At 44.7% G+C, this 118,988-nt stretch overlaps 33 protein-coding genes across 33 annotated transcripts; 21 read left to right on the top strand and 12 right to left on the bottom strand.

The window, feature by feature from the left end:
* The first annotated feature begins 2,436 nt into the window (after positions 1–2,436).
* On the top strand, positions 2,437–4,016 carry GGS22DRAFT_171708 (mitochondrial ribosomal protein subunit L20-domain-containing protein). The gene has a single exon (XM_047962650.1). It carries the CDS (start codon positions 2,940–2,942, stop codon positions 3,591–3,593), a length of 654 nt encoding a protein of 217 aa, XP_047815565.1. The 5' UTR covers positions 2,437–2,939; the 3' UTR covers positions 3,594–4,016.
* A 232-nt stretch (positions 4,017–4,248) lies between these two features.
* On the bottom strand, positions 4,249–6,494 carry GGS22DRAFT_196283 (uncharacterized protein). Its single transcript, XM_047965805.1, has 4 exons — positions 5,975–6,494; positions 5,561–5,858; positions 5,249–5,481; positions 4,249–5,166 (listed from the first exon to the last, which is right to left on the bottom strand). Exons 1-4 carry the CDS (start codon positions 6,211–6,213, stop codon positions 4,581–4,583), a joined length of 1,356 nt encoding a protein of 451 aa, XP_047815566.1. The 5' UTR covers positions 6,214–6,494; the 3' UTR covers positions 4,249–4,580.
* A 1,153-nt stretch (positions 6,495–7,647) lies between these two features.
* On the bottom strand, positions 7,648–11,425 carry GGS22DRAFT_171719 (glycosyl transferase family group 2-domain-containing protein). Its single transcript, XM_047962651.1, has 4 exons — positions 10,454–11,425; positions 9,115–10,400; positions 8,410–9,056; positions 7,648–8,327 (listed from the first exon to the last, which is right to left on the bottom strand). Exons 1-4 carry the CDS (start codon positions 10,895–10,897, stop codon positions 7,969–7,971), a joined length of 2,736 nt encoding a protein of 911 aa, XP_047815567.1. The 5' UTR covers positions 10,898–11,425; the 3' UTR covers positions 7,648–7,968.
* Positions 11,426–15,792: 4,367 nt separating this feature from the next.
* GGS22DRAFT_171726 (trehalase) lies at positions 15,793–18,258 on the top strand. Its single transcript, XM_047962652.1, has 2 exons — positions 15,793–17,620; positions 17,688–18,258. Exons 1-2 carry the CDS (start codon positions 15,883–15,885, stop codon positions 17,834–17,836), a joined length of 1,887 nt encoding a protein of 628 aa, XP_047815568.1. The 5' UTR covers positions 15,793–15,882; the 3' UTR covers positions 17,837–18,258.
* A 1,375-nt stretch (positions 18,259–19,633) lies between these two features.
* Positions 19,634–21,926, top strand: GGS22DRAFT_55660 (isocitrate lyase). Its single transcript, XM_047967412.1, has 3 exons — positions 19,634–20,316; positions 20,386–21,284; positions 21,364–21,926. The coding sequence occupies exons 1-3, from the start codon at positions 19,930–19,932 to the stop codon at positions 21,719–21,721; spliced, it is 1,644 nt and encodes a 547-aa protein (XP_047815569.1). The 5' UTR covers positions 19,634–19,929; the 3' UTR covers positions 21,722–21,926.
* A 41-nt stretch (positions 21,927–21,967) lies between these two features.
* GGS22DRAFT_171729 (P-loop containing nucleoside triphosphate hydrolase protein) lies at positions 21,968–23,797 on the bottom strand. The gene is made up of 2 exons (XM_047962653.1): positions 22,823–23,797; positions 21,968–22,773 (listed from the first exon to the last, which is right to left on the bottom strand). Exons 1-2 carry the CDS (start codon positions 23,060–23,062, stop codon positions 22,135–22,137), a joined length of 879 nt encoding a protein of 292 aa, XP_047815570.1. The 5' UTR covers positions 23,063–23,797; the 3' UTR covers positions 21,968–22,134.
* Positions 23,798–23,972: 175 nt separating this feature from the next.
* GGS22DRAFT_55685 (uncharacterized protein) lies at positions 23,973–27,597 on the top strand. The gene is made up of 3 exons (XM_047967413.1): positions 23,973–23,992; positions 24,374–25,668; positions 25,835–27,597. Exons 2-3 carry the CDS (start codon positions 24,681–24,683, stop codon positions 27,463–27,465), a joined length of 2,619 nt encoding a protein of 872 aa, XP_047815571.1. The 5' UTR covers positions 23,973–23,992; positions 24,374–24,680; the 3' UTR covers positions 27,466–27,597.
* A 1,060-nt stretch (positions 27,598–28,657) lies between these two features.
* On the top strand, positions 28,658–30,792 carry GGS22DRAFT_171735 (vacuolar protein sorting-associated protein). Its single transcript, XM_047962654.1, has one exon. The coding sequence runs from the start codon at positions 29,014–29,016 to the stop codon at positions 30,574–30,576; it is 1,563 nt and encodes a 520-aa protein (XP_047815572.1). The 5' UTR covers positions 28,658–29,013; the 3' UTR covers positions 30,577–30,792.
* A 581-nt stretch (positions 30,793–31,373) lies between these two features.
* GGS22DRAFT_55701 (general substrate transporter) lies at positions 31,374–33,391 on the top strand. Its single transcript, XM_047967414.1, has 5 exons — positions 31,374–31,499; positions 31,567–31,688; positions 31,782–32,726; positions 32,785–32,835; positions 32,892–33,391. Exons 1-5 carry the CDS (start codon positions 31,479–31,481, stop codon positions 33,250–33,252), a joined length of 1,500 nt encoding a protein of 499 aa, XP_047815573.1. The 5' UTR covers positions 31,374–31,478; the 3' UTR covers positions 33,253–33,391.
* A 127-nt stretch (positions 33,392–33,518) lies between these two features.
* On the bottom strand, positions 33,519–36,167 carry GGS22DRAFT_191927 (sulfate permease; the record flags this gene model as incomplete). The annotated part of the gene is made up of 5 exons (XM_047965186.1): positions 33,519–34,067; positions 34,121–35,004; positions 35,058–35,610; positions 35,679–35,824; positions 35,882–36,167. The coding sequence occupies 5 exons, from the start codon at positions 36,165–36,167 to the stop codon at positions 33,519–33,521; spliced, it is 2,418 nt and encodes an 805-aa protein (XP_047815574.1).
* A 2,277-nt stretch (positions 36,168–38,444) lies between these two features.
* On the bottom strand, positions 38,445–39,584 carry GGS22DRAFT_191928 (uncharacterized protein; the record flags this gene model as incomplete). Its single annotated transcript, XM_047965187.1, has 2 exons — positions 38,445–39,019; positions 39,077–39,584. The coding sequence occupies 2 exons, from the start codon at positions 39,582–39,584 to the stop codon at positions 38,445–38,447; spliced, it is 1,083 nt and encodes a 360-aa protein (XP_047815575.1).
* Positions 39,585–40,881: 1,297 nt separating this feature from the next.
* GGS22DRAFT_196289 (putative quinone oxidoreductase) lies at positions 40,882–42,354 on the bottom strand. The gene has a single exon (XM_047965806.1). It carries the CDS (start codon positions 42,123–42,125, stop codon positions 41,010–41,012), a length of 1,116 nt encoding a protein of 371 aa, XP_047815576.1. The 5' UTR covers positions 42,126–42,354; the 3' UTR covers positions 40,882–41,009.
* Positions 42,355–44,479: 2,125 nt separating this feature from the next.
* GGS22DRAFT_171745 (Endosulfine-domain-containing protein) lies at positions 44,480–46,459 on the top strand. Its single transcript, XM_047962655.1, has 3 exons — positions 44,480–44,557; positions 44,625–45,026; positions 45,352–46,459. The coding sequence occupies exons 2-3, from the start codon at positions 44,991–44,993 to the stop codon at positions 45,799–45,801; spliced, it is 486 nt and encodes a 161-aa protein (XP_047815577.1). The 5' UTR covers positions 44,480–44,557; positions 44,625–44,990; the 3' UTR covers positions 45,802–46,459.
* A 67-nt stretch (positions 46,460–46,526) lies between these two features.
* Positions 46,527–47,588, bottom strand: GGS22DRAFT_181522 (metal-dependent protein hydrolase; the record flags this gene model as incomplete). Its single annotated transcript, XM_047963871.1, has 1 exon — positions 46,527–47,588. The coding sequence occupies one exon, from the start codon at positions 47,586–47,588 to the stop codon at positions 46,527–46,529; it is 1,062 nt and encodes a 353-aa protein (XP_047815578.1).
* Positions 47,589–47,915: 327 nt separating this feature from the next.
* Positions 47,916–49,402, top strand: GGS22DRAFT_55740 (IEC3 subunit of the Ino80 complex, chromatin re-modelling-domain-containing protein). The gene is made up of 2 exons (XM_047967415.1): positions 47,916–48,415; positions 48,488–49,402. Exons 1-2 carry the CDS (start codon positions 48,210–48,212, stop codon positions 49,260–49,262), a joined length of 981 nt encoding a protein of 326 aa, XP_047815579.1. The 5' UTR covers positions 47,916–48,209; the 3' UTR covers positions 49,263–49,402.
* A 283-nt stretch (positions 49,403–49,685) lies between these two features.
* Positions 49,686–51,460, top strand: GGS22DRAFT_171749 (DUF431-domain-containing protein). Its single transcript, XM_047962656.1, has 5 exons — positions 49,686–50,300; positions 50,361–50,378; positions 50,462–50,572; positions 50,681–50,799; positions 50,900–51,460. Exons 1-5 carry the CDS (start codon positions 49,979–49,981, stop codon positions 50,954–50,956), a joined length of 627 nt encoding a protein of 208 aa, XP_047815580.1. The 5' UTR covers positions 49,686–49,978; the 3' UTR covers positions 50,957–51,460.
* GGS22DRAFT_55773 (uncharacterized protein) lies at positions 50,821–52,633 on the bottom strand. Its single transcript, XM_047967416.1, has one exon. It carries the CDS (start codon positions 52,490–52,492, stop codon positions 51,227–51,229), a length of 1,266 nt encoding a protein of 421 aa, XP_047815581.1. The 5' UTR covers positions 52,493–52,633; the 3' UTR covers positions 50,821–51,226.
* Positions 52,634–52,795: 162 nt separating this feature from the next.
* On the top strand, positions 52,796–54,804 carry GGS22DRAFT_171752 (imidazole glycerol phosphate synthase HisHF). The gene has a single exon (XM_047962657.1). The coding sequence runs from the start codon at positions 53,025–53,027 to the stop codon at positions 54,654–54,656; it is 1,632 nt and encodes a 543-aa protein (XP_047815582.1). The 5' UTR covers positions 52,796–53,024; the 3' UTR covers positions 54,657–54,804.
* Positions 54,735–56,373, bottom strand: GGS22DRAFT_196297 (ornithine decarboxylase antizyme-domain-containing protein). The gene is made up of 3 exons (XM_047965807.1): positions 55,903–56,373; positions 55,366–55,851; positions 54,735–55,313 (listed from the first exon to the last, which is right to left on the bottom strand). The coding sequence occupies exons 1-3, from the start codon at positions 56,073–56,075 to the stop codon at positions 55,106–55,108; spliced, it is 867 nt and encodes a 288-aa protein (XP_047815583.1). The 5' UTR covers positions 56,076–56,373; the 3' UTR covers positions 54,735–55,105.
* A 1,592-nt stretch (positions 56,374–57,965) lies between these two features.
* GGS22DRAFT_55806 (yippee-domain-containing protein) lies at positions 57,966–59,124 on the top strand. Its single transcript, XM_047967417.1, has one exon. The coding sequence runs from the start codon at positions 58,051–58,053 to the stop codon at positions 58,930–58,932; it is 882 nt and encodes a 293-aa protein (XP_047815584.1). The 5' UTR covers positions 57,966–58,050; the 3' UTR covers positions 58,933–59,124.
* Positions 59,125–59,316: 192 nt separating this feature from the next.
* On the bottom strand, positions 59,317–60,128 carry GGS22DRAFT_191938 (D-Tyr tRNAtyr deacylase-like domain-containing protein; the record flags this gene model as incomplete). The annotated part of the gene is made up of 5 exons (XM_047965188.1): positions 59,317–59,406; positions 59,472–59,665; positions 59,730–59,772; positions 59,872–60,061; positions 60,118–60,128. The coding sequence occupies 5 exons, from the start codon at positions 60,126–60,128 to the stop codon at positions 59,317–59,319; spliced, it is 528 nt and encodes a 175-aa protein (XP_047815585.1).
* Positions 60,129–60,939: 811 nt separating this feature from the next.
* Positions 60,940–63,910, top strand: GGS22DRAFT_171768 (Not1 N-terminal domain, CCR4-Not complex component-domain-containing protein). Its single transcript, XM_047962658.1, has 4 exons — positions 60,940–61,692; positions 61,756–62,848; positions 62,902–63,415; positions 63,540–63,910. Exons 1-4 carry the CDS (start codon positions 61,438–61,440, stop codon positions 63,598–63,600), a joined length of 1,923 nt encoding a protein of 640 aa, XP_047815586.1. The 5' UTR covers positions 60,940–61,437; the 3' UTR covers positions 63,601–63,910.
* Positions 63,911–65,321: 1,411 nt separating this feature from the next.
* On the top strand, positions 65,322–67,917 carry GGS22DRAFT_181529 (glycoside hydrolase family 127 protein; the record flags this gene model as incomplete). Its single annotated transcript, XM_047963872.1, has 5 exons — positions 65,322–65,722; positions 65,920–66,049; positions 66,106–66,397; positions 66,674–67,368; positions 67,429–67,917. 5 exons carry the CDS (start codon positions 65,322–65,324, stop codon positions 67,915–67,917), a joined length of 2,007 nt encoding a protein of 668 aa, XP_047815587.1.
* A 1,093-nt stretch (positions 67,918–69,010) lies between these two features.
* GGS22DRAFT_191941 (uncharacterized protein) lies at positions 69,011–70,232 on the top strand (the record flags this gene model as incomplete). The annotated part of the gene is made up of 2 exons (XM_047965189.1): positions 69,011–69,207; positions 69,269–70,232. The coding sequence occupies 2 exons, from the start codon at positions 69,011–69,013 to the stop codon at positions 70,230–70,232; spliced, it is 1,161 nt and encodes a 386-aa protein (XP_047815588.1).
* Positions 70,233–73,548: 3,316 nt separating this feature from the next.
* On the top strand, positions 73,549–74,884 carry GGS22DRAFT_55924 (uncharacterized protein). The gene is made up of 2 exons (XM_047967420.1): positions 73,549–74,127; positions 74,189–74,884. The coding sequence occupies exons 1-2, from the start codon at positions 73,730–73,732 to the stop codon at positions 74,601–74,603; spliced, it is 813 nt and encodes a 270-aa protein (XP_047815589.1). The 5' UTR covers positions 73,549–73,729; the 3' UTR covers positions 74,604–74,884.
* Positions 74,885–79,792: 4,908 nt separating this feature from the next.
* GGS22DRAFT_171782 (isocitrate dehydrogenase NADP-dependent) lies at positions 79,793–82,027 on the top strand. The gene is made up of 3 exons (XM_047962659.1): positions 79,793–80,498; positions 80,645–81,181; positions 81,253–82,027. Exons 1-3 carry the CDS (start codon positions 80,081–80,083, stop codon positions 81,675–81,677), a joined length of 1,380 nt encoding a protein of 459 aa, XP_047815590.1. The 5' UTR covers positions 79,793–80,080; the 3' UTR covers positions 81,678–82,027.
* Positions 82,028–82,043: 16 nt separating this feature from the next.
* On the bottom strand, positions 82,044–84,481 carry GGS22DRAFT_171785 (uncharacterized protein). The gene has a single exon (XM_047962660.1). The coding sequence runs from the start codon at positions 84,068–84,070 to the stop codon at positions 82,451–82,453; it is 1,620 nt and encodes a 539-aa protein (XP_047815591.1). The 5' UTR covers positions 84,071–84,481; the 3' UTR covers positions 82,044–82,450.
* Positions 84,482–85,424: 943 nt separating this feature from the next.
* On the top strand, positions 85,425–86,943 carry GGS22DRAFT_171786 (arad-like aldolase/epimerase). The gene is made up of 3 exons (XM_047962661.1): positions 85,425–85,778; positions 85,830–86,387; positions 86,491–86,943. The coding sequence occupies exons 1-3, from the start codon at positions 85,478–85,480 to the stop codon at positions 86,535–86,537; spliced, it is 906 nt and encodes a 301-aa protein (XP_047815592.1). The 5' UTR covers positions 85,425–85,477; the 3' UTR covers positions 86,538–86,943.
* A 509-nt stretch (positions 86,944–87,452) lies between these two features.
* On the top strand, positions 87,453–88,679 carry GGS22DRAFT_181534 (uncharacterized protein; the record flags this gene model as incomplete). The annotated part of the gene is made up of 3 exons (XM_047963873.1): positions 87,453–87,724; positions 87,788–88,498; positions 88,559–88,679. 3 exons carry the CDS (start codon positions 87,453–87,455, stop codon positions 88,677–88,679), a joined length of 1,104 nt encoding a protein of 367 aa, XP_047815593.1.
* Positions 88,680–94,268: 5,589 nt separating this feature from the next.
* On the top strand, positions 94,269–95,932 carry GGS22DRAFT_55987 (uncharacterized protein). The gene is made up of 4 exons (XM_047967422.1): positions 94,269–94,509; positions 94,562–95,066; positions 95,120–95,166; positions 95,308–95,932. The coding sequence occupies exons 1-4, from the start codon at positions 94,353–94,355 to the stop codon at positions 95,757–95,759; spliced, it is 1,161 nt and encodes a 386-aa protein (XP_047815594.1). The 5' UTR covers positions 94,269–94,352; the 3' UTR covers positions 95,760–95,932.
* Positions 95,933–96,655: 723 nt separating this feature from the next.
* On the top strand, positions 96,656–98,684 carry GGS22DRAFT_171798 (Formyltransferase). The gene is made up of 3 exons (XM_047962662.1): positions 96,656–97,335; positions 97,503–97,573; positions 97,646–98,684. The coding sequence occupies exons 1-3, from the start codon at positions 96,924–96,926 to the stop codon at positions 98,552–98,554; spliced, it is 1,392 nt and encodes a 463-aa protein (XP_047815595.1). The 5' UTR covers positions 96,656–96,923; the 3' UTR covers positions 98,555–98,684.
* Positions 98,685–99,088: 404 nt separating this feature from the next.
* Positions 99,089–99,742, bottom strand: GGS22DRAFT_191951 (uncharacterized protein; the record flags this gene model as incomplete). The annotated part of the gene is made up of 3 exons (XM_047965191.1): positions 99,089–99,332; positions 99,455–99,611; positions 99,694–99,742. The coding sequence occupies 3 exons, from the start codon at positions 99,740–99,742 to the stop codon at positions 99,089–99,091; spliced, it is 450 nt and encodes a 149-aa protein (XP_047815596.1).
* Positions 99,743–104,191: 4,449 nt separating this feature from the next.
* GGS22DRAFT_171804 (Fe-S cluster assembly protein dre2) lies at positions 104,192–106,061 on the top strand. The gene is made up of 2 exons (XM_047962664.1): positions 104,192–105,378; positions 105,435–106,061. Exons 1-2 carry the CDS (start codon positions 104,646–104,648, stop codon positions 105,740–105,742), a joined length of 1,041 nt encoding a protein of 346 aa, XP_047815597.1. The 5' UTR covers positions 104,192–104,645; the 3' UTR covers positions 105,743–106,061.
* Positions 106,062–118,988: the final 12,927 nt, after the last annotated feature.

Below are 118,988 nucleotides of genomic sequence, written 5' to 3' on the forward strand. Positions count from 1 at the left end.
AAATTTTTTATAATTTTAATATTATTACGTAATATTTTAAAAATAACGAATTAATTAACGAATTTTATTAAATAAAAATTAACGTAAATTTTATATAATAAAATTAAAATAAAACGTAATTAAATAATTTTATAACGATTTATTAATTAAATATTTACGTTAAACGAAAATAATTAAATGTAAATTAAAAAAAAAAATATTTATATAAAAAAAATATTTAATAAATTTATTTTTATAATAAAATTTTAATTATATATAATATAACGTAATATATTAAAAATTAAAAAATAAATTTTTAATTTTTTATTAATTTATAAAATTTTTATTATTATTTTAAATATAATTTTTTAATAATAATTAATTAAATTTTATTATTAAATTTAATTAAATTTAATATTTTTTTTTTTTTTATTTAACGCGTATAATATTTTTAATTTAAATAAAATATTTATTTAAATTATTTTTAATTTTTTTACGTTTAATACGTTTCGATTAAAATTTTTCGATTAAATATTTACATTAATTTTCGAACTTAATTAATTAATTTATAAATATATTAATAATTTTTTTTATTTTTTTAAAAAAAAATTATTTTATTAAATCGTTTAAAAACTTAAAATAAACATGTTTAATAATTTTAATAATATTACGTAATTTTTTTAAAATATTAAATTAATTAATAATATTAATTAAATAAAAAAATAATAAAAATTTTAACGTTAAAATAAAATAAATATAAAAAATTTTATTACGATTTATTAATTAAAAATTTACGTTAAATTACGTTAAAATAATATAATTAAAAATAAAAATTAATAATTATATTTTACGATAAAAGTTTAAAAACTTAAATTTTTTAATTAATATAATAAAATTAAAATTAATTAATTATTTTTTTATTTAAAAATAATAATAACGTTTTAATAAATTAAAAATTTTTACATTAAAAAATTAAAAAATATAAATAATATAAAATAATAAAAATAATAATTAAATTTTAATTTAAAAATTTTTTTATATAAAATTATTTAATTCGTAAAAATTATAATTATTAAAAATTAATAATTTTTTTTAAAAAAAATCGATAAAAATTAATTTAAAAATAAAAACTTTTTTTAATTAAAAAAAAATAATTTATTCGTTCGTTTAATTATTTATTAACGATTTAAATCGTTAATTTTTAAAAAAAATTAAATTTAAATAATTATTAAATTATTAAATTTATACGTTAATTTTTTTAAAAATAATAATTAAATTAAAAACTTTATTATTTATTAAAATAATTTTTAAAATAAAAATTTAAATATATAATTTATTTTATTAACGTAAAGTTTTTTTTTTTTTCGATTAATTAATAATAAACCCGTTATTTTTACATTTTTTAAAAATTTTTATTTTATTAAAATTTTAACGATTTAATTAATTAATCGTTTAAATATTAAATGTTTTATATTAATTAAAAAAAATATTAATAATTTTAAATATAATTAATTTAATTCGATTTAAATTAATTAAAATTAAAAAAAACGTTTTAATTTATTTATATTAATTTAAAAATATATAAACTTAATTTTTTTTAAAAAATTAATCGTTTTCGTTTATATAAAATAAACGTATAATTAAAAATTTAATTTAATAATATTTTAATTTAAAACTTAATTCGTTTTAATTATATAATTATATAATTAATTTATTTTTTTAATTTATAATTAAACGTTATTAAAAAAAATAAACTTTAAAAATTAATTAACGGCCGTTAATTTAATTTTAAAAAATAAAATAAAAAACGTTTTAATTAAAAATAATTTTAATAATAAAAATATTATTAATAATAATAATTTTAATTATTTATTCGAACGTTAATTAAATATAATTTTTTTTATAAAATATAATATATAAAATTAAACGTTTTAATTAATTAAATAATATTAAAAAAACTAAAAAAAAAAAAATAAAATTAAAAAAAAAATAAAAAAAAAATACATTAAATATATATTAAAAAAAATAACCCGTATAATATATTTATTTTTTATTAATTAAAGTTTTATTATAAAAATAAATTTATTAAATATTTTTTTTATACGAATATTTTTTTTTTTAATTTAAAAATTAATTATAATAAAAGTTTAAAAATTTATAATTTTTAATTAAAATAATATAATTAAAATTAATTAATTATTATTTTTTTTAACTTTATAAAATATAACGTATAATATTAAGTTTTTTAATTAATTCAAGTTTTTTAAAAAAAAAAAAAAAAAAGGTACGTCGAATAAAGTGGACCGTTTTACTGCATTCACTTCTCATTGGTTGAGGTCTCACCACAAAAGTGGGGGTGTCGAATACCCCCCCTACTCGAATACCCCCCTCTTTAACTTAAATTGAATTGAAGGACTTGGACTCTTCCCTTCCTGTCTTCCAAAGCTTGTCAGGGGTAGGGCCGATACCTTGGTACTTGCAGCTTTAGGGCAGCACGGGACCAACTGCATTTTGAGCTGAAGACTCGGCCATCGGCTCCTTTCGACTTTTTGGGTTTGTGCATTGAACACGGTGAACAGCTTACGTTATGTAAGCCCACAATTTTCTGTGTCGAGCTGTTGGGACCTGGTCCCTGCTAGATGATACCCCACCTTAAGAATATTACATAATCAATGACATGACTAGTTTTTATCACGTGACTACGCATCCACCCCGGGCCGTGAAAGATTCCGATAAAAATTATAGCACGGCATCACCTAATCCGAGTTCGACCCGAGAAAATAATTTGACGGCACATCGAGCTCCCAGGTCGGAATCGGAGGCAAGAGGAAGACAGCCATTCAATACGACCCTCAATTAGGTCAACCTCTCTCCGAACCAACATTGATCACTTTCCATACTTCGTCCAACATCTAAACATCCAAATCTTCACAACCGCCACCATCAAACCAACCGCCAAAATGGAACCGCGATCCCTCCACCCACTCCTCCGCACCATCGCCAAACCCCGCGCCTCGCCAACCCTCACGACCCTCTCAAGATCCTCAATCCAGCGGCAGCAACGCCACCAATCCACCACAGCACGCACAAAGCGCGCCCTAAAAATCGCCCCTCACCCCTCCTTCCTGAACACCCCGCAAACCGGCTCGCACGTAATCTTCAACCCGCCCTCGTCGAAGCCCTCCGTCTACCACACGCCCTTCAAGTTCCTCCCGCGCAGCGACCCGCGGCGTCGCGCGAACCTAACCCAGCTCTTCCGCTCCTCCGCCGACGTGCCCAATGCCTCGCCCACAACCGCTTCTGGCACCAACACCGCGGACCTCCCCCCGCAGCTGCCCGAGCCGGAACGCAAGTACAACGTCACCAAGGAGCAAGTCGCCGAGATGCGCGCCTTACGCTCGCGAGACCCCGAGCGCTGGAGCGTGCTGAAGCTTGCGGAGAGGTATGATTGCCGGCCGCTCTTCGTCATGATGTGCTGTCGTGCGAGCGCGGAACATAAGGATAGGGAACGCGAGAGGCTGGAGGCTGTGAAGGCTAGGTGGGGACCGATGAAGACTCTTGCGCGCGAGGATCGGAAGAAGAGGAAGGTGCTTTTGCTTAAGGATGCTTTATGAGGTGGTTGAGATGGGTTGGTTGGGGGCTGGGTGCGTCTACGACTAGGCCTGTGGGTATGATCATGGTCACGGTGAAGGTTAGGGGTGGTCTTGTCTGTCTGTCCGTCTACTCACTTAGGTTATTGGGTACCTCATCTATCGATTTATGGTATTCGGCCGGTAGAGTCTGGGAGGGAGGAAATATGGGACATGGTACCTGGGACGAGGACCGAGATTTAAGGAATCGACAATCTCCTCTATGGTGTTAAGGGAGGGGATACGGTTTATATCTATGAAAAACAAGGGGCTTTTGACTTGAAGATAGAAGGTTAGCCTAGGGGTCAAATGAGACAAGATGGAACGACTGCAACTCATGGCCGTAAGAGAGAATATGTTGATATATATGTATACAAGAACTAAATAAACAAAACATGAAGATATAAAGTGTATATCACTGATGAAATATGGCATCGTCAGCATCAAACGAAAATCAACGCATCTCAGAATGCTTAGTCAACGCACCTTTAAATCCACGAGCACGTTATCCCGAGATTCCGGGAGTCATCTTTGCCTTCCATTTTAGCACATTATATCGCCACCATACAAAAGTGAACTTGCCTACTAGATCAGTATACTAATATCCGCAAGTATCTATCACATCCAACAACACCAAATCCAGCCCATGAATTTTTATTTACGTGGTCATATATCATTTCTATTAGTTACCCACGCACCCCAAGTTCCTCATGTACCTATTCATACTGATACGTAAGTACCCAGGTCAGTCGAAGCCCAAGCTCTCACCCCAAACCACCCATGATCCACCCATCCGCGCCCTCATATCCGGGACGCGATGCAGTTCGGTTCAGTTCAGTTCAGTTCGGCTCGGTTCATTAAACTCTATATGCATCAAGACTTTTCCCACTCCCTTTTCTCTCGCCTCCCAAAATGCCCAAATAGTCTCATATCCTCATAACTCAACACCGTATTCCTAAACCTCACTCTCACTCATTCCCTATCCTCCTCCCCAACCATCTTCATCTTCCCCTTCCCCTTCCCCATATCCCCCCTCTCCCCCTCCCCAGCCTTAACAACAACCCCCTCCCAGTCCTTCTTCCCAGGAATAACCCTCCAGCACCATCCACACCAACTCCGACTCTCCCCCCTAACCTCCCGCCCCAAAATCTCCCCCTTCTTCTTCTCGTCCTCCCACTCCGGCACACACGCCCCCACGCGCACCATGCGCATGAGCTTAGTCTTCACAACCCCACCAATCCCCTCGATCTCGTGGCGCGCGTACCCGGGCCGTAGCTGCGGGCTAGGCGTCCGTCGTTCACCCGGAGGAGACCCGGTGACGGAGGAGGCGGGGGAGGGCGTTGTCCAGGGGGATAAACTGCCGTTGCCGTTGCCGAAGTTACTATTAATCTCGTCTTGCTCGCGCGCGTCCGCGGCATCGCAGTCCGTTTCCTGCTCGCGTTCTTTGGAGCCGCAGCACGCGGCTTCGCGGCCGCAGATGACGCCGCGGTCGCCTTCGCCGATGCCCGTGCCGAGGCCGCCGAGGACTTCGCCGTATAGGTTGCGCCACTTCCAGATGCTGTGTTGGGTTAGCTTCGACGCTTAGGAGGTAGGGGGAGTGGTCATGTGATGGGGAGTGGCAAATGATGAGAGGAACGTACGACTTGTAGTCGTGGTCGGCTCCGCGGATGCTCTTCCCGCAGGGTTGGCAGAGCCAGACCCCTTCCGAGTCGCAGGTGCATATCGCTAGGCGCATCTCGTCCGCGTCCGCTGTGGTGTCGGCCCGTAGTTGTGGTTTCACAAGGCTTCCGAGCGGAGCTTTGCTGCACGGGACACAGAGTCGGCGATGTCTGTCCCGGAGCATGCTTCGGGAGGGTTGTTTGATCGTGCAGTTCTGCCGGACGTGGTTATCAGTGATGTGTTCCGACGGTACTAGGTATGTTAGGCATTGACCATGTGACCAGAATGCTTACCCGGCAGACGACCGTCCCGCACCTCCTACACTCGGCCACCATATCCCTCGCGCAGCTCCCGCTCTTGCCACTGGGGTCCCCGATTCGACCGTCTTCCGTACCAAACAAGTTCCATGCGAGGGCACGATAGCGGAAGGTAGCTTCGGGGTCGATAGGGACGTCTTCGTAGGCGCAATGGAGTGTGTGCGCGAGGACTACGCTGCGGTATTGCAGGAGGGCCTGGCGTACCTGACGACAGGTTTTGGATAGGTTATCGAGAGTGTTTAGATCGATGGACGACGCAATCGCCATAACGATACTGGTGGATGTCGAGTCAGCCTTGTCTCCCCCACGGCCTCAGACTCGAAGTACTGATAGCCGAAAGGGGAGGATCTGCAAGTAGAAAATGCCATAAGTGAGGTTGCGTCTGCCTACGGATAACATCCGAGAGCCTCCGCCATCCCATTATGCTCGTTGAGGTTCTCGGGTTCGCGGTCTATTATGTTTGGCTGGCTCTGTCCCTCCTCATTCTTAGCCGGAGCTGTCCCTTCAGCTCCCGACGACAGCTGTTGTAGCTGCTGCTGTATTCTCTCGCCATTCCACTGAGGTTTCAGGCCGTAATGATGCGTCTGAGGTGGCTCAGCCTCCTCGTCGAGGTCTACGAACAAGGCCATGTTTGATAAGGATGAGGAAAAAGATCGACGTCACGGATTGGTGAGATAGGTGAGATAGGGAGATAAGAGTAAGAAAAAGAAGAAGACTACTTTAGACGCCGGATTAGAAGAAGAGAAATTAAAGGGGAAAGAGAGAGTAATATGAATATATCGGCAAAAAGGGCATTGAATAGGTAATTTGTAAAATTTGGAGACTCAGAGACTCAAAATACCCTTGAATTGTCTTAAACGAACAACTCCCGAGCCGGCAAACCCCAACCGTTGCGGTTTATGGATTTATGTTTGGACGATGGGACATGGGATTGACACCGCATCATCCAAAATTTCTACGACACGCCAAGGAATAACCCAATTGCTGATGTATCTATTAGATGTACTGTACGGTCGCGGTACTTTCACTTTACTAGTCCATCATTACATGGACGAACCTGAATGAACGTACCTGCTTCGTATCGTCATTATCAGATCCATACCTGCATGTACCTACACGCTTTTAATAGAGTTACCGGCTCGCCCGTAGCGGGTAAGTGGGGTGAGCTAGTTCGTTACGGCGGAGGCGTGAGAAAGCTCCAGGGCTGCCTGAGGATCAGCGCTACCAGGCGCTAGTATCGCTATGATTTCTCCGTTACCTAACAGAATGGATCCGTCGAATGTATCTATATGTAAATGAACAGGTACGATTCTTATTTCTTTTCACTCAATTGCACATGTATAAATAACCTTACTTCACGGGATAATTTCAATTCGAATTGGAATAAGAAGAAACGGTCAATTGACGAGAAAACGGCACGACGAAACACGATCCTTCAACCCCAAATCCAAGAAATCTCACGATGTTAACAAACACTACATGTGTAAACCAACAATTGGACTCCCCCCAAAACAGCCCTAGACCGTCAAAGTACACGATACCATCCTATACTTCGTAAAATATGCATTCATCTTGACGCCATTCTAGTCATCAGGGGCAACGCTGCAGTCCGCTCCCCATCTAGGTTAGGTTCCCCCCTCTCGCTAGAAATCCGAAAGGGCACGCCTTAGTCCTATGGATGTACCCCTAGCTGCTAGGGAGGTAGCTAAGCTTAAGGGTCCCCAACATACATTGCTCACTTGACCTGCAGCTCGAGCTGTCGTGAGACCACGACGGCATGGCAGGTCTCAGTTCGCAGCTTCACACCGTCGAATCGCATTTAATACAGGTACCTAAGTTGCAGACCGCCGGCCGGCGCAAAAAAGAAGTACCCGGACGAATAGCTTTCTATTATCATAAACGTGCTAGATCGTCTCAGACATATGTATGTATGTATATCCATATGATCGATCGTCTTTTATGGATCCCTTAACAAGCTTTCCCCAGCCAACTTTTCCTCTCTTCTCTTCCCCGTCTCGATTCGTGTCACGTATTTTGGATACATAGACAGATGTGACGAGGCATGTGATCTCGGGAAGGCATTATAAATAGTAAATATCATAGCGTGTTTAACGTATATAATTCATATGCATATCTTCAATGCCAACGCAGGAAACCCCGGATCAGTTACCGATTTCAGCTCGCGAGGAGATAAAATTAGTCATAGTCGTCGACCCCCAGTTCCACATCTCCCGCGTGACAGACTGTTTCTAGAAATCCAAATTAAGTACCTAGGTATTAATCTCAACCCATCATTTCTATAACGTAGCTCCCTCCCCCCCCCTAAAACGCTATGAGGCAGACTATCTACTTTATATACCGCAGCCTAAAAACCCCCACGTAAATCACCAAGCGAACACCATGAGCGCAGGGTTCAACGCAACCGGTAGTAAGAAGTGGCACCCCACGATCCAGGCGAGCGGCCATATGGACGCTAAGTGCTTGATTCTCCACTCGATGGGGAACGCGAAAGCGCCGCATACGAGTAAAGCCGTCATCGCAGCGCACCAAAGAAAGGTACCCTTGAATCGGCGGAGCAGGCGCGGTATCTCCTCGAGGAAGTTGACCTCTTCGTACTCCTTAGACGTCGCACCCCAGGTCATGTCGATGCTGAAGAAGTGACTAAGGAGCGCTTGCGACACATGCAGAGACAAGCCGCCTAAGAATATAGTCATCAACGGGACCCATTTGAGATTGCTCCAGACTAGCGGTGAGTGAACGAATAGTTAGTCTCTTTCCCTACCGTGATGCTTTTAGGTATAGTAAGGGGATGGAACGGAACTTACAAGCTGCAATGAGCCCTTGCTGGTTCAGCCGATACCGCAGGACGGCCAACGCGAAATTGCCAAACCCTGTAAAGACAACAATGACAGAAATGTATATGGCAAACGAGTCTATGTAGAACTTGTCATATAATCCAAAAAACCAGCCGGATAAAAAGTAGTTCATGAGGGTCAGGATCCAGCAAGCGCCGATAGCATAGTACGTGCCGATATAGGTGCAGATGGTGAGCTTCTTGGGTAGGTGAATGTTCGATGATAGGAACGTTCTAAAGAGAGGCGTGATAGGACCGCGGGTGAGCCAGTATCTAAGAGGATGAAACATCAACTCATTGCAGCCATATGCATACTTCTCCCATCGAGCCAACTCATCGTACACTGTTAGAGAGACACCCTCCTGGAAGCCTTCTCCGGTATAAGATGCGAATCTGAGATCATAGCCGGCACACTGGAGTCGAAGAGCCATATCGAAATCTTCCGACACATGAGATTCAGACCAAAATTTCTCATAGTCGTCCTCGTCCTGGTATGAAGCGGCATCTTGGATAGCAGTCCATCGCAGTATGGCGTTGTGACCAACAAAGGGACAGGCATCGCCATTAGCCACCACAAAGGTGATCGCCGAATAAATGAGGTTGGTAAACCATGTAACACTACGAGAATGTTAGTAAGTTTGCATATCTTTCGTTTCTGAGGATTATCTTAGCTTACCCTCCCTCGAAGAAAGAAGTAGTTACCCGCATGACGCCGGATGTAAATTGTAATATAGCCACTTGTGGAGACTGTTCCATCTCACTGACAGCATCTAGCAGGCAATCATGTGGCACACGAGTATCCGAGTCGATGATGAGGATATAGTCGCCGATACGGATATTTCCCTCGGCCCAAGTGCGACCATCATCCTCTTGTAGGACTTCGGCAAGGCATTGCTCATATGCGACTAGTTCATCCGTTTGAGACCAATGCGGCGTTCTAGGAACTTGGACAAGCTTGTCCTCAACACGGTTGCTGACCATCATGGCATAATTCATGTTCGATGCCTTCTTGAACTTTCCACGCCGAAGAAAAGGTCGGCTACCATCGTCTGGTTTCGGATTGTGCTTCGGCCGAGAAACCCAACCTATATTATGCTCGTCGTAGAAGTCGCGTCGGGTTTGGGCTTCCTCCTCCGGGATCAGTTGCATTCCGTCATCATTCACGAAGATGTTAGCCGAACCGCCTTGCAACTCATAGGTCGATATACATTGCTTGAGTGATTGGATGGTCGGCATGATGACACCCTTCAAGCCTTCCTTGTAAACAGGCATCTGGATGGTGACATGGGGTAGATTTTGGGTCTCTCGGTTGATTCTCCTTGGCGACTTTCCAGAATAAAACCTCGAATTTTTGTCGACGGCAGATATTGGACCAAATGTTTGGAAAAGATTGGTAATCAGGGATTGGAAGAAAAACATGGCCACCCACATCTCGACTGGGATGACAGCAATGAGTGCCAGTCGAACATACGAACCGTCCGTTTCGACCTCGTAAGCTAGAGATCTCAGACCAAGACCCATACAACATATACAGAGAGCCAGAGTTGCGCCCACGATGCATGAACTGCTCAGTTTGATCCTCCTTTGTTCTGGTTCGGGTGCTGCCGCCTCCAAATCCATCCCTGTAACCTCGACATCGACACCTGGATTCTTTTCAGCTCGCTCGGCCTTCTCCTCCTCTTGCTCCTCCTCTTCTCCCCCATGACCCCAGATCATCTTCATCAGTTGTGCTTCCAGGGCATCGGCCCTTGCCAGAACTTTCTTCGGCTCATCGTCCCAAACAACTAAGATCTGAAGATCCTGGATGAATGCAGCAAAGTGATGCTTCTGGCATCCAGGTAGCTCGCGCATACTGGGTAATACCTGCAAGCGAAGGCCATCAGAAAGTGGAATATAATCGTAGGTCTTCCTTTTCGAGGCAAGGATAACATTAATAACTCTGGTGTTAATGGTCATCGCGCACTATGGGAATGTCAGCATCGAATTCATTGGATATGGAAAAGGTATATATGTACCCGGACATTCAGTTCCATCGACATGTCATACAGGCCGTATGGTATATCTCGAAGCTGTGGCGGGCAACATGTATAGTTATTTTTTCCCTTTTTAAGCACGACACCCTCACCGGGGAGCATGCCGGTTGCATATTGCCTTTCTAGCTGTTGTTGGTATAACCAACTACAAACAACATCGGCTTTGACATGGAGGATGCTCTCTTTATCATTCCTAAAATCTCCTGTAGGAAATATGGAATTCGTAGATACAGATTCCGATCGCGACAAATACGGCCGTCTCGATGCTGTTACGTCTGAGGCAAGAACAGCGTCTGGGATCGGAGGGGGGACGATAGATCCTGGGCTATTCAGGCCAGTTTCCTTGGGTTCTGTTGCTGGTTGATTTTCATGATTTTCATCCTCCTTGGCACGACCCGGCGCAAAGTACGATTTAATGAAACCCATTTCAGAAGATCATGGGAGGGAAGAGAAATGACTACCACGCCGACTTTGGACGGACCCATGCAAGAACGAGCGACAGAAACGAACGAAATCTTCCTTTTGAAAAATAATATATGATAGGATCTTGGCGACCTGGAAGGGATGATAAATGCGAGGAGAAAAGTGGCCCGAGAAAGGTCTATAGCTTTTGATTTTGCGACGCCATGATCTTTTTCCTGAGGATACTTTGCCTACAGCTGTAAAACCAATAAGTCCTTAGGGCGTAATAAAAGGGTAAGCTGAGAAGGGTCTCTAAAGGGCTAGAAGATAACGTTCAAGAATAATATCCGTGAGCAGCTCGAAGAATCGAGGAGCATGCCCGAAGCCACGAAATGGATACACGATAAGACGGAGAAGGGTTTTGACTACGGAACTAAAGCCATATTCTATGCTGCGACAGTTTAGCAACCCCCCACTTGGCCAGCTGGAAAAGATAATGTGTACGAAGTAACTCCGTATTGATGTTGATACGGGTTTTTGTGCGTTAAAGAGCCAGCTGGTAAGCATCGGTGGGTAGCAATAGGAATGGAGTTGCTGCAGAGACTTGATAGTCGCAAGGGGTGGCAGAGGCTAGCCTCTGGCGGCTCGTAGTTCTCGACCAATCTGCCAACCGATCGATTCCATTAAAGGGAGAGCGTGCAATAAACTGCGAATACACCTTGCATGATATCGAACAGGGGTAGTAACTGCATCATTAATTCAGCAGTACTACTATGTTGAATTTGGAAGGCCACCTATGGCCGTTCAGCCACAAGCGCAACCCTAGGAGCGAACAGCATCGAGGTTTGCTCTTGGCTCGTCTACTAAGTGGTCAGCTTGAAAACTATTGATACAGGGCTGGAGATCCTAGCATCGAAATGTTGGATCTATTTCACGCCGCGAACGTCGAAAGATAAACGAGCATGGCCTAGAAGGCCTAGATGCCATGTACAGAGAAGCTGGATGACCAACCCTCGCTTCCTGCACCGTTTAGAATTTGGTGAAGCGGCGTGGAAATTTATTGTCTCCATTGAAGCGCCGGGTCTTGACTAATTTCAGAGTGGCCGGTAATGCGACGCTGACCATTCAACAAGACTCATTAAATGATCTATCATTTTTTAGAAAGGCTGCGAGATAATATCTGTTGGATGACCGTAGTTCGCTAAGATAGCCGCTTCCATGTAGGTCGCCTTAAATGGTAAGATGAAAATGGAAGTAAAAGTGAAAGTGAGAGTGAAGAGGGTTGCAATCCGCAAACTCGGGTAATATCTAATAAACTGTGATAAGCTCCCGCGTGACCCACAATTAGAACCCCTAATACCTGCCTGTAGCTACAAATTTCTAGGCGATAGGTAACATTGAGCGCGGCCACTAGCGGCTCACTTGTGATAGCTGGGTAGGCGCTCTTTAGCACTACCGGCTCTAGCGCCCGGAGATCGGCTCCTGGATGAAGCCGGATCTACGATCCTACTGCTATTAATATATACTTTATAGTTGATTGTAATAGAGTTGAATTAGACGAATTTCATTTTCACCATATTTTCCTTTGACTTTGAAGATGAGCATTACTTACCTAATCTACCTGATATATACCTAGAGTATGTTGAGTCTTAGTCTAACCCTAATTTTTCACTGTTCTCATAGGCTAGGTACCTACCTGTGGACTCGTACGGACTCATACATATACTTGCACCCCATTCTTTCCATTTGGATCTTTCTATAAAGAGCAACACCAAACGCAATATGAAATAGTACTTGATGAATTATCACGAAGTCATCAAGGAAGTACCTAAGTATGAGGTTTCATAGACCCCGAGCGCTACCCTATTCTTATGAGATTATCATTTATTTGCATGGCGAGGAGATGGGAGTACACACGCTTTTATATTCATGGTTCACAAGTATAGCGATTCCGTTAAATCCCTCGTTCCAGATCACTTAGCTTCGCCGGTTGCGTCTCGATACCCACGGAAGTTCGTCGATGCCGATCCCGCTTTGCGGCTTGAAGCCACATGCGTGTTGGCCGCGGCGTCAAGCAGGGAATTCGCACAGACGGATATCGTCTTCCATTTGAAGATCGACATCTAAGATTCGGACCGGCGATGACATGCTCGACTTTTCTAGGGACCCGCAATCCGAACGGGTCCAGATACGTAAAGTGATCTAACCACAGCGCACGACGCAGACGCAAAAGTTCCAGGCCCGGCGGATGGTCGAGGAGGCGCTTGAGAAAGGATAGCTGAGCAGATCGCATCCGCATTTTGCTATAAGACCATGTTCAACTTTTGCTTTAGGTCAGTAGAATAGCGCCACAAAGATATCGGATGCTACAGTTGATGATCCAATATAAGAGCCTTAAATCATTATCACAGTGGATATACCATCCACTTTACGGAGCGCAGAATCCAGGCATCGAATCCAGCAATAGTAAGGGTATGAGACAACCAGGGCTCGTTCGCTTGTTCAAGTCCCCTAGTGGAAGACTACCTACCAGGTCCTACCTACCTATGCTTGGGCGTGTATACTACCCTTTTCTTGACCGTGACACAACTAAAAGCCGAGGTCTGAGCAGGAAGATCCTACAGGTATAAAAAAGCCTCAAACGCTATATCCACCTGTAGCAATAATAACGGGAGGGAAGGGAATCCTAGGAAAATTTGGGAGAGTATCAAGAGCCTTCTTGACTAGATTTCAAATAGGTATCTATAGCGCTATTCTAATATCAAGGCATTGGGAATCCATGGTTGAATACTCTAAAATAAAGATAATATAAAAATTGTTTCTGATCGAGCATTTGTGGATGTATACTGGGTGTTTACCCGCGTGGTTATATAACTATAACGTTGCTATTAGCACCAGCCAATCCTCTGTGTATGCCAATTAGTATCCAGCTCTCTGGGCCAGTATAGTCCAAATAAGATAACCCTCAACTCAACTAGCTCAACCATAGGAACTTTTGCCACATGTCAACTTAGAAACGGTCCGTTTAATAACAGTGGAAATATGAATTCATAGTCACCCGAAGAGGTGGAGTTACACATCATATTTTGACGTTACGCGCCCCGTTGTTTCGTCAAAGATCGGAGATCTTCCCTGAGACAGACTTATCACAACTAAAAAGGTGGTATAGCTTTGAATAAGATCGCGTTCTATACTAGACAACCAGGACAGCTAGATTGTGATATAGACACGCATCGCATAGTACCCGTAATTATATTTTTCTTATCGCATAGGCTCTCGGAATGTTACCGAGATGGAGGATAATCAACGATTCGATTGGACACTAGAAGAATTAATATATTTCGCTTTGGTAGGGTGGGAGCTTGAGCGGGGCTACGCCGTCATCCTGCAGTTCTTGTTGAGCTTAGTCAAAAGACCCTGATATTTGTGATACATGATAGTCGAATAAAAAATGATAGAATATATTGATTTTTAAGAGTGTAAAGCTGTTTATATGTTGATATCTTGACTTAATATTTGGATGGATTGATATAATCTATAGCCAGGTATGGATTGAGTGTCATAATCAAATCGGAGTTTCTGTATCTAACGTCGTAACAAAGCTTGTAAGAGAAAGGGATTCATTGTTGAGGCTAACTTGAGGCAAGAGAGTGAGAAGCAACCCTTGTTTAATTGGAAGAAGACCCCCATGCTACAGTGGACACGTGCTAGGCTTTACGTACAAGTCTAACTCGGATTGGTCAATTAGGTCTATCAAGTGAAGGTTTGGGCGGTTGCTTGCCGTTTCCGCACCTACTCTAGCAGTCTACTAACCTAGAGGTGCTAGGTATCAGAAGGCATCTGACATCATACCCCTGCTCAACTAAATCTGAAGCAGATACTTCCCTGGAGACCTTGCTAATGTCTTCTATTTCTTAACTTCAACTTACTTCCTATCATCTGATCCTTTACCCTACGACCCCTAACTCAACACAAATACAAAAAGTCGCCCGTGTGTAATATTGATTTTTTGATTGGGTTCCAAATTGACGATAGAGTCTCGCCCTCAATCCTAGTTGGCTGTCAGACGCTTGTGATTACGCAGGGTCCTTGGTTTGATCTGTTCGTCTGGCGGTCACCAACCAGTGCCCTAGCTTAAAATCATCCCAACTGTCCCACGGTCACGATCCCCTCGCCCCCCGCGCGTCTTACTACTTAATCCCTCGGATTCGACTTAATTGACTCGCGCTTTCTTACTTTCCTGTTGAAACTGCTGGTCACGGAGTAAGTTGGTTAGAAAAAAAACATCGCATTTAGGGATCTTCCGATATCTCGATCACAAAAAACGCAATAGAATCTCCGGAATACCCCACTAGCCGCATATTCGATCGAACTATTCCATACCGCTTTTACTGTATTGCTTTCTCTTTGACCCTTCTTATCCTCACAACGCCTGCGAATTGCCATCGTCAACTCGCCATGGCCGATTTACTAACGTCAGGTGTCACGAAAGGCCACCGACGCGATGTAAAAGACGGAGTCCGCGAAGGAAGTGTCGATTTCGGTGTATTCGACGATGCTAAGACATACTATACCTCCGATGCTCGGCATGGCGATCGATTGAACAAGCGGAACCGCACACTATCACAGGTATGCTGTGCTATGTATTACCTCGTACGATAATTCGTATAACATAGGCTAAGGTGATCTAGAATGGTATAATTCAAGAGATGGAGCGGATGGGACTCCACGAACCGCATAGACGGGGTAGTCATGGTACGGGAACCCCCCTCACTTGATGTAACGAAAGAATGGAACTAAACCTTCTTGCTCCAGATGAGGGTAGCAGGCAGCACTCGCGCCAATTCCTTGTCGATGTCGATAGTACCCTAGAGAGTTTACAGGCTCAAGAGGACACCGATGGAAATATGCAAATTACGATTGAAGATGCTGGTCCGAAGGTTAGTCCCTCGAAATCCCATAATAACCTATAAACCGTAGATCAGCTCCTAAATTGGCTTAATTAGGTGATGGCCCTTCGAACTGCCGCATCTGGCGGTTATCACCGATTTGACATTCGAGGCACATATATGCTTTCAAATCTCTTGCAAGAATTATATATGGCGAAAGAATTCGGCCGGAAACGAATCATCCTCGATATAGGCCGCCTCAACGAGAACCCAGTTAGCAGATTATCTAGGCTTATCAAGAATCAATTCTGGGAAGGCCTAACTCGCCGTATTGATGCTTCGAGCATTGAAATAGCTGCGAGAGATCCTAAAGACTGGACGAGTGACCCGCGGCCTCGCATCTATGTTCCAAGAGGAGCTCCTGAGCAATACGAGTTTTACCAAAAAGTTGCCCTCGAGCGACCAGAGATTCGGCTAGATGTTCTTTACCTGCCTGAGAAGATCACCCCTGAAGTGGTACGAGATATGAATGACAAGCCTGGGCTGCTTGCTGTTGATATGGAGGAAATTGTCGACCCGAAGACTGGGGAGAAGACCCTACGCGGGCTTCCGTTTGTGGTTCCGGGAGGGAGATTCAATGAGTTGTACGGGTGGGATAGCTATATGGAGTCTCTTGGGCTGCTAGTTAATGACAAGGCGTACCTCGCTAAGTCGATGGTCCAAAACTTTTGCTTCTGCATTAAACACTATGGCAAAATCCTCAACGCAACTAGATCGTACTATTTATCACGATCACAGCCGCCCTTCTTAACCGATATGGCTCTTCGTGTGTACGAGAAAATCCAGCACGAGCCTGGCGCAATTGACTTCCTTCGCACAGCGTTCCTTGCTGCGATCAAGGAATATTACTGTGTATGGACCGCAGAGCCACGATTAGACCCAAAGAGTGGTCTATCGAGATACCGTCCAGAAGGGTTGGGTGTACCACCGGAGACTGAGGCATCCCATTTCGTTCATATTCTCGAACCTTATGCTAAGAAACACAACATGACATTCGAGGAGTTCGTCAGGGCCTATAACTACAGGCAAGTCGACGAACCGGAATTGGACGAATACTTTCTCCACGACCGAGCGGTGCGGGAGTCGGGCCACGACACCTCGTACAGACTCGAGAAGATCTGCGCCAACCTTGCGACCATCGACTTGAACTCGTTGATCTACAAGTACGAGATGGACATCGCGCGCACGATTCGTAACGTTTTCGGGGATAAGCTAGAAATCCCGGCCGAATGGTGTGGAGGCGACATGGTCCCCGGCCAAGTGGAGACATCGGCAATTTGGGACCGGAGATGGAAGAGGAGGCGGGCGGCGATCCACAAGTACTGCTGGAGCGACGAAAAAGGTATGTACTTCGATTACGACACTGTCAAGCAAGAGCAGTGCACGTACGAGAGTTGCACGACTTTCTGGCCGCTGTGGGCGGGCGTGCCGGACCCGGAGCGTGCGGCACAGGTGGTCAAGTTCGCGCTACCCAAATTTGAGGCGTACGGGGGTCTACTATCGGGCACAGAGGAGAGCCGCGGCGCGGTCAGTCTGGAGCGACCTAACCGACAATGGGATTACCCGTACGGATGGGCGCCGCAACAGATGCTGGCATGGACTGGGCTGTACAGGTACGGATACGCGGATCTAGCACAGAAGCTAGCGTACAAGTGGCTGTTCATGGTGACCAAGGCGTTCTTCGACTTCAACGGCGTGGTGGTGGAGAAATACGATGTTACAAGGCCGGTAGACCCGCACCGCGTGGATGCGGAGTACGGTAACCAAGGGCTGGACTTCAAGGGGGTTGCTAAGGAAGGGTAAGTCGAAGAAAACGATTGAATGGTAAAAGAGAAAGTAAACTGGCGCTGACTAACATCTGTATAGATTCGGCTGGGTCAACGCAAGTTACGTCTACGGCCTTCAGTTCATCAACACAGAGATGAAGAGGGCGTTAGGCACGCTGACACCTTACGAGACGTACGAAAGGGCTCAGCAATTGAAGGAAGAGAAACTGTTGCAGGAACTGGCCTAAACTCTGAAATAAGGCCTGGCTAATGTTATGCGAACGGGGATGACAGATACCGCTCGCTTAAACTACCTACTGATTGCTTGGGATAAGCATTGCTTCTTTGTGCGCTTCTAGCTACCTACCGAACTTGCATTCTTATTCTATGCATGGTTACTACATACATCAATTATCCAAGGCTAATGGCTGGTTTGCGGGTGGAAGAGGGCAGAGGGAAGTCTCGGGGAGAAATAGGTTGCATCCGATCTGATGTAGGTAGTATCGTAGTGTAGGGCGATGAATAAGTATTGTTTAGTCTTTAGTTTGGGGGTGTGGGTTTGGTTTATTGGTGTTTTGAGTGATGAGATTGATGATTTATGATTTGGTGGCGATACTCAGCTCTACCTACCTACGCTAAAACTATGATTTATATTATATTCATTTTTGTTCTTGGGATTATGGGTGCTTGAATGATATACACTTGAAGGATGCCATCGAGGAACAACTGAGCGGCAGTATGGGTAACACAGGATACGAGATTATCTAAGCGAGTAACAGTTCCAAATTTAACAATGGACTTCAGCAGCGGCTCGAGTTATCAATTACTTATCTGCTCACATGGGAGATGGAGTTTCATTAGAGCGGTTCGATATCTAGCTTGTCGAATATCCATCGTCGAATGTATGTATATCTCGTCTAAGCTCCCACGAGCCGAGGCCCGGGGACCAAGGTTCGAGAGTCGGGTGCGAACGGGGAAAGTTCCGTTCCTTTTGCACAGTAGTCCTTTGCTGCGATGGCTTTTAATAGTTATGCAATTTACCTCTTTTCTATTGGATAGCTTGGGCTGGGTGGACTGATTCGTACGTTTGATCTTCACATGTCAGGCTCTAGACTGTCTGGTTGATAAGTCGCCCTACATACCCCAGAATACATACGAAGTACGAAAATGCCCGGCTTGAGACTAGCTTTCTTTGTACCAATTACTTTTATCTAGTATCGATTCTTAGGTTACATGTATTCTATGAAATGGAATTGATTCTCTAGAGTAAGAATTTGTCAATTGATTTAAATAGAAATTTCGTAAAATTAATTATGTCTTGAAGATAGAAGATAGTTAAATCTATATAACGTCATTATCAAATGCTAAAAGGAAGCCCTCCCCAAAATCCCCTTAATGCCGACCCCGGTTCTTAGTACTTAGTGGAATGTACCCGACGTGGTACAACCCCAACGCCTCCAATTGCGGGGGACCAGGGGGAGTGGACCAGCGCCCGGGTGGGTTCTTTTAGCGACCTCCATAGCTTTCCTTTCATTCTTTCTCCTTCTGGGCTCTAACTCGGCAACTCGGCCAATTACGGCAAACCAGACTCATCACCCTTACCCCCATCCAGACCCTCCCAGCTCCCCTTGAGCCGAGAAGCCGCATCGTTTCGACGTCAGAAGCTCTGGGAAGAGTAGCTCTGCGGCTTGCTAACCCCATGTGCTACTCCTTAGTTCCGAGGCGCACCGCTGAAGGACGCAGTGAGAGACGGAGAGTCTGGCCCCTGCGGCCAATGGATACGCGCACCGGTACCGTGGCCGACGGGGAGTCAGAGAGCCAGTCATACTACCGATGGCAAGATATGATGGAAGGTTCAATACATAGCCGCTTGACCGATCGCTGCCGAGCCTCTGGGCCTGTGGTAAGTTGCGAGGGTAGGTATTCTAAGCCGACTGAGATGCGTCTTGTAGATCAGATGGGATGATTGGTTTTTCTTTGGCGTGTCAGCTTATGTATATACATATACATAGGCCGTCATCTCTCATCCGTCTATCTGCATCCGTAGCTCGGAATCTTCTTTGTTGATAAAGATCCACATGTAACTTGACTCTTGACTCATTCTTAATTCCTATTCTTCATATTAGATCTTCCTTCCCCGCGTAAACTAAGGTAACTGGGAACAAGTATATACATACATACCTACGTATACTCATCGTCTCGTCGACTTCGGATCTAAGGATTGGACAAAGACTTCCGTTCTAAAACATCTATACTTACGGTCTATATCTCATATCTCGAGAAGACCTGACATCATATATCATCATTGGCCCCTCATCTTCCTTAACCTACATTGCCCATTATGGCGTCCAACAACATGATCAATCCGGCCATTGACCCGAACGCCGAAGACGAGCTGTTCTTGAAGGAGGTCGAAGCCGTGAAGCAATGGTGGAGCGATCCTAGATGGAGATACACGAGACGGCCATTCACCGCCGAGCAGATCGTCTCTAAGAGAGGCTACCTAAAGATCGATTACCCGAGTAACGCCCAATCCAAGAAGCTATGGAAGATCCTCGAGGGCCGCTTTCAGAGCCGCGATGCCAGTTACACATACGGCTGCTTGGAGCCCACCATGGTCACGCAGATGGCCAAGTACCTAGACACTGTCTATGTCTCTGGTTGGCAATCATCGTCGACCGCCTCGTCATCTGACGAACCCGGTCCGGATCTAGCAGATTACCCATATGTAAGTCCCCTATGCATGCTTTGGTTATACATACCTAGAGAGACAAAACATGTGTACTAATGACAACAGACCACCGTCCCCAACAAAGTCAAGCACCTCTTCATGGCACAGCTCTTCCACGACCGCAAGCAGCGACAAGAGCGTATCAGCACGCCTAAGGCCGAGCGCGCCAAGCTCGCCAACATCGACTACCTACGGCCCATCATCGCAGACGCAGACACAGGCCACGGCGGTCTCACAGCCGTGATGAAGCTAACGAAGCTATTCATCGAGCACGGCGCCGCGGGGATCCACATCGAGGACCAAGCCCCGGGAACCAAGAAGTGCGGACACATGGCTGGTAAGGTGCTCGTGCCCATCTCCGAGCACATCAACCGACTCGTAGCCATCCGCGCGCAGGCCGATATCATGGGCACGGATCTCCTCGCCGTCGCGCGCACCGACGCCGAGGCCGCTACTCTAATCACCACCACCATCGACCCCCGCGACCACGCCTTCATCCTCGGTAGCACAAACCCTCAGCTGCAACCTCTAAACGACCTAATGATCGCCGCGGAGCGGTCCGGCAAAACCGGTGACCAACTCCAAGCCATTGAAGACGCATGGCTCAAGCAAGCGAACCTGCGGCGCTTCGACGAAGCCGTCGTCGACGTGATCACCAGCTCGCCCTCGCTGCAGAACAAGAAGGAACTCACAGCGCAGTACCTCTCCCAAGCTAAAGGCAAGAGTCTACCCGAGGCACGCACAATCGCGCATGGCGTCACAGGCGTAGATGTGTACTTCGACTGGGACGCGCCGCGGACGCGGGAGGGGTACTATAGATTGAAGGGCGGCTGCGATTGTGCGATTAACCGCGCGATTGCGTATGCGCCGTACTGCGATGCCATTTGGATGGAGAGCAAACTGCCGGATTTCAAGCAGGCGGAGGAGTTCGCGAGAGGGGTTCATGCGGTTTGGCCTGAGCAGAAGTACGATCTCCGCTATATCTTTTTCTTCCCTTTTTCGTTTAAACGGTGACAGAGTAACTAACATAACGGAAAAAAACAGACTAGCATACAACCTCTCCCCGTCCTTCAACTGGAAGACCGCGATGCCGCGCGACGAGCAGGAGACGTATATCCGACGGCTGGCGACGCTGGGGTACTGCTGGCAGTTCATCACGCTAGCGGGCCTGCACACGACGGCGCTGATCAGCGACCGGTTCGCGCGCGCGTACGCCAAGGACGGCATGCGCGCTTACGGCGAGCTCGTCCAAGAGCCCGAGATCGAGGGTGGTGTCGACGTCGTCAAGCACCAGAAATGGAGTGGTGCTACGTATGTCGATGAGTTGCAGAAGATGGTTACCGGTGGAGTGAGTAGTACCGCGGCTATGGGGAAGGGAGTTACGGAGGATCAGTTCCATTAAGTGTGGATGGATGGAGTTGTAGATGAAAACCCTTTTGTATAACGGGTTTGGACGAAATTACTTACACACATATATATTTGCCTGCATATAAGGCTTGGTGTATAACGGCGGTAAATCTCATGTCTGGCTATATATTAGCTCTGGACATTAAGATGATTAGGATATGACGATAGTTACAATGTTATGGAATTATGATCTCTAGCGACTCTGGTGAAATATAAGATCCTTGTGAGTGAAAAAACTTGGCATAAGATAGATAATGTCAGATCTTGTTGCTACTTTGGCTAGACATATAATTGGATTATAAATGATAGGTATATCCGTATTATATCATCCTGCCCCCGTGAGAAGGGTGTCAGAACCTTGGTTTAACGGTGGACATCCCCATGGGGAAATGAATGAATATCTGACAATCAATACGGCGCAGACGTTTTCCTTTCTCCCGCCTTCCGTTGGAACCACGGTCGAGCCCACGACCTCCATCTAGCTACACGTTTCAACGGAGAAAGCTCGATAGAGCATTGGTGCGTGTCAATCGATATTCGACCGACCTGCTCCCTTCGTTGACGGTTAAGCCATCTAAGTTTCAGTACCTCCCTTCCCAGTTGTGTGAACATCCTATCGATATTTTCGCCCATCTTCGCAGACGTTTCGACAAAGGTGCATTGGAGCTCGAAACTCTGTGCCAGCTTGTTACCTTCTGCCCAGGACACCTCCCTTTCTTTGTCTTCGTGGTCGGATATGTTTCCTAGGAGGACAAGGCCATACATGCGCTCTTCGTCGACCATGGCGTTGATGCGGTTGTGGATTTCCGAAGCGAGACCGAACGATGCCCTTGATCGGACGTCGTAGACTATAACCGCGGCTTCTGTGATCTGCACGGCTTCCTTGAGCCGCTCTTCGTTAGAGAGGTCTTGAGAGGGGAGCTCTAGGACGTTGAATATGTATGTCTGGTCCTCGAGTTTCATGCTGTGACGATACCCTCGTTCCTGATCGTTGGAGTCGAAAGACTTATTCTCTTCATCTTCTTGAGCGAATGTGTCGTGGCAGAACTGTTATGAGTTAGATATATGAAACATGTTTCTTCTATACAGTGTCTACCTTCTCTAGTATTGATGTTTTCCCACACCCTTTGGCTCCCAGAACTAGGAACATGAAATGTCCTGCAGGCTGCTTCGGAATATGGGGTATCTCTTGAATATCTTCATCGTCATCGTCATCTTTGTCTTCGTCGTCCTCATCACTTGGTTCCCATGAAAGTAAGGCGAGGAAATATCGAACTTCCTCCTCAGTCAAAACCATCAAGTCGTCCATCGTGGCTGCGTGGGTTAAGGATAGCATAGAAAGAAAATATGGCACTGACAAGAACTTACTGGACTACATCGTAGTCGGGGAAAAAGCAGGAATCTTTCATGTTATATGACAAGGAGGCATCGAGGAGTTACAGCATGGCGGAAGAGCATAGCACAATTACGAAAATGGAGATCCTGTAACGTCCCAATATGCCCGTTAAATCCTGTTGAATGTTACAGAATTGTCCTCTGTACAACAGGAGAGTCGCAAGTGATCGGGTGAATATGCTCATAGGAAAGGACATGATCATGTGTCGGTATGGTCGATATGGTTGACGAGGCTCGTCGCGAACATCATTTCTTATTATCGGGCGATAGCAGGCCAATCTGATCGAGGCTGGTTTCCGAAGCGCATTTCATGATACATTACCCGCCTATCGATCGGTACACGTATCTCATGTAATATATTGAGATCAAAGTCCGAAGTGACACGGCTTTTTGAGGGGAGATCTAGACGATGAAGATATCGACGATAACCAGGTTGGTGGATGATGGATGGCTTAAGTTTCGGTATGTTCGATCCGAAGATATTGAGGGAACTGAAAAGTCGTGGTGGTGGTGATCGTCGTGCCTTCCTTCAGCTAGGTGGATGAGGATGGAAGCCACCACCCTTCCAGGTACCCCGGGCGTTCAAACCCCTGTCATGCCCAGTAGGTGCTTCCTTAACTGACCAATCTCTGGCGCTGAGATTCGGCTGTTACGCTACTAATGCGGCTACGAGTGCTGCAGGATGGGGTGGTAACCCCTCCATATGTTCAGGTCCCCATTAAAAATTGCGCCCCGAATCGCTTCCTCTAACTCTTGGTTGATCGTTTATGCTGCGTTGCCTAATCCACAGCTGAAGACGGCGTCGGCACCATCGTCAACCCTGCTTCCCTATTAGTTCAATTATTGGCGAGCTGAAATACTTCAGCCTTTAGTGAGTCAGTAAAATGTGCTTTTTCGAAGATTCCCGCGCGTGGTGGACATGCCTGCTTTATTTCCTTCTACTGTTTGCTAGAACCTACCCACCTGTTGTGTCTGTCCCTCGTGCAATACTCAAAGCTAGCAAGATTTCACGACTCTCCGAACTCATACGGAAACGGTTTGGTGACTTGCCTTCGTGATACCTACCTACAATCATAGTACCTACCTACCTAATCTACCTAACCTGCCTAACCTACTAGTCTTTTTCCAATTTCTACACACCTAGTTCACCGAGATAGAGGCTAAGTTTTCTCTATTCCTATTCTGTCTCGGTCTAACTACACCTTACCTACGCGTTCAATCTGAGAATGACCTCAAGCTGATTGTCTTTAAGACGACTGATAGTATCTAGAGAAAAGTTAAGGTCATAAGCAAATCACCTCATTCGGTCTATTACACTCGCAGTGTTCCAAGGTTCTTCTTCGGACATCAGCGAGTGCGAGCAACCGTCTTACCGCAGCATGAACCCTTCCACGACCTGTGGTTGCTAGGAGGGCTAATTACAGATCTGGAAAAGTGAGGGAGTTAGCGGGGTACACAAACTCACCCAAACCTCGTCCCTCGTTTCATTAATCGAACGTGGTGTAAACCAAATACCTGATACTTAAGTATTTCGCCCGTGGCAGAATGCGCGTCTGACGATGGCTTATAACATTACCCACTATGATCCTGCGCCGCCGTTGCCTCCCCGGTCCGGACGGCAGCCTGCACAACGACACCATTATCTGAATCACAAAGTCTCCGATCTGTCAGACGGACCGTACGACGATGCTGCGTCGCCCACCGGCGTCAGGGGACGTGAGTCCCTCGTGTCACTCCAGTCGTCCTACGAATCTTCCCGCCTGAACGTCACGGACGACAATGCCTCTAACGGCAGCAACGCATACGATCCAAGGTCATCGTGGTCCGTCCCCTTCGTCGGCTCCGGCGGCGGACGGTACCAGCCCGTTTCGTCTTCCGGTCGCTCCAACTCGACATATGCGCATCGTTTCAAGAGTTTCCGTACCAGGGCTAACGGCCGGGACACGATCCATGAGGACGAGAGTATCGATATGGCGCTACTGAATTCTGCGGCGCAGCCCGGTCTCTCTAATAATAACCATAGCCATAATAGGCGTAGCCCATATGCGCCAGTTTCTAACCATCAGCCGGCACCCGCCGCCGTCGATATAACCTCTTTCGAAGGTCCAATGTGCGCGGAGAACCAGGAATTCTTCACGTCGATACAGGCCGCGCAAGAGGCTAGCGGCAAGCTCACCGGCGGGTTAGGCTCTGGCTTGGAACCCCCGAAGGCTAGGATCAACGGGGTCCAGCTCATGGCGAGCTCGCCGCTGAAGCGCAGCTTCACCAGAAATTTCTCGATGCGCAGATCTCCTGCGCGCGCGGACCTGCATGTCAGCTTGAAGGAGCTGGGACAGATCGAGGCGAATCGCAGGGGCGAGGTTATTGAGGTTGTGATGGAAGAGGGGCAGACGCCGGCGGATGTGGATATAAGTACGATGGTTGGCCCGAACCCGGATCGTGATCGCGATCGCATCCGCGATTCGGTGCAGCCACGACATGAGAGGAAGACGGAGGTTTTTTACCCACAGTCGAATTGGAAGCCGTTCTTTATGCGATGGCCTTATAGTGAGTTTTTATTGCCCGAGCTTTGTGACCCTTTTTTGTTGTCGATCAGCGGGATGACTCTCACAAACATGATTGAGCGGCACGGGCTTATGAGACAGATCTTGCCTTATGAGGCAGTTGCACTAAGACTTTATTGAACGACCGGAACTGACAATCGGGATTTTAGTATCGTGGTTAATTCTCCTATCTGTTGGACTCGCCATCGCCCAGGAAGTTCTTTATCAGAGATCGGCCCAGGTACCTCTTGTCGAGTTCCAACGAGCCACTGATTTAGGAGCCGGCTATTACTTCATCTTCAAGTTCGTGCCCACAATCATCACCGTCACTTATGGTGTTTTGTGGCAGAATACCGATTTCGAAGTTAAGCGGCTCGAGGCTTTTTATCAACTCTCGAAGGATGGAGGAGCGTTAGCGGCGGAGTCGATTAACGTCGACTATATCACCCTGTTCAACTTCACAAGACCGTTCTTGGCGCTGCAACGCAAACATTATGCAGTGGCCGTATCGTCGATTGCTACTATCCTCGCCGTTTCCCTGGTCCCTACGCTTGGCTCCGCTGCCTTGGTTGTGTCAGACGTTGTGCTCGAAGACGGCAGCACCGAGAAAGCGATTGGCATCAATCCTGTGTTATCGCGCATTCTAACCATGGTATTCTTTATTATTGCCGTCCTAGGATGTGTCCTCTTCTATCAGCTTAATACGCGGCGTTCAGGGCTTCTTTCGGATGTGAAGGGTATTGCTGGCCTGGCATCGATGGCCGTTGTCAGCCATATTATGATGGATTTCAAGGATATGGATGTAGCCACACCAAAAGACATCCACAACCGCCTGAAAAACAGGCGATACGCACTACGTAACTCGTCGCTCGTCCCCGAGGACTCCCAGTCATCAGCAATGTCCACTAATGCCGAAGCCGACAAGTACAAGGACACACACCTGCCGGAGAATCCGCACCCGCTGATGCTGCGCGCGGAAGGCTGCATACCATTCATTGTATTCATCCTGCTGTTTCTAGGCTTCATCCCGGTGTTCCTCTTCACGCCGGCGAGCGTAGTTACTAACAAAGCGCCCTGGTTCGTAACTATGCTAGCCGTGTGCATCAAGCTTAGCTGGAGCAGTCTCGAAACGGCTATCCGCATGATGGAGCCGTACTACATCCTATCCAAGAGGCACGCTCCCGCCAAGACCCTGACACTGGATTACACGGCGATGCCGTTCGCAGTCGTAGCTGCGCGTGCATTGTTCAACCGGCACTGGACCGTATTCGCGGTCGGCTTCGGCACGATCCTCGTCGAAGCGCTGACTATCTTCGCGACCAGTCTCGCCTCCGTCGAGGGCAAGGACTTCCTCTCGATCCTGAGCCACGCTGGCCCTGGCAACGATAAGTTCTTGCAGAAGGGCCTCGGCTCCGGGTCCGAGACCGTGCTATCCTTCTCAGTAATCCTCGTCCTAACTGTAGTTATCCTCGTTTACCTCGCCATCGTCGCGACCACGGTTTTCATCCGCAGGAGACATCCCTTCCTCCCCAGACAGCCGAACACGATTTCCAGCGTTCTCGCGTTCATGCACCAGAGCAAGATGCTGTATGATTTCGTCGGCACGGCGAAGTTCGATAACGCGCAGATGAGGGAAAGGCTGGAGGGGCTCGGGAAGACGTATGGCTTGGGCTGGTTCGATGGCAGAGATGATATGACGCACCTGGGCATCGAGCAGGAGGAGCTTACGGGCGTTTATAAACATGGCGTTAATTATGCCCAGGGCAATAAGCCGTGGCTTACGGAGTGGCAACTCTTTTGAGGGAGTTCCGGAGGGGGATTTGGGGCATTTTGCTTTTGCTAGTTGTGATGGGGAGGGGTGGGGGTGATGTACATGATAGCTGTTGATGCGTCGTGTAATATTAGAAAACTACCTAGGACCCAGATAGGTAGGTAGGTAGAGAGTTGCTAGCATTTGCATTTTGAAGGCATTATGAAATATACTTAAATATTGCTGATTATTTGGTTTGATTGATTATGTGCTTATTTGCTTGATTTCTTGGAGTTGTCTTTTTCTTTTCGCTTACTGATTGCCTCACGTCATCTCTTCACATACATACCCCTGAATACTAGCGCGAATCTCCTAGTTTAACGAAGTTCGACCAAGTTGCATGGGTTCATTAACGATACAATCGGTATTGTCCGATTTTCTTTAATAAGTCTTCAGTGGAATCTGTTGATGATCGAACTGATGATTGACAAAGAAGTCTCAAGAGGACTCTATTAGGTTACACACAAAGAGCTGTGGCTGGTCATCGGCTAAGAGACCTCGTGGGCTTTTATTGTCCTGTGATATGATGCTGTATGTCTCAGACTAAAATGTGGCGTTGTATTCCGCTTGAGTGGTTAAGGAAATGTCTGAGATCGAAGTCTTCGGCTGATATTTCTATAGTCATACCTAAGCAAGTTATAGTATGGAGAGTATACACGTGGGCTATTTGCCGGCTTATGTTTGAAATACTGGAACGGTATCGGACGCATCTGTGTGTTGTGGTCAAGTAGTAGGGTCACCATCAGGTCGAACAAAGGCCTGGATTCGATTTATATGAGTGGCTAAAATGTTGAAGTTACTCCCGCGTGATGTGTTGAAAGATCGAAACAGAATCGAGACTGACCAATTGTTTAAAAATGTGGGATTTTCCGTGAGCTGAGTGGCGCAATGTGGCCAAAGTGGCTAATCACTTCCATATCGGTATCAGGTCGATGTGGTCAATGCAGGGGTTTAAGGGGTACAAGGCAACCACGAAGGAGCACAGTACCGAAGGGAGGGACCAAAAATAGAAAGGGATGATCGGCTGTACATCCTTCCTCATACAAACTTCAATGGTAAACCAGGTTCCTGTTAACAGCGGTCGACAACCGATATCCCGTAAGCCTTTAACGTTTTAAGCTAGACCCAACATTTCAAGGATTCCCACTGACAGCAAGGATCAAAAGCGCAACTCAGCCCCCACCTACATACATAAACCGTCTTTACATAGAAACTGCTAACCCTCTTACGCATCTCTTCTCCCAAACATCCTCACAACTAGGCGCAGCAGCTGGACTCATACGTTGTCTTAGTATGTGGAGGATCAATTGATGGCATTTCCTTCTTCTTATTAGCATCATAAGCCTCTCCTTCTATTTCTAACAGCCCACCTTCATTCAAATTCCACGGTCTTTTCGGAATCCCTGTGCGCCATATCCGGCCGAATCGCTCTCTTTCAATAAACCATCTCTATGATCTCACTGTAAACCTAGAAATATATATCGAACGTCTCCCTTTTCGCCGACGTGCTATGCGCATCGGTAACATACTATACTTTCGATGTACCATCTCCGTCGCTTGACCATCGTCGCCGCCGTCGTCGGTGTCGTCATCTTCCTAGTCACCTTCTTACCTCAAGCCCTCAACCCCGTTCCGCCGAGCAAGGAGAAGCGGGAAGCCGACCAGGCATGGATTAATACCTCACCGCATTGGTTAGATCGTCAAGCTTGCCGCTGGTTTAGTCTTTGTGGTCTATTGCACGTTAGGAGGGATCCTCCGGAGAAGCCGAACCACGATGACGATGGCCATGAATTGAGGCTTGAGCTGAGACAAGTCTTAGATGAGGAGTTATCGGTTATATCAAGAGGGGGGCATAAAGATAACAAGTTAAGGAGCATTCCTGATTACGTTTTGAACTATGCTCCGCTGGTTCACCTCTACTCTAAGGAATTCTTCTGGCCCTCCGATATTGCCGATCATATGCAACATGTAGTACCGGACCTCAACGAAGATAAATGGCAGCAGTCCAACGAGTCGCGATCTATTGAATTATCGAATTTGCACGAACTAAGTTCTAAGTTAGGCTTTGTGCATCTCAACAGCAAGGACGACGTCGAATCTCGTCCAGAATGGCTCCACAGCAAGAACAATATTCCCGTCGCTTTTAGTGACGACGATGACAAAATCGAAGGACCGGATAGAGATTCTGAGCCTAACAGACGATTCGGTGAAGATACGACATGGTACGAGGTGGACCGGGATCATCCTCTACACCGCATCTCGGACCCCCGCAAACTACCGGCTGGCCTGTTCAAACCGTTAGGCTTTTTAAAACGGTCACGAGACCTTAAATCTCGCCAGCAAGAACAGCAGAGGTTGTTATCTCAAGAAGCGCAGGACAAATTAAACAATATAAATAAACCCGATGAGTCCGGATACTCTCGCGCACCAGCCACCCTTGTTATGGTTGACAAGGGATCCGGTATTATCGACGCCTTCTGGTTTTTCTTTTACGCATATAACCTGGGACAGACAGTCCTAGGAACCCGTTACGGAAATCATGTTGGCGATTGGGAACATTGCATGATCCGATTCGAGTCGGGTGTTCCTCGCGCCGTCTTTTTCAGTGAGCACGAGGGTGGACAAGCATATGCTTGGCATGCCGTAGAAAAGCGCGGAAACGAGACCGAAATACAGAGACCGGTGATCTACAGCGCTGTAGGGTCGCATGCGATGTATGCGACACCTGGAAACCACCCATACGTGTTGCCGTTCGGGATGCTTAAAGACGTCACCGATCGAGGTCCTCTTTGGGATCCTTCTAGGAATCTGAGGGGCTACTGGTACGATTACGCGGCTCCCGAAGATGACGAAAGCCTGGAGCCGGCAAAAGAGAACCCGGACGAACCGACGAGCTGGTTCCACTACAAGGGGACTTGGGGAGATAAGCTGTACGGCCTAGACGACGTACGGCAGTGGCGATTATTCGGCCAATACCACTATGTGACGGGACCGCAAGGGCCTAAGTTTAAGAATCTCGGTAGGGAAAAGGTCTGCCAGACCTGGAGGTGTCGGATCATACACAGCATAGCAGAGGGCAAGAAAGGGAGCTGGCATTCATAAGAGAAAGAAAGAAAGACATGGGGCACGGCATACCGATATACCAATACCAATACCATAGAAAGGCGGCGTTAGGTTTTTCCAACGGATTTAGATACCCCAGCGGTAGTTGGGCCTGTTTTTTTTTCGATGTTGTCTGTTTTGAATACTTAGGTATCTATGTATGAATCTATGCTATGTATGACGAAAAAATTGAATATTGAATTGTTTATCTAGGTATATCTTACGAGGTACTCCGGCACTCCGGTTCGTGGAGATGGTGCAATGGTGTTTTGGTCTTGTGATCGTGAGTGCGACTGGGCTAGGTAAGGCTAAGATGGACTACTCGGTTTGGTCGCTTCAGCTGTGTTTATACGACCAATGGAACTCCATCCATACTCATCTTAGTCTCAGCTGCTAGTACCTACATAACAGCATCTCGGGTATCCTAACGATACGATACGAGCGCATCAGCAGTTTCTGCCGAGAGAAGGGGAAAATAAAAGTTGGGAAATCGAGGTTATCTCCGCATCTTACAGATACCCCGGATTCGTACCCCGAATCTACCCCATAGCGGACACGCTCTAGCGAGATGCGCCGGGCGCTGATTGGTGCGGGTGTAGAAGCCACAGGGCTTAACCACGCTGGCGTCGCTGCATCGGCGTCGCAGCACAGATTTATTCCCTCCACTCAACCCGCCCAGACTGCGTGGCATGTGCAGGAACGGATTCCGCAACCCTGGGATCGGGGTCGTATCGAGTAAGTGAGCTCCGCGAAGACGAGGATTCTCCAATGCATACTGCACGTATGCTCGGGCGCGTGGAGTGGGGAACGAGGTATAAGATGGCGTGGTGCGACGTCGAGTGAGCTCACCGAGTTCACCTCGCCTTTTATCGTGCGAGGGATTCAGTAATATCTAAGCAAAGATGAAGCCTCATACTTACCAGGTACGTGTCTAATACCCCCTTTGTATTTATAAAAATATCGACCACGAACTAACGAACATTACAACAGTTCCTCGTCGGCGTTTTCGCCTCGATGGGCTCGGTGCTCTTCGGCTACGACTTAGGCGTCATCGCCGGCGTCGTCGGGAGCACCTCGTACGCAGAGCTATTCCACGCGAACGCGGCTCAGAAGTGAGTCTCATCTCCTCTCCCCTATCCACCAACCACAAACACACATCCAAATAACCCAAACCAAACCGAATTAACACTCCAACCCCAAAACAGCGGAGCCGTAGTATCCCTCTTCACAGGCGGCGCCTTCTTCGGCGCCATGTTCGCCGGGCCTGCAGGTGACTATCTCGGGCGTCGTCTCACCATCATGCTCGGGGCCCTCGTCTTCCTTCTCGGCGGGGGCATCCAAACCGGGGCCCAGCACCTGAACTACCTATACGCGGGACGCGCGATCGCCGGTCTTGGCGTCGGTTTCCTCACCATGATCATCCCCGTGTACCAATCGGAGATCGCGCACCCGTCCATCCGGGGACGCGTAACAGGGCTCCAGCAATTCATGTTGGGGATAGGCGCCTTCCTCGCGGGCTGGATCACCTGGGGCTGTTTCCGCAACTTCACCGACTCCGCGCAGTGGCGGCTTCCTCTCGGGATCCAGAATCTCCCCGCGGTCGTTCTCGCCGCGCTGATCCTCCTGTTCCCTGAATCCCCGCGCTGGCTCGTCGACCACGACCGCGCGGATGAGGGGTTACGGACTTTGGCGAAGCTGCATTCGAACGGGGATATCGACGACGACTGGGTGCGCGCCGAGTTCGCATCGATCCAGGAAACGGTGTCGTTCGAGCACGCGCACGAGGCGAAGTCGTACCTCGAACTCTTCACGAACCCGAGCGCCTTCCGGCGGTTATTCCTCGCGTGCTCGATCCAGGCTGCGACGCAGATGACCGGTGTTTCCGCGATCCAGTATTTCTCCGTCAGCATCTTCGCGCAGATCGGTATCTCGGCCGACGACGCGCTCAAGTACCAGGCTATCAACAGTATCCTGGCCTTGATAGCGCAGGCGTTTTGTATGTTGCTGATTGACAAGTTCGGCCGACGACCGACGATCATAGTGGGGAATTTGGTGAATTGTGTTACGTTTGTGATCGTAACTATTTTGCTGGCTAAGTTCCCTCCTGTGACGAACTCTGGGAGCACGGCTGGCTGGGGGTTTATAATTGTGTAAGTGAATGAGGATACCGTATCAAGAGTTATGGTTGACTAACGGATGTTTTGATAGTACTTGGCTTTTCAATATTTCATTTTCATTTGCATGCGGTCCGCTTTCATGGTAAGCTTCCTACTCCTCCTTCTCATCTACTTTCCCATACCAACTGATATCCGCAGGATCATCCCCGCCGAAATCTTCGACACGCACACGCGATCTAAGGGTGTATCTTTGGCAACCATGATGTCCTTCGCTTTCAACACGCTCATCGGACAGGTAACCAGCATCGCTGTCGAGTCCGTCGGGTGGCGCTATTTCGTCGTATTCGCTGTGTGCAACGCCACCAACGCATTGTTCTTCTACTTCGTCCTACCAGAAACTAAGCTTGTACCCCTCGAGCAAATGAGTACCGTCATATTTGCCAAGGACGCTCCGTGGATCGTTGTCGGGAAACGTTCTGCGCATTACCGCGCCGCTGCCGCTGCAGCCTCTATTGGGAAAGGTGATTTGGAAGCTAAGAAGGAAGAGATTGAGATGTAATGCAATCAACCCACGGATCAACGCTACTTTACGGTAAATCTTTAAAATAGCCCTATCTTAAAACGAAAATACAAATTTAATGATATTCAGTAAGTGCTCTAAGATTGTCCTAGGCTAATATAGTTCATGATGAATCTCGTCAGTCATTTGCTTTCATATTTCTCTAATTGATGTGGTATGACAAGTATATCATAACTAAATAGTAACAGAAACAATGTCTGTGGGGTATATGGTTTTATAGATTACACAATATTCGTGGAAGATGCCTAAGCCTTGAAAAGAGAAGGTCGATGCTCAACGTTCTCCAGTACAGCATCAAGAGCTTCTTGCACATCTGCGTGGAAAAATGGCCGATTGAGGCCATACAAGGGTAATTGACGAACGGTACCCTCGGTTTCGTTGGTAGAGGTCGGCTTTGATCCAATTTCCTCATCACCGCTCACACGCTTTCCCACCGATGCCTTTTCACTCGATAGCGGTGAAGCAGCATCTGCTAAATCGGCAACACTGAAGATTGATTTCCAACGGTATCCGGTCTCAGCATCACCCTTGGGTTGTAGGAATCCGAATCCAGCGGCTGTTAGGGCGCGGCGAGTCCAGCGATTCCTAACGTTGGCAAAGTGCCACTCAACTATGTCAGGTTGAGCGTATCTATCCAACTGGTTGCGAACATCTATCAAGGCTTGCACGGAAGTTACATCGACGTTATTCACAGCAGAACAATCTAAAATGATTGCTCTGAGAGTAGGTCGCTCTTCTGTGTCATCGACGACAACCTTGCCCTTTCGCGGACCAGGGTTGTTCCAAGGACGGTCCTAAATTAAAATAAATAAATGAAGCCAGAAACAGTATTATATAGAAAACTTACGCCTAATTTTCCGAGAGACCCGGGGTCGGTTCTCCGTGTTTGTTTAAAAATCCCAGCCGTGAGACCGTCCAAGAAACGAGTCGCATTTGGGTAATTAAACAGTTCCGAGAATTGGTAGATAAACACTCCAGGATATGGATGCTCGACGGATACCCGAGGGTTAGAATTATCATCATGGTCGATTGGGATGAACAAGTTGCGCTCGCTGGAGATTTCGCCTTGGCGAACAATAGAGGTGGTCTTCTGACCGTGAGAACTTTGGCTGGTACGCCTGCTGGACCTCAAATCCCCAACTGTACGGACCTTTGCGATTCCAAGGAAGCGACCCTTCGCCTGGAACATGCGGAAAATGAAAACAGCGAACGATATGCATACAGTCGTATAGATACCATCCTCAATAGTATCGAAGAGAGTCACCAGGACACCGGCGAAGAAAATAATAACTTCTAGTGGGGATACTCTCCAAAACTGGTACACCACGTTCGGTGGGGAAACGACATCCAAAACAGCATGAATAATGACAGCAGCGAGAGAGGCCTGAGGAATGTACCAGAAGACAGCTGTTAGCGCGTATATGGCGAGGAGCACAACGATTGCCGTAATTACACCAGCAAATGGTGTACGAACGCCGGATTTCGCTTTGATGGCGGTACGAGAGAAAGACCCGGTAGCCGGATACGCTCCAAGGAATGGTCCTAAAAGATTGCTAACACCTATTGCGACTAGTTCCTGAGATGGGTCGATAACATAGTTATTGACACGGCCAAATGATTTCGAAATAGATATATGTTCAATCAGGACAACGATGACGGCCGCGGGAAGCTCGGAGGTAAAGAAGGAAAGGATTTTTGGGTCGAGGTTAGGAACACCGGCGTGTTGGAACCCTAGATTTGGTTAATTGTATGTTGACAATATTTGGCCTTGGGGGTATTCTTACCTCGCGGAACCTCACCGAGGACACTGAAAAGAGGGTGGGTCCGGCGATATACGTTGACGCCAGCACTGATACCAGTGTACAGCAATATAACAAAAGCTGTTCGAAGGGTATTGATGAAGAAGAGGGTCTTCTCTCGGTGAGGGTACTTCTTGGCCAAGAACGTGCAAGTCCCCCTTATGATGTATAGCATGAGCAAAGCGGTGAGTCCCATGGCCGCATCAATCGTGGTATACTTGAGATTCTTTAGGGTATTAATGATGACCAAGTATGTAGCATCTCGCGTCGAGAATCTCTTCTTTTTGGAGTTCATGCCCATCATGGTAGGAATTTGTCCGACTGCGATACTGATTCCGGACCCGGTCATGAATGCCGCGATCGAAGGCAGAGGGATGAGATCAACAATCCAACCAAGTCTAGCCAGACCTAAGAAACACACAATGGCGCCAACAATTACAGCGAGGGAAGACGCTACGACGTGTCCCGGAATATCGGGGATAGCTGCTTCTGCTCTATTGACAATCCCACCAGTAACAGTCGACATAACCGCAACGGGCTTTACAAGAGTCAGTTTAGAGACGATTTAAAATAATTACTGGGAATAAAATGAGGCGAATGACATACTCCTATCGTGATGTCCTTCGAGGTAGCGAAAAACCAATAGAGAAGTACACCCATAAAGGACGAATAGAGACCATACTGAGGTTCAAGCTCGGCCAATAGGGCGTAAGCCATGCCCTGAGGCACGACTACAGCTCCGACAGTGACGCCTGCAGACGGGAAGTGTTAACTTTGGTTGTGCAGCGGGGGCTTGGGTTTGTGCTTACCGGCAATCAGATCGCCGATAAACCATGTTAGATTATATCTAGTAATCCAATGCAGAAATGGGAATAGACGGTAGAAGTATTGGAAGATTCCTCGGGGTGTCGGCGTAATACTCACGATCCAGCTGATCGCAGTCGGATCCTTTTCATCGTAGGGCTCGACATCAGGATGAGATTGAGACGCGTTCCTAGAGTCGTTAAGCTCAGCTTCGCGTTGGCCATAAGGATCGAGGTTCAGATTGAAGAACCAGGCAAGGCCATGGCCAATCTTTGTTCGAGTAGACGACATGTTTCAGTTCCGTGAACTACCCAATCCTGTGTGACCAAAGAGATAGGGAACCAAAAAAAGTTATCTAGGTATATTGGGGCGAGCCCCTGGAGCTTATCGCTAAGCGTCCGCAGAAGTCTTCCTTTCCAGGTAAAACCACACAGTTGGGCCTGTGATATAGCTAAATTGACTTCATGAGATGGAATGTCGGGATGATCGAACTAAGACAAGAGCTGGTCAACGTGCCCACCAGGAATGTATCATCGGCTCAGATGGGTCGGATCTGTTCAAATAAGACTGCATGATGCGGTCGTATTTAATAAGAACTCAGACGGGGAGCTGGATGGGCAATCCATAGTTGAAGATGGGGGTGGATTGAAGTGGGTGGTGGTGGATGGCGCTACGACGCGAAAGCATTGTGCAATAAAGGATTTGTTTCCCGTTGTAGAGTTCAAATTACCATCAGCTAGCATCGATACCTGGACTCTACCTGGGACTTTCCTGGGTCTGTTTGCTCTTTCCAGACTCTTTCCTGCTCTTGCTTGCTCTTGCCCTTTCGTGATGGACGAACGACAGCTCTTGTAGATGACGAATAGTGGGCCTCCGATGATGTGAGCCTCCTTCCTACAGGGGTGGCCTTAACTAAGACCCGTACCATGTTGCTATCACTGCATTTCCATCACCTATAGTTTCATTACGCCATCCATCTATTGTTATCAGCCCTAGGCTAATTCTCAGCTTCGATTCACTCCCTGACCAATAGAGGTCTCTCTATTGTCTTCTAGACGTCGATACAGAAGAGTACAGCGAATTCGACATCGTTACTAGCTCGCGTAGGAGTAACACCCGACTTACCCAACTATTTGGGTCCAGATCTTAGTTCCTCTCGATGCCTTTAATACGCCTATTAACGACCTAGTTACGAAGCTGGATCTACCTAATGTCATCATGCGTGGGGTACGGACGAAAAGAAGTACGGAGATTATCACGAAGCTGGCTTCTCCACCGACACTTGAACCCGGGGAACTTAATAACTATGAGGTAAACACGGCTTGTCACTATTCTTAAAATTTCCCGCGTCCCTTGGATTTCATAGATATTTACTGTGTACTATTTTTTCAAGGCGCCTTGGCGACGAGCTTCCAAGAAATCACACGTCCCGGTCACCCTACATCGGTCCAGCAAGCACCAGTTTAGTTACATGGTATCTCGTACGATATAAAGGTACATTAGCCTTCTTGAAGATCCATTCTAGATCTGAAGTCTAGGGAAGTTCCGTAACTTTTCATCTACATACATCTATTCTACGAAAATGCCCCCTAACGAAAGCCACCCCCAAGAAATTAGCTCACGGAGCTTCCGCGACAAGGTCTAGATCTCAGGAAAGGCGACGTCTTCCTATTTGATTTCATTCGTAATGAGATAGTTTTCATAAACTAGTAGATCTTAGTTACCGATTTTGATCTGGCTAAGTAACTCCTTGTAATACTTACACTTCATCGTGTGCTATTGGTTCAGATTTTCTTATCTGGAAAGACGATCTACATAGAATCATATATTAGTTGAATGATGAAACAAAGCTGAACAAGCGACATGTGAGTTTCATTCTCGGCCGATTACTTGTGGGAATATCTTGTATTTCTCTCTTACTAGGACCCAAACTACAGAAGGCGATTCTACATTCTGAAATTCCTTTACTGGCCTCATACCTGTATGTTTGAACCGGAGAGGTAAGGCCAATCACACGTACCTGTGATTCCAAAGTGTTTACGGCTGATATAAGTACCTACTTGTTTGAGCGAACGAGGTTTATCTCCTAGGGATCTTGGTGGGCATCATATACACTCGATATTTACTTAAAAGACAACCACAACCCAGTTAGATGTCATTTTTCACCACTTGTATATGCACACAGGTATCATACGTCACAAACGGTAGATATATTTCACTAAGAAAACAAATGATAGGTATGTAATTCTACAATTATTTTTTACCTATACTAAGTAAGTTAGATACCCAGAACAACATTATGGACAACAACTACAATATAATATTGGAAAGGGGGTTAAGACAAGCTTTACCTAACTGAAAACCCAATTCATAGAGCTATTCAAGCTCATCTTAGTAAAATAGATACATAATACATTTACCAATAATTATGCCTAACAAGTATAACCAAAACACGATATCAAACGCCTACGATAAAACCTCACAAAGTAACAACTTAAACCCATCCCTCGAACGAACGATATTCCCCCTCTAACAACACCTCATACACTCATCCCATCCCACCATCCCTCACTGCACAGCCAAATACTCATGCCTCCCTAACCCCCACCCCTTAGGACAATGACAACTCCCACCCGTCCCAGGCCCACACGTCCCCGGCGTCTTCTCCCACATACAATTATTCTCCACGGAATGGACATCACACGGGACCTCTACGATCTCAACAGGCGTACACGCCTGTCTGTCCGAGGTAAACGTAATCGACGGCGTCTCGCTCGGACACGCGTACGTGACCCCGTTCTCGAACCCCCCGAGACAGTACTTCCCACAGCTCCACTTCGTGATCGTGAACAGGCCCGCGTCTTCGTACCGCGCGGTTCGGCCGACGTGGTTCCCGTCCGACGCTTTGTTGAGCCAGCGGTTCCCCTGCGTTTCTGAGCTCTGCGTTATCGTCCCCTGGATGTCCCGGATCCGGATCGCGTCGTTGGGGTCCACGCTGCTGCCGGGGGTGCATCGCTCGTTCTTGCACAGCTTGAATTTGCCGACGCGGTGTTGGTTCGAGTGGTCGGCGGCGCTGTAGTAGGTTTGCCCGCTGTCGAAGCCGAAGGTGTGCCCGTTTTCCATCTTGAAGAGGTAGCATGATCCTTCAATGTCATTAGTCTTCTAGTCTTCCTGGTTGAATGTTAGGGAGGGATATATACCAGTAGTGATTCCTGAATCGCAACCCGCGAGCGCCTTGCAACTGCCGTCAGCAGTCAATGTTGTTCCCACGGGACATACACATTGCCCATCAACCATGACCCTTCCGTTCTTGCAGACACCGCTGCATCGTAGTCCGTCGTAGGACTGTCCTAGGGGGCAGCACCTATAGCCATTCCTGTCTGTTCCAGTTAAGGTATGACCCGGGGCACAGCAGTCAAATGCGGTATCCAGGGTTCCGAGCAGTCTTTGACCGGGATGACAGCAAGCTGCGACAGTATTGTCTACAGTGAATGTAAGGCGTTTCCCGCTAGTTCTGGTGCATCGGAAGACATCCTCAAAGTCGGCGCCTTCCTTGAACACAATTTCTTGGTTCTCATGATCGATGTGAGCGTTTTTGTCGATTTCCGCAACTTCAACGTTCCTACGTTGGAGGTCGGTTCTGATAGCCCCTAGGGCGAAGGGGAGCCAGAGGCTGGCGGCGATGACTTGGCGTTGTATGAACTTCATGATGGCGGTAGGTTTTCGTTTAATATGTGTATAGAGAGGAGTGCAATAGTAATCATGTTTCTGGTATTAATATCGATAGAATGTTCCTGTGTCGAGGCACTTCAAAATTAGGAGATATATGGATTTTTGTTTTGGCGATGAGTTGAAGGGAGAATTACATAGGGGTATCCAGCACAGTGACGCCTATCCGAGCGTTACTGGCCACATATTGGGCCACCCAATAATTAGAAAGGCTATATCACTGCCGTATACCCCATATATGGGCTCTGTACGGCGATACCGCCGCCAATAGATAGAAGACATACAAATGGGAACGTGGATACCACCCAATAAATCACTACCGTCACAACACATGACGCCGAAATCGCTTGGTCGTCAAGATAAGGTTGGTCCCGCTTGGTTGTATTTTTAGAATCTGGAAGATCGCGGTCGATCCGTGTAGGAAATGTGATTTCATGATAGGCCCTGCATAAATTGCGGGCTACGTGTCTAGTCACTAAATTTCACATAGGGTTTACCCTACTGCCACGTCTCTTGATATTCAGCTCACCAGCGAAATTCCTGTCTTCCATCGGTAATTCTATACGAAGCTAGCAAAACATACCGTGATGTGTTATTCGTCTCTAAGTTGTGATATGGCTTCTAGCTCAGGATCTAGCGGCGCCAGGGGAGTTGCTGGTGTCACAACGCATTTCTCTGGATCGTCAACTGGGGGGCAACGCGAACATGGCAACTGTTTGTAGACAAATAATATCAAAGTGTGATCAGAGAGCATACCTGTCGTACCCATAGATGATGGCAAGTCTCGGCACCGTCATATCCTTGCCAGCAAGCACATGGCTTGGGGTAGATGCGTACGGTCTACTTAGGCATTGTCAACCCAAAGAGCCAAGCCAATTATGATTCTACGGTGAGTGGCTCAATTTATAACGGAGATTTACTCAATGTACCTTAATATATTGATTATATGGCCATAGCTTCCTATTGAAGACGATTGGCCCCCTACCGACAACAACCCTTTGGCACCCTAACTTCAGCCCAGCCACCGTTTACCTTACATTGATAGGTACCTTATAGTTATATATCACGCCGTATTTCCCCTGCTGTCCACCTTGCACTGATCCGTGTTTGGGGGAAATATTTTGGATTGGTTACAGGTAACATATTCAACCCCTTTTCTGAACCTACCCTAACCCTAACCCTAACCCTTGTATTACCGTAAGTCACCGTCATAATTCCCGATCGAAATAAATCATCTAGAAATCATATTGTACTTTATTGGGTGAAATTAGAGTAGGGAAGTTCCATTCATAATCTAACAGACGGATTATCTCCTGCTTCATTTACTAGAGTGGTGATGTTTCGTCTCCTACCTACCTACCTATCTAGGTACCTAGTGATACCTACATAGACAATATCAGGGGTTCAGGGGGTGAAAACCACGAACTTTCCCATACCGGTGTGTTCCGCTCCCACATCAAGAGCTTCCTTCCAATCCTCCAACTTAAATGCCTTTGTGTCAACGAAATTCTCCCCCCGGGGAAACAAGCCTCTTTCCAACATCTTAATGAACTGCAGGATATCCTCCCGCTCATACATCAACTTCCCCTTCAGCGTTATATTCCGACTCACCACATGCGGAACCATAACCGCCTCATTCCACCCCATCAAGCTAACCCTCCCATTCCTCCTTAAAGCCCAAATCGCACTCTTAACATGCGGAGCCGACTTCGCCGCCTGCGGCGGCGTAAAATCCACCACCGCATCAACAACCCCAAAAGCCTTCATCGCATCCGCATCTACCATCTCATCACCGACCAACCTCACCGTCTCAATCCCCGCATTCGGCGACCCCCTCTTCACAAGCCCCTTCAACCTTACCAACTCCCCCTCATTCCTCCCCACCGCAATAACCCTCGCCCCCATCGCCACCGCCGTCATAACCCCCGCACCCCCAAACCCGCCCGTCGCCGGCACCACAATAACCGTCTCCCCCGGCTCAACGCGAATATCCCGTAACCCACCATACGGCACCAGCAAATAGCTCATATACAGCAGATCCGGGACCGTGTATTTTAACTCCCCACACAACCTCTCCTCATCCAGCGCGAAGCAGTTCTCCAGCGGCACCCTTGCGTACTCCGCCCAAGTGCCATCACGCCAGATCTCCGAAATCAGCTTCCGGCTGCCAGGCGTCTGGCCCTCATGTATCGCCGTCAAGAACAAGTCATCGGGGTCGTCGCGCGAGTGGATCACGCAATCGACATACACCAGCTGTCCGGGCTTCAAGGCAGTTGAGTCTGGCCCCAAGGCAGCGACGCGGCCGATGGCGCTGAGACCGCCGACGATAGGCTGCGGGAAGGAGTAGCTGCGCGCGCCGTTGTAGACTTCGCGGTGGTAGGAGATTATGCCGGCGGCGGCGATGTGGATTATGGCGTTGCCGAGCCCGGGGTGCGGGGTTGCTATGGTTTTGACGCTGAAGCCGGCTGTGATGGATTCGAGGACTAGGGCCCGGTGGGTTGGGGGGAGGGGGGTGGACATGGTGAGGTTTGGATAGGGGTATGTGTGATTTTGGAAGATGGTAGGTATTGCATTTCTAGATAGTCTTAGTGTTTCTAGGCTTCTTGGCGGTTATATAGGTACTAGGTACCTAGGCATATCGTAGAATGCGGTTGTGACTCGGCCGGCGATACACGGATATTAGTATTTTCTCCGGTGAGTCCATGATATCTACACGAAAAGTGCATTCAGCTGGTATCTCAAATGGGACAGGCTAATGGAGATAAGGGTAGACGGACTTACCATGATGTATCATGGATATAGGTCTATGAAGAAGATGTAAGTCTGAGACCTATAAAAGGGGGTAATAAATATTAGAAATTTAGACCTGTGCTGACCTACACAAGGTTCACTATGTCCTTTGAATCCCTCGAATGGCATTAAGTTAAGTTTCTCTAATATGTGATATGGAGAACTATGACAATATACCTACTTGTAGTTACGTAGACATGAGTGTTGGAAATTTTGATCCAACCCCTCTATCATGTTACTGTATTGAGTTCTAGCAACATCCCTCCTAAAATGATCAATTATTAAGATAGGTACTTTCCTATCATTGGATAATATCTTCAAACACATGTCAGTGTACTGAGATACGACTTGTTTCCTATCTTGGAAGTTAGGAGCCATCACATCCAATCGGGTTTCACGACTTTTCTCCGGGGTCGTATGCCGGAATCCCCGGGCGTGATGTCCCCGGAGAAAGATCACGAAAGCCGAAACTCAATCAGGGGTCAAATAGCCAGGGGCTCGACACACATAAAACTCGTAAAAATCTAAAGATATCGTTATAGCGTTGCTTTCATTTGATTGAATTGTTGTTTACTATGCGCGTAAGATTTCAACGAAACTTGACCTATCTTGAATATATTTATACGGACTTGGAACTTAGTTGACTCCGAGCTATCTCATTATTGGGACTCAAATATTCGTTAATATTAGATAGATACTTCAAGTAGGATTACTTAGGTAGTAACCTACATGAGGGTGGATGATGTTGGTCTTCATAGTTTAAGCTCGTGACGAGAGGGGAGGCACGTTGTCCTGGAGTTTGTGCGTGGCTTCAACCCCTTTTCCTGCCGACAGATTATAGAAATTGATCGCATGGAGAGATTCTATTTAATCAAGTTCAATTGATCATGAACATTAGTTGTAACTCCGTACTTAGGAGTTTGGGTCTTCAAAGTGTTTGCTGAAGTTGCATTACCGATCGTATGGGTAAAGATTGGCATACGTCGCATCACCGAGAGGCATGTTGAGGTTGTAGAACCTTAGACTATGGTATTCCGGGACGCAATAAAGAGAATACTACCATAACAAAAGGTGCAATCAATTACATAAAAGTAAAGTTCCGGATGAAAAGGAGGTATTCGAGATCGCCCCCAAATTCTGAGATTCAACGAGACGATAATATGAGATCCCAGGTAATTGGTAATGATGAGCGAACGGTATTATACCGTCTATAAGCGGATGCTTTCTTAGAATGGCGTTTATCGTCTTACGTTCATCATATTCGTATATCGTATGTTGGGTCGTGGATTTAGGGAGACGTGGGACGAGATAAAAATGGTGGAATCCTAGGACAGAAGAAAACCGGCACTTAATTATCGGCGGATATCCCTAAAATAACGCTATAAGTTAGCTCATACGTTTGAAGGCGTCTTGGTTTAAGCATATTTCATCGTACGGACATACATAGATGGGCTAAAGAGCACTACCACCACCTGAATTGATTCCGGACACTATATATCTATCGGGATCTTCACATCACATTATCGTAGCAAACTCGGTCGCTATCCTATTGATGGGTGATCGTCATTCACCATCATACTTCATCCCACTATATTGAACACGACGTTGAATTCTGCTGTGCTCCGGCGGTAGAACATTTGATTGGTGCTACTCATCTGTCGTCGAATTACGAAATACGGTTCCTGCTAGATAAGGAGCGGGTGCGACTGCAGTATCGCTGGTATAAATTTAGTCAAATGAACATTGAAGGCTAAGAAGCTGGCTAAGCAAGACTAGATGATGGTGGTGGTGGTGACGACGCCAGGACGACGTCTTGGACGGTTTCCGGAGCAATCAGTCTCCAAGAAAATCGTCGTCATGGAGGGGTGTTCAGTAACCCATGGCGACGATGCTTCATAACTGACTCATACAACCCATAATGGTGGGCAATATCAACAAGGTACCGTAGAATTGCGATAGGTTGATAGGTCGAAGCTGAAGAAAATGAAGGAAAATACTCCGATTCAATTAATAGCGATCGTATATTAATAAACAAACAATTCCAACAATTTGGATCCTTTATATTTTCATATTATAATTCCAAACTTAATAGTCCGGCCACTCCCGGATATCATAGGTCTGTTTCTCCAACTTACATAAGCAGGGGAACACTACCTACCTAGGTATCCATGTTGTACCATGCATTCTGAGCGGTAATTGGTGCACTAAGAAGAGCGCTAACGGCTGTAGCTCCGTCACCCCAATCCCAGTGATATCGCAGCAAGCAGCGAATAGCCCCACCCTCCTCCCCTGCCGCAGAGGTACCGACTGAATTGTCCCGGCAATATCACTGCCATAAGTGTAAGTACCTTTGTACACCACATGCACCACATGCACCTGGCATTCCTGGACGGATACTGGTCGGTCACTTTTTGTTCTTGCTCCCCTCTCAAAGTCCCCAAACCAAACCGACTACGAACGACAGACGAACTTCCCACCTTTTTTCTTACAAGATATCCTTCTCATACACCACCGACAATTTCGCGCGACCAGCGATACAGGCCACCTGAATCTGTTTCTTGAGATTCGTTCGTTCTATCAAGGCAACTTGTCAAAATGAACCCTCATCAGAAGAACAAGATTGACGTCAAGGTCAGTTTCCACCACCACCTTTCCCCCACATTCGCACGTTCATCGTTGGGTTGGACACCCATTCCTCGTGCCCAAGTTAGGGCAACGTTATGAAACCAAGCAAAACTCCATAGACGACATAAAATACCTCGACTGGATAGCGAAATTAGTCGAAATCTGCTGCAATGGGGTCTAATTGTTACGCCTTTGTCTTCGTTACCCTCGTCGTTCCATATATCGACCCATATATACACCGCTACGCCATATACATTCACACAAGCACAGATATGCACACATGTTCAATTATATATCAGCATTAGAGATACTAATTCAAAATCACATATAGACGCTCACCCCCGATGAGCAGCGCCTCTTTCGTCTGTACGGCAAATTACCGTCGAAGTCGGACCACTTCGCCAAGCACCTGAAAGAGCGCAAGTACTTCGACAGCGGCGATTATGCTATGTCCAAGGCTGGCAAAGGCGACAGTGTTGACGCAGGAAGTGTCGGAAGTCAGCATCCCGTACCCGAGAATATCCCCCACCTAACCTCGCCCAACGGCCAGAACGGCGGCAGCACGGTCGGACACCAACACCATCCTAGTCTCCAACACGGTCATAGTAGTCAGCAAGTCACATCCACTGGCAGCCCTGTAAAGGAAAGTAGCTTTCTTCAGCGCGAAACGAGCGCTGAGGAAGAGGACACTCCCAACAAGGAAGCCGAACAGAACAAGGCTGTACCTACCGCCCTAACCTCGGAGAATGCCGAGAATAAAGCTATCCCAATCCGAAGATAGGATGACGAGACGCTGCTCTCTAGAAAGAGAAGGAGATTGGGCTATACAGGAATGGTGGACATGCGCTAAGGCTGCCGTAATGGCGTTGCCTATGAGAATGACCATGCCTTACCTAATCGCAGTCGATTCTGAGTTCTACTAGGGTGTAGCTACGCATCTTTTATCTTGCGTTCATGCACCGCTATTTGCGCAAGGAGAGGGAATGGGTTTTTGTACGAGGCGACAGTGGCCCCCTTCACGATGGTTATGAGTACTGCTCATGGTGTTTTCGTTTCACCGCGGCGTTTAGGGATGGTCAATGGTACCGGCAAGGGAAAGTCCTTTTTTTTTCGCAGTTACCAAAAAAAATGTTACGGGACGATGTGGCTTCCCCGCCCGCGTCTTTTCTGCTGATCTGAGAACTCTCGCTAAAGACCCTTGGTTCTTAACCTTTCATGACGGCTCTTCATCGTACATTTTCAGTTGCTGCCTTTTTTTTAATCTCTCAATATGCGAATGCACACGGGTTTCGGCATTGCTATGGTGTCAGTGTCGGTGTCGGTGTCAGATTAGGTAGTTGATTTGACGACCGGAGTTCGTCTCGGAAAATATGAGGCCTTAGTGTTGTATTCGCTAACACTTGATACCATCTATGGATGCCACCACTCTACTGTTTATTTATTCGTGAAGCATACATGCATTCGAGATGCGTTAGGCGTGACTGATTCCTCTATGTACCTACCTACTTAAAATGCGCAGGCCTTATCCGCTAACGCCTTTGCGCCATCAAATGTCTTATTCCCTCCAATAAAACCCGCCGCGTGCACGAAGATACCACCAGGGATCCCCGAAACCTCGTCGAGCTGCGCGTCCCGCGCACCTCTCCATGGTTCTGGAAGCGCCTTCCGGCTCTGGAACGAGCTCTCGGTTTCGGGCACCGCTTGGATCCTCCACACCGCACCCGGCGTCGGGCTCTCTGGGTACAGCACGTAGAGCACCTTCTTATCCGTCCCGTCTTCCTCTTCCAGGGTGTACAGGTGGTCTTTCCAGGGCACAGACTGCCCCTCGAACACCATAATACGGCCCTCGGGGTCATATTGCATCCGCTTGGAGTACGCCTCCTGCACGATAGTGCGCGCAGGCAACCACGCACTAGTATAGAACTGCAGGTCCCGCGAGAACTCCTCGCCGATACGCTGACTCGCCATCACGAACCTCGCATCCTCCGCCGCCTGCGCCTCCACCTTATCCGCGGGCCTAGGGTCGTTCCAGTTCGGGTTCAGCCGGCCGACCATCGCGCCCAGCGTGAATGCTCCCGTGCTAAACCGCTTCTCTAACCCTGCTTCGGCGACTTTCACGGGGTCGTACGAGGATATCCCGTTGTCGTGCGCGTCCAGGGCTTCGATGAAGGACTCGTAGATCTTGTTCCAGAGCACGCTGACCTCGGCGCTGTCTTCCGCTTTCTGCATCTGCTGCGCGATGATCGCGCGCCCGAAGTGCATGTACACGAGCCCGGCGCTCGATAGCTTCGTTGCGCGGCCCGGGAAGGTCGTGGTGAAGGTGCGTTGGTGGTGGTCGTACCGGTTGCGCGTCGCGTCGTACTCGCCGCCTACGTCGACGACTGTGTGGCATGTCTCGAGCAGTGCCGGGTCCCGCGTTCGTACGAGCGAGCTGTTGGCGTAGGTGGGGAGCAGACGTAGCATGTAGACGGCCAGAGCTTCGTCGGCGTGGAAGTGCCCGTTGTGCGTGCCGATGCGGACGCCGCTGCCTTCGGAGGTCTTCAGTCGCTTCGCTGCGTTTTCAGCCATCTTTGCTGTCTGTAGGAATATACGCCGGAGCATACAGTTTTTCGTTGGGGTTGGGTTGCTGGTTTCGTGGACATGCAGCTTCGAAGATTTCCAATTGTGGTTATTCTAGTGGATGGGATGTGGGCTGGTGGGGTCCCACGGAACGGTATCGATAGAGCTGGGGAGTGAGGCTTGTATTTAATATTTGGCAGGAGTGGGTTTAGTGGGAATGTCGCATTTGGAGAACTGACTTTTTTTCTTAGCTCCGAAGAAGGGCAGATCGTAGAAACGCGTGTTGTTGGAGGGAAGTTAGGAGGCGCGGTCGTCAGGTTAGCAGGCTGGAGGCAATTGCCTACATACTTCGTAAGGAAGTAACCTACGCCCGACTCACCAAATCGATGCACTTTCCTTCAATCATCAGATTTCGAAACGTCAACCCCCAAATCATCGTCTTTTCCTTTTTATTTTTCGGACGGAGGAGCCACTGACCTTTTTTATCTTCGTTTTAACAATTACCGTTAAAATTTTATCTCTCATCTACTCGCATTTATTTCTAATCTAGCTGCGCAAAATCATTTAAAGTAATTCAATCTTTCTTTTCTTTCTTCTACAAAACCTATCCGCAATTCCGCACAGCCAACCATGGAGCGTGTCAAAGCCGAGTTTGACAAGGACACCGACCATGGCGATTTGCAAATGGCGGATGCAAGGCCATCATACAAATCATGGAAGAAGAAGTATCGCAAAATGCGCATCAAATTTGATCAGCAGATGCAAGAGATAGAGAATCTCCATAAGCTGGAACAAAAAGCCATGCGAACAGCGAAACGTCTTGCCATCGAGAACGAGTAAGAATCATCTCTTTCTTTCGCATTTGGACCAAGCAAAAGAATAGAAGAATGCTAACCACAATTTCATAGTCGTCTAATGGATCTATTGATGGATATTAATGACTCACCTCAAATCCCATTCGAGCGACGTATCGACCTGAATCTAGACGAGGACTCGGATGAGAATGATTCGGACGCTACGCAGAAGCCTACACGATCTCTCAGACGACTGGAGTCGGACGTGCCTCACAGATCATTCGCCGCTAGTGCAGAACAATTCCCAGAACTCCTGGAAGACCTTGAGCCTGAAGATCCTCAGATACACCCCATCTCGTTCCTAACTGCGGACGACGTCGATGAGTATCTCTACGAACTTGACGCGCGATTGAAATTGAAGCCGAAGCCGACACTCGCCCCAAGCGCTCTAGGGAAGGAAGTCTCTAACCCTGCCGCTAACTTCGCCCTGCGAAACCCGACAAGTGTCTACAACTGGTTGCGAAGACACGCACCAAAGACATTCCTCCAAGACCTCGAGAAGGAGAAGGAGAAAGATAAAGACAAAGGGAAGAGCAAGGATGACGACCATGAGAGGGATGATGACGGACGAAAACGTAAGAGTGGCACATCCGCGCGCTCTAAGAGGCAATCAGCCGCTACTCGTAAAGAGAAGGAGAAGGAGGCAGCAGAGTCCATGGATTGGGATGACGACGGTGGTTACGACATGCCCACGGCGAAGGGAAAGAGAAAAAGGGACGATGATGGCGGATATAGACCCAAAGGGGGTTCGAGCCGACCCACTAAGAAGCGTAAGAGCAAAGACCTGGGATCTCTTCCGACCAAGGGTTCACGAAAGTCGAACGCCTAAATTTCTTAGTGTTGATAGCCTCACCATCTAGGAATGATGGTGTTGGGCTTTTCCTCCGGTGTATTATTACTTCCTGCTACCCGCAACACATGACTTCCGGTCAGTCATGGGGCGTGGTTGTAGTTTGCCTGGCATGGCAATAGGTTTCGTGAGATATAGAGTGCGGGCGATATCCTCATCCTGCGATAAACGCATGGTGGAGGATCATTTCGGAGCATAGCAAGCATCTTCTCACGCTAATAAAATCAAGTGCGTTTTTTTTTCAAACTAGAAGCTGATTTACGATTTTACATATCTATAATGTGTGTAGAGTGGGTTGAGATCGAGGTGACATAAGGGGGTCGATCTAGGAGCTCGTGGTGCCTCGATTGATTGGCTCCCGCACCTTTTAGTGGAATTTTCCTCGGGAGCTACAAATTCAGTACTTGCTCATGCTTTCCTCATATGAGCCAATATATTTATATCGTTTGATTCCACACGGTTTATTGTATTGTCTTCGTCGAGTATTATTCGTATCAGCAATTTATACGGATTTCCGGAATTTCTGTATTGAAGGAGACGGACGTTTACAAGTCATACTCAGCACGTATTTCACCTAACTATACCTATACTCTGGGGAAACACACCTTTTTTCGAGGGTTCAGCCACCGTAGTATTATTGGGGTAAACCTAGCAGACGAATATACAGAGGTACACTCAGACAAAAAGGCCAGAAAATGCCACTTCGCCAGACCTACATAGTCGAGCACCTGGACCCGGAGCTAGGCCAGTGGTCGGAGCTCGAGTACATCGCCATCGCGCGCGAGACGCAGGCGACGGGGAACACGTTCATGCTATCCTCGCTTCCGGGAGAGTTCAAGGTCCCGGCGAAACTAGCTGAGATCCCGGCTTTTAAGGCGGAGAGGAGGGGCGTTGAAGAGATTTACGGCGAGGGAGAGAAGAAGTTGAGGGTTTGTCTGCTGGATCCGCAGGCTGACAAGGATTTGAACCCTGAGGATAAGAGGGAGTTTGATGTTTTTCTGTTCGGGGGTATTTTAGGTGAGTTGGTTTGTGGATGTGTCGGGAATGGATGATGGCTAATGTTGTTGGTTGGGGTAGGTGATGATCCGCCGAGAGGTACGTATTTACTGTCTTCCCTGTGGAAAGATAAAAGGGGAGGAGATTGGAAAAGATTTATGGTGCTAATCGTGGCGGAATAGATCGTACTTCCGAGTTACGCAAGAAAGGCTTTCAGGGCCGTCGCTTAGGTCCCGTGCAAATGACAACCGATACGGCAGTAAGGGTGACACGGATGGTGATCGAGGAGCAGTGTAAGTATCTTCCCTACCCTGCTTCTCCTTTTTATTTCTTCCCTGTATCGGTATCCCCGTAAGGATGTTGAAATATGAGAAACTAGGTAACTAATACGATATAAAAAGTCACGTTGAACAAGGTCCCTTTCGTCGATTTCCCGGAGCTCAAATTCAACGAGCACGAGAGCACGCAAATGCCTTTTCGATATGTAACGGATGAAGACGGGAAACCCATCATGCCCGAGGTGAGACCTTCCTTTTTCTATTCTTCCTTGACTACGATGTGTACCTCCACTGTTGAAATAAACAAATGAGTAGCTAGCTAACGTGTAATTGTGTTCTCAGGGCATGGTGGACTTAATCAAGAAAGATGCGGATAAGAGCATCGATGACTTATTTTAAGGCTGTATAGGTACCTTTCAGGGGTTGGGAATATGGATGATCATCCGTTCAATAACTTGAAAATACCCCAGCTTTAAGGGATTCCGCCCTCCCCAGCTGTAGCGCTAGAGGGCATCTACATATAGGTAGATTCTCAAATGTTCCACAAACGGGAATAGATAAAATGCAACCTATTCCAAGGACATATATCACTTGCCACCCCCGAATTGAACCTCAAGCTAGTATGGCGAAATGGTAGCCGTGAATTGATCAAAGTACCTGGTACAATCACTATGGTTCATCCAAGTCCATAGCTTCAGCTGAATCACCGGAGTCAGACCCACTTTGGCCCGAATCTTCGTCTTCCTCATCACCATCCCCTTCACTCTCATCCTCTTCGTTCTCGCCCTCTTCATTGATATCATCCATCGCTTCATCATCTTCACCCTCATCTTCTCCCTCCAATTCTTCTTCCTCCCCTTCTTCCACCCCTTCCTCTTCATCCTCTCCCTCCTCACCCCCAAGATCCTCCCACCGCCTAGGCGTAGGCGTCGACCCCCCACTCCCCTCACCTACCCCCTCCACCTCACTCTCCCCCCTCTCATGAATCGACAACGTCCTCAACAACTCCGACCCCCTCGCCCTCTTCGGGCCTCTCACATGCGGCAAATTGAACTTCCCGCGATGTCCCTGCTTCCCCTTCTTCAACCTCTTCACCAACCTCCCCTTCTCCCCCCTCTCCACCCCCTTCGCTATAACCGTCACATCATCCACCTCCCCCCTCTCCTTCTTCAGCGCAATCAGCCGAGCCAGGAAATTCCCCTGGTCAACCCTCTCCCGCGTGCTCCACCGCTCCGCAGGAGGTACTAGCGAGCTCAACGCGCTTCGCTCCCGCGGGAGCAGCGCGTTGCGCTGTCGTTCTAACGTGTCGTCTTTTGGCCGCAGGGTTATCTCTCGCACGGTCACACGCGCGCTGCTCGCTGCTAGCAGCTCCACGTCGTGGTCGAGATGCCGTAGCGCGGGGACCGGGGCGTCGTCTTCGCGCCGTGTGAGGAGCAGCTCTGTTCCTACGTTCGCGCTCCAGGCTCCGGTGTAGATGCGCCCTTTGTACGAGATTATGGGGTTTTGCGAGTGCAGCTCCATGATCTGTACTTGGTGGTCGTCGAAGTCGTCGGTTGGGTCGGGCGCGGGCTGTGGGGCTTTTGTTGGTTTCGGTTTGGGGGGCTGGGGAAGTTCGTTGTCGGAGGAGTTGGAGGAGCTGAGGTCGTCGTCGATGTTGTTGGCGTTGGCGTTGCTCATTCGTCGGTTTAGGTACATCTTCGCCCGTTCGACTTTTTCGCCGCCGCGGTAGCCTGGGCGGTTAACCGTGCTAGCGTCGCGGCTGGTGAAATCGGCTTTGGAGAGGTCGAGGGTTACGTAGAAGGTCTCCGTCTCGGTTGTCGAGTATTCGTATTCCCATTCGGATTCATCTTCTTCCGGGGGTACTACGCTAGGTAGGTCTTTTGGAGTGTTGGTATAGGTGTGAGGGCTTCCCTCACTCACACCGTTACTAGCCATCGGATATTCGTAAGATGTATTTGTGATGGTTTGGAGGTCCGCAGCAACGCATTGAGAGATAATAGTTTCGTACGTTGAACGAGATCAAGTCTGGGATTTATTCGGGTTTCTTCTATTAGAACAGTGGAGCTGAAGTTAAATGTAGAGCTTCAACAAATGAAGCGACGTCAATATGAAATTTAATGAAGGTGCTTTCCACTTTTAGCAGTCGGTCCAGGCGGTCACTAGCGGCATTACACCGTAATCCCCTAAAATTTTGGAGGGGCAGTCACCGGCTCTGTACCTGCAATATGCCCCTCCTGCCCCTCATCCGCTGAAAATTGCATGTGCTATATCCTACAAGAGCGCCTTCCGTTGACTCACTGGACAACTCCGGTCCCCGGTTCCGCGCGTATAATTCTTAAAGTCGCCAGGTCTTCTTTAGATCTTTTGTATATTAACCATCTATCGTGTTGTGTTCTACATACAATCGCCTTTCACCTCACGCTCTTTTAGTTACCTTACTTGCGCCGTCGAACCCCTCTAGTCCACGATGCCTACAGTTCACATGCTCGACTATGTCGCGGGCAACGTCCGATCCCTCGTCAACGCCATTGAAAAATGCGGATACATGGTAGAATGGGTCCGGACCCCCGAAGACGTCTCGCGCGCCGAGAAGCTGATCCTCCCCGGCGTCGGCCACTTCGGTCACTGCCTAAGTCAACTCGCGGGCGCGGGTTACCTAGCACCGATACGCGCACACATCGACGCCGGTAAGCCATTCATGGGGATCTGCGTAGGACTACAAGCCATATTCGAGGGCTCCGTTGAAGACCCCGCGACACCCGGCCTAGGGGTAATAAAAGGGGACCTGGACCGGTTCGACGATACAAACAAGGCGGTGCCACACATCGGCTGGAACAGCGCAAACGCCGGCGGCAAGAGCCTGTACGATCTGCAACCCACGAGCAAATACTACTACGTCCACTCATATAAATACCCGTACGTAAAAGGCAAACTAGAAGACCAAGGCTGGACCGTAGCGACGGGTACATACGGCGGGGAGGTATTCGTGGGCGCGGTAGCCAAGGCAAACATACTAGCGACGCAATTCCACCCCGAAAAAAGCGGCGTTGCAGGTCTACGAGTATTAAAAGCCTTCCTCACCGGCTCCGGCGCCGAAACAGTCGGCCAGGACATAGCCGGGCCAGCACCAACAGGCGGTCTAACACGACGCGTCATCGCGTGTCTAGACGTGCGCACGAACGACCAAGGGGACCTTGTAGTGACGAAGGGCGACCAGTACGACGTGCGAGAGAAGACGTCCGACCGAGGCGTACGGAATCTCGGCAAACCGGTCGAGCTCGCGCGGAAATACTACGAGCAAGGCGCCGACGAAGTGACCTTCCTCAACATCACCAGTTTCCGAGACTGTCCGCTAGCCGACCTGCCTATGCTCGAGATCCTACGTCAGACCTCGAAGACCGTATTCGTACCTCTTACTATCGGTGGCGGAATCCGGGATACCGTCGACGTAGACGGGACCAAAGTCAGCGCGCTCGAGATCGCAACCATGTACTTCAAGTCGGGGGCGGACAAAGTGTCTATCGGATCAGACGCCGTGCTCGCGGCAGAAGAGTACTACGGCCTCGGACGCAAGCTCTTCGGCGCCACGGCCATCGAGCAGATCTCGCGCGCCTACGGGAACCAAGCCGTAGTCGTCAGCGTGGATCCGAAACGGGTCTACGTACCGAAAATCGATGCGACGCGCCACAACACGATCCAGACGAAGTTCCCTGGACCCAAGGGCGAGGAGTACTGCTGGTACGCGTGCACGATCAAAGGCGGGCGGGAAACGCGGGACCTCGATGTCGTGGAGCTTGTCCAGGCCGTCGAGGCCATGGGCGCAGGCGAGATCCTATTGAATTGCATCGACCGGGACGGGACGAACAGCGGGTTCGATCTCGAGCTGATCGACCAGGTTAAGGGCGCGGTGCGGATCCCGGTTATAGCGTCGAGCGGGGCCGGGAACCCGGGACACTTCCAGGAGGTATTCGAGAAGACCCGGACGGATGCTGCGTTAGGGGCTGGTATGTTCCACAGGGGCGAGTACACTGTTAAACAGGTTAAGGATTACCTAGCCGAGAAGGGGTTGGAGGTAAGACAGTTCGAAGGGGATTTATAATATCTAAAAAGTGGGATCTAAGTGAGGTAGTGGTAGGGGTTCAGATGGGCATAGGTTTTGGCGTGTTTGTCTCATTTAATTGCACATGTTAGAATAGGCGTTGAAGGATTAGATGCGGGAGGAAGAGCATAAAAAAAGGAACGATAGAAGTTTGTCTATTGATAGTAATAGTAACTTCTCACTATACCATTGTCCTTGCAAAGCAAACTCATTCGCGAGTTTAGACCTCTACGCCGATGCTTTTGCCCGTGGAAGGAATGAAGCAACGTGCTACCGTGGGAAAGAAAACGACACCATGCGCCCGAATCGATGGGATGTGTGCATGCATAATTCCGACAACTCCAAAATGTAACCCAACCTCGAAAATACTGCATAGACGTCAAGGGTTCCCTAATATTTAAGTAGAGTCAACCCCATTTTAACGATCGTCAATGTTCGTATGCTGACAACTAGACTTCCATACCCATGAATAGCCATTTGTTGCTAGTAACGTCGATGTCCTTGGCCCAATGATCCAAGGTAGTCAAGTCGAAGCCAACCCACTGGAGACTCCTCATCAACGCCTTTGCGTAATCGGCAGGCATCTTGCGATCTACGCAGATGACGACGTGCGAAGCCCCCACTGGTCCATCAGCTAACTCGATCAAAGCGATGAGTCTGTGATACCGTTAGTACGACCTAATGACATAAGGGACGGGTAGGTACATACGCTTGCTTAAGATCGCGGCCGACGAGTCCGTCATCAAAGAATGCGAACAACGATTTCTCGTCGCCGTCTTCCGCAACAAAGGCTCGGAAGCTAGCGCCTCCAGCATAGTCCCAAAACTCCATCCATCCATTCACATTAACTCCAGTCTTGGTATCGATATCCGAGAAAGATGATTGAGGCGAAGGATAGTCATCAGGTGGCGTGAGTGCGTAATTGTTAACACCAGTCAGGCAGGAGCCATTACCGGCCATGTTCCACTCAACCTGGAACACGGATTTCATGGTCTCACAGAAGAATCTCTCACATTCTTCCCTGATCTGAAGTGTTGCCCCCCCTCGGCGGCCGCGGCTAATTTGTCCGTTGTTGTTGCTGCTGCGCTTCTTGTTCTTAGGTTGAAGAGCGAGCTCATTTGAGGAGGTGAAGGCCGCGAGGGGGGGACTTGATGGAGGAGATGGTAGACCTGAGATAGGGACCTCAGGAATACCACTCGGCCCCTGTTGTGAATACTGATCAGCATAAAAATTTCAGAAGTTGTACATCGTAGAGTAGAAAGCCTTACCGGCAGCCCCGGTAGTGCAGTAGTGAAGCCCCTTTAGGGAGGCAGTGGGGTCTACGAGGTAGCAACTGGCGAGGACATTGACCTGTCGGGACACGGCCTCGCCATAGTTACTACTACTAAAATTGTTTTTATCGTTTTTCATTGGCGCCATGACTGATGATGGAATCCAGGGCTGTTGTAGAAACTGGGTTGATTTGTTGAAGGAATAAATCAGGATCCGAGAATCCAAATGAGTTAATATGATCGAAGTTGGGCTTTGGTAATAGATTTTGCTTTAACTTTGTTGGTCAATTGACTAGCGAACTTTTCTGTAGAGTTTCGTTGCGGATTGACTATTTCGAAAGTTGAATTGTATTGATTTCGTTGTGTGTGTTGGAAAGGCGTCGAAAGTTGTAAGTGGCTTGAAATTTCTTGGTGTAAGACGGAGGCGGCAAGGCAATTCTAATACATTAATTCTCGGTAAAAGACAGCAGCGGTCAAGCGCAATTACATCTTCCAAAGGGCGGGGACTGGCACCTTCCCACTTCTGGAAACAGCCAGATTCTTTTAGTTTGACCAATCACTTCAGAGAATTGCGACCGTGCCACCCCGCATGTCATCACGTGTTAATCCGCCATCAATTGAACCAATAGTCTGGGAGCAATATGATTGGTGGTTGGACTCTTGTGCATCTTGGCAACTTCATTAGGCCAACATTGAAAAGCCGGTCAGCCCATAGACGAAACTTTCTTGCCTTCGATGTTCATACAGAGGTAGAAGTCGCACAGTTTTACCTCGCGCAATCTGATAATCGTAATCTACATACGTGTGCATACCCGCTCATCAGTCCCGGCATCTTCATATGTATTCCTTATACGGATAGTAGAGCCGAGTAGAACTGAACATTTTGTCACCGGCAACTGCCGGTAGCTTAGCTGCTTAGTTCTTAAACTACATGGGCTTCGTTAGGCGTTCAGTAAGCAAACAGGCTTTTCCATGCTATCATCAAGCAAGTAAGTAAGGGAATGGGTCTAATGTATGTACTTTAACAATATCACATTTGTTAGATAGCTCTATGAAGCTTATTCTATGTTCTTACTAAGAAGTCACTATTCCGTATTTGGGCTCATCATTGACTCACAAATTGTTAAGGTTAGCTCTGATGATTCGTGAGACGGCATCTTTAGTCCGGAAAAGTTGGGTTAAAGCTCGATTATAAGTGGCTACAACATACATAGAAGCCTTACATAGTAATAACATTGAATGATACCACACTTGTAGATGATGAGGCGGTTACCCGTCCGCGAATTAGCACGTGGAGAAGCGAGTCGATCTTTTTGATCAGAGCCTAATTGTCCACATCTGACACTTGGTGCATTTCGAGGGTTGTGTTCATTTCTCATTAATATTATGACATTAGTAATGATTTAATTTTTTTATAATTATTACAGACAGCATGAGAAGTTTCCCATTCACGATTGCAATTACTAACAATGTCTATTAAACCCCCCGAATCAATCGCATTCACGATCCAAGTGACAAAGTCTAAGTTGTGCAGGGATCACCCCTCTATCATGCCGCACAGTTCCGCCCTACCCATCCTCTTACATCGTCTTAGCCGCATCGGGCTGTAGTCGATAAAGCCGATAAAGCTGGGGGTGGGTGACTCCGATAAGGGAATGGATGCACCTGCTTTGAAAATGATGCGATGCGATCACACGGGGTCAACTTTAAATGGTTGTGGGAGTGACTGCCATTTTCCGAGGTCACAGCATGAGCTCTGACATGGATAACGCCCGTAGATTCCGGGATACTGCGAGCCTTTTAAGTCGTGGCACGCCTACCCAAGTAGATTTTAATGCGACAATACAATTCAGCAACTGGTCAGAAACGTCCTTTGTCGCTGTTCACTGCTCTTCTTTGATGCGGGGCTCGTTTGCGTTGCATAATACACTTTATGCCCATCATCCACCTTAAACCTAACAAACTTAACCTTCCATTTCCCAAGAATCGAGCTATGCTCTTCTTATGATTACTTACATAGTAAATCTCTTGCTCGATCCACCTAGCACTTGTTAACCAACACACAAGCTCTCTATTATCTACTTACTGCGACTCATCGCGATATACTTACTAACGGCGGCGAGATGTATTCCATAATGTTCAACGAGATCCTCCCGGCTCCCCCACCACCTCCGCCACCTCAAGACGAGTCGCTAGGCCCAAGATTCCCCGTCTACCTACTCCCGAGCCTTACCATGCCGTTTCGCCGAAGACGACAAAGTTCACATTTAAATTCCGGAAGACCTAACGAAACGATACCGTCACTAAGCTCAACGCCAACAGACTCGACAACGTCAAGTCCTGTAGAGAGTCCGACGACACCCTCGTTCTTTCTACCAATGAACTTATTCAAACAGAAAGACAGCCGCAAACGATCATCCCTAGAGCCCCTAGAGACTACGAAGATCTCGCGGACACAACCCAACACTATAAGGTGTTCTACATGTGCTTCCGATTTCGCTTTCGCCTCCCAGATCGTGAGCAAAGGTTTCACAGGTCGATACGGCCGGGCGTTTCTCGTGTCACCTCCGGATCAACCATCTCGCAAGGGTACGAAAGGAAGAGACCTAATCAATATTAAGGTCGGTAAGTCTGAGACTCGCGTCTTGGTTACCGGATCACATGTTGTCGCGGATATCGTTTGTGCCGTATGCCATACCAAGATAGGCTGGAAATACATAGACGCCAAGGAGGAGTCGCAGAAATACAAGGTCGGGAAGTTCATTTTAGAGACTCAGAGGGTTGTGGTTTATCGTAATTGGGAAGATATTATGGTCGACGAGATCTCTGACATTGGGATGGAGCAGCAAGAACTACAAACGGGAGATGACGATGAGCCCGTCATATTTGACTCCGACGATGAGGATGAATGCGAGGACCTTTTCCAAGGCTCTTGGGATGCTGAGGTGGTAGCTAAAAGACGAAGCCGAAAGGTTAATCGACGACAGAAGAAGAGCACCGATTAAACCCTCCACTGTGATAACCGGGATTGGGGGAGTTTTCATCGTAATAATACCCGAGCATGGTTTCGTTTGAAGGAGAAGGCATTTGACATTTCGATACCCTGGTAGGCATGTGTTCACTCAACAAAGGAGTTTATGGGTCTGAAGTGGAAAGCCGCAATATGAGCGGATATCTGAGTTTTTGTTTTCGTCATTTACACTGCATGGACACCAAGCCTAATATTGATACCCTCACTACGGAAATTGAACGATACCATTCCTTATAGCTATGAACATCGGATCTTATACACCAACGTACAAAAACAAAAATTCCCACTGAGTAGCATGGAGGGAAAATGCATTCTAATCTATCGCTAGGCAGAAAGTCATTAGACGAATCTACTATGGCTATTTACTTGGCCCCGACACTGGTGTTGGCGTTTCTTTGGGTGTTGGTGCGGGTGTAGGTTTCTGACCAGCTGACAGCTCCAATGTGACCTTAAAATTATGAGTATATTACTTGGGGCGATAAACAAGAACATTAGGGGGAATCTAAGACATACAGGCCCATCATTTACCAAGGCGACTTCCATCATGGCCTGAAACACTCCGTTCTTTACCTTATCGGCCACATAGCCTTGCTGGACTTTTCGGAAAAAGTATTCATAGAGTCTCTTGGCCTCTTCTCCTCCCATTGCTCCGTGGAAGTCGGGCTTGTTGCCCTTCTTAGTAGAGGCAAGTAGGGTGAATTGGGAAACTGGTAGCATGAAAGTAAGATGGTGAGAATTAATCGCGGTTCCTTTACAGGGTCTAAGACCTACCGCACAGTACCTCACCACCAATATTCACCACGCTCTTCCTCCACTAAGAAGCAACCATCCGTCAGACACGGCTGTAAATACACGCGTATGAGACATGTCGCTGGTAGGGGTGAGGGAAATGGGAGTGAATATTTCACCATACTCTTCCTCCAGTATCATCATCCCATAATCTCAATTTCAGCACTTTAGCTGCGAGAGCCTCTGCTTCCTTTTCCGTGTCACCAGGGGCTACGGCGGCGAAGACTAGGACTCCTTTGCCTATTGAGGAAACCACCTCTTTTTCTACCGTTACCGAGGCAGATAAGACACGCTGTAGGATTGCTGCAATAGATCTGAATATTGAGCAAGCAGTCCTAGTATAGATAGGGAGGTGATTGGATTAAAGTACTGACCTTTCATTTTGGGCGGCGGGAACTTGCAGCGTCGTTCATGAACTTAGGGATAAAAGACGTGTAAATATAGATTTAATATTAACATGGAGGCCGGGTGCAATATACACGATATGCGATATACGATATACTAATACAACAATAAATATACCAACTTGAATTGCGACGATATGAGGAGGTAATTCGGCGAAGAAATCAATCTTCACCAATACATCTATAGCTCGTCTATCAGGTAAGTATCTAAGTACCTTTCAAAAGAGGAAATACATGTACAGATGAGCGTCAAGTGACAGTCATCTGGCTGTCAGGTGGGGGACGGGAACAAGGTGTTCCGTGTTTTGTGACCCGCTTCAAGCGTTAAACAAAAGTATTTATGTACTTAGGTATCTGAAAAAAAATCAAGATAGAAAAGCAATGATATATTAAGACGAAGTTGTACAAACAGGAGAAATGACACATAAAGAATATGGTAGATTTGTGAAGAATTTCGGTGAATATTATAGGCGGTTTTTGTTGCCATAGCCTTGAGATTTATTGATCTGAAAGTAATATCATGTTACGCACACTTTATCTTTAAGGCTAGGACAATATGGATACATGAAATACATGAATAGGGCAGTTACAATTACCTAGCCTGCTAGCTGGGAATCAGAAGCTATTACCTGTAACTTTGCCCTATCACATGTACCTAACAGTCCTTTAGTTGATGTTGGGGTTAGGGAAGGTTAGGGAAGGTACAATACAATACAGTACGGTACGTAACGCAATCCACAGGCAGGCTGAGAAGCTGGGCAGCTGCAACCTAGGGCTGTGCTTGCATCGCAATCTTTCGCATCTCACCCCAGTTTTTAGTCGATTCAGCCTTCTAACCAATACGGTCAACGCTGCCACTACAAAAATATCACGTAGATAATCAGCAAACAACAACCATGTTTTAAACAACACTCCATTCTCGTCTTCTTCCCTCAGCAGCATTGAAACTGCAGCCTTTTGAGGAAAACACACTAAGAGGACCTTGCATTAAGACCGTACCTGACTTCCTTTCTTCCTTCAGATGTACATGCATCGTCAAATTAGTGCGATCTGCAATCCTATTAACTAACCTACGCACCTACGCCATTTCGCCATTTCCAAACCGCCTACACACCTTATCGACCAGATTCCTCGTGCGCCGATTCCCCTTTAACTCCTCTCCCTCATCGATACCCATCGACACCGACTAATCGCATCCCTTAATTCTACCCGTATAAGGCGCTTACATCAATCACAAATATTGATTTACTGCTCAGGTCCATCCTGAGCACCCCCCAATCTTCACAATGGCAGCAAGGAAACTGCAACAAGAAATAGATAAATGCTTCAAGAAGGTAGCTGAGGGTGTCGCCGAGTTCGATGGTATTTATGAGAAGATTGAGCAGTCGAATAACCCCGCCCAGAAAGAGAAGTTAGAAGATAATCTGAAGCGCGAGATCAAGAAGTTACAACGGTTACGCGACCAGATCAAGACATGGGCAGCCAGCAATGATATCAAGGACAAGGCTCCCTTGCTGGAGCATCGGAAGCTGATAGAGACGGTATGTGATAGGATAGGATGGTAATCGCAAGTTCTTTAATAGTGTCGCTCACGAGTCTATTAGCAAATGGAACGGTTCAAGGCCGTAGAGAAGGCCATGAAGACTAAGGCGTACTCGAAAGAGGGTCTGTCAGCAGCTGCCAAGTTAGATCCGAAAGAAAAAGCGAAGCATCAAGCCGGCGAATTCCTTAGTAGTATAGTCGACGAGCTAGAGCAGCAGATTGAGATACTCGAGGCCGAGGGCGAGTCGATACAAGCAACGATGAAGAAGGGCAAGAACCAAGCCTCCAAAGCCGATCGCATGGCTACCATCGAGCGCATAATCGAACGACATAAATGGCATCAGGGTAAACTCGAGCTTATTCGGCGGTCACTTGACAATGGCGGCGTCGAGACGGAGCAGGTCAATGATCTTGAAGAGAGCATTAAGTACTACCTCTCGGACGGTATGAACGACGATTATATCGAAGATGAGGGACTCTATGATGAACTCAACCTACAAGAAGAGGAAGATGTTTATGGTATGGGCCAGGAGAACGACCGAGTCTCGTCGCAAGATACACAATCTATACAGGAGGACATCGCGGAGCCGGAATCACGATCTGGTAGTCTGGCAGGAGGAAAGGCACGAAGTGTTGTCGATGCCGCAGCAGCCGCTGGACGGCGACCCTCGACTCAGCTTAAGTCCCCTCTTCCGACTCTGGCAACATTGCATAACCCGCTGGTAAATGTCACTAATGGTAGTACTGCTAATGCTGGCATGAAGCCAGCGTCGTTACCGACACGGCCAGCTGGAGAGGGATTAAAGTATGCTTCTGCTGCCGCCGCCGCCGCTGCGAGCGATAAGAATAACGTCGGTATTGCGCCGCTTCCTCCGCCACCTGGTTCACAACCAATTTCTTATTCTCCGGGCATTTCGCCCTTACCACCTGCCGCGTTGGCGAGAACGAGCGCGGCCAATTCGCCAAACACGGCGTTCTTACAACCTGCCCAATCGGAACAAAGGTCCGGGAACTTATCTGTCCCAACGACAGTCCCTGAACCTAAGGCACCTGAACCAGCTATCTCAGCTCCCACGCCGAAGAAGTCTGAGAAAGCATCTTCTAAGGCTGCAGGCAAGGTTCCCGCTTCCGCGGACCACGCCGAGTCTTCAAAAGGTAGATCTTGCCATGTGAAATGCCGTTTATTCAATGCTAACTTCACCACTCAGCATCCCAAACGAATGGTGTTGCTAATGGCGTGAAGCCTGCGGAGGAGAAAGAGGAGGAGTCGATATACCACCTCCCCGCTTCTTTGAAGGATCTAGTAGAATCCTTTGAGATTACTAAGAAACGATCCCTGCCAGTTAACAGCCCGTCCCATCTACGCATGATGGCGGCTTCGCAAGCAGGCGTGAACATGCACGACACGTTCGACTCAGAGCCTCCCCGGACGTATAGGCCAGATTCTCGTTACCCCTCCACATCAGGCTACCCGCAAGAAACGTTACCCGTTTTCGAAGACCCTAGACTGTACTCTCGGATAGAACCCGATACACTGTTTTACGTCTTCTACTACAAGCAAGGAACTTATCAACAGTATCTGGCGGCCAAAGCCCTCAAAGATCAAAGTTGGCGGTTCCACAAGCAATATCAGACCTGGTTTCAACGACACGAGGAACCGAAGAGCATCACAGAAGAGTTTGAGCAGGGAACCTACCGTTTCTTCGACTACGAATCAACTTGGTGAGTTTCTTCATGATCATATCCGTAACGATCTCTGCCCAGACGAATTATGTCTTGATTCTATTATGATATAAGCTTTCTCATAAACCATGAACTAGTTGCTAATATTATTTCTAATTTTTAGGATGAACCGAAGGAAAGCGGACTTCAAGTTCGCCTATCGGTTCTTGGAGGATGACGTATAAAGCTTCGGCTTCTTACGATCGAACTCTCACAGGCATTACTGAGTCGATAACGGGGTTCACCTGCCTCCAAGGGCTCAATGTATGCAATACAATCGCGTTGCCAACCGGGGAGGGCCGTTTATGCTAACGGCTTCTACTCTTGTCGTAATATTGTAAACAAATACATACAAGGCCGTCATGGCACTTCTTCTGATGACTGTTAAACCTACCTGACTTGGCTTCGATGAGACTTGACACATGCCATTACTGCCAAGTGCACAAGAGTTCTATTAGGTTAGATAGTCTATCAATGGATTCCAAATGAATTTAACGTTAGGTTTTTGTTAGGGGATGAGTGTGGTTTTTTTTTCTTTTTTCTTCTTTTTTTTGTTACGACTTGCTTTACCAACTTTCTAGAACGGTAACAAGTCTTCTCACCGCTCAGCGCCTCCGATTCAAGGCAAACCAGACCGGTCGAAGCCACCGTGTTCGGGCTGCTGACTAGAAGCTCTATTCACGAATGAAATACGCCACGCATTTTATGGCTTTTACTAAAAGCAATCATATGACTTCGGCATCCTTGGTCTCGTGGCCGAGTTCTTTGAGTCGGGGACGAAACGTAGCTGGAGATCTGACCTATCGGATGGCTTCCCCGGCCCGGTCACAGGTAAGGTACCAGGCGGTTGGGTGCATAGTTACGGTGCTAGTGTCGGATACGTTCTAGAAGGGCCTTAGCAACCTGGATTTGTGCCTTTTTGTTTTCACTTTTGCTGTTTTTGGTAACCCCCTTGGCTCGGTAGGTGGTAGGTTACAGGAACGAGGAATTATGGTAGAGAGAGGTAAGGTCAGGCAAGGTAAGCTGGGCAAGACAAGGTCAGATGCGGCTTCGCTCCGATGGCAATTCGAATATTGGCGTGCGTGTTACCGGGGATCGGTGCGGTATAAGTGTACCCGCGGCGTGTCCCGTTCCCATTTGTCCAGAATCTCCCCAACGAAGACTCCAAGCTCTGCGCTGTTCTAGCTTCCGCGAAACGGACGGACTCAACTACGGATCTTGGGTTGCCAATCTTTCGCCGGATCTTCGCTTTTTTAGGGGCTGGGAATAGATCCGCACCGTGCCTGCGCTCCGAGGGTTGCGTTTAGTAAACTCCAGTCGTACATATGTATATCGGTAATCGTGCAGTTACGCCGCTAATCCTTCCTGTTCTCATCCCGCCACGCATGAGTCTAGCGTCCGGGGCTTTCCCCTCATTCGTTTATGCGCAGGAGTTATTCCCCCCCAAGTTCCAGACGGATCGTGGAATGGCTACGGTGGACTTCGATATCGTGAAGTTTTAAATGTCATACGACGGCACTACGCGTTCACCGTTGAAGAAAAGGTGAATTGTTGAGGTAGTGTACGACTCCGATTCCCGGGCGAGGTTCTGGCATTTGCGGATTCGAATGAATAATATCGTCCTGCCATTGGCGTTTGCACCATTGCTGCGGGCGAGCACGCGGGAGTTATAAACTTGCACACGCTCCCAATCCCCCGATTCACGCTTGTAACACATTTTCGAACTTGGTTTTAGCTCAAATTACCGTTGGATTTGGAATTTCCAAGCCATTGGAGCTGCAGAACCCCCGTTTTCACTCCCACTTCCGCTTCATATTGCTTTTATCTCACCTACATCCTCCCTACCTACCTACCTCTTCCCTCTCACCTCCCCGTCCGCCCACAGGCAGCGCAGCCAAACGCCACAATGTCCCACCCGCAAACCCTCTTCACACAAACCTCCTTCCACGGGCCCTCGCTGTTGCAAACCCGCCGCACAACCATAGCCCGCACGACCGCCAAAGCCCAGCTCAAGAAACTGCGCGACACAGGCCGATACGAGTGTTTCTCGCTGCGCCACCAACCGGTGTACGACGACCGTTCTCGCTGGCCGTGTCCGGCGCCTGTGTACTGGGACAGCGATGTCGCGAAGTGGATCGAGGGCGCGTGTTATTTGCTCGCCGAAGAGTACGATGCTGAGGTCGATGCGGCGGTTAGGGAGATCGTGGGGATGGTGAGACAGGCGCAAGCAGAGGATGGGTATTTGAATACTTGGTTTTTGATCACGGGGGAGGAGAGGTGGGCGAATGTTAGGGATTTGCATGAGTTGTGAGTTTGCCCCTGTCAGCTTTGTGTCCTCTTTTGGTTTTTGGGTTGGGGGGGAGGAAGAATATGTGGGATGGGTCGGAAGAGAGAGGGGAGATGATGAGGGAGAGGGTAAGAACGAGGGAAAGGTCGTAAGCGTGAAACTGGGCGGGTTAAGAGATAGCGTTTGAGGAAAGGTTGGCTGACAGGTGCGTGAAAAGGTATTGTGCCGGTCACTTGATCGAGGCCGCGCTGGCGCATAGCAAGTACTACAAGAACAATCTCTTGATCGAGCCGATCGAGAAGTACGTTAAGCTGATCAGCACGGTTTTTGGACCGGGTCCAGATCAGGTGAGTATCTCTCTATTGCAGTCATTTTGGCTATACCGGCGCTGATTTCCGAACAGAAACACGGTTACCCGGGCCACCCAGAGACAGAACTCGCTCTCCTACGTTTGTATGCAGTAACGGGAAACGAAAGCGCTTATGAGTTGGCCAAGTACTTCGTCGAGGAGCGCGGTAACCCAACCGGCCAGGAAGGTCTTCCATATTATGACTGGGAGCGAATACGGCGTGGCGATAGTCCTTGGAAGCGCTCGGATAGTTATCAAATGCATACCAGCAACTGGTATAACCAGGCCCACGCGCCAATTCTAGAACAGGAATCTGTCGAAGGCCATGCTGTGAGGGCAATGTATCGTAAGTTGATTTCGAGTTGTTCCTTTTTCCTTGATTTCCTATGAGTTCTAAACTCTTGGAATGTGATGAAAATGCACGCCCCCTCGAACTAGCATTAGGGAAGTCCCTAATAATTTGATGACGACAACTAGTGATGTCTAGTGGCAAGTAAGGCTCGGTATGCTCTCTCGCGAGTTGAGGGGGGCGCTCTTTTGTCACTTAAGGGGTTTCAACCCGGAATCGCGGCCCGTTAGTACAACCACCTCCGAATCATGATTACTAACATAAGATATGCAGTCTACACTGGGGTTGCCGACTTACTATGTTTAGACGAACTTGGTGTGAAGTCGTACAATCATAAAAGTGAGTATTTCGGTACTCTAAGTAAACTATGGAACAATATGGTAGACAAGAAGATGTACCTCACCGGAGGTATCGGATCAATGTGGCAGTGGGAAGGCTTCGGCATTGACTACTTCTTGCCGCAAGGATCCGACGAGGGTGGATGCTATAATGAGACGTGTGCATCCATTGGCGTCATAATGTTAGCAGAGCGGCTATTACATCTTGATCTCAACTCTAAGTATGCCGACATAATGGAACTATGTCTTTACAATGCCGTGATGACAGGGTTAAGTCTCGAGGGAACCGCTTTCACATACGTGAATCAGCTAGCGAGTTCGGAGGTAGATAGAAACCGCAGAGAGGATTGGTTCGACACCTCATGCTGCCCACCGAACGTGATGCGGCTGTTTGGCTCTCTCGGCGGATACCTATGGGACTACGGAGGCACCGGAAAGGATGTCTACGTCAACGTACATCTCTATACGACAGCCAAGGTCAAGTTCCAAGTAGAAGACCAACAAATAATTCTCGAGCAAAAGTCAAATTGGCCTTGGGAAGGCAATATACTATTCCAACTGGAGGCGGCGGCGGCAACAAACGTCACGATCAGGTTAAGGATCCCTTCCTGGGCGCAGGGGAGATTTACGGTGTGTCCGGGTTGCTCCTAATTAAGAGTCCATCGGGCAATCTCGCTAATGTATCAACAGCTCACACCGAGCCATAAACCTGCAAAGATCGAAAAGGGTTACCTGGAACTTCCGCCAGCTTATACATCTTCAAATCACGCATTCTCGATCCAGATCGACGGGTTCAAGCCTCGATTTATATCCCCGCATCCATATACCAATCAGAATACTCTGACGCTAGCGCGCGGTCCTTTAATATACTGCGCTGAGGATGTGGATAACGCTTGGGAGCAGGACCACTTCCGCAACGTCGGGATTAAATCCGACTCTCCCGTCTCCGAGAGCGACGAGGAGCTCGTCCAAATAAGGGAACGATACGTTGCCCTCCGGTCGGTTGGCTGGATCCGTAAGATAGATGATCGGACCGAGTCAGAGTCCGGAATGCTCCCCGGCTCGTCAGTCGCTCAGACGGTTGTGACGGAGAAGAAGGAACTCACTTTCATCCCATATTATCTCCGTGCTAACCGTGGTGGCAGGGGTCACATGAGGGTTGGTCTCCTAAGACTATGAGACTATGATAGTGACCCATGATAAAGACCCTGAGGCAACCCGTGTTGCGGTAACATCGTCTTCCGTTCCTACCCAGCTTGACTGCTCGAGCGTGGGATGTTTGCTGGGGTTAGACGTTGGAATAGGCACGCCGGCGGTATCGTCATATGTCGACCCCTTGCATACCCTATCGGGAAAGATGCATGTTCGGATCTTTCTCCCTACCTAGTCTAGGTACCATACTGCTACGCTAGCTTTAGTTGAAACTTGGATCCGGATACCACTTTGCTTACCTCAACCTTCGATAATCACAAATCTATAGTATGAGCAGCTGATTGACACTTGCGACTTGCGGTATAATCGGTATAACCCGGTATAATCCGGTATAAGCTACTAGGTAGCCCAGCGCTGGTGGCTCTTATTGCTCTCCTTTTCTAATAAGTGATAGGCGATCCAGTGGAACGTGGAAATCCTGAATCCTGGATAATATCGAGATCCGCTTAAGGCCCCTAATAACACAAGTCGTTTTAACCATCAATCATCAATCTGCCAGTCCGCCCAACAAAGCAACAGAGCTCATTCCGACAACTCAATCGCATAGACCACGGAGCTGCTCCGCGAACGAGTCTATAGGCAACTTTATAGCCTCAACTTTGGACCAATCATCTGCACTGCTATATCGGTCCTTATTCGCAATCTTGACCCGAGCCCCTTCAGTCAGCAGCATGGATATATCTACCTAGGTATCTAATGCTTTGCGGTGAGACCGTCTAAGCCTGCACTGGCCCACCAATTACGCTCGTGTCTCCTCACTCGCTTTAATCAATCGGTTAGATATTCCGACGAACCATGGCACTAAGCGCACCACCAATGTATCATCTTGGCCCTCCATGATCTTCAGAGGTCTTCGCATGGGATTAGAATTCTTCTAGAAACCCACGCTACCCTTTTGGCGCCCACGGGCTGCTTTTGGGTTGCATCGGATGTGATTAGGTCTCTATATGCAAATCGCACATATAGACGCCTTCGCTGCGGCTTATAATACGTCGAGAATGGCTAGGTATCATGAGTCGAAGGGCTAGGCCAGAAGAACCCACTATACGCCCATACCGAAATGGACATGGACGAAGTCGCAGTCGATGCTGGCTGGCGCGAGGACCCTTCCCCCGGGAATGAGGCTCAAGAAAAATACCAATGTTCGCGATGTCCCAGCAGCTTCAAGAGACCCGAGCATCTAAAGAGGCATCAACGAAGCCACGACGGCCACAAGCCGTTCATGTGCTCTATCTGCTTGAAACGTTTCTTCAGGAGGTATATCGCATTGCCTTTTTTTTTCCTGTCTTATCAGCGAGACTTAGACTAATTTCCGAAGTGACATCCTGACCCGACATGAACTGATGCATGTTGCGGCCCAAAGAACTAATCACACCGTCAGCCGCAAACGAGCGTGTACGGAATGCGCGAGAGCTAGAGAAAGATGTTCTAGGGACGAGCCTTGCCTAAGATGTTCGACGAAATCTCTTCAGTGTCTGTATCCCGACGACGCAGGGCAGAAATCGCATTCCTTCGGAAGCGATGCTCAGGGGTCTGCTAGAATCGAACACGGACAATTCGAAGACCATCTCCAGCTAGCACCGCAACATCCGCCAATACTTCCAAAACAAGAAGGGTTCATGCCATCGTCAAATCCGATGCACAGGCTATCCTTCAACGAGGACGACACGCCTCTCCGTGACTTCACGAATACGCTTAGATCCCCAGCTACCGCCAGTACCTCGTCTTACTCCTTAGACCCGTACGGAAGCAACGCTTTCAACGCAGACGCATCAGGCATCTCGCTCAGTGGTATAGGGGGCGAGTCCACCACCTTCGCACAACCGAAACCCCTCGCACCAAACCAACGCGTCTCCCTCTTCGACCCACCGGCAACCTCCCCCTTCACTCTCCCCCGCATCCACAACGCCCTCGGAGACTACCACACCAGTCTCCCCAGCGACCCATCCTCCTCCGCCTCCTTCGACTTCTCCCCCTCATCAATGAATCCCTCCTCCTCGCACTCCCACCCCCAACCACAAGACCCCTTCTCCACCCTCCCCACCAACGAAAACGACATCGAGGCCGCCCCGAGAGGCCTTCTCACGCTGTCGGATTTCGGAAACAGACCTATTAATCTGAAGGAGTACGAGTTGATCGCGGGACAGTTCAAGGAGTTGAGGCTGGGCGATGCGGCGGTCCGGTGTGCGGGGAATAATAATATCTCGGAGAGCCAGCGGACGGCGCAGCATGAGCTTTTTGTTAAGCTTTATTATGAGAGGTTTGAGAGGTCGGCTTATTGAGGGGTTGGGGGTTAGGGGGAGTCAGGGGGGTTTCATGGGAGGCGAGACTTCCTAGGGGGAGAGCTAAGAGTTGCGCCTCCCGGCTGGCCTGGAGAGACCGGCCTCGATACGCGAATGCTGGTGCCTGGCGGCTGACGACTTCGCGGCTAGGGCAGATGGTTCGCAATCCGCCGAGCTTGAGTCGAGACGTATGTGTTAGGGTCTGGTGATTTAGGCAGCTCATATTCCACCTTGCCACGTTGTCTAGGTACAGTACACGACGTATCACTTGTTTGACGCCCGCGCAACGAGACGTGGTTGTTTGCCCCGGATCCGACCCCCTTCTCCAGCCGGCCTACGCCAATGAACTCCCCTCCTTTCGCGGGTAAGGGGACTGATGATACTATGGGACGTTGTGGAACATATATACATACATACGTACATACGAAGGGGTAGGCCGTTTTCTTGGCTCTTGGGTTCGATTTAATGGTGTGCCATTGAATCCTAGGAGATGGTTGTCCAATGGCCGCGTGCGGCGTATCTTACTTAATAAGGGGTATTTTAAGGGGCGAGTTGTGATATACACGTATACAGTGCCTACCTACCTTAGCACAGCAATTCTGAGCAGGTATCTGACTCTCGTGGTTCTCGATCTGGTAGACTTGCTTCGTGATGCTGGTGTGGTTTAGGATCGGCGTCTCTTATACCCCTTTTTGGTCAGGTGCGTCTTCGTGACCGGTTGAGTAAATGTTCAGTTTGAGGAGCAAATCTGGTGGAATCACTTGCTATAGCTATAGCTACCTACTGCGAAAGACTCAGTTCCCCACTACCTAGTACCTAACGTTAATTTTAACGTTAAGTTTATTTCTAATCGTTGAATGTCCATGGCAAAGATGAATTGACTTTATGGTTGCGGGTTACAGGTATTATCCCCGCATAACCTAAGCTTATTATTACATTTCAGGCTAGTGAGCAAGCCACATAGAGAATTTCCAGATATCCCATATCCGCCCGGAAGGTGCATCGTCGCAATTGCTTCAAGATTGTGATGTTAGTTATAGGATGGGAAGGAGCCATATTACAGACCGGGTGGAGGCCTGGTCATTGTAAGGTTTAATATTGTTTCCAATTTCGTTCCTAATTGAACTTCGATTTCTTTCTCTTTTCATTTCAACATCGATCTCAATCAAGTCACCCATCTCCTCATATAAACCCTAACACAAAAGCAATTATTATAACGAACGTGGCACCAATGTGATCTCGCCAACTCATCACAATGCATAGATGCCCAGGTGCCCAATCTGTTTCCACCCGTGCTCAGCACATGAGTATATGTACGCGGAGGTTGCCTTCTTTTTTTCCTCCTTTGCAACTGGACCTTTATTCTGCGATGATACCTTTTCACGCCGAATTATAATTCTGCGACATGTCTTACCTACCTAGTAGGTACTCAGGTCGTGCTTGACATGGCCCGCGGTAGCCCGTGATAGCCCGAGCTATTCGGCCAAGGGATTCGTCCCTTGGTTCCTGCATCAATATTCCTTAGGCTGAGAAACTCTCAGGTCATCTGCAAATGGGCGCATCGTGGGATTCGGCCTGCATAGGAGGAAAAAGCATGGTCATCAATGCATAAACAACTCAACCGATACACATGGGACCATGGTGGATTTGGAGATTTAATCTCAGGGCAAAAAGATGCAGAGGTGCAAAAGACACGATCTAGGTATAGCTGAGCCTTGTCAATTTGTCATGCCGTTCGGGGTATTGACGTCCGCGAGATAAGGTTGCTTATCCTCGAATGGGATTTCGGTCAAGCTGCCTTGACCGAGCGCTAAGCGTATTATTTTCTCAGATCTCTATTTAGTGGGGAGCTATCGCAGGGGCCGTGGACCGGACCTATGCTCCTGTCGTGCAGATTTCCCGCAATCTTCACACAGATTTCCACTTGAAAGCCTCACTTCTAAGCTAGTGTATGCGCAACTGGGGCGCGGACTCTCGGAAAGACGAACTATAGAGCTATCTCGCTACCTATCTGACGGGGGCTGATCAGGCAGCGAACGGCATGCAAACAAAAATTCTGCGTTGGCAAGGCATTCATTAGGCGGACTGGTTCGCCTGAGAATGCTAGAGCTTTAGGATTCCGCATCCCAAGCTCGCACCTCATTCGATAACTTATCCCTATTGAGGCTGAAGTCATACCCTATAGTGGCTGTGTCCTACGTGTCTTTTACAAGCAACCAACGACCTTTCGTCTGATGTCGTACAGATGTTCTCGAAACTCCCAAGACAGGACCCCCCCCTCCTTTGGAATCGTGACGTCTTCACATCTGCCAGGGTCACAACATTGTCCTAAGGTAATGTCTAATCCGTCAGCGCTTGGTTATTGATACTATTTACCCCAAAGTAATTTTCGGGTTTCTACTGTCCCCGGTTGCTTGCCAGACTGTGAGTTTCAGCACAAGTTGTCAATCCCGTCTTATCATCTCCAACTAGTCCGTTCGAGTGCTTACGCTTGGTCGAATGCTTCCACAACGTGCTGCACTTGTCAGCCTTACCCAACGGCAGCGATCTGCTCTCATATAGTATATGGAGCATCTTTTCTGGGCTGAACTCTTGGCTGCAATGGTCCACCTTTGTGTGGCATTGTTATGCAACTACTTAAGGTCCGCGACTAAGGCAGTAGCTACTTGTAGGATATGTTCACCGAACCCAAACGAGGTGTCTCACTTGCGAGATTTCTCACAGAATTTACAAGATACCCCGGGATAATTATAGGAGCCATTCACAGAAGTATCGCTCCGTCGTTGCATCCTTCTTAGACGGAGCACGGCGGCGTCGGTGTGGCTTGCTTTATCGCATACTTAGTACCTAGTAACTCGGATATACAGCCCGAGACCTCCTCCATATGCACTACCCCGGGCGATGCTCTTAGCTATCATGAGCTTGTGTATTCGCTTATGTTTTCCGATTTACGTACAGTTAATTTCTTACATCTTAGCAATGCTCTACCAGAAATTGGAGATCTCAGCATTGCATCTATTCACTCATCTGGAAGCCTCAAGCTAGACTCAACGTTCGCCTCACAATATCAGATTTGCAGTTTGAGCCCTAATTTACTCCACCGACATTTCCTGAGTGGTTGTCACACTTATTAATCCTTAGCATGTATTGGCCAACTTGAGCTTCTGGTAACAATGGTAGCAGAGAGTATTTCAACAGCCCAATGAACATCTTAAACCAAACTTCCCAATTTCTAGTTCTGTATCACCGCATATTTCCACGATCAACCATTAGGCAACTCTATCCTGTCGTCTGCTCTACATTTCCGTCTCCAACCAAACTAAGTTTGCTTTTTGTTACTCGGTTCGTGTCTCCTAGGGGAGATAGCCTCATATCAGTATAAGTACGACTCCGTTCCGTGGATCGTGTGCTCGTTCTTTCAAGGGCAAGGCCGGTTTAACGGAACGGTACACAGCACGACAGAAAACCAAAAGATTCATCAACTGATTGACTCAGTCATGGACAATACATACTTCTCTGGGCCATATATCGATTACAGCGACCAGAACTACTGGCTCACTAGCACAGCTATGGCACGAGATACGTCACACGATAGCAGTTATAGCACCTATTCAGAGTCAAGCAACGGACAATATGATGTTGCACTATCTCCAGCTTCTGAAGGTATAAACAACTATGATCTCCTCAATGTGGCCGATGCAGGGGCCTATATAGCAGCAGACACACAAGAGTATAACACGAATAATCAAGTCGAGGGGTCCGTGTTTGAGTATCAATTCTACGATTTTGATATAGGAGGGGATTCGGGACAAGGGCCGCACTGGAAACTAAAATCTCAGTACACCCCATCTGAAAACTATCCAGCTATCATACCTTTCGACTCTATTCCCGAGGTGTAAGTGGGCCTGCTGAAACTCTCATAGTAGGTGAATTTACAATCTAATATTCGCATCTAGGCCACCTTTTGCCAATGACGCTTCGGGCAGGCACGTCTGTCTCGAACCCTACTGTAACGCAACACCATTCAAACGCAAAGCAGATCTACAAAGGCACTACCTCCACAGGCACCGCAACGCCAACCAGAAGAAGCCATTCCCTTGCGACTGGAAGAAATGCCAGAGATCCAAGGAGCCCTTCTATAGGCTCGATCACTGTCGGGAGCACTATCGTGACTTTCACATGGAAGACTTGATACCACGCGGGTCGAGCAAGGAGGCTACCGAGTGGTGGAATAGTCGCAATGTCGACCCTAAGTGGTGGCGGTGTGCTAAGTGTCTTAGCCGCATCCCCATCGACAGCAAGCGCTTCGAATGCGCCAACTGCAAGACAACATGCGAGCCAGAGAGGAGAAAGCTCAGGGGTTACAAATGAGCGGTGGCAAGATAGCTACTAAGCTCCAACCTACATTACTCGACTTCAGCGCGATAGCCGCTGGAAGAGCCTCAATTCGATTTTCTAGTCAAGACTACCAACCAACTTCCCCGCGCTTATCACGACTTCTGCCTTGTTTTCGGACCAACATGCAGCTGGGAAGCATACCGCTATACTCAACCATATCTTTTCTTGCTATTTATCCATCCATTCTCTCGCTCCGCCTCACTACCCCAGAGTGGTTTTCCCTTTCTCCGCAACCAACATTGTTTGCACTTCCTGTTTTTTGTTTTGTTTTTTATCGATCCATGGCGGTGAATGGCGTAGGGCTAGAACAATATCCTGCATAGATGGCGGCGGGATCCGGCTGGCTATTGGCCCTGCTACTGTTCATTGCATATAGGGCTGAGCGGTAGATTACCTACTTGCCTAAAGTCCAAGGCGGTCTGGTGTTCGCTTTTCTTTTTTCTTTTTTTCTTCAAGGAGATTTCCCCTTTTCTTTTCTTCATTTTTCCCTTTCTCCCCTTTTTTTCTAATCCATGTCGAGACGAGTACGATGTAATGAGGCTATGCTATGGTTTTTTGGTTCGTTCATTCGTTTGTGATCAGCGAGTGGCTCCCCCCCTTTTTGGCTCGAGGCGTTTCGTTACTACCACATATCTACATTGTTACCTGTTACCTACTACCTACCACGTCATCTCGTACCCTGCCTATGGATATCAACCTCATGTTACATTATTAGGTTACGGAGACCTCTCGGTGGCGCATGGCTATATTTGGCTCTTTTTACATTTGCTAACTATAGAAGATGGAACTATTGCTTTTTTTCTTCACTTGTTTTTGTTTTGCTTTTTGGGCTTTTCCTCATTTTCAGGGGTGTCCTTTTTGTTTTTGTTTTTTTTTCTGTGGGTGGGTGGCTTGCTTGCTAGCGGTTTATTTTCTTATTTCTTGCCCTTTCGCTTGATGAGTCACATGAGTCACGGGCGCGGGAGTGCGGCTTGCGGAATAAATAGAAAGTCCTAGGCGCGCGGGGGTTGAAGTTCAGGGTTTCCCGGGGATCCGGTTGGTTCTTTTCTTTTTGGGGGGCTTGCTTTTGGTTTACTTACCTGCCTAAGGTAGGTAGGTATCTTGCGGGTTTTTTGTTTTATTTTAAGCTTGACGTTGTATGGTATGTACTTAGATATGCAAGGACGGATGGTATTTACTGTATGGTAGGTAGGGCTGCCGCTGGGTTGGTGTGCTGTTACCTGGCGGCAGCAGCCCACGGGTGGGTTACGTTTTAGGGTAGCTTGACTGCCTAGGCAGATGTATTGCCGACTTAGCGAATTAATTAATCAATCAATAGGTTCGAAACTATACTTGGGAGCTTTATTCTTGGTCGATGGCTAGGCAGACTTAGGACTTGGGGACTCGTGTGTCGTACCTCGGCAGTTCTCTGTCGATCGATTTGGGGACTGGGGAGTCGAGTGTCCTGCATACATACGTACGCGGCCGAGGCAGGGCTACGTGCATTTCCATATGTGTACGCGTAGGGCCGCTGTATGTGGCTAAGCTGGGGATGTCACCCGGAGAGGCTCTGCGGGTATGTAAGTAGGGACGGGGGGCAGCATTATAGGGCAGATTATTATTGGGGTCTGATTTGATTTGCTGGGGAACGGGTTGGAGTTGTACTTTAAGGCATCGCTGTTCCTGCGTTTGTGTTGATATCTGGTATTGCGAGTTATATCACGGGGGTTATGGGTTTTGGTCATACGGTCTGGGTAACTAGGATATATATTGTGATGACATGTGGTTGTTACTTACCGGCCGTATGGTTGAGTCATTTTTAAGTTGCATAGGTATCTTTGTTACATTAAGATCCCATGTAGGTACTATGAGCAACTACATGTCGTTGGTTGTGATATATTAGTGACATGTGCTAGGGTTATATAGGTATAGTTGGGTGCATAGGCTATGCGTAATACTGCTTCTAACTACATACTCTACTACGTTACATCTAGGCAGTAACCTGCATGATATAGATTTTCTTATTCTAGTTTAATATGTAGGACGCGAGTTAGACGGTGAGTTGAGTCGGTGAAGACGTTGGAGTCTGGTGAATATATTTCTAACTTAATTTGTCACTAAGGAGATGGTTTCAACATTTAGTATACAGTATGGCGGTATGACACATGAGTCTTTGGTTAGTTACACAAGTTGTGTAGTAACGCTATTGGTTAAGAGACAGTCATATTGATCCCCGGAGGCATAATGTTGATCAATAAAAGCCAATGCTAAGCTACCTTGATGAGTCTTTCATTGTCAAGTTGGAGAGAAATCGTGAAGCCTGGAGTTAATTAATCAAGAATGAACACCGTCAGATGGTCAGTCTGTTTTTAGTTGGGGAAAGGCGTTTCGGTATCTTTGATATTAATTTTGTATTTTCCTATTTCTCTTAATACATTACTTGTCCTTGACTAATTGGATGGGCTTAAGAGTAATCAATGACTCTGAAGGGTTCATTCTGATTAGATTTTCTGTTGCCTCTCGTGTCGTATAAGTCAACAAGGACACACCGAACAGATCAAGGGATTTCCAAGAAAGTCCACTTCGTAGCCTCTCGGACTCGTAAATCTTCGGATGATAAAAGAAGTAACTACCGTTCCAATTACATAAACAGCCTCAGTCAATACTTGATTAAATTTCACTTTGTTTTCGGGATGTGTTGGTTTTGTGATCAAATGGAGATATCTCGGCATGGAGCTTGAAACAAGTAGATTAACTTACATATTCCAAGGTTGCTCATACCGAAGTCAAAACCAATATTACGTGCATGTGTCATAACGCAGTAGCCATTCGGGGAATTCAGCTCTGCATACGCAACCCACACGCTTTGTAAATATAGCAAATAACAGCTTTCCCTGAGTCTCGATGTAGGCAACATCCTTGAACCACCTGTCTCGAGTGTGATTGGTCGCTTTGACCAAGCTGACTTGAATAGAATTAATCCGAAAAAGATATATCACTGCAGTGAATGAAACAAGGGTGGTGGCATCGGTGTCTGCCTCACGTAGGTAGGCAACTGGTCAAGGGGATGTAAGGCTGGTACCTACTTACACTTATGCACGGCTCGGGATCCCTTCCCCGTCATGCGCGAGAATTGCAGATCTGGGATCGAGGCGAACACGGTGTTGAATGTCGAGATAGAGTCGGCTCGCACTTTGCTTATCAGGTTGTCCTAAATTTGGAGAGATGTGTTGCAGTAGTAAAGTAAGGCGTCGTGGTCCCTGCCGTACTACGGTGGGTTGCCTATGCTACCCTCTTTCCGCCTTATATGCATCGAAGCTATATAGGCAAGCTAGTGAGATGCAGGGTGAGTGATAGTACTGACGTCTGGAACGCCTGCGTTCTGGGTCGATATATGATTCCATGATCATTGATGATCGTCTAGGGATGCTGCCTTTTTTTCGGTATATGTATGTAACATTGTGAGACTTACTCTCTCGCAAATGCGTCATTGAAGGCTGTAAATATTTGCGCGCCTAGAGCCTGACTCACTTTTGCGGAATTGATAAATTCTGTCAAATGCGCCTTTAGTTGTCAATGAGCAATATGCGTCGAGGCTTGAATATAAGGCATATGATGAGGCAAAGGGCACTGTAAAACCTTGCGGAGAAGTTCGTGAGCAAGACTTTCTTTCTAGGGGTCGGTAAGATTAGTGTCGCCATACTTGGGTTAGAATCTAGAGGCTATTGCGGAGGGCTACCAGATTATCCGACTCTCCTGCCGAATTGCTCGAATATTGCGCATTCTGGAGAGTATGGAAACCTGATCATCCTTTCTGGGCTTATTATATCTTGGGGTTTTAATGGCTCCACGAAAATCCAGCTACGCTTGCAGGACGAGTCCTTGAGGCATTCCCATCGCATCTCGTCTAGCTTCAATACGCCGCCTAGATCGAATTCGTCAGCCAAGCGCAATGCGGCTTTTATGTCAATTAGTTTAAACCCGATACTGTCTCCTTGAACGTAAGGCCGATCTCGCAAGAAGCCCTCGTCAGTGGATGATGCAGTTGCAGCAGCTAAAACTAGTTCTGCATTACCGTAAACCCTCACCATCTGCGCTGCTTCTCATACCCAATCGACGTTGTCGTCCGGGATGATGTAAAGGCTATTGATCCATATACTATAACCCTGGACCTCTGACGATCCTGATCGTATCCCTGAACATTGTGGGTAATGTTCTAACAGGGGTTCCTTTAAGAGGCTGAGAACCACCCTAGCAATGACTCAAAGCGCCATATTTGACCTCATCTTGGGAAGTTCTAACTTCTTCACGTAAAACAAGTTGAGTTCGTCTCCGTTGATGTAAAGAAGGCCCTACTTATGCGGCATAATCTGGATATTTAATCCTGCAGGTATTCATCTCCTTGTAAGTCCAAGCGTTTCTAGTGAATCGCTGTCGACTGGAGCTTGCTGCATAGCTGATTAGTACTAGTCAAAGAACTGATCCAACGTATAAACAACGCATTAGGATATACGCTTAGTGGGCTAATTAGTATGGTAACTGCCTCAAAATATCCACGGGAATACGGGCGAATGCCTACGAAACCGGTGTAAGCACCGTCGCCGAACAAATTTGAGATATGATCTGAGGCTAGTAGATATGAAATGTTGGTTTGTTGAGATGATGTGTGTGCTGATGTCCGGATTTTCTTGCAGCGAATAATGCCGAGATACTGTCGCGCAAACTACACGACAGTTACCATGTAAGAGATGCAGGTTCCGGTCGTATGGTGGGTAAATTGTAAGATTCGGAGCTGCGAATGGGGTAATTGGCCAAAGGTATCGTTTATCTCGTTCCCTTGGTGCATAGGAATGCCTCTAGTCTTTGGGATAGATAATCTTGTATACTTATACATAGATTCATCTATCTTTGAGTAAATGACTATTTTTCGCTAATGAATAGATCGATTCGGACGATGGATTAAAATTGTTGTAGAAGTGAAACTACGGATCAGATAAAGAATCGACCCACAAGAGCATGAGATTAAATCTGCCTGTGTTTGTGTAACATCCAACTCCTCTTCTCCGCATATCGGCAGAATTTGTGGGGGATCTTGATCCCCGGCACGAAAGATGATTGGATAATTCCCCTCATCCTAAATTTTTGCCTTTGCTACCCGTGCGACTGTACATGACACCGGAAACATCATATTTAACGTATATACGCAGCTACATCCGGGAACTTTTAACGAAGCTTAAAAGTGCTCAACTCCGGCATTGCGGGCATTGTTGTAGCGCCTTTTAGAGTTCTGGACCTCAATTACGACAAACTTTCCCCCAAGACCGAACCCATATTAAGGTTAGCTACATCGCATCAGCTACATCTACAGCTTCCTCAGCTCTAAGTTCATAGCTCCTTAGCTTCTTCTTCTTTTCTCCTACGTATAATTATCGTATGCGCAATCGCGCCCTTGTTCTCGAACCCCTTTCACGATGAATGTTGCCTGTACATCCGCGGTCCGATCTATTCGGCCGTCTGCCTTCACTAGATCGGCAAGGCCACTGCTCAGATCGACTCCTATCGTGGTAAGACCTGCAGTGCCAGTGGCGTTTTTCCACCAAACCAGGTATAACCTGGCTGCGCAAAAGATCAAGGTCAAGAATCCCGTGGTTGAACTTGACGGTGATGAGATGACGAGAGTCATCTGGCAAGTCATCAAGGACAAATTCATCTTCCCCTATCTCGATATCGACTTGAAATACTACGATCTAGGATTACCATACAGAGATGAGACCAACGATCAAGTGACGCTTGATGCCGCGGAAGCTATTAAGAAGTACTCGGTCGGTGTCAAATGCGCCACCATCACTCCAGACGAGGCCCGTGTAAAGGAATTCAACCTAAAGCAGAGTAAGCTACAATCAGTATTGCATGCATCTCGTCCCACTGACTTGCCGTCCTGCACATGAACGCCTCCAACTCCAACCCCGCACCCCCTACATTGCTTTTCACCGGAGATCTCCAACAAACTAACCGACCATTCTCTCTCTGCATAGTGTGGCTTTCCCCCAATGGCACGATCCGTAACGCTCTTGGCGGCACTGTGTTCCGCGAGCCTATCGTCATCCCCCGTATCCCGCGATTAGTGCCTGGATGGAAGAAGCCCATCATTATCGGTCGTCATGCCTTCGGTGACCAATACCGGGCGAAGGACAAGGTTATCCCTGGACCTGGAAAGCTGAGCATGGTCTACACTCCTACTGGTGGAAAGCCTGAAGAAATTGAGGTCTTCCAATTCAAGGAGGGTGGCGGCGTCGCACAGACCCAGTACAACACCACCGAGAGCATTACTGGTTTCGCACATGCCAGCTTCAAGCTAGCTCTTGACAAGCAGCTTCCCCTATACATGAGCACCAAGAACACCATCCTCAAGAAGTACGATGGAAAGTTCAAGGATGTCTTCCAGGAGCTATACGACACCCAGTACAAGAAGCAGTTCGAGGCTAAGAACATCTGGTACGAGCACCGCCTAATCGACGATATGGTTGCCCAGATGATCAAGAGCTCCGGCGGATACATCATGGCGCTAAAGAGTGAGCCCCCTTTTCACCCCCTTAATTTTTCACGAGGCGCGTGAACATGAACTAAAATCAACTTTCATTAGACTACGATGGCGACGTACAATCCGACATCGTAGCCCAAGGCTTCGGCTCCCTCGGCCTTATGACCTCCGTGCTCATCACCCCCGACGGCAAGACATTCGAGTCCGAAGCAGCGCACGGCACCGTGACCCGACACTTCCGCGAGCACCAGAAAGGGAAGGAGACGTCGACAAACCCGATCGCCAGCATATTCGCATGGACGCGAGGTCTAGCCCAGCGCGGCAAGATCGACGGAACCCCAGAACTGACCGCTTTCGCCGAGAGTCTTGAGAAGGCCTGCGTCGACACCGTCGAGATCGACGGCGTGATGACCAAGGACCTCGCGCTCGCCTGTGGAAAGTCCGACCGCGCCTCCTACGCCACCACCAACGAGTACCTCGATGCCGTCGAAAAGCGGTTGAAGAGCACGCTTGCAGAGAAGCTATAGATATCTAGGCTATATGGACGAATATCAGGTCGCTAGACATAGATCTAGATCTAGATCTAAGATTTTCTCGTAAGACTAGATATACACACATATCAGCATAGCACACATGGTTGGTTTGGTTAGCTAGTGCCAAGAAGGACTGGACACCAACCTCTTCCAGGGCTCGGTTCCATCAGGGGTCCGTCGTGGCGAGGATACGGACAGATGTGGATGTGTTCCGCATACCCTGTTCTTGCCTTCCTAGATATCTACATACATACCTAGGAACTTGTAAATAGATAGCATGCTAGCATTTCCCGCGCGGAAGCACTTGTATAGGTAAATCACAAAAAGATCTAAGGATTTCCTCATAACTTACCCCTATATATCTACCGATTTCGTGACGTGTCTACGCCAATCATCAAACCAACCGGAGGAACAAGTAATTATTTTAGTAATTAAGTACCGACTTTATACACCCCTTCCCCCAACCTAACCCTAACCCTCCATGCGTCTGGTTATATCTACAATAACTACCTACCTATCCAACCAATAAAACGTCGGAAGCACCCATTTCCATAACGCCAACATTAGGTAACACCGGCCTTTTTAAAAAACGCAATGCTAGCCAGCCAGCCCGAGGGGGTATCATCAGCTATGCCTCTCTCTCTCTTTCTCCCTATGTCAACCCAACTTCGACTTATCTCGTTGGAACCGTTCACCTTTCCATCCATCACAGCCTAGTAATATACACCGATCCCATTATTCCCACGCGCAGTGTAAACCAATCCCGATCAAGACTTCTGCGCAGGCATAGTACTAGGCGCATTCTCCGCCGTGACACCACTATACGCAGGTCTAGCTGCGGGGCCCGCGAGCTGATCCGCCATCGCCTCGTCGTAGCTAGGCGGCGCGTCGTCGAACATAGCGTTGGCGGGCGTTCCCAGCTGCGGGGGGTACAATGGGTCGTGAGGGGGTCTCTGCTGCTGCGGGCCTTGCTGTTGGGCGGCCTGGGGAGGAAGCAGATTTGGTGGGTTGTGTCTGTGGGGGAGTTGGGGCGGGCGGGGATTCTGGACGCCGAAGTTGTGGGCGACACCGGTGCCGCCTACGATATTGCCATTGGTGCCGTGGCTGACGGAGTTGAGGAGTTCTGGCGGCGGCGCAATGCCTGAGAAGACCTCGACGTTGGAGAGTTTCAGGGGTAATGTTATGGTCTGCGCGATAGGCTGTCTGCCGGGCGCTAGGGAGATTGAGGATCCGGGTGGTTGCATGCCCCAACTCAGCGTTATCTTCATCTGGATATCGTACCGTCTCATTAGATTACACGTCCTGAAGGATGGTGCCACTGTATTCGGGAGTCTCCGATCTGCCCATAGCGACTGCGGGATCTCGAACTCGGTGTCGACGGGGTCGGAGGGTGAGCTGAAGAGCGCGATCGGGGGCGAGAGGCGCGGGGCGCTGAATATTGGGAACGTGGTGACCTCGGTGTTTTCGAGATTCTGCACTCGCACTTGCGTGTACCCTGTCAGCGCGATCTCGAGCGCCGTCACATATACCTGCTGATCGCGCGTCGTCGTTGGCGCAAGCTTTCGGGCTATTATGCGCAGCGGCAGCGGCTTGTTGCAGGTTAGGATGCTGGGGAATGGGAGGCGCGCCGACATCTCGATGTTCGGTGGCATCTGGTTCGGGTCCTCTGCATTAGGGCTGGGTGATCTATTACCGAAGATCGATTTGCGATGGTGCTGGGGGGCACGCGCACGGAATGTAAAGGGTCGTCGGGCGAAGGCTTCCTGGCTTGTCTTGGCGGGCCGCGGGGGTTCGATAGGTAGGAATTTGAAGCCAACTTGGTACCGCCAGTTTTCTTTGAAGAAACCCGGACGCTGGATGGTCACTTTTAGGTAATATCGAATCTCGGCTTCCTGTGGAAAGCCGGTGAGTGAAGGAGGTAAGGTGGATTTGACATGTTGTAGCATGAGCTGCTTCGTGCCGTCCATAGTACGGAATCCGGTGCTACTGCCGATACCGCCGAGGCCCAGCAGCGCGCTCATAGCCTTCTCATCATGGCAGATGTTATTAAGAGGGAACTTAAAATTGAATTTAAATTCGTGCATGCCAGGTTGTAAGGGTATAGAGCCACCTTCGTCAGGGTAGACCTGGAACACACGATACAAGATCTTGTGGTTCTCGGTGATGACGTCGCCGCCCATAGCCCCGCCAGGAGGACGTGCGTGGTAGTAATCGTCTCGGTCGACAGGCGAGGGGACGGTAAGGGCGGTGCGAGATTCGCCCTCCAACTTGACGATTACATTTCCAATGCTTTCTGCTCGGTTTAGAACGAGGATTACGCGGCCGCTGATAATATCGAGATTCGTGTAGAACTCGGGCGGAGCGTCGAGGGATATTCGGATTGACATCGCAGGAGTGTATTGTCTACCGAGGTAGAGAGGATTCCCTTCTTTAATTCTTTATGTAGGTTACTCCAGGCGACAAAGGTTCGTATGTGGATAATTAAAAGGTTGGAGTTGTCGGTGCCCGAAGGGAATGGTGTTGTGAATTGGTTAATGTAGATAGTGAATAGAGTGAATGGTGACTGGTGGAAGCGGATCGTCGGATTGTTAGGGAATGATTACGAGACAATGGAACCATGAGCCATCGCTACCTAGCAGGTCTTCAGCTCAGCTACCCAAGGTATCAATTACCTGCATCCTACTGCACCGTTGACTGTTGACGATGCGACCCAAATCAACGTCCAATGTATTTCAACTTTGATCTTGCCAAGTGGTAGGTAAGAGGTAAATTGAAAGCACTTTGTAAGGTAGTAAGATTGCAACTTTGCTGAGCCTCTGAGCGTCGTCAGAATCGATGTCATAGGTCATTGCCCTTGTGGCTTGGCACTTGTCAGCTTATCGTTTCAGCTCCTCGTACAGTATGTATTCGGCACTGTATTTGTACGAGCAGGTACGAGCCGCTATCCGACCAGTCTCAGTACTTCTACATTACACAAACGGATGCCTATTTTCAAACACGATACTTACCTACATACTTTAATCACGTTAAGCTTAACATAATTGAACTCAGAGAAGGTCAAGTACTATGGTTTATGGTACTTACACTTGCCTTATCCTATTTAAAACATGAAGAATGAAGCAATAGGATCCTTGTCGCCGTTTGCAAAAGCATGCGGATGAGTACCCACTTGCCTATTTAGGAAACTATACACATCGCAATGATCGATTACACTGACAGCTGAGCAAACTCAAAAGAATGCTGTTGTTAGAAATATAGTCAAATAAGAAAATAATTCCAAGCCAAGAAAGGCTGAAATGTCGATCTTTGAATTTCAGTTCCCAGATTCATATACCAGCCAACGGACGTTCAGCCATCTCTATTACCACTTCTCCACTATAGTCTCGTAATGAAATATACCGAATACAATAGGTATATACAAGATAAATCCAGACGTAGTACAATATATGTACGTCATAACTAACCAATGAGCTCCCAGTAAAAGTTGATGACCGGTCAGGTCGCACCGTTACACAACTCCGGCGCCGCTTTCTCCGCATCGGATGTACCACTAGGACGGTAGTTGTTTGTCTGCGTATGTACGATTTGGAGATCTATTTTCAACTTCATCACAAACCAACCTCGCCATTGGTGGGAGGCAATTAACGTCACTCTTTCCCCGCCTGACGGAATCATGTAAGCGATCTTTATATCATAAATATGTAGAAAGGGGTTCCGTCATCTTGATATATCAACAGAGTAATAATTCCCATTGCCAAATTCTTGATTGCCGAAGAAATCAACACTAATACAGAATGTCTCCCTCAGCAACAGCCCCCGAGACCGCACCTGTGATCCGCGAGAAGTCCCAGGATAATGGGTTTAACGGAAAAGACAAGGTCGAGAACCCTCCGCAAGTTCAAGTCTCCGGTAAGACCAAAAGCGGGAAGAAGTTGAACATCAGGACCTACCCCAAGTTCGAGAACCTAGAGGACGAGAGGCTTTACCGCAAACGGCACCTCGCAGCAGCATTCCGAGCATTTGCTGACCGTGGCTTCGACGAGGGTGTGGCCGGTCACATATCTGTCCGGGACCCTATCCTCACTGACCACTTTTGTACGTTGAGTTCGGAGTTAACCCCCCTTCAGCTACTGATTAGGGGTATAGGGCTGAACCCACTCTCGACACACTTCTCGCTTATCAAGGTGTCGGACCTCATCTTATGCGATGAAGATGGGAATGTAGTCGAAGGAAACGAGCCTGTGAACGCAGCTGCCTTTGCGATCCACTCACAGATCCACAAGGCTCGACCGGATGTCCATGCTGCTTGTCACGCTCATAGTGTTCATGGGAAGGCATTCTCAGTCTTTGGTCGCGAGTTAGAGATGATTACTCAAGACTCATGTCGCTTCTATAAGAGCCATGGCGTGTACCGAGATTTCCGGGGCGTTGTTCTTGACAGTGAAGAAGGTAGGAGGATCGGGAAAGCCCTTGGGAATGGAAAAGCAGTGATACTTCAGAACCATGGTCTTCTCACTGTTGGAAGTACCGTTGACGAAGCGGCTTTCTGGTTCATCAGCCTTGAGAGAACTTGCCAAGCCCAACTCCTTGCAGATGCCGCATCAGCCGCCGGGTACAAGAAGATTCTTATCGACGACGATGAGGCTGCATACACATCTCTTCAAGTTGGTGGACCAGATAAGGGATGGTTGGCCTTTCAACCATGTAAGTTTTCGATTGATTGTTTTTTCTCATCGTTTGCCCCTATGCCCCTTATTCTCATTTAACAATGATATTGTGCGCATTATCAGTATCTAACAACTAGCAGATTACGACGAACAAGTTGCAAAAACAAAAGGCGACTTCTTAAATTAATTCGCATAGGTGTTTTCGATTGTGAATCTACAGAATGAATATGTGTACGGAAATAAGGGGTCAGCGTGTTTTTGTGTTTCGACAGGCAAAAAAGATAACTAACCAAAACACTCGACAATTTGACCGAATAGTCTTATTTGTCAGGTTAGTCTACCCAGTAGGTAAGCTTGGGGAAACACGATTGTCCTCGTCACCGACCTGACTACAGGAGATTACATGGGATACTGAAATGCTAGAGATGCGATTGTATCCCAAGCACAGCTAGTGAGAATTGTGACTAACAAATTTATCTAGTGAAGAAGTGTCAAGGGGTCTTATGTATGGTACCTAGTAGCATAATGTTACACTTTCCCTAACGTGTATAAAATGATACTGAAAGAAAATAGCAGAACTGTCGAAAATCAGCAGCATGAAATACACCAAGTACGCCAGCAATGTTGTGGTCTGTACTTGCGTGTATCCTTTCCTCTGGCTGTATGTTGAGTTGGCATTTTGAGTGTATCCATGCTCATGTTGTATAACGTCCACTCACGATAGAAGTCCTAACTATGACTACTTCTTAACTAATACAGTACAAATATAAGCATATATAAATGTAAACCTACCTACAATCTCCTGTCTTGAGTTTCCCTGGACCAAGACAGAAGGCACGAAGTCTAAAAGGCAACAACGCCTTTATCGTCCCTAAGTCATTCAACCTTGAATTCTTTCTACCTCCCACTCTAAGAAGAGTAGCAACACCAAACACGACATCGCCGTTGTTACCGTCGCTACCAACACAGTTTATTACATTGACAAGTCTCACCAATGTCTTCAGTCACATCTTTATTCCTCCATTCGTCAAGTTCGACTTTATTTGCCCCGACGTCGGCTTCGTCTTCGTTCGAATTCTCCCGTCGTATCTCTCAAGTACCCATGGCGCCACGACCGCTTCCCCCGGCCCCTTCCCCTGAGTGGGCATCTGTCACCGAGTGCATCAGGACACGGTATACGCGAGGTGGACCTTTCATCACCCGCCATATTCTCCAGCGTGTTGCAATGCAGATAAGTCTCTACCAAGCCGGCATGCTCACGAGCAAACCCTTCATCCTGTACGACATGAATAACCACGGGGTTTCTGTCGAGATCGACCCAGATAAGGAGTCCCCAATCTTTAGGGATATGAGATGCAACCACGGTGACCGAAAGTAAATTTCCCTTTTCCCCAAAACAACAACCATTCTTCCCCTCAAATACTAACCTCCTAATAGAAAGGGTCCCTACATTTACTACCGGAGCATCCAGGTCATGCTCTCCCACAGAGACATGAGGAAATTCGATGCCGAGATGGCATTCCTGCCTCTGGTAATAATGTTCCCCGCGACCCCGGGCCGTTGTCATAATCACCACACGCACGACGAGAATAAAGGTCCCGAATCATTCTACCCCTCCGAACTCACCACGATCCTCAACATCGAGCGGCAATCGTGGGAGGAGTCGGAGGAGTACGGACACCTGAAGGCGGTGCTCAAGACACACACCGACCAGCTGTCGAAGATCGATCGCGTCATCGGGTTCGGGTGCGGAACCCTCGCGGATGGCCGCACGCGCTGCCAGTTCTCAGCGACGCAGCACGCCTTGATCTTTAGCCTGCAGAGGATCATCTCGAAGATGCACCCGGAGAACAACAAGGTGCGCCAGGGCCTTCGACAGGCCTGCAACAAGGACCCCGTCGAACTGGTCGTCCGGGGCATCCTCCAAGACCCGGCCTACACCGATACCGACAAGGCCGTTCTCAAGGGCATGGGTATGGAGGTCATGGGAGATCCCTGCGGATTCCTGGAGATGGACGAAAACAGCTTCGTCGTCTCCATCGACCTTAATACCCCAGCCCAGCAGATCATCGAGAATCTAGCGCGGCCGGCCGCGCTGATTCGGATGACTCACGTGGAGGAATTCAATGGGGAGAACGCCGGCATGTGGTACGTTTTATCTGCCGAATCTCTTGAACAAACATAAAGCTGACCATAGTCGAAAAATAGCACGGATCCCTCATCCTCACGAGTCGACAAGATGTTGCGAGAGGAATACGATCTGGTGAAGCTCAAATACCACCCGAACCTTCGCAACATCTGCATGTACATCAAGAAGCCGAGAACGTAGTCGAAGGTCGACTCGACTAAACATCAGCACCTTCGACCACAAATCGACTCATCGAACGGGGAGGTGCCCAAGCTCCATGGTGTATGAGTGAGCATTCCTCGTATACAATGCCTAGTACAGTACCGCTGCTTCTAAGCCCAATCTACCTATCTACCCCTATTCCGATTGCTATTACAATAACCCGCTTTCCCTCCTAGCTAAACCTGCGTCGCAACGAATACAAGAAAGTTATACCCACAAATACAATCCCAAACCATTAAACCTCGCTATCTCGGCAACCCTCGCCGTAACAAGAAACCACAATCCCTCGTATATATATACCCTCATCCAATTAAGTCCAGCTCTACCACCTCATTAACCAGCAATGCACCACCCCTCCCCTATCCCTTATAAATTCTCATCCTCATCCTCATCCTCATCTTCACCCTCATCCCACCAAAACGAAAGCCCCATCCAATAAAAATTACTCAGTAATAACCACCTTCCGATTCAAACAAACCCACATCGCAACCATCAGCCCGGTGAGCCAACACTCTCCAGACATATCCTCGCACCGGTAAAACTGCACTCCCCCAAAACACCCGCAACACCCGCAACACTCACGACATCGCGGTCCACACGACCACAGCCGACAGTTCACGGGCCACTGCCGCGCGAGTCAGTTAGTCCCGTCGCCGCAGATGTTCTTCGCCCAGTGGTAGCAGCACCCGAAGGGCTCCGTGCAGCAGTTGCCGGTTGCGCCGCCGCGGATACAGGATGGGTTATTCGGGCTTGCGCTGCTGTTTGTGCTTCCCGCTGTGGGGGAGCTGGAGGCTGCGGATGGCGTGCTTGTTGCGGCGGGTGGGGGCTGGAGGCTCCCGCTTGAGGTTGTGGGAGCGCTGGTGCTGTTGGGGGGGTTAGTTGGGGGCGGAAAAGGGAGGGGGGAGGGGATAGGGATAGGGAAATACCTGAATGAGATTTGTCTGCCCGAGCTGGGTTTTAGGGGCGTGTTGGTCATGGGCGCTTGGGCCTTGGGTTGTTGTTGGACGGTTTGATTCATTGTGGTGGGTTGGAATGGATTATATATGATGTGGTGTTGAGTAAGGAGTGTATAACTTGTTGAGTAGCGATGGTGTGTGTGAGTATGCTGGAATTATCCAATGCTTGCCAATATTAGAACGATAGTGTGTCAGTTTGGTTTGCTTGAGGGAGAAACGAGAGAATGAGTCGAGAAGACACGACGAGAGAGAAGAGCACTTTTAAGATCCCATCTCCCTCTTGGTCCTTCCGTGAATCATCCAGACCGGTTGGAAGTCATGACCGGTCTGCTTGTCACTTTATATGAACGGAGAAGGCATGACCATCATCAACACGTCGGGAAGGTAGGCTCGGTGACGTGTAAGTTAGCCAAGTCATTATATTTATTCAGTCTCGTTCTAGGTCTGATTGTAGAATCTACAGTCACCGTTCACGGAGTGTCCGTATGCGACTTCGACGTGCCGGAGTCTCATTCAACATCGCCTTCCGCAAGAGAGTAGTAATGCTTGGAATATAATCTCGATTTCTAAAGCTAGAGACCCGATTATTGGCTGGCCTTGCAGGATGATTATATATATGGACATATCTGGAGCGCATATCCTCATGTTCTTCTCCTAGTAGATCTCCTATCTTTCGAACCGAAGCTCGAAGATACAGCGTTCGAAATCTCGTGTTTAGCAAGCACACAAGAAACGTGGAGTCAAGTATAGATCGTGATTAATGGTGATTCGAGTATCACAAATATCTTGACTGGGGAGTTCACGTGCAGAGTGACAAAAATAACCTTGTCTGGTCGGATGACACGCATATCGACTCCCAAATGGGAAGGCCCTCGGGTGACCTTCCGCTTCACCTCACAACCGTTTTATGTGGAGGCTCATTATTGATGTCTATTACTGGTCTTCAAGTCCATCTCAAACACGATCCAAGTGTCACAACAACTTACGATCGATGCCATTATTGGGCGCATTATATATTGGGCTCATAAGGTATATATAGAATATTCCAATCTCCAGTAATGTATAATCATTCCTGTTGAAGGAAGGTCTGGGCCGTGATAGATTTCTGATACGTAGTTGTAGCGATAGACCGGTTGTTGATCCGAGATGGCTCTTATCCATATTCTTTACAGTGGTTGTGTGGTTCCTAGATCCTGTCAACATAATCAGATCCGCGAAGAATGTTAGTTAACCAATAGGAAATGGAATCATTACCTGAAAAGTAGTACTTCTGGCTGCCATTTACATTCCTCTCTATATATCTAGCGACTTCTTAGTGCCGGAACGAACCGTAGAGTATCCTCCTCTGAGGATTGCGAAGTAATGACTACAAGAGAGGACTTCCCCGTTCTCCAATTTAGATTCGCGACTGAGCCTCCCATTTACATGTAGGGTTACAGATTGTGCCTCGCTTATTCTCTAGGTCATGATGTACTCCATACAGCTGAGAAGCTACATCCTATTGAAAATCGTTTCGAGCAATCATTAACATATATGATATGTTCGTTTTTATTGGCCGCCCGGATATGTCACTACGGCTGTATTAGGTCAGGAGTTTTGTATCAACATAGATGATTTGTCCCTGGTACGAACAGCGAATAGATAATCGGGAGGCACGAGGTCTAGGCCAATCCAATATTGCAGGCTCTGTCATGAGGTTCGGTTAGGCATGCCACACATAAAGTGTGCATTTCACCCACGAATTTCATCTGTAAAGAGAAAACAGTTCAGATGAAAATATTACAAGTCGCCTCCAACGTTCCTATTTCGACACCCCTGTGTACTCCTGCTTCGCTGTCTTTTCTACCGGTAAGAATACTCAGACTACCATTGTGTCTAACGAACAACATGGCAGGTTGGTCTTTAGAGTCTAGACCAGGTACTCTTATCTGCAGATATGCCTAACGAAGTTTGCGAAAGTCCGAAAGTCCTTCGGCGACTTTAAACCTACGATCACCGGGGAACTGGTGTTGAAAATTCGGCGCGCAATTCCGTGTTAGTTTGGAAGCTTTGATTTCAACTTCCCAAGTCCCTAGTGAATGGTATGTAGACAACGACTCTCGCAGTAGCGTGGCCCCCAAGTGGTACCAGTCCGAGACTAGACTGGCCGTGCTTCTTTCACGGACCTTGGTACGCTACCTTAGGGAAGGACATTATTTGCGTAACGAACTAGGTAAGCCAGATAAGTTAAAGAATGGGACTGCCAAGCATATCTTGGAGTAGGTCTTCTTGATACGGTATCCAAGTGATATGTGTTTAAGTGACACATTATCAAGGAAATATAATGTATAATAGAACAAGGCGCACATGTACTTTTCATATGTCGAATAGGGGAAGTAAACGAATAAGCGATGATATGAAGGGTTCGTCACAGTCGAAGGGACGGGGGTGACAGCCACAATTGGGTAACACTGGCTCCGCTTGGTGGAAGAGGCCTTCCGTACTGCTCTGCCCTACCCTGCCCTATGACCCAGCGATTCGTAACCCTCATCAAGCGTGCTTCTTCTGCAGGGCAAGACTTTGGATGTGACAAGGGTTCGGACACATGGGCATGATATCTATCGATCATCAGTGATAGGCTGCATCTTGATTCGAGCTCATTGCCGTCCCGGGCTAGACTAGACCGCTTATGTTCCCCTCTTCTGCCTTTTCTTACAGTGTACCTTTACTCATGGGATATTCGGGATTTGGGATTATATGCAGAGGACATACCTGGAATATCCTATTACTCCCTACTTGCTTAAGATAGAGAATATATCCAATAACACCTTTCAAGATACCTATCCAAGGACCAAATCACCACCAACGCTTAATTCCGTCTATCCGTCTCTCCGTGTCAAAAATGTTGTAACCGGTCAAAGATTATCAATCACAAGTCCAGATCATTTCCTAATTCAGAATACGCCGTGTACTTATAACCGCCACTAATGGTACCCTAATGCTTAGCTGCCTGGATCTTTTTAAGGGTCGAAAAAACATTAAACCGGGCAGACCAGGGTATGGTAAGCGATATGATTGGGTACATAAGGTTATTATGTAATGTTCTTTTAAAAAGCGGGGATTTAGGGCGGATATTTGGGGGCTATGAACTTTCCCCCCTTACTTTAGCTCCGGTAGAACTCCAATCTGTCCAATTTCTTCAATATCCATTATCAACATGTGAGAATAATTGGAAACGAATTACTTCATAATACTTCATGTCATATGAAAACAGACCACCAACAGTCTTCTCGATCAGACGTTTCAATAAATGCAGATCGCCATTATACATATAATATCTACCTAGGTACCCATACATTTACCCGAGCAAGGGGATCTCGTTTCGTAGCATGTACCCTGCCAGAATAGCGTCAGAATAAATGGGCCATGTGTGAACCACCCGAAATGGTACTGTATTACACTGTGTTTTGGTCTATCCCCAATATTATCTAACTAGGAAATTGTCAGCTTTGCCACGGCATCAAAGAGTCTAGGGGATAGTAAACTTACAGTGTATTACAGTAGTATTAATACATGGCTCGCACATGGCTCACTTATTCTGACGCTATTCTGCCTGCCTCAACTTTCAAGTGTAGCGTATCATGCAAATACCGACCTCGATGGCTTCTTATTCGATGCTACTCAAAAAACCCAGACTAGCCTTGATAACCGGGGCGCTGGAATACTACCTCCTGCGTATTCATTCCCAAGCGCGGGGATATGTATGTTCTCAGAATAGATCCCCATCGTCCAGCCTTATCAGGCTGCACATGAAGAGAAACAAGACAGAAACCGTCCATTCCCTTCGCCACCTCCTTGACTTGGCTAGGTATGTCATGGTTATTAATCAACTATCAAACACTACTACGATCCATTGAGAACTAGCCCTCTTTGATGTCGTGGAAGGATCTTACATTTACCTGTCTGGGGTAGCTGAGTAGCTAAGGCAGGTTATGAATTAATGACGAATTATAGAACGATAGGCCACCAAAGGATTCCCGTTTCATCCGTCCTACATGCGAACTGTAGTCGCGATCGTGGCCGCCATACTTCGTACCTAGCGGGATTTACGTGAGTATCTCCATGACGGAAATGTCAACGATGAGCCGGCGGCGGGTGTGGCGCACTCTAGGGAGAACAGTACCAAGATGCAAGACACGCCTGTTCTACATCAGGTATCCTCTCCGATACGATAATAAAGTCCTACGCTCCCAGACTTATTATTTGCCTGCCGCGAGACCCCAAGGGTCTGGCGCACGGGAGAGCGAGTGGTGCAGCGGTGGTGGACAGGGTCGCAAGCCTAGCCCGCTGCAGCCCACCCAGGAAATGCGGGATGCTCATCCTTACCCGATGCCGTTAAGCTTGCTCGTTCTTTGCGGATCTAGGTTACCACACCTACTCACATACCTTGTCTCTCCGAGGGGACTTGATACGTTATTTAAATCTAGGAGGAATGCCTCACCGTGTCAAGTTTCGTTCGTCGATGATGGGGAAATGGTTCTTCGGTAGCGTTTCGTGCGCTTTTTTGCCCACATTCTTAGCCTGTTGATCAGAGGCGGGCCAAAGTCGACGGTCAACTATCATATGATAGCTTCAACCTAAGCTTCTGTCTCTTACTCATACACGACATATCATATTGGTATCATTGTTTTTATGCTTCCCTTTCGGCCGAGACGAAATGAGTGAAAATGCGGTGGTCCCGAAGTTGCCGGCCGAGAATGGTGTTCATGTTTGGAGGACGGCGGTGGTTATGCCATTCATAACCTTCGCTTTCGTGGCCGCTAGATTCTACTGTCGGAGTTACGTAGTAAGGAGATCATTGGCTCTCGATGATTGTAGGTTTTAAGTCCGATGGCTCTACCTGCATTGCGCTCACCGACGGGATAGATGTCGTCGCTGCGACGATGGTCACCATTATCATTCACGCAGTACTAATGGCCAATGCGACGTACCACGGTATGGGTTTACACATATGGCAATTCACACCAGAGCTCAATTCGGAATATTACCTCTGGATCGGCATATCTTCCGAGTTTTACGTGTTAAGCTTAGCCGGGTTTAAGACTTCATTACTATTACTATACTTGCAGCTCTTCGGCGTCAACCGCAAGTTTAGGATGGCATGCTATATCACCCTATTTTACACGCTCGGGTATCTAACATGCAACGCTCTCACCGAATTCTTGGGCTGTAATCCGATCGCGAAGAAATGGCAGTCGAAGTTACCGGGCCATTGTATAAATACCGTCGCAGCGAACATCGCGTACGGAGCTGGACATATGACAAGCGACCTTATCATCGCCATCCTTCCCATAGTGATGGTATGGAAATTGCAGTTCCCGACAAACAAGCAGAAAATTGGGCTCAGTCTCGCTCTAAGCAGCGGTTTTATGTAAGTGTCTTATAATGAAACAACTTATAATAGATGACTAATAAGTATGGTAGTGCTTGGGCAATTGCTTGCATTCGATGGGCTATCTCAACATACAACAGTATGTAACATCCAGAGTTATTTGTTCCCCTTCTAGTATCATTTCTATTTCTACTTTCTTGGAATTTATAACGCCTGAGACATGCATTAAATGAGTCAATCCCCTACTTAAACAAGCAATTACTTACTCCCGTTGTTATAGTGTTAAGTTATGATCGACCTTGGTGGGCTGGGATCAGTTTTACCTTCTCGATTCTAGAAGTCAACACAGGTCTCATCTGCGCATGCGCGGCAACATTTAGCCCGTTATTCAACGTTTTCACTTCACAAGTTAGGAATTGGACGCATCGAGCATCGATGAGTTGGCAAAACCACTCCCAAAGAGCGTCAATCAGCTGGCGCAACTCCCGAAGTGAGAAGGAAAACCGTTCCTGGAGACCAATAAGCATCCCCGACGATTCTGAACCACCCGCACCGCCGGAGCCCGCGCGCACACTGCGAATGTCGAACGATAGTTTAGAGGGTAGCGAGTTCAGCCTGGAGCCGATTGTCACGGCGAATGCCATGCCGTGCACTAGCCCGGACGACGAATTCGCCCACTACGATCTCCAAGGGTTACAGGCGCTCCATTCCGATAATAGGGGGACGGTATGACAGGCTTATCATTTGGACGGCTTAAACATTTCAATTCGTTGAGCGATTCATCACGCCATTATCGGGATAGGACGGATGCGTCACGGCAGTCGATGGTGATTCCACCGGGAATTACACCGCTACTCCATAGACGCGTATCGCTGGTGGAGACTTCAAGACATTGAGAGACCCGCTATGAGGCTTTTGAATTCGCCAACATCATCATCCGCACTTGCGCCACGATGATAATAACGAAGTTGCTATAACCATCTGTGTTGGTTATATCTGTTTCGAATTATTCTCTAGCGTAACTGGAAAGAAGGAATTTCTGGACGAGAGGACACCAGCGAAGATTTGGTCGATATTATGTCTCATTCTATAATCCATCGAGCTGGAGTCACGACTCTACGATCTTATCCTCGGAGATATGAGGTGCGAGAGGCTGCAATACGACTCTGCGTCTTCGCCTCAATCGAGGCTACCATGCAATACGACCTACCTTACCATTCACGCGCATATTCTACGAAAGGTCAATCTAATTAATTCCTCCTTCATTTATTCGATGGCGTAAATGAGGCGAGGACCTATCCGAGAACATCGCCATCAAGGGCTTCGTTTTATCGACCTCCCTGAATGAGACATATACTCCTTTTAATTAATTTGCAAAGCTATAGATACCCATATGTAAAGCTTAAATATAAAAATAGTAAAATGTGTTCAGGTCAATTGCCTATGAAGTTGCTCGATGAGCTCTGAAGTGTACCGTTATAGATTGTTCGTGAAATGGGAAGAAAACGTGTTGTTACTGAGCAGTCTGAAACTCCCGATTCTCTACCGTATGAAACTGTACTCAGTTCTAGACGTGCCAAGATATTTTGTAAACGGAGTATTAAACTCATTTTCACACAACCCCGAATCCCCTCGACTCAAAAGCAAAATCTAACAGCTTAAGTTATTACAAGATAATCATTCGCATGTAGCTGGTTCTGTTACATAAGAAGTACTAAGGTATACAATTGATACCTTCTTAATTGCAACTCGATATCATTGACCCGTCACTAGAAATCTCCTAACTAAGTAGCTACGGACAATCTAGCTAGCTTCACGCAGCATATCCGACTCTCATGAACAGAGCAGAGAGCTTAGGATACACACGCAGCGAGTCCTCAGCACCTACGCCCCAAGATGCAGCCCCTCCTCCGCAAGGCCGCTACAGCGAGCATCCGCCCGCAAGCACGCCGCGCACTAAGGACAGCCACAGCGGAAGTCCGTACCCCGCGCTCAACAGCCCTACATGCAGCAATTAGGACACCATGGGTATGTCGGACTTGCTCGCAAGCGAGGCCCTTCAGCTCCGCATCTAATACCGCTTCACTCTCATCTTCATTGCCGAGAAGTGAGAGCGAAGGCAAAGTCAAGATCGCGAAGAAATCAGAACCCCTACGCATTCTGTTCTGCGGCTCTGATCACTTCAGCTGCGCGGCGCTGGAGGCGTTGAATCGGGAGCGCGAGAATGACCCGGGGCTGATTGAGTCGATTGATGTTGTGGTGCGCCCGGGGAAGAGGGCCGGGAGGGGGAATCGGGATGTTGTGTATCGTGAGTATTGACTTTTTTGAATTTGCGCTTGCTTTTTTGTTTGGGGGTGGGCATGAGATGGGGGTGGTTATGGTGATACGTGAAAGCGGATATGACAGTTGAATTGATAAGGAGAACTGAGGGAAGTGAAAGTGAAAATATACATTAACGAAAATCTCACCATATAGCACCGATTAGAGACCTAGCCACAAGCCTCGGCCTTCCAATTCATGAGAGGGATACTTTTACGGGATGGGATGTAAGCATCACCCCTTTTTCACATCACATCCCCCATCTCATACACGCAAAAACTCATCCCCTATCCCCTTAGATGCCACCCCAAACAAACATCATAATAGCCGTCTCATTCGGGCTCTTCGTACCCCCCCGACTCCTCCAACAAGCCCGCTTCGGCGGCCTCAACATCCACCCGTCCCTCCTTCCGGACCTCCGCGGCCCAGCTCCACTTCACCACGCCCTCCTCTCCAAGCGGGAGTCCACAGGCGTAACATTACAGACCCTCGACCCAGAGCGTTTCGACCACGGCAAGATCCTAGCGCAGACACCAGACTTACCCATCCCACCTAAATGCGACTACCAGACCCTCCTAGACCTAATAACCCCCACAGCAGCCGCGCTCCTAATCCGCGGGCTAAAAGACGGCGTATACATCCCCCCCCTAGAAGAAGTCCAAACCGCGCCCAAAACAATAAAACCAAACCCCCTCCAACACGCCCCCAAAATCACCAAAGCCGACCGCCAAATCCTGGAACCCCACCTCCCCGACCTCCCGCACCGCTTCCGCGTCCTCGGGCCCTTGTGGCTATGGTCGCGCGACCGGAGCGGAGCACGTAAGCGCATTATCTTCGAGCAGATATCCGCCGTAGACGCCTCGTCTTTCGTACCGTGTCTGAGCGGATCGCTGTGTTCGCTTCCGCTTGAGGAGGATATCTCCCCTTCCCCTTCCCCTTCCCCTAATTCCCTCTCCCAGGTAACCGATCCCAACACCAAAGGGACCAGCGAGGCGGAAACCAAAACAACCCACCTAGCGATCTGGGTTCCCAAGAACAAAGAAGTAGACGACGCGGTGTACGTGGGGTCTCACCGGGTCGAGATGGCGAAGGTGGAGGGCGCGGAGGCGAAGCCGGCGGTGCGGGCTTTGAAGAATTTCTTGGTCCGTGTTGAGGGGCGGGGGGAGGTTGGGTGGGAGGATGCGAAGGGGTTGTTTGTTCTGGAATGAATTTATGGCTAGGTAGGTTTCCTCGCTTCGGGAGGGTGATGCGATAGTGAGGGCCTAGTAGATAGGTGTCCATGTTAGACAGTAGTAATTAGAGAAGCTGAGGGAATATCCGATTGGTAATTAAATATTAATGGGAGTCTATATGTACATTCACGACAAGAGAGCTGCGTTTTGGTTGTTGATACAAATGACAATTGGGTCTATATCACGACAGAGCCCATGTCTACATGTGGTGGTAATAATACATATGATGATCGGTGATCAGTGGGCCTCCCACAAAATCGCCGTCGTCGGAGATGCTCATGGTCTCATAAAAATCCCCTAGGAAATCCCACGAAGCCAGCCCGGAAGGTACAGCGGCAAGATCCCCAGACAATCCTTTCAAAAATAATGGTTTAGGTTTGGGTTTGGGTAAGTAGTCATAGTCACACATAATGGTAGCAATTAGAGGGGTTGGTTGTTGTTAGTGGTGGTGATGAGGGATATCTTTCCACTCATCAAAATGGCGGAATAGCCCCGGGAATGCGGAGGATCTCACTTATGCTCCTTCTCGTCCGCCGAGCTTCCTGCACTAGAGGAAGTCTCGGTCTTTGAAAGAGCATTCTCGTCTTCGATCTCCGGGCCGTGGATGCTCTCCTCGAAGACAGGCTCAGGCTCGTTGAACTCGAACTTCGTCTTGAAGTCATTAAGATGGTTGGAGTAGCCACTGCTATTGGAGCGGCGGCGGGCGTTGGAGAAGTTGAAATTCTCGTCGACAACCTCTTGACCTGCTGAGCCCCTAAACATATTTGTTAGTAACCGATATTGATAATTCCATGATAAACCGACGCATCATATACAGCCATTGATATAGCCGATGATGCCAATGATATATGGGATATATGGAGGTGTTGGACCTACCAATTGCCTTTGCCTCCACCGTTCTTCTTGGTCTTCTTTGGGTCGACGCCATCGAAGCCATTCTTGGCAAAGAACTTGGGTACGTTCTCGTGAGGTAGAACAGTACCCTCAGCAAGACCAGCGTGGTCCTTGTCGTTGTACTTGCGAGAACGAGTCACTACGAGCGGTATTGTGTTAGCAATTGCTTTGTATTAAATAAGATGTGTTTAGATGCCATGTATATGGTAAGTGTCCAAAACATTGATCCTCTCGACCAGTTGGTGTTGATGCTGTCTGTAGTTGTGACATGGATCATAGTAGTCACCAGGCGAGCACGTCACACAAGGATCATGCGGGGTGAATAGGACTAGGAGAGCTTGTTGGACCTACTTTTAACAGAGAGTTCGAGATGATGAAATATGAGAGGATTTACAGGATTAGGCCAGATAGATGATGATGGATTCCCCAATGGCTCGTAGATGAAGGTAGATGATGAAGATGAGATTAGAGGAGGAATCTAATGTCGAAGAGAGTAGAGTAGATGTATGGAGAGATGTATGGGGAGAGGTGGTGAGGAGTTGAAAGAGGAGAAGATATCAAAGTCCGGTCTAAGATCTAGTAGAAGTAGTCGTACAAGCAGTTGAGCTCTTCTATAATGCCCGGTAGTGGTCGAACGAACAAATAAAGAGTGGATGAACTGGATATGGAGGTGGGGTGGTTCTGGTAGTTATTAGTCGAATGAGGAGTTGGGTTGCATCAATATGTCTTGTGTGTCAGTCAATGTATGAACGGTTTGGATGTATGTATGTATTTGTTGGAGACTTGGAAGAAGCTCAATGGATGGGCAGGTCTGCTTTTAAGACAAACCAAACGTGAGAGGACCAAGAGACCAGCTTCCGCCATTTCTTCGTCGTGGTCCCCTGATTTGATGCTTTGAGTCAGAATACATGCTCAAATTGCTCAGATCTGGCCTAATGGATGTAGCGACGTACCGGCGATGTACCGGAGAGGTTAACTTGTGAGGTGTGAGGTTAATGTCAACCTCTTTTTACCAAGGTTGGCAAGGGAGGCACGCGATAGATGCTAGCTCTCGAACGACCTTCTTCCATTGCGGGTCAACTAGGGGTGAGCTGATCTTTTGATGGGGCAATTGAGAGTCGACCAGTCGCGTGACCGGTTGACGCAAGCTTTAAGGCTCAAGGGTGGTGTGAGCACTGAAGCAAATATGAGCCAGAATGACCCTATTGGACAATTGCTTTACGTTTTAGAACAATCGTAAAGCAACAGCGCCCCTCGCGGCCCTCGCCGTTCCAGCCGTTGCAACCTTAGATTCCCTTTCAACCTTTCCCAAATCTTCCATTTCCCTTTCTTCTTTCATGGGAAATTAGAGCTCGGGGCTTAAAACGGCCTCAAAGAGAGTTCAAGGACAATCGACCATACAGTAATTCAGGCTTTCCACCATTCCGATGTTCCTCTTAGCTTCGCTAGCTTCAGCGACCGGGTACGATTACCGAGTGGCTTAGCGCAGGTTGTAAGACAGGGGTCCGCGGGCTTTTGGGGGATCGTGGATTCACCAAATTCATGAATTCGTACATAGAATTCGAGAGAAGCAACAGATCGTTTGGACCAATAGGAGATAATCGGCACCTTAAGATAGTCATCTGAATGGGAACTTGATACACTAATTACCGACAAGAGGCAATTAGGTAAGATGTTTAGGTCCATCTTGTTCGCTTGTTTCAATCTTGATGGTCTTGGGCGTCTTAGGTTTAGTTTATTTTGTCGATCTCGAATTATCGAGAATTTACCCGATCAATCCGGGTCCGAAATATTGGGTATCCAACTTCTCCATTTCGAGATGATGTTCGGCTTAATTCGTATTGTATTGCATCATAGCATTACATCCCCCCTTTTGTTGGGAATTTGTTTTCTTCACGTCCCAGGATATATGAAAAAGGGGGATGAAGAGGTGGTAGAAATGGAACACGAAAAAGGAGAGATGCAGGTTTATGTCACACGCGCAGAAAAGGGAACGTACTGGCCCACTTCTACCCCAGGTATTCAGTCCTAGAGATGGCAGGTACGACACTGTTGCTGTGCTGTAGGTGCTCCAGGTGCTCCAAGGTTGTACCAAGTACAGCTGATACTGAGCCCGTAACTTCTATCCCAGGCGATGATGTAGGTGCAGAATGCGGGGAAACCCACATTAATTCGCGGCTCACTGTTCGTGCCCCATAACTCCCCCCGTCCCCCTCGTCACCCATAAACCTTACGTAGAACTGTATCGAATCTACTCCCACATTCCTCTCGCCCAATCAATCTATTCTACTCGATTCTACAACTCCTGGGGGATGCAGGATGTGGCAATTGTGGTCAGAATGACAGCTCTGGAAGCCGGGCTTATGAAGGTTGTAAACAACGCAAAGAGTTACAATGAAGATCTTACTATAGGTATTATTTATCTACGTTGGCAGCTGGTTGGCTTGTCAGCTTCTGTAGGTAGGCAATTCCAGTGTGGCCGATCTCTATTCAAGAGATTAAATATCACGGATTACCCCTAAAGCTGTCCAGGTGTGTTTCATCGAACCCTACATTAACAGCGTTGGCGCTTTAAGACAATGTATGTCATCTTCGATCGCCATCTCGGCAACACATAATCACCGGGGATGACGCAACCAATCAGACCCAAGAATTTGATAATATCAGTTGCCTACCTACCTACCTAATAGGGTCAAAACTACAGCGTCCGTCAAATCTAACTTTGTTCGCTGCCAAGATGATGATCGTACATCAAGAATTCCGGTTTCCCTATGAACTGGATCTGACGATAAGATACAGGATGTAAAACTCGATCTTCTGGCTATAGATGACGGAGGATGTGCACTGTATTGAGCTCAAGACCGGGATTTCTTTGAATGTCTCATTCCAAGATTAAACAACCCGATCCGCTGATCAGCTAGCTAGAATCCCCAAGTTCTAAGCCACACGATGGTGGCGCTCATCCCCTCGTAACAATAGCGGAAGGCACAGCTGTGTCCATTGTATTCTCTGTACAGGATTTCCATGACCCGGAAACCGGGTATGGTTCTTGTGGCAATGTTCGCAACTAGGAGTAGGACGTCAACCGGCTTGAGTGACTTCAGATCTAGTTTCACGCCAAATACTAGGTAATTATAGAGTCTTCTGAGATGGATATAAAGCGTTCATCGCATCAAAAATATAGGTAGATAAATGCTTAAGGTATCGACTTAATTTTTCCAGGGCAACATGAAGCATACCTACGGCATGTTTCATCTATATTCGGTACCTACATAGAATTTTTTCAGCTTTTCTTTACCGACCTATCAAGCTTCTAAAAAGATGCCCCATAACAGTTGTATTGATTATTCGATATCACTGTACTCAAATAAGAAACGTGGTGGCTACATTCACTATGGGTAGCATCTCGGTAGGTACCTAAAGGCCGGTACCACGAGTCTCCGGGCTATATAAAATGCCAGCCCCTGAGCCCTGCCACCCTACCCCCAGCTTCCGACATCAGCGGACAACTGCACGACAACAATTAAAGCTCACTGGCAATCCGGGAACGTCAAGGCTCCAAAGTTCTCATAGGGTTCTGGGTATGGGTTATGTGCGAAATGGAGAACTACTCAGAATCACTCGGCGAATATACGCATAGCTCAAACCTCAACCGTCCCTATCCAAATTGCGAAGTCTTTTCTATTCACCATAGGCAATAAACAAACCAATTATTGCGAGAATAAAGGCGTCGTTATTTCTAGGTAATTTTCATGGCATCTGATGATGTCCCATACCGCCCATAGGTGCAAGTATCAAGCATAACGTGCAACCCAATATGCTTCACTAGCTGCCTTCTCGACCCTTCTTGATCCTAGCGAAATCTAATAGGTCCTGTTGAGATAATACAATCCGCCCAAATTGTTTTTTCTTCTAAGGCAGCATACCATTCTCTACATAGGGGGAAGATAGCAGTCTTTCTATCGAGAACCAGTTTCGGTAGCATTAGTTAGATTTCGACTAGAAAGTTCGTCCAATTAATCATATTTTTATAATTAAATATAAAGATTTATTTCATGATGATAGCAGCAGTATAAAAGCAATAGCTGCAGATGGGAGGGGAAGGGAAAAGGGGGCGTTCCGATAGGCTTTTATTTGGCGTTATATTGATTAAGTCTTTGCTGTCTCGAATTGATATGTTCCCTCTGTGGCAACTCCGAAACCCCGGTCACCAGAATATTAAGATCTAGTAGATGAAAGCTGCAAGATACTAAGCTCATTGATCAATGTAGCAGTGTAGTATCATCCCAAGTCAATATTAGTAGATTGTATAGATACCCAAGTTCCTTTTAGGTCTTCTCATCTGTTCTACGATTTGCTTTTTAGATTTCCCCTCTCTTTGTGGACCTGTGATCTTACCGATATAATCCCGAACCTTCGAATTAATATATTGGGCAAAGTATTGCTTGCTAAGGTATCAAGAGCCAACATACATACCGTTAAAAAAGAGGTTGTTGCGGGAGTACAAGAAATTAGAAAGGTGCCCGTCATAGGTAGAAGAACATCAGGGAATTTCTTTGTCAAAGTTCTAGACCAATCAAAGTACTAAGTAGTCAAGGGTAGCAGACACCGTTAACCAATAAGGTTACAAGTAATACAATGTATCACATGGCATTAGTAAAGGCAGGTATCCTTGGGCATAAAGTTTCTTACAGTACGAGGAGATACTGTTGCGCCGCAATCGGATCTGATAACAATTGCGCGGAGAAACGTTCGTCATAATCAATAAATTTTCTAGTCTGTGAACAAGCGCTACTAATAGGCGGGCGGTAGGTACCACCTGGCACCTGGCAGTGAAAGCCCTTTACTAATGCTGTGTTACCAATACATACATCTCCGCTCCATTTCTTAGAACATCATAAATCTAATTTGTAATCCTAACCTACATTCATTCACCATTATCCTCTTTCACCGCCCATATACAACCGTCGGAACGGCGAAATTTGTGTTATAATATTGCAAGTTCTGTTTAAGAACTCTCCGTCCTCGTTGCCCCTCGTTTTTTTCAATTAGTGTTACCCCACAGAAAAAGATATCTCGTCAACTTCGCCGCCTTTCGAATTCATCAACGTGATAATCTTTTTTACCACAATTCTCGACTTTGGAGGCGCAACGAGCGCACGACACCTCCACTATGTCGCCCTCATTCGTCACTATTGACAATACGTCAGATTTCGATGTATTCCCGTCAAGCGTAACACAGAACGGCTCCTCCGATGCCCGAACACTTCTTCTGGCCCCGCCTTCCATCGCTAGCCACGAGGAGAAATTACGAGGTGTCCTAGCTGCCCATGATCGATCTGTTACCGACCTGCAGATGCTTGACCGCCTCTCAGCCGGCCTTGTTACTCTACCCGATGCTACCTACGATCTCATCCTAGTCTTGACCGATGCCGACGGCACACGATCCGAATCCATCCTCCTCCTCAACCGTGACGTTTTTGCCAAGATCGTACCGACACTTAAAGTGGGTGGCAAGATCCAAGCGCAGGATGGATCTCTAGCGCAGAACAGCCAAGCCCCTGATGCGCGAGAGGCATTACTCTCTGGATTAATGCCTGGGACTGACGGCTTCACAAAGCCTGATGATGGAGCTGCTACTGCCGTTCCCCTTAAGCTTGGATTTGGTAAGAACAAGAAGAGAAGTGCTGCTGGTCCTGCTACGAAGCAAGTCACCATTCACCAAACCAACGGCAAGGATACAAGCCTCAAAATGGTGCCCCCCGCTGTCCAACCGGTACCTGCTGGTGTCGGTTTCGTGGATTTCAGCAGCGACTTTGGCATTCCCGAGGACGAGGATGACGATGAGTTGATCGACGAAGATACCTTGTTGACAGAGGAAGACTTGAACAGGCCATTGGCAATTCGTAAGTAGTTTCTAGTATTGCTATTTTCACCAATCAAGTCCTAACTAGCATCCCAGCTGCGGAATGTGTACCCAAGGTTGGAAAGCGACGACGTGCTTGCAAGGACTGCACCTGTGGTCTTGCCCAGAGAATCGAGGCCGAGGACAAAGCCAAGAGAGAGCAAGCAGACGCGAAGCTCGAAGCCCTCAAGCTCACCTCCAACGACCTGAACGAACTCGACTTCACCGTTAAGGGCAAGGTTGGATCTTGCGGTAACTGTTCCCTAGGAGACGCCTTCCGCTGCGACGGATGTCCGTACATCGGATTACCAGCCTTCAAGCCCGGGGAGGAGGTACGACTGCTCAATAACGTTGTGCAGCTATAAACATGGGCACGGGGCATCGGGCGTTTTATTTTTCTTCGGTTCGGTCAACTTGGTCTTTGGGAACATATACCCGCCAAGCCACGTGGGGGGACACGGACTTGACAAAGCCAACCCCGTCGGAGCATTCTGCAAGTTGGGGCGGCGGCGGCGGTGGGAATTTGGCTCGCGTTACACGCATGAGGAAACCGGCGTTTTACTAGGTATCAAAAGCACTGGTGCGGATTACACGAGATGGTTCGGTAGAGCAATCATGGGATAATGCGGGTTCATAGGGCTAGGGCTGTGAATGATAGGTCATATTAAAATTGATTTCTGACTATGCTTGCGTTTTTGGATGTGTGATGTTTGCCTTTGGTGATAGGTCGGGTTTGTGTGGGTTGGTTACTCATGCCATGTTGTGCCACCTCTCCTTTTTAATACTCTTTCAGATAATGTCACTTTGAGGACTAGACAGCTTGCAAAGACCATCGCCATCTGGAAATGGTTTATGGGACTTTCTGAGGAGACCTATTGATATCTGGAATCATATTCCTATCGTTGCTGCTTGTAGTAGGTACAGAGTAAGCATGCAGACACCACATTAAATAACAATATCGTGTTATTTAGTAAAACCAACCATATAAGTGTAAATATTATATCTGAAGATGTGATCTATAGTAAATCGAAGGGATTATCGTACGTAAGGAACAGGATATAAACTAGCTGCCTGCTAGGTAGGTAGGTATATAATTAGGTAAGAAACAGGTCGCTTTCTGATCATCGAGTTACTCCATCACAGCTGCATATCCGCTGCTTAACATAATCCCGCCTATAAAATGAACGAGATACCGAAGAGCTCATCTCACACATTTCTAACCCCCAACTCCCCTTATAAGGATATGATCCCGAGTCTGGTTACGTCCTATATCCTCCGCAACGACCACCTAGATAACCGGGACATTACTAACCTCACAAGTACGGGTAGCCAATACACAACATAGATAGTTCTTACAGCCAGATAGGCCCGTAGTTCTAGACCGAATATATATAAGCAATTATCTTGGAATAAGGACAACTTAGATAAGCGCTAGATGTGTAGATTGACGAGATGATGCGCGTCCCTATTGACCTATTGGTGGCAGCGACTGCCGAGGATTAGTAAACGGTATATGGACGGGTGCGGGTGAGAACTAGATATTGACATCTGACATCATCTTTGGGATACCGATGCATATGTAGGTAGGTATGTAGGTTGGTCATCATTGGCGGCTATGTCGATGTGGATAAACCTGCGATTAACTACCATGGGGGATGCACGGACCGGCCACACCCTGGTCCAGCTACCCACTTTATACCAAAACATGTAGTTTTTTAACGTAAATATTTTAATTAAATAATATCGTAAAATTATCGTAATTATATTAATCGAAAAAAAATTATAAATTTAATTAATAAATTTATTTAATAATTTAATTAAACGTTTTAAACGCGTATAAATTAATAATAAAATTAATTTAAATAAATTTACATTTTTAATTTAATTTATTATTATTATTATTTATTTTTTTATTTCGTTATTTTTTTTTATTTTCGTTTAAATTTTTTTTTAATATTATTTCGTATAATTTAAAAATTTATTTTATTTTTTTTTATATTATTTTATATATTATTATAAATTTAACGTTTAAATTCGAAATTTTTTTTTCGATTTTTTAATTTATAAATTTCGAATTAAATTTAAAAAATTAAAATTTTTTAATTTTATAACGTAATTTTTAATTTAACGTTTATAAAAATTTTAAATATTATTTTAAAAATTATTTAAATATTTAATAAATTATAAATCGTTAAATTTTTAATTTTTTATATAATAATAAATAATTTAAAATAATAATTAAATTAAATTTTTTTATTAATTAATTTTTTTTTTCGAAAGTTTTTTTATTTTTTTAAATTTTTAAATAAATTAAAATTTTAATTTTATTAATTAATTAATTTTTAATTATTTTAAATTTAATTAAAATGTTTTTTACGAATAATTTAATTTTTTTAATTTTATTATAATATATAATAAAATTTAATTTATTTATAAAAACGATATTAATAATTTCGTTTAATTAAAATAAATATTTATAATAATAAATTTTTATAACGTTAAAAAAATTATTATTAAATAATTATAAACCGTAAAATATATATATAAATAAAAAATAAAATAAAATATTATTTAAAAAGAAAAACCCTGGCCGCGCAGTATGGGTACATCGTCAGATCCGCGCAGTAGAGCTAATTCGAAAGAGGTATAGCTTGAGGGTACCTTTTGCGCCATACAAACTTGTATGTGTCAAGATGTATCTTTTTGCGCAATGTATCTTTTTGGAACACCTAAGTCTTCCACCAGGTTCAATCAATTGTTTCTCCCTCAATACGCGCTCAAAAGCTTTATAATTATAATGAATTAGAAGCTCTCAATCTCCTTTAGTTGTAATCGAAGTTGCATCCCATCAAACTGCGGTGACGTCACAGGAAGTCAGTTTGAACCTGTAGGCGCTACAAGACTGCGACCGGAAGTCTTAGAATTCTATCCCTCTGCCCGAATCTTTTCAACCTTGAATAGCTCCTTCATTCTGAATTATGAACACCTGCAATTGAAGCGAAAGATGAAGCCGATTGAGCGCTTTTGGATGATTGTAATTATAAGAAATTTGATCGCTTTTTGATGGAGAAACAATTGATCAAAGTGGATTGAAGGGAAAGGGGGCGTTCTGGGTACCTTTCGAATGCGCTAGCGCGGATTTTAGCGTTACTGCGCGGATCAGCCGATGTACCCATACTGCGCGGCCAGGGTTTCTCTTTAAAAAATAAATTTTTATAAAATTATTTTAATATATAATAAAATTAAAAATACTTCGTAATTAAAAATTAAAAAAAAATCGTAAAATTATAAAATTAATTTAATAACGTAAATATTAATTTAAATTTATTATTATATAATTTTTATAATTATTTAAAATTAATAACGTTTTATTTATTAATTTTACGCGAATTTTATTAAATTATTTAATAAAAATATTAATTAATTAATTTATAATAATTTTATTATTAATTTAATTTTTTAAAAACATTTAAAAATTATTTAATGGTTTTTTTAAATTCGTTTTTAAATTATTAAATTTATAAATTTTATTTTTTAAAAATAATATTAAGTTTAAATATTTTATTAATAACGTTAATATATTTAATAAATAAAGTTTATAATTTATTTTATAAATATTTTATAAAAAATTTTTTTATTTTAAAAAACTTAATTATTAATTTATTAAATTTTATTACGTTAATTAATTAATTAAATAATTAAAAAATTATATAAAAAAATAAAAATAATATTAAATTTTATTATAATTTTTTTTTTATTAACGTTAAAAATTAATTTAAAAAATATATTAATATTTTATTTATTTTTTTTAACATTAAAATATTATTTAATTATTTTTAATATAAAATTATTAAACCGTTTAATTTTAATTTTACGATTTATTTTAATTATTATATTTTTATTTCGTTATATAAAATTTTTAATTTAATTTTTTTTAATTAAAAAATTTTAACCGTTAATTTTCGTAAAATATTAAATTATTATTTTTATAATATTATAATTAAAAATAAAATTAAACGATTTTTAATTAATAATTTATTTAATTAATTTTTTTTTATTTAAAAATTAATCGTTAAAAATTTTAAACTTTTTTAATAAATATAATATCGTTTATATAATTAATAAAAATAATTTAAAAAATATTTTATTTTTAAAAAATTATAACGAAATAAATAAATAAATGTTTTAAACGAAATAATAATCGTAAAATTAATCGAAATTAAAAAATTATATTATTAAAAAACTTTAATTTAAAAAATTAAAAATAAAATTTTTCGAAATTTTATAATAATAAATTTAAATAATTAAACATTACGTTAAAAATTCGATTATTAATCGCGAAATTTTTAATTTAACTTTTAATTTTAAAATTTTTTTTTTCGTATTATCGTTATAAATTTATTTAATTAATTCGATTATTTAATTATCGTTTAACCGTTTAAAATTAAAATAATTTACGATATTAATTTTTTATATTATTTTTTTTTTTAAATTATTAATTTTTAATAATATCGTTTTATTATTTATAATAACGAAATAAATTTCGTTTAACGGTTTTTTAATTACCGCGTTAATTAATAATATTATTAACGTAATAAAATTTATAAATTATAATTATTAACGATATTAATTTTTCATTTCGTTTAAATTTTATTAAAATTAATAATAACGTTATAATTTTTAAATTTTTATTTTTTCGTTATTAAAGTTTATTAATTATAAAAAATTTTCCGGATTTTTCGATATTTTTTTTTTTATTTTTTTTTTTAATTTTATTATTATTCGTTAATTTTACCGTTATTATAATTACCCGCGTTATTATTTTAAAAAAATATTTATTTAATATAAATTTAAATTAATTTTTTTTTCGTAAATTTCGAATTTTTTATATAAAATATTTTATTAAACGTTATTTTTATTTCGACATTTAATATATCGCGGAAAGTTCGAAATTCCGCGTTTACGTTATTTTAATTTATAATAATTTATCGTTAAAATTAATGCGTTATTCCGTCGCTTTTTCGTTCGCGTTAATTTTATTAAATTTTTACTTTATTATTAAATATTATTTAATAATTAATTATATTTTCGAAAAATTTCCGTAATTTAATTTTTAAATATATAAATAAAACTTTTTTTAACGTTAAAATCGAAAAATTAAAATAAAATTATTTTTTATTATAACGAATAAATTTTATTTTTTATAACGTTATTATTAAAAAAACGCGTCGTTTTATTTTTATTATTAATTTTTATCGTAAATTTTTTCGTAATAAAAATTTTAAATTTTTAATTTTAATTAAATTTATTTTTTTACGCCGGTTATTTATAATTATTTTAAACGTTTTTTTAATACGTATAATTTTTATTTTTTTTTCGTATTATTTAACCCGAATTAATATTAACGCGTTAACGGTTTTATTTATAATTAAAATATTTTATCGTTTTTAATAAAATTAATATAATTCGAATATAATATCGATTATTTTATTTTAATACGTTTAAACGCGTTAATAAAAAAAATTATAAAAAATAAATAACGGTAATTTTACGAATTATTCGTCGTTTTTTATTATTAATAATAAAAATAATTTAACGTATTATTACCGTAATTATTTAATTTATAAACGGTTTTAAATTCGTTAATTAACGTTATTTAAAATTCGTTAATTTAATTAATTATTTTTTCGCCGGTTATATATTTTTATTATTATTTTATTAATTAACTCGTTAATTTTTTTAAAAAATTAATAAAATAAAATTTACGTAACGTTTTATTAATCGAATTATTACGATTTAATTTAATTAAAATTTTATTATACGTTATTTTATTTTTTATAAATTTTTTTAATTTTATTTTCGTATTTTAATAATAATTTCGAAATATTTTTTAAATATTTTTTCGATTTTTAAATATTATATTTAACCGGTTAATTTTTTCATTTTACGAAATATTTTCGTTCGTTTTTATCGTTTTTATATCGTATAATATTTTTTATTATTTATTTTTTTTATTTATTTATTAATTTAAATAATATATTCGTTTTTTACGATTTTTTTTTTAGTTTTTTTTTTTATAATTTTAAATTAAATACCGAAAACACGTTATAAATTTACCCGTACTTTTTAAATAATATTATTTTATAAATTATAAACTTTATTTTTTTTATAATTTTAACACGAATATACGTAAATACGAATTTTTTATCGTTTTTAAATTAAAAATACGCCGTAAATAAATTTATAACTTTTTTTTTTAAAAAAAATTTTAACGTATATTATTAATTATAATATCGTTATTAATTAATTACGATTTTTTTTTAATAATTTTTAAAGTTATAATATACGATTTTAATTTAAATTAAACGTTTTTTAACGTTTTAAATTTAAATTTATATACGTTTTAATACGTATTTAATTAATCGCGAATAATATTCGTAAAAAATTTTAAACGGCGAATATTTAATTATATTATAAATTTAATTATTATATATAAATTTCGTTTTATATAATATATAAATTTATTCGTACGATTTATTCGTATTATATAATCGTAATTATTTTTTTAATATTTAATAAATTCGTTTTATTTAATTATTTATTTAAAAATGCCACGTTATTAATAATTTTCGCGTTATTTTTTAAATTTTATATAATTTTTTTTAAAAACGATTTATAATTAATTTATTTTAATCGTTTACGATTTTTTCGAAAAATTCGTAATAATATTTTATTTACGTATAAAATAAATATATTAATTCCGCGACGTTTAATATTTTAACGGTAAATAAAAATAAAATTATTTTCGTAAATTAATTTATTATTATAAATATAACGTTATAAATTAACCCGTCGTTTTTAATATTTAATAATAATTTAATAATAAAATTTAAATTAATTTTTTAAAATAATTAATTTAATAATAATAAAAATCGGAATTTTTTATACGATTAATATTTTAAATAATATATTTTATTATATTAAATATATTCCGCGATATATTCGTAAACGTTTTTATTAAAATTTTTTTAATAAAATTTTTAATTAAATAATTTAATCGTTTTATTAAATTTTAAATAATTTACGCGCGAATCGTTATAATATTAATATAATAATTAACGTTTTATCGTTTTTTATATTAAAATTATAAATTTTTTTTTAAAAAAAAACGTTTTTTTTTAATTAAAAAAATAACTTTTTTATATATTTAATCGTTTTTTAATAATTTTTATTAATTTCGTAATATTTAAATTAATTATTTATAATTTTCGAACGATTTTATAAAATTATATTAATAATTTAACGAAATACGTTTATTCGTTTTTAATTATTATAATAACGGTTTTTTTAAAAATACGTTATTTAAAAATAATAATTACGTTTCGTTTTTTTATTTTTTTTTTAATTATTTATTCGTTTTTAAAACCCGTTTTTACTTTTTTATTCGAAATATTTTTTTTTTTAAGTTTTTATTTTTTTTCGTTAAAATAACGTTATTTTCGATTTTTTTAAATATATTTTAAACGATTCGCGATTATTTTAATTATCGTAACGATTTATATTTTTATAATTATTTTTAATTTATAAATAAAATAATAATAAAACGAATTATTTAAATAATCGTTTTTTTCGTTCGTTTTTTAAATATAATTTTAATATTATTTTAATTTCGTATTTATTCGTTTATTTATAAGCTTTTTTTTCGCCGACGTTTCGTTAAAATTTATAATTATTTACGTTATATAAAAATTCGTTATAATTACGTTTATTTCGATTAATAACTTTTTTATTAATTTTATTTTTTTTTAATATAAAAATTACGTTTTTATATTAAATTTTTTTCGTTTAATAATTAAAATAATAAAATAACGAATTTATAAAATTTATTATTTTTAATTGATATTTTAATTTAAAATTAAATTATAATAACCGGTATATTTACCGGGTTAAATAATTTTTTAAATTTTACGTTAATATTTTAATTATTTTTTTTAACGTTTAATAATTAATTAAAATAATAAACGATTTTTTAATTTTTTTTAAATAATATTATTAATATTTTAATTTTTTTATAATAATTAATAATTTTTATTATTTTATATATTATTATATTTTCACGTTATTTAATTTACGAAATTAAAACGTAATAAAACGTTAATTATTATTATATTTTTATAATATTATAATTAAAATCGTTTTTTATAACGCGTTAATTTTTATTTTCGTTTTTAACCGAAAGTTTTAATATTTTAAAATTATAACGAAATAAAACGTCGTTTTTAATTTTTCGAAAATTCGGTAAATTTTTTTTAACCATTTAAACGGTTTTATTTTTTTTTTATATTTTAATAAATTAATAATAACCCGGGTTATTTTTAAATATTTTAAAATAAACTTTTAATAAAAATTCGTAAATTTTAAAAAAACTTAAATATCGTACGTTAATTATAATACCGGTTATTTTTTTACGGTAATTACGCGTTTAAAATTTATTTTAACGTTTTTAATAATTACGATAAATTTTAAAAATTCGAATTTTTTTTAAAAAAATTTACATTTTAATAATTTAACGAAAAAATTATATTAACGTAATTTTTTATAAATTAATTAAAAATATTTTTTATGCGATTTTTCGTTATTAAAATAAATAATAATATCGTTAAAATAAATAACGTAAATAACATTTATTAACCCGTTTAACGTTTTATATATATATATTTAAAACGTTATAAATATATTAATTAATTTAAACGATATTATTATATATTCGAATTAACCGTATTAAATATAAAATGCGGTTTTTTATTTATTTTTTTCCCGTATTTTAATTTTATAATATATATCGCGGAAATTAATTTTAAAAAAATTTTTAATAAATTTTAATTAATTTATTATTTCGAATATAAACGATAACGAATATTAATTTTTTAAAATAATTTTATTAAAATTTTTATAATTTACGTATAATTATAATTTTTTATTTTTTTTAAATATAAATAAAATCGATATTTTAATATTTATTTATAAATAATAAATTTATTTTATTATTAAATTATTTTATATATACGTTAAAAATTTTCGTTATTATTTTATTAATATAAAATAAATAAACTTATAAAATAATATTTTATTTTTTATTATTTTAATAACGTAAATAATTTTAACGAATATTAAAAACTTTTTCGTTTTTAATTTATTATATACGTTTTAAAATAATCGAAAATAATTTAATAAAAGTTATTTTATTAACGAATCGTTATTAATTTTTAATATTTTTATTTTATTTTTAAAATTTAAATTTTAAATTATAATTATATATATAAAATTTCCGTCGAATATTATATTAACGAATTTTTTCGGGTTTATTTTTTATAAAATTTTAAAAATTTATTAATAAAATTTCGTATATAAAGTAATATTTAAACGTTTTATTTTTAATTTAAATATTAAAAACTTTAAAATTTTATTATTTTATTTAATCGCGAAAAAAATTTATTTTACGATTTAAGTTTTTTTTTTATTATTCGTTATTTTTAACGTTATTATATAAACGTTATAATATTTAAAATAATTACCGTTAAACTCGATTAATTTTAAAATAAAAATATCGATTTTTTAAAATTATTTTTTTACGAAATTTCGATAAATTATATTAATTTAAATATTTATATTTATATTAATAATTATTTAAACGTCGTTTTCGTTAATAATTTTTAAAATTATAATTATAATTTAAAACGATAAATTTACGTTATTTATTTTTAATTTTTTAATTAAAATAAATTAAATATAAATATTTATTTTAATTAATTTTTTAATTTATCGTTATTAAATTTTAATTAATCGTTTATATTAACGAATTAAATTACCGTAAACGCGGTTATTTTTATAAATTATTTTAATTACGTAAATATTTTTATTTACGAATACGGTTTATAAAAATAAATATATTTTTTCGAAAAATGTTTTTTTTTTATAATTATAATATTTTATATTTTACGGGTTTTATTTTAATTAATTAATTATTTTATAAAATTTATTACGATTATTATTAATATATTAATTATTAAAAAATTAGTTTCGATTTCGATTTTTTTCGATTACGTTTATATTATTAATTAATATTAAGTTTTTTATTAAATTTTTCGTTTATACGCGTTTTTTAAATTTATTTTAATTTTACACGTTTTATATTTATTCGATTTTTAAAATTATATTATTTATTCGTAAAAATTTCACGTTATTACGTTATAAATATTTTTTTAACGGTTTTTATAATTTTTAAAAATAATCGAAAATTTAATATAATTATTTTAAAAAATTATTATTTTTTAATCGTTTTATTATTACGTTTTATTTCGTATAAAAATTTTTAAAAAACTCGTTTTTTTTTTTAACGAAAATCGTATAAAATTATTTTCGTTTAATATTTTATTAAATATAAATTAATATATTTTTAATAAATAAAAACTTATAAATTTTCGAAAATAAACGATTATTTTTCCGATTAATTTAATAAAATTATATGAAATTTTTATTTATTTTATAATTTTAATTTTATTATATTAACCGTTTATAAAACGTATAATTCGTTTATTTTTTCCGGTTTTTAAACGTTATTGTTTTTTATAATTATAATTTAATTTTTTTTTTTATAAATAAAAACCGTTTTTTATAATTTTTTAATATTATATATAAAAATTTACGAATTATTATTTATTATATTATTTTTTTAAACCGTTTTAATTATTATAATAACGGTATTTTTTAATAAATATTTTAATATTTATAAATTAACGGTTTCGTTACGATTTATTTTCGTTTTTCGAATTTATTTTTAACGTTTTTATTCGATAAAACGACGAATACGAATTAATAATAACGAATTTTTTAACGTAAATTTACGATTATTTAACGATTTATTTCGTAACGGGTAATTATTACGAAAACGATTATTTATAAAATAATTATTTTAAAAATAATCGTTTATAAAATAATTATTTAAAAAATAATCGTTTCGAAATTAATTTTTAAATTATCGTTTTAACGATATAAATTTTTCCGGGTTAATTTTATAATTTATATTATTTTTTAAAATAATTAATAATTTATACGCGGCGGTTTTATTATTTAAAATAATCGTTATTTTTAATAATAATAAATTTTTAATAATAAAACGTTAATTAATTAATTAAATAATTTTATTAATTATTATATCGTTTTTTTTATATAAAAATTAAAAAATATAACGAAATAAATAAATAAATATTTTAAACGAAATAATAATCGTAAAATTAATTAAAATTAAAAATTTATATTATTAAAAAGTTTTAATTTAAAAAATTAAAAATAAAATTTTTCGAAATTTTATAATAATAAATTTAAATAATTAAATATTATATTAAAAATTCGATTATTAATCGCGAAATTTTTAATTTAACTTTTAATTTTAAAGTTTTTTTTTATATTATCGTTATAAATTTATTTAATTAATTTAATTATTTAATTATTATTTAACCGTTCGAAATTAAAATAATTTATAATACCGGTTTTTTATAAAAACTTTTTATATAAAAAAATTATTATTAATAACGTTAAAAATAATAAAAATAATAATAAATTCGTTACGTTTTTTATAAAATATAATTATATTAAATTTAATTAATTTATTTTAATTATACGTTAAAATATTCGTTTTAAATTTAAAACGTTTTAATAATTATAAAAGTTTTTATTTTAATCGTTATTTTATTATAATATATTTTCGTTAAATTTTAATTAAATATTTTAAAAAATAAATTATCGTATAAATTACATTCGAAATTATAAAAACATTAAATATTATTATATAATTATTAAAAAAAAATAAAAACGATATAAATTAAAAAAAAATGTTTTAATATAAATAAAGTAGCCGGACCGGGGTATGGCCGGTCCATACATCCCTCATAGTACTTATCTTTTACTTATATATGTAATTACTTTTAAATAGCTTAGTTTATAATCGCGTAATAGCTTTAAGCCTGCATATGCGATCGATAATTCTAAATTCGACGGCAAGACATAATTGCCACAGGATTGGTCTCGAAAACGAGTTTTCACGGGCAAAGATCGTCCTTCTAAACCCAAATGTCTCGTCAGACCTGGGGCGCATCGTTGGTCTGCTGACAGGTTTGACGCGGGAGTTTGTCTTACAATCAATCCCCTCTCTACATATGTAGCGCCTAAGCAACTCCTCTTTTCGGTACGATGCAACGGCGAAATTGGCCAGAGCTGACGTGCCGTTCTGGGTCTCGAGTCGGGGGTTACGGCCGCGTTCTAGGAATATCGGGGAGAATGTAGGAGATTTGCGTGAGGGGGAGACATCGCACAGGGACGAGAAGAGAAAGAGTTTAGAGATGAAGTCGAAACAAGGGCTCGGGACCCGGCATACCTTTGCCTTACATACATCGCAGCGTCTCGGACATGCGCCACCTTGGCCTCCTGCCCGAATGGGGCACATTCGGGACAGACAATACGAAACTCTTTATTTAGTGCAGCCATCGTGCGCAGAATTGCGGATTTCAGCTCCTGCCCACCCCGCGGGAAAACTCGGCATGTGTGCGAGGCTGTTTTCAGCTACGGGGTCGACGATCCTGACGGGCGGCGAACTGCCTCGTCCGCTGAGTTGTCAGCGGGTCCCACTCGCTGTATCTGCTATTGGGAGCGATATACACGTGGTGTGGGTGCTACGCTTGTACGAGGCGGGCTGTTGCTGCGACCTATGGTACATTTATAGTATTTGCTTATGTTTATAGGAAAGTATTCAGCTGGGCGATAATTGTTCGGAGGGCCTTGTCTTAGTATATTAAATTTGATTCCAGCTCATTTGACTGGCCCGAGGATCGCAAGGCCATAGGGGCGATGTTTCGAGAGTTGAAGTTTACCATGAAATGAAGTCGTTAAAGGTGTAGACCTCGACATAGACTAGTATATCTGGGGTAAAGTGCGACGTCGAGTCGGAATAGCCAAGGACTACGTATTAGTCTCTTGGTAGTCAAGCTTTAGGAAAATTCTTGAAACGCGTTCCTCATGATAAGAAGTGACGGTCTTCGGCGCTATGAGAATTGGTGTGCGTACTAAGCTATAGCTAGAAGCCTTGGGCTTGTCAACAAAACTTCTGGAAAACATTCGGCAGGCAAAATAGATCGATCGAATTTCAATCTATTAGCACTAAGATCGGCGATAACCGCTGTATTGGTATTGGACCGTGGAATTTTATGATATCAATGAGATTCGTGACTCTTGGTCGACTATCCCGCTGCCCGTCTGTCCGCCTGTCCGGATGGGAACAAGTGCTAGATATGCGAAATTTGGTTCACGTGCAACCTTGGGAGTCTCAGAAGTCAGCAGGTACCTAGGTTCAATCCTATGGATATATAATAGAGCTGATATAGCTCTTGGCTCTTGAAAGCTTCTGGAGATGGTTAGAGATCTAGCCAACTGCAGTTTTCAATTACCGGACTTCCTAAGACGGCCAGGGCTAGCATAGATTTTGTTAGGTAAACTACTACTCGTAGGATGTAACATCGATCTGGACCCTTCGATGCGACTTTCGGTCCTTTGTTTATT

The sequence above is a fragment of the Annulohypoxylon maeteangense genome (assembly GCF_022496945.1).
Source record: "Annulohypoxylon maeteangense strain CBS 123835 unplaced genomic scaffold GGS22scaffold_18, whole genome shotgun sequence".
In the NCBI taxonomy this organism is placed as follows: Eukaryota; Fungi; Ascomycota; class Sordariomycetes; order Xylariales; family Hypoxylaceae; genus Annulohypoxylon; species Annulohypoxylon maeteangense.

Coding starts and splice junctions, on each gene's coding strand:
- GGS22DRAFT_171804 (XM_047962664.1), top strand. CDS start 104,646: ATGTCGCCCTCATTCGTCACTATTGACAATACGTCAGATTTCGATGTA. Junction 105,379..105,434: donor GAACAGGCCATTGGCAATTC/GTAAGTAGTTTC, acceptor CTAGCATCCCAG/CTGCGGAATGTGTACCCAAG.
- GGS22DRAFT_171729 (XM_047962653.1), bottom strand. CDS start 23,062: ATGCTATCCTTAACCCACGCAGCCACGATGGACGACTTGATGGTTTTG. Junction 22,774..22,822: donor AAACATCAATACTAGAGAAG/GTAGACACTGTA, acceptor AACTCATAACAG/TTCTGCCACGACACATTCGC.
- GGS22DRAFT_171782 (XM_047962659.1), top strand. CDS start 80,081: ATGAATGTTGCCTGTACATCCGCGGTCCGATCTATTCGGCCGTCTGCC. Junction 80,499..80,644: donor GGAATTCAACCTAAAGCAGA/GTAAGCTACAAT, acceptor CTCTCTGCATAG/TGTGGCTTTCCCCCAATGGC. Junction 81,182..81,252: donor ATACATCATGGCGCTAAAGA/GTGAGCCCCCTT, acceptor AACTTTCATTAG/ACTACGATGGCGACGTACAA.
- GGS22DRAFT_171719 (XM_047962651.1), bottom strand. CDS start 10,897: ATGGGTTTCATTAAATCGTACTTTGCGCCGGGTCGTGCCAAGGAGGAT. Junction 10,401..10,453: donor CGATGGAACTGAATGTCCGG/GTACATATATAC, acceptor ACATTCCCATAG/TGCGCGATGACCATTAACAC. Junction 8,328..8,409: donor GCAAGGGCTCATTGCAGCTT/GTAAGTTCCGTT, acceptor ACTCACCGCTAG/TCTGGAGCAATCTCAAATGG.
- GGS22DRAFT_171749 (XM_047962656.1), top strand. CDS start 49,979: ATGCCACTTCGCCAGACCTACATAGTCGAGCACCTGGACCCGGAGCTA. Junction 50,573..50,680: donor GATGGTGATCGAGGAGCAGT/GTAAGTATCTTC, acceptor CGATATAAAAAG/TCACGTTGAACAAGGTCCCT. Junction 50,800..50,899: donor GGAAACCCATCATGCCCGAG/GTGAGACCTTCC, acceptor TTGTGTTCTCAG/GGCATGGTGGACTTAATCAA.
- GGS22DRAFT_171708 (XM_047962650.1), top strand. CDS start 2,940: ATGGAACCGCGATCCCTCCACCCACTCCTCCGCACCATCGCCAAACCC.
- GGS22DRAFT_171798 (XM_047962662.1), top strand. CDS start 96,924: ATGCAGCCCCTCCTCCGCAAGGCCGCTACAGCGAGCATCCGCCCGCAA. Junction 97,336..97,502: donor GAATCGGGATGTTGTGTATC/GTGAGTATTGAC, acceptor CTCACCATATAG/CACCGATTAGAGACCTAGCC. Junction 97,574..97,645: donor ATACTTTTACGGGATGGGAT/GTAAGCATCACC, acceptor CTATCCCCTTAG/ATGCCACCCCAAACAAACAT.
- GGS22DRAFT_55701 (XM_047967414.1), top strand. CDS start 31,479: ATGAAGCCTCATACTTACCAG. Junction 32,727..32,784: donor GGCTGGGGGTTTATAATTGT/GTAAGTGAATGA, acceptor ATGTTTTGATAG/TACTTGGCTTTTCAATATTT. Junction 32,836..32,891: donor GCATGCGGTCCGCTTTCATG/GTAAGCTTCCTA, acceptor TGATATCCGCAG/GATCATCCCCGCCGAAATCT.
- GGS22DRAFT_196283 (XM_047965805.1), bottom strand. CDS start 6,213: ATGGCCTTGTTCGTAGACCTCGACGAGGAGGCTGAGCCACCTCAGACG. Junction 5,859..5,974: donor GAGGCTCTCGGATGTTATCC/GTAGGCAGACGC, acceptor GACATCCACCAG/TATCGTTATGGCGATTGCGT. Junction 5,167..5,248: donor GCCGACCACGACTACAAGTC/GTACGTTCCTCT, acceptor AACCCAACACAG/CATCTGGAAGTGGCGCAACC.
- GGS22DRAFT_171786 (XM_047962661.1), top strand. CDS start 85,478: ATGTCTCCCTCAGCAACAGCCCCCGAGACCGCACCTGTGATCCGCGAG. Junction 85,779..85,829: donor TATCCTCACTGACCACTTTT/GTACGTTGAGTT, acceptor TTAGGGGTATAG/GGCTGAACCCACTCTCGACA. Junction 86,388..86,490: donor ATGGTTGGCCTTTCAACCAT/GTAAGTTTTCGA, acceptor AACAACTAGCAG/ATTACGACGAACAAGTTGCA.
- GGS22DRAFT_55740 (XM_047967415.1), top strand. CDS start 48,210: ATGGAGCGTGTCAAAGCCGAGTTTGACAAGGACACCGACCATGGCGAT. Junction 48,416..48,487: donor CGTCTTGCCATCGAGAACGA/GTAAGAATCATC, acceptor ACAATTTCATAG/TCGTCTAATGGATCTATTGA.
- GGS22DRAFT_55773 (XM_047967416.1), bottom strand. CDS start 52,492: ATGGCTAGTAACGGTGTGAGTGAGGGAAGCCCTCACACCTATACCAAC.
- GGS22DRAFT_196289 (XM_047965806.1), bottom strand. CDS start 42,125: ATGTCCACCCCCCTCCCCCCAACCCACCGGGCCCTAGTCCTCGAATCC.
- GGS22DRAFT_55685 (XM_047967413.1), top strand. CDS start 24,681: ATGGCTTATAACATTACCCACTATGATCCTGCGCCGCCGTTGCCTCCC. Junction 25,669..25,834: donor CTTTATGCGATGGCCTTATA/GTGAGTTTTTAT, acceptor TCGGGATTTTAG/TATCGTGGTTAATTCTCCTA.
- GGS22DRAFT_55806 (XM_047967417.1), top strand. CDS start 58,051: ATGTATTCCATAATGTTCAACGAGATCCTCCCGGCTCCCCCACCACCT.
- GGS22DRAFT_171752 (XM_047962657.1), top strand. CDS start 53,025: ATGCCTACAGTTCACATGCTCGACTATGTCGCGGGCAACGTCCGATCC.
- GGS22DRAFT_171735 (XM_047962654.1), top strand. CDS start 29,014: ATGTACCATCTCCGTCGCTTGACCATCGTCGCCGCCGTCGTCGGTGTC.
- GGS22DRAFT_171785 (XM_047962660.1), bottom strand. CDS start 84,070: ATGTCAATCCGAATATCCCTCGACGCTCCGCCCGAGTTCTACACGAAT.
- GGS22DRAFT_196297 (XM_047965807.1), bottom strand. CDS start 56,075: ATGGCGCCAATGAAAAACGATAAAAACAATTTTAGTAGTAGTAACTAT. Junction 55,852..55,902: donor AAGGCTTTCTACTCTACGAT/GTACAACTTCTG, acceptor ACAGGGGCCGAG/TGGTATTCCTGAGGTCCCTA. Junction 55,314..55,365: donor GGCCGCGATCTTAAGCAAGC/GTATGTACCTAC, acceptor ACGGTATCACAG/ACTCATCGCTTTGATCGAGT.
- GGS22DRAFT_171745 (XM_047962655.1), top strand. CDS start 44,991: ATGAACCCTCATCAGAAGAACAAGATTGACGTCAAG. Junction 45,027..45,351: donor AGAACAAGATTGACGTCAAG/GTCAGTTTCCAC, acceptor AATCACATATAG/ACGCTCACCCCCGATGAGCA.
- GGS22DRAFT_55987 (XM_047967422.1), top strand. CDS start 94,353: ATGAGTGAAAATGCGGTGGTCCCGAAGTTGCCGGCCGAGAATGGTGTT. Junction 94,510..94,561: donor ATCATTGGCTCTCGATGATT/GTAGGTTTTAAG, acceptor CCGACGGGATAG/ATGTCGTCGCTGCGACGATG. Junction 95,067..95,119: donor GCTCTAAGCAGCGGTTTTAT/GTAAGTGTCTTA, acceptor TAAGTATGGTAG/TGCTTGGGCAATTGCTTGCA.
- GGS22DRAFT_171726 (XM_047962652.1), top strand. CDS start 15,883: ATGGCCCTTCGAACTGCCGCATCTGGCGGTTATCACCGATTTGACATT. Junction 17,621..17,687: donor CAAGGGGGTTGCTAAGGAAG/GGTAAGTCGAAG, acceptor AACATCTGTATA/GATTCGGCTGGGTCAACGCA.
- GGS22DRAFT_55924 (XM_047967420.1), top strand. CDS start 73,730: ATGGACAATACATACTTCTCTGGGCCATATATCGATTACAGCGACCAG. Junction 74,128..74,188: donor TTCGACTCTATTCCCGAGGT/GTAAGTGGGCCT, acceptor ATTCGCATCTAG/GCCACCTTTTGCCAATGACG.
- GGS22DRAFT_171768 (XM_047962658.1), top strand. CDS start 61,438: ATGGCAGCAAGGAAACTGCAACAAGAAATAGATAAATGCTTCAAGAAG. Junction 62,849..62,901: donor CCACGCCGAGTCTTCAAAAG/GTAGATCTTGCC, acceptor TTCACCACTCAG/CATCCCAAACGAATGGTGTT. Junction 63,416..63,539: donor TTCGACTACGAATCAACTTG/GTGAGTTTCTTC, acceptor TCTAATTTTTAG/GATGAACCGAAGGAAAGCGG.
- GGS22DRAFT_55660 (XM_047967412.1), top strand. CDS start 19,930: ATGGCGTCCAACAACATGATCAATCCGGCCATTGACCCGAACGCCGAA. Junction 20,317..20,385: donor ATCTAGCAGATTACCCATAT/GTAAGTCCCCTA, acceptor TAATGACAACAG/ACCACCGTCCCCAACAAAGT. Junction 21,285..21,363: donor GCGGTTTGGCCTGAGCAGAA/GTACGATCTCCG, acceptor GGAAAAAAACAG/ACTAGCATACAACCTCTCCC.